Raw genomic sequence first — 144179 nt, 5'->3', positions numbered from 1 at the left:
CTCTCTCTCTCTCTCTCTCTCTCTCTCTCTCTCTCTGTGTGTGTGTGTGTGTGTGTGTGTGTGTATGTGTGTGTGTGTGTACATGCAGATACACATGTCCATACATATATGGAGGCCAGAGGAGGATGTCAGATTTCCTGCTCTCTCATTCTCTACCATAATCTCTTGAGCCAAAGTTTCTTACGGAACCTGGAGCTAGGCTGGAAGCTAGCTTTGATGACCCTGCTGTCTCTGCTTCCCACAGTATTGGAGTTACAGGCACATGCGGCCATGCCAATGTTTCAGCTTGGGTTCTATATGCTTGCCAAGACCTTTAAAGACATTTAGGACCTGAGTTTCCTCAAGCCACATCCTTTATTACATGGCTTCATCTGTTGTGTGCAGCACAGAGAAGATGAAACCACCCAACACTATAAATGATGGCTAATTACCAAAATCAGTTCCTGTAACAACTCAAAGGACCTGGGTTTAAATGAAGTAAACAAGCCGAGTTGTTCACTCCTCATTTTCATATGGCAAACTGAAATGTCACAAGGGTGTGCTCTCAGCTGTCAGCTCCTAATCTAATTAGATGGGATAATTGAGGAGGTGGAGCCTGCTGATGGTTGACAAACATACTAGACTCCTTCCATTCATTCTGATGCAACTGTGGCAACAGGAGCATCTCCTGTCACCATGGCAGCCGGGAAGACTTCGGAACCTGTGGCTGACTCTGGCTGGAGTCTGAGGATGGCCTCTGGTTGTAGAGATTGTTGCTAAAGGGGGGGCTAGGAAAGTGGAGGCTGGCAAACGGAGGTAGTCATGCGATGCTGTGGAAGGCTGATGGAACTCCTGGATTGCTCTGGAAGGACACACAGCCAACAGAGCATATGTAAAACATTGCCTTTTACAGACCCTTCAGCATGCATAGCTAGAAACATTTTTCAGACTGAACAGTCTTCCCAGCCTGAAAAGCTTACAAAACCCAAAATGTTACAAAACACAAAACCTTTTGAACACAGACATGCTACCACGAGGGGAAATTTCACACCACAAAACTTAGGTTCATGCACAAAATTCTGGACAGAAATTATGTAAAATTTAGCTGCACATATAAAGTGCAAATAGTTCACCACCACCCCAATGGCAAACCTTTTCATCCCTAGTAGTTCAGATAATACACAATATCTCTCTCCCTCTTTCTCCTTCTCTCTCTCTCTCTCTCTCTCTCTCTGCCCCTCCCCTTTCTCTCCTTCCTTCCCTCCTTTCTTCTCTTCCTTTCCCTCCCATTTCACTTTCTTTCCTTACCCTCGATCTTCTCCCCCCACCTCTCCCATGCTCATGTCCCTGCCCTAGACCTGTATATGCTAGGCAGGTGCTCTACCACCGAGCCAGCCCCTATTCCCATGCATGCTGCTATCTTCTGAGTTCTTCATCAGCAAGGCTGATTCACCATTCAGACTCACTGATGTATGTTGGCCACTCTGAGTGACAGCCTATCAGTTGCTGACCATCAACACTATAGCATATTTTTAAGATCAAGGATTAAGTTGTCACTGCCACTGTCCCAAATGGTCACTTCCACAACAGAACACCTGACAAAAACATCTTAAGAAATGAAGGGTGTATTTTGGCTCACAGTTCTGGGGTACAGTCCATTATGGTGGAGAAGGCATTTGTGGAAGGAGCATGAGGCAGCTGGTCACGTGGCATCAATGGCCAAGAAGCAGAACAAGATGAATGCTAGTACTCAACTCTCTTTCCCCTTTTTATTTGGCCCACGGGGTGGAGTCACTCACATCCCTCTTTCATTTAACCCAATCCAGAAAGCCCCTCATAGACATGCCCAGGAGTTTGTTTCCAATATCATTCTAAATACCACAAAGTTGACAACCATAATTAACCATTAAAGACATCTCAATGGAGGAAAGTGGCTGGCTGAGTGATCAGCAGGGGACTGTGCTAGCGTGACAGTATTTTATCTTCATGTAGCTTAAATGTTCTCCCCAGGCCTGATTCACATTGATCATTTCAGTTTGGCTAATGCTTTCTTTCCCATACAAAGCATAGAGTTGAATTTTGCCCCAGGCAGCATCCCAGCTACCACTCAGGATTTTAAATTAGCAGATTTAAAAGAATAAAGTCGCTTAAAGTAGAAAAAAGTCTAGTGTGTTACAGTGGCCAAAAAGACCTCTGTGGCCAAGTTGTAAAGCCTCAATCTCGCAGGCTCACAGATGCTGATGCTCTGGCGTTGGTTTAATTATTCACTGGTGATGGCTTGACTGTGGGGAGAAGATACCAGGATTGCTCTATTACCTGTGCATCATCACACCTGCCATAGGTGTGGGCATGATCTCTACAGACTTGAAGGTGTGAGGAAGCCCAAGACACAGCAAAACATACAGCAGTGATAAATGTAGGGAAACTGATACCTCTCCACAATGACCTCAAAGTCCATTCAAGTCCCCAGAGCATCACCTGGTATTGTCAGCAGGGTGCTTCCTTCTAAAAGTGCTTGACCTCAGCAGGTTGACAGCCACTTCCTCCAAGTCTGCCAGAGAATCAGAAATATAAACCTCAGTGTAGCAGCTTCATGGCTTTTCTCTCAATAACCCAATTCTATTTCCCATGTCCCCCTAGCATGCTTGTGTTTCAGGAACAGATGCAGAGAGCGATTAAGTAATCCATCAAAGATGACATGGTGACCCAAACAGGACCAGAACTCAGGACACCTGTTTGAAGACAGGGGGGAGGGGGCTTTCTCTCTAGTAAGAGTCACAGCGGGTGGTGATTGGCATCTTCCTTAATTTTCATTCTGTCTCTTAGTAAATAGGCCTGAAAGCATCAGGCCCGATAGGATTCTCCAAGAGAACAAAACCAAAGTGTTTCTCATTGGGACTCCCCTAGCTTGGCCCCTGCCTGCACTGTTGCTTCTTTTACATGGAAGGTACCATCTTTGAATTATGCCCCCGCCTAATGTGAGCAGTTTCTTTTTTCTCAGTGTTCCATGACTGACAGGTGGATGGATGGATGGATGGATGGATGGATGGATGGATGGATGGATGGAGATATGGACAAATCAATATGATAAATAGCTACAGCTTGATGTACCTCTACCTACACCTAGTAGGGATACTGAACTGACATGTGCAGCTAACAAGCAATCTCATCAAGACTCCACCGGCATTGCAGTTGTACCACAAAGGCACAGGTTAACATAGTCACATTTTTTCTTCATGATAAAATAGGACCAGATATTGCATTTAATTTTATCTACGTCCACGATTTAAAGAGCAAAAGGCAAAATTTTACCAAGACACACTGCTGTGTATGCACAGCCTTAATTTCCCCAGGAAGATAGACTATTTCTACACTCTTTGAATGGCATCTCTTCCCGTGGGATCAGGATCTCGAAAGTACCACAGTTAGCCATCAGCCATCAGAGAATTGCCAGGGGTATGGGAGAAGTTTATTAATCTGCTCCTTTTATTCTACAGCTACACATGAGTTTCTGTGAAGACCCTTGAAGGATAAGGAGGGCCCAGCAGCATTGTCTTCACAAGACAGCAATATTGTGTAGAGGGCGGGGTGCTCAGTGGGAAGCCATGAGGTTCAGAGAGCCCTTGGCTGGCAACCACAGGGACATTTTAACTGGTGCTGCTTACAGCTGTTCATGAGCACTATGGGTCTTTGGAAAAAGTGGCACAGGTACTGTATCCACTCATTACAACAGCTTTTTGAATAGCGTGACCACACTAAACTGAGGACACCAAGTTCTCAGGGAAATGGTCAACAGACTGAGTACACGTCCTTGCTGAAGAATTCTGACCTTGGCCAGGTCACATGTCATTCTTGGTGATGTCTCAGCTACTGGTGCACCTCTCCGATGGTTGGTTGACATCTGACACCCGTACCTGAGTCTTCCTTTCTATCTGTGAACAAATGGCATGGTGCTTTGCATATCTCTGTCACTGGAATTCTAAATAAACTAACAGCTCACAACAGCTGTATGACAAAAGCTTTTCTACCATTGTGGTCATAGGGAGAAACATTGCTCCAGTGTTCTTCCTTGGTCAAAATGACATTAAAAATATCACTCGACTAGCTGACGAGGTGGCTCAGTTACTCAAATACCTGAAGGCTATGTGTATGAAACAGATGAATTTCATGTCCAGATTAGACTCTGTGATCTATGAGAGAATCCGAGACACTTTAGGTCCTACATTTTGAAATGTATGCTCACTGTGTGTATGTGAAGAAGTTTTCAGAATGTCTACTGACCCTGTGTAAAGTGCTAAGTGTGGATTTCATGCTGTTCTCATTGTGCCCCAGGCCCCACTGGAAAACTGTGCACATGGGGAAAAGCTAATCCCTCAAGAGTATGGATAGAAGTTAACAGGGTGGAAGAAACCTTTCAACTTTTCTATAATCCAGTTTGGTGGGGGATGATAAGGCTAACGGTATAATAATAGCTTCCTTGGTGCAGAAGAGAGGAGATTAAGTGGCCAGTGTGGGGAGGAAGGGGTTAACCAAGAGAGGAAAGGAAGCAGTCTTATGTTCTCCTCTCTTAAAACTTCTGTTTTCAGGGGTGGCACATTACCTGTGGGTGATTATTTCACGTTCCCATCACCTTTCAGCTTGAAGTTTAATAGGCTGATGATATATACATGTATCTAAGACCATGAAACTGGAATTTGACCTGCTAGGTTAATAAACACTAGCAGTTACTGTAACTCACAAATTACAGGTCCCAATTTTCACAGCCAGGTTGCAGGCATTAATTAAAACCAGCGTTACAAATCACAGCACTTTGGAATGCCTACAATGTTTAAATTATCAATGGTGTTGCCACCTTAATTTAAAAAAGAAACTTCTATCATTTCTCAAAGAGTATCGTAAAGCCAGAATAAGCCTATCTCTCAAGCTCGCAGTCATTAAGGCTCTGGGAGCAAATGGAAGTTTTTAATGTTTCTCAATATGTTGAAGCACAAATGATTGGGCTGGAGACTGGAGCTGCCTCTGCCTGTTATGCCGATACAATACATAGGAAGATGTTATTATCAGTGAGTCTTTGCTGTGGTTGTCTCCGTGTCTCTGTGTCTACCTCCTTCTGCATTCTGAACAGAGTCGACATTACCACATGGCATGGAAGCTGGTTACAATTTCAGTGTCCTCCAATAGGCGACAGCATGTAAATGTGACTGGAACCAAATTATCATGAAATAGAGTGGTAAAGAAGGACATGATGTGGGAAAGACTCCCTGAAGGAGGGCTTTGAGTGACAAGAAGATCCAGAAGACTGCTTTGATGCCATGAGTTGTGAACAGCTGACGTGGAGCAAGCTAGCCAGCTAAGCATGGTGGCACAGGCCTAGGATCCCAGCACATGGGCAGCAGAGGCGAGAGCATTGTGAGTTCAAGGCCAACCTGGGTTATATAGCAAGAGTCTCATCTTAAAAGCCAGAAGGAGGAACCATTTGTGATAAAGAACATATCTTAGCAGGGCCTGGGAGATGGCTCAGTTAGTAAAGTGTTTGCAAGCACGGGGATCTCAGTTTCATCCTGAATATCATATTGAAGCCCAACATGAAGATGTGGACCTGTGATCCAGGCACCGGGGAGGAGCAGATTGGCTGATTCCTGGAACTCCTTCACCAGCCAGCTGGGCTGACTCAGCAAGCTCCAGGTGGATCAAGAGACCCTGCCTCACTAAGGCAGAGGAGCTAGAGAGATTTCTCAGTAGTTAAGAATACTTACTGTTCTTGCAGAGGACTGTGTTTATTTCCCAGAATCCTCTTGGTGGTTCACAACCATCAACTCTAGTACCAAAGGATCTGACCCCTTCTTAAGATTTCTGTGGGTATTGGGCACACATGTGATACATAGACATGTATCCAGGCAAAACACTCATACACATGAAATAAAATAAATAAAAAGTCTTTAAAAGATGAAGAAGGATTGAGAAAGAAAGACACCCAGTGTCAACCTCTGGCCCCTAGAGTCACCCACATGTGCATATATATAAAAACACAATGCATACACACCTTAAAATGTCTTCCACTTGATTTTTACAATGAAAGAGGAATGTAGACTTTGGTATAAAACACAGACTCACCAATGAGTGAGCTGGTAATACCCTACAGGGGAACAGAGAGAAGGTTGGAATGGGAGAAAAGAGCAGAAACAAGATCTAGAGTTGGAGGACTGTGATAAATCATGTGGTTCAGGGTAAGGAAAGAGGGATGAGGGGAAATGGAACAAAACTGTAGGAAGAGGCATTGCTAGAAGACATGTATGGAAATGGTGGGGAACAGGAGAAAATTGTCTTTGGGGTAGGCAACAGGGCAGATGTGGAGGAAACAGTGGACAAGACCTTGGAAATGGCTGTCCCCTTCAACAGAGGTTGACCTGGAGTACCCCTTGCCAGCTATCTGGGGAAAACAAGTTAATTGATGGAAAATACATTGGTTCTGAAACTTTTCTGCCCTGGCCCCAATGTTGGTGGTATTGACAGTGGGAGCTGCTTGAACCATGAGTCTGTTTCCCTTCAGTAACGTTGGCCAGAGTGTGGCCACCCAGCCCTGCACAGACGGCTGTGGGGCAACCCCACTCCAGCATCAGAGGAAGCTAGAAGAAGAGGCAGCTCCGGGCCAATGAGAATAAAGTTAGCTATTAGACAGTAAAGCCACAGAGATGGACATGGTGTCCTACAGAGCTGTGCCCCAACTCCAGTTCTGGAATCATTAACTCTGTAGGCCAAATTCTCCTCTTCTCCATGCCAGATCTTTCTAGAAGGTGGTAGAGATGTGAATTTGAATTTGAAAAATTTCTTGTGAGGGCTGATCATATATCTAAGTCAGTGCCCCTGGCCCATAGTTAGTTCCCAGTAAGACTGACCCCTTTCCTCTCTGACTGGGGAATTTCTCTCCTGCCACAGATGCACCTTCTTTGTCAGTTGGCATGTCCACAGTAACCAGCTGATAAAAAAAAATCAATGAGGGAATTCAAAATTTGTTCATTGTATGCCTCCAATGAACTTCTTAACCTCTAATTCTGCACAGGGCTCTTTATTTTTTCTCCTCCCTCAATATCCTTATTTTTCCCTGGGTAATAGAAAACACAAATCTAGTCCCATCATCCTTTCAATGCTCTCTCTCTCTCTCTCTCTCTCTCTCTCTCTCTCTCTCTCTCTCTCTCCCCTCATCTCTTCAGTTGAACAGTGTTTGGTTGAATAGTGCCACAGTTAGCCAAGAAAATGAGGTTCAGCTTGTAAGGACAAAAAGGCCCATCACAGTGCAGTGAGGAAGGACCAGCCATTGGGTGGGTTTGCCAGGGTTGAAAGAACAAAGTGCCACAGACTGGAGTATACAGCATAGAAATCCATTTTCTCCCAGGCTGGAGGCTGAAGTCCAGAAGGGTGTTATCATCCAAGGCATTGTGCCTAGGTGGCACATGCCTAACTGGCAGATGGCATCTTCTCCATGTGTCTGCACACAACATTCCTCTGTGTGTGCCTATATCTTAATATCTTCCTCTGCTAATGTCACCATTCATGAATTAGTCTCCTCTAGTGATCTTGTTTTTACCTTGATGGATGTTCTAAAGAAGCCTGCTGTGAGCCACTGTCCTCTGACCTTGGACACCTTCCTGTGATCAACTGTGCCTGCTTGGGAGAGTGAGCCTGTAGGCTGTGACATTCCCTCAGAGAAGGATGAGGTGTTGGGGAGCGATCATTGGACCCTCGCCTGAGTACCAGTCACTGTTCTGCCCTAATTGCAGGTGGCCCTGGGACCCAGGGGAGGTGCTAGAGTATGTAAGTAGGCAAGATTAGGAGAATGGGGCTCCATCTACATGGCTATGGAAAAGGGTCATTCATAACAGGGACTTAAATCTTTGAAATCATTTATAGAGGGTGGGAAGATACAGTTCAGCCTGTGACAACCCTTAGCAAGAGTTGAGCCTGTGAACAGATCCTCAACCACTCCATTGGGGTTAAAACTCTTTGGAACATGGGGAGCTAACTCCAGTGGAAGTTAATGCAACAAAAGAGGGGTCAAGGAGTCCCGAGTGCTGTCTCTGAGGCAGAACCTGGATCCAGCTGTCCAACTGGGAGTCAGAAATCCTGCTTCTGCCTCTCGGGTCTGGTAACACAGTTCTCCTCTCTATTGTAATATGTTCGCTGTCCCTGCCTCTCTCTCTCTCTCTCTCTCTCTCTCTCTCTCTCTCTCTCTCTCTCTCTCTCTCTGTATGTGTTTTCCTCTATCTTTCTGTGTTTATGTCTCTCCTTCCCCTCTTCTTCCCTCTGTCTTTATTGTCCCATGAAGCAACTAATCTCAAATCAATATGATCTTTTATCACTAAAAAGCTTCAGTTGTTAAGTTATAAATTCCCCAGAAAATGAAGAGGAAAAGGGAGGGAAGGAGAGAGGGAGGGGGAATGGGAGGGAGAAAGAGAGAAAAGGAGAGGAGGAGGGGAGAGACAGAGACAGAAATTAGAGTAAAAGATCACTTCTCCCACAACCCTAATGACTTGGCTTTGATCTCTTGGGAACCAACACTAGAAGAAGAGAACCACTCCCCAAACACACAGACACTCTCAAAGCTGAATAGAAAGCCGGTATTGTCAGCCAGTGGCTGCATGGGGAACATACCCAAATCATGTGTCCAGCATGACAGTTGTGGGTCAGCCCCATTCCAACACTGTGGGGGAGCAAAGTGGAGAAAGGGGCAGCTTCCAGGGCAATGAGGTTGTGTCATCACTAGGACAAGGATGGGTATTAGTAAGTGAGGGCACAGCCGCTGGCCTTGGTGTCCTACAGAGCTGTATTCAAACATTACTGAAGGTGTTTATCAAGTGTAATAGATCCCTGGTAGAATTTTTGGGGTCATTTATGTATACTATCATATCACCTGCAAATAGCAAAAATTTGATTTCTTCCTTTCCAATTTGTATCCCCTTGATCTCCTTTTGTTGTCTTATTGCTCTAGCTAGAACTTCAAGTACTATATTGAATAAATATGGGGAGAGTGGACAGCCTTGTCTTGTTCCTGATTTTAGTGGAATCCTTTTGAGTTTCTCTCCATCTAATTTTATGCTGACTGTCAGTTTGCTGTAAATTGCCTTTATTATGTTTAGGTATGTTCCTTGTATTCCTGATCGCTCCAAGACCTTTATCATGAAGGGCTGTTGGATTTTGTCAAAGTCTTTTTCAGCATCTAATGAGATGATCATGTGGTTTTTTTGTTTTGTTTTTCCTTTTGGTTTGTTTATTGACAGATTTTTGTATGTTGAACCATTCTTACATCCCTGGGATAAAGCCTACTTGATCATGGTGGATAATTTTTTGATGTGTTCTTGGATTCGGTTTGCCAGTATTTTATTGAGTATTTTTGCATCAATGCTCATGGAGGAGATTGGTCTGTAATTCTGTTTCTTTGCTGCGTCTTTGTGTGGTTTTGGTATCAGGGTAACTGTAGCCTCATAAGAAGAGTTTGGTAATTTTTCTTCTATTTCTATTTGAAGAGTATTGGTATTAGTTCTTTGAAATTATGGTAGAATTCTGTGCTGAAATCATCTGGTCCTGGGCTTTTTTTTGGTTGGGAGACTTTTAATGACTGTTTTTATTGCTTATGGGTTATATGTCTATTTAAAATGTTTATCTAGTCTTGATTTAATTATTTGGTATGTGGTGCCCATCCAGAAAATTGTCCATTTCTTTTACATTTCCTAATTTTGTAGAGTATAGGTTTTTTTAAAGCATTACCTGATGATTTTCTGGATTTCCTCATTGTCTGTTGTTATGTCTCCCTTTTCATTTCTGATTTCATTAATTTGGGTATTCTCTCTCTGCCTTTTGGTTAGTTTGGATAAGGGTTTGTCTATCTTGTTGATTTTCTCAAAGAAGCAACTCTTTGTTTCACTGCAAAGCAATTCTTTGTGTTGTTCTCTTTGTTTCTATTTTATTGATTTCAGCCCTTAATTTGATTATTTCCTGGTGTCTATTGCTCCTAGGTAAGTTTGCTTCTTTGTGTTCTAGAGCTTTCAGGTGTGCTGTCAAGTCACTAGTGTGAGATTTCTCCAACTTCTTTATGTGGGTATTTAATGCTATGAGTTTTCCTCTTAGCATTCTTCTCATAGTATCCCATAAGTTTGGATATGTTGTACATCCATTTTCATTGAATTCTAGGAAGTCTTTAATTTCCTTCTTTATTTCTTCCTTGACCCATTGGTGATTCAGTTGAGCATTATTCAGTTTCCATGAGATTGTAGGATTTCTGTAAATTTTGTTGTTGAAATCTAACTTTAAACCATGGTGGTCCAATAGAACACAGGAGGTTATTCCAATTTTTTGTGTCTGTTGAGATTTGCTTTGTGACCAAGTATGTGGTCAATTTTAGAGAAGGTTCCATGGGGTGCTGAGAAGAAGGCATATTCTTTTGTGTTAGGGTGGAATGTTCTGCAGATATCTATTAAATCCATTTGAGTCATAACATCTGTTAGCTCCCTTATTTCTTTGTTAAGTTTCTGTCTGGCAGATCTGTCCATTGGTGAGAGTGGGGTGTTGAAGTCTCCCACTATTAGTGTGCGTGGTTTGCTGTGCAATTTAGGCTTTAGTACTGTTTCTTTTACATATGTAGGTGCCCTTGTATTTGGGGCATAAATGTTCAGAATTGAGACTTCATCTTGGTGGATTTTTCCTGTGATGAATATGTAATGTCCTTCCCAATCTCTTTTGATTTTAGTTTGAAGTCTATTTTGTTAGATAGCACGTTAGCTATCCCAGCTTACTTCTTAAGTCTATTTGATTGTAAAACCTTTTCCCAATCTTTTACTCTGAGGTAGTGTTTGTCTTTGAAGTAGAGTCACTCACCTCTTGGTCCAGTCAGAACTGGCAGATTCCATGTCTCAGAGAGGTGCTGAGGTCACAGGGGGATGGATGAGTTTGGGGAAGGGAGTGGGTCTTCTGGACTTGCAGGATCCAATGAGGGGGTGTTGGTGGGGAGGCCTGCATGCAGGAGACTTCCCTGCTGGCCTGCATTTATGGGGGGGTGTTCAGAAGACACTTTGAACTTTGGACTTTTAAACAAGTTTGAGGCTGTTATAGACTATGGAGACTTTAAAAGTTGAACTGAATGCATTTCTGCATTATGGTATGGCTACAGGACTATGGAGGCCAGGGAGTGGAATGTGGTAGTTTGAATAGGAATGACCTCCATAGACTCATATGTTTGAATACTTGGCCCAAAGGAAGTGGCCTGATTAGGAGGTAAGATTTTGTTGGAGGAAGTGTGTCACTGTGGGGACAGGCTTTGAGGTCTCATATGCTCAAGCCATGCCTAGTGTGGCACACAGTGACTCCTTCTGCTGCCTGTAGACCAAGATGTAGAACTCTCAGCTCCTTCTCTGGCACCATTTCTCTCTGAGTGCCATCATGCTTTCCTACCACCATGATCATGGACTGAACCTCTGAAACTGTAAGCCAGTTTGTTTTTCTTTGTAAGAGCTGCCATGGGCACGTTGTCTCCTCACAGTAACTGAAACCCAAACTAAGACAATATACAACTTACAGTAAAAACTCTGCACAGAATGCAAAGCAAGGAAATCTTAGGAAGTTTTACAGAGGAACAAAAATATTCTTCAGTCTTCCTCACCTCAAAAGGTGGCCACCAAAAGCCTTCTCAAGGGCCAAGAGTCCCCAGCCCTCTTCCTTTGCTTGAGTAATCTCACTGGTATATCCAGTCCTTTCTCCACCATCGATTCATCATTCCTACAGCTGAGATTACATCTCTAAAAACAGCTTCTTTGTCAAACTCCAAAAGCTTCAGAAATGTTTGTATTATTTCTCTGGCCTCAGAGAAAAGGGTCTGCCAAGTAGACGCACTTAGGTGGAAGAAACAGATTTTTTTTAAATGCAAATTATAAAGAACTCGTTCTGTAGTCATGTCAGAAGCCATCTCCTGCTGCCATCGAATGAAGTTGTCCCATCTGGGAGGGCTGTAGGGCTGCCTTTCCCATTCAGGCCTCCCTTCCTTGCACGCCTGTGCTAGCATACACAAAAGCTGTGTCACCTGGTGTGACTCACAGGACTTTTGTTGCCTGCTTTGAACATGGAGAAAGGACAGGGATTTTGAGCGGCAAACATTGCCTTGGAATGAATATTTTTTTGTTAATGCAAAATGCAATAAAATAGATGTTTGTATGTCTCTAATTATTATGACCCTTTTAAGAGGGAGTGATTTTTTTTTGTACGTGATGAGAAAAATAGCTCCCCTGTTGACATCATCTCCATCTTTAATGTTCTGTATTTCTAGGTTACTGGCTTTTCTTGCTGAGAACATTTTAACATACACCACCCTCAGTTTTGGCTCCGCCCCACCTTAAATGGTCACATTCTTAAACCCACATTGGTCTCCCATTCAAAGACATGAGAAGTCAAGTGAACCAATGATCATAAAGTTCTGCTGTCTTCTGTGACCTGGCAAAATAGTCCTGATTATGCATTTATTTATGCACAAACATCACCCAGAAAGCTGTGTTGTCTCAGCTATACAAGTAAAATCTATTAGTATCCATTGACTTGAGGTTTGAGAATTTGATTTTAGTTTAAGATTTATTTTCACTTACATGTAGATGTATGTGTCTTTGTGTGTGTGTGTGTGTGTGTGTGTGTCTGTGTGTGTCTGTGTGTGTCTGTGCATGTGTGTGTGCAGATACCCATGGAGGCCAGAGGAAGGTATTGTATCCCCTGGAGCTGGAGTTACAGCATTTGTGAGCACACTAATATGGGTGCTGAGAGCCAAACTTGGGTCCTCTGCAAGAACTTCAAGCCTCTTAACAGCTGAGCCATCTAGCTTGGTGTTTTTCTTTGTGGGGTACTAGCCTCAGGTATTTTGTTATAATAACAGAAAACTGAAATACAATGAGTAAAAGTAACCTCCTAACCTAACTTTAAATTTTATCTCCATTATATATAAGCCAAGAGGTCTTCATTTTTCTTATCTTCAACTGGGTGAATGTGTATAAATTGTAGCAACATCAGGAGCCATAGGCGAGAGTTCCAGGTGGTGTCTAGCTAGAGCTCAGCAAGCACCCTGTTTATTATCTTCTCTTGTCTTTCTTCTTTGCTTTGGCTTCAAAGTTCTAAGGCTAGGAGATAATTCAGCAAAGAGAAAGGAAGGTACAGAAGGGTCACATGGGGCCTTTTTTTTGTTTTGCTTTGTTACATTTTATATAGACTGTTTTTACAGAAATGACTGTCATGCAGATATACATCTTAAGTACTAAGTTTTAATGTTTTTTTGGTGTGTGATGATGTGTATATGTAGTGTGTGTGTGTGTGTGTGTGTGTGTGTGTGTGTGTGGTGTGTGTGTGGTATGTGTGTGGTGTGTGGTGTATATATATATGGTATATATGTTGTTTGTGTGTGTAGTATGTATGTATAGTGTATGTGGTGTGTGTATACAGTTTGTGGTGTGTGTGGTGTGTGTATGTGGTGTGTGTGTGTGGTATATGTGGTATGTGTGTATGTGTATGTGTGTGTGTTTGTGTGTGTGTGTATGTATGTGGTGTGTGTGTGATGTGAGGGGGGGCAGATGTTGATATCAAGTATCTTATCAATTGCTCTCCACTTCATGAAATGAGGCAAGGCCTATCTATTTATGAACCAGGAATGTGCCTATTCAGCTAGTCCAGCTAGTCAGCTCTCCTCTGGCATCCCTTGGCTTTTACATGGGTGCTGTGGATCTAAAATCAGAATCCTGTGTTTGCATGGCAAGCATTTTTCCAGTGAGACATCTCCTGAGTCCCATGTCACTGATATCTCAAAGCCTTTTCACACTCTTTCCTGGTCATCCCTCTGCCTCAATTGGGTACCACAATCCAGTGTTCCACATGTATCATTTCAATGTGTTACATTACAGTTGTGATCCTCAGAACACAATGAACCAGGTGCATCAGCACCACCTGGACACTTGGAAGCACAGAAACTCAGCCCTACTCTCACATGTACTTAGCTAAAGACTGGCGAAGAAACCCAGGACCTGGATTATAAAAATACTTCCAGGTGATTTCTAATGTACACCAGAGCCTTAAGGTTAATACTGTGTGTGTGTGTGTGTGTGTGTCCATTAAAATAGCACATTATTGAGTTATACCTGATTTTAACATTTATGTCAATGAAATTATACTTTTATGCCCTTTGCTACTTACTGATTTGTATATTAGGTATTTGAGATTCATTCATATCCATATATATACATCTAAGGCCATTCCTTTGCAGCTCTTTATAATTCATTGTTCAATATATCATAGTTTATTTATTACTCAAAGAGCTCCTGTGGACAATACTGCCAGAGCATCATGATGAGTTACCTGGTGCACCCATGTAGGGACACATTGCCTAGCCTTTACTAAGCATTGGAAAGCAATGATGTTTGTAAATGGGGTGAGCAGGCTTCATGGGACCTGCCTTAGGGACTCTTCTCCTTGCTGTATCTAAATACCCAACAGAAGCAACTGGAGGCAGGAAAGGTTCATGTTTTATTATGGTCTCAGAGGCTGAAGTTCATAATAGCAGGAAATACATGACAGCCAAGGCAGCTCCACCCGTGGTAGCTTCTCCATTCATGGCTGTATCTCCATCAAGGCATGATCCTCATTCATGGCTGTGGCTCTATCCATGTCAGCATCTCCATTAATGACAGTATCTCCATCCATGGTATCATTTCCATCTATGGCAGTGCCTTGTGAGGCAGTAGCTTCTTACATCTTGATACATCAGGAAATAAAGAGCTTGGGTCAGAGGCAGGGCCAGATTATGTCTCTCAAAGGCCTTCCAATAGTGACCAAATTTTGCCAGCCATGCCTCCTGTTACAAAAGTCCCACAATCTCACAAAACAGCACCTCCACCTAGAGACCAAATTAAAACAGATAGCTGGACAATGGTAGCACATGCCTTTAATCCCAGTGCTTAAGAGGCAGAGCCAGTCTTATCTCTGTGAGTTCAAGGCCAGGCTGGTCTACAAATTTAGTTCTAGGACAGCTAGGATTGTTACAAAGAGAAAACCTATCTAGAAAAAAAAAAACAAAAAACAAACAAACAAAAAACACATGAGTCAGCAGGAACATTTCATATCCAAACTATACCAGGACCTGGATGGGTTCTTGGGCTTGGTTCTCTGAACTCGTAGTCAACCATTATTTTATGTAAAGAGATTAGAAACCTTTAAAAGTAATAATTCCAAGCCTGACTTGTAGGTGGGCATCCTAGTTAGCTTTGTTAACTAGACATAGACTAGAGTCATCTTCAGCTTATAGATGGCTACCTGAACCCATGCCTTCATGTCCTCTTTTCTGTACATTTCTTGTTCACAAAGATACTAGATATATGAGGTTAGGGTCCTCCTTCCTTTAGTGTGATCTTCTGTAAATATCTGATTCCCAAATATTGTCATAAGCATGGACACTGGGGCTTAGGACTTCAGTAACTTCTGGAAGAACAGAATCCAGCTCAATCTACAACATACATCAATTATTTTCTAATGCCAAACCAACTTTTCATTCCTCTTTTACATTGTATTTATGTACATTGTTGAGCTGAATTTGCTAATATTTCATTTAGATTTGATTCAGGACTCCTGTGCACACATCTACCGACGTGATTGCCCTATGACTTTCCTTATTGGCATGTCTTTGTCTACCTTGGCTATGAACACTATAATAGTTTTATAAAGCAGGCTTTAGGAAGTAATTCTTCTTTTTCTGTTTTCTATATTGAAGTTTTCATTATGAAAATTTCAAACTAACAAAAATAGAAAAAAAAAAAACCTCCCATCTGTCCATTACACAACTTGAAGAATGGACAATATGGTGAATTTCATTTTGTCTCTTTATAAAGACAAGTTTGAATTATGTAGCAAATCCTAGACATGTATCATTTCATATAGAAATATATCAGTGTGTGTTCCTGAGAGATAATTTTTTTTAACACAACCACAATGTCACATGTGATGCTGAAATTTTTCACAGGACATACAAAGTTAGAAAAAGTCATGTAAAGGATTCCCATTTTACAATTTCTCAGCTTTATTATTCCCTCATGGTCCATTTCATTTCATCCTAACTTATACTCTTTGCCCCACTAAATTATTTTGAATTAACTCCCAGCATTATGTAACTCTAATTTTAAGAGTTTTAATATGAAGGCTGGAGATGGCTCAACAGTTAAGGGGTCCACTACTCTTGCTAAGGAGCTGAGCTTAGTTCCCAGCATCCACCTTAGGCAGCTCACAAGCACCTGTAACTCCATCTCCAGAGGATCTGACACCCTCTTCTGGCCTCCCCAGATAGCCACACACATAATTAAAAAAAAGAATAAGTCTTAAAATTTCTAAACTGAAAACACATAAAAACTTTAATTTAGATGTTTTAATATGTACGTATTCAACCACCAAATTACAGTTTGAGAAAGGCTAGGACATTCTTAAACTAATGTTCCTTCCCAGAGAAACATGGACGTCTAGGACAAGAGGCACCTTCCTTTTCTATCTTCATATTTACATTCTTAAGCAGTGTTAAGATTTTAAATCTGAAATGTCCACATCCCTGACACAGATACCATGTTGTGGTAGCTTGCCCTAAGGTGGTGGAGAGTCTTGAGAGCCTATGGAACCTGTAGGACAGTGGTTCTTAACCTGTGAATCTGATTGATTGACTCTTCTTACACATGGGTTGCCTAAGACTATCAGAAAACACAGATATTTATCTTATGATTCACAATAGTAGCAAAATTAAAGTTATGAGTTAGCAATGAAAATAATTTTATGGTTTGGCATCACCACAACACGAGGAATAGTATTAAAGGGTCACAGCATTAGGAAGGTTGAGAACCACTGCTTTAGGAGGTGGTATCCAGCCAGTGGAAGTAGGTAACATAATATTACAGGGCCTCTCTACCCCCATAGTTACATCCCTAGCCAGTTAGCCCATACTTCACTAGTCTTACCAGAGTCTAGTCATTGTTTGAAGACAGAGTCAGAGGGCCTTGGCATCTGTTAGGCAGACACTTGTTAGTTCAGTACTGTCGGGATCCAAAGTATACTATGAAATCCACAGGTATGCGTATAGTACCTTAGTCCAATGACAGTGGCCCTGAGTATGAAAAAAAGGCTTTTCTTTAATTTTATGTTTGGCCACAATAATGATATCTGTGTCTTGGCCTTATTGAGGGTCAGATAAAATGTGCTTCTAGTCACTCAATTAATATCTACAGGCTCTTTGCTCTACATGGAGCAGTGTCATGGACATTGGACTACCCAGCAAGGAAACAGGTGCCATGGGGTGAGAAATAAGCCTAAGCCCAGCAGTAATGAGACTGTGGGATGAGGGCTGCAGAACAGAGGTGACTGCTGAGCATCAAATGTCCTCTGCTGCTGGCAAAAGGGTCAATATTAGGGTACAATTGTGTCCCTCAGGTTCAAATGTCTTAAGTCCTAGCCCCAAGGTCACAGGATATGACCTTCTTTGGAAACAGGATCACAGCAACTGTCACTTTTTAATATAAGGGCATGGTAGAGTAGTGGGCTCTAACTGATGTAGCTAATACCTTTGTATGAAAAGAAGTTTGCATACAGTCCCCAGGGAGGCACCCATTTAAAGACAATGGCATAAATCTGGAAGGAACGTCAAACATGGCTGACTGACCACCAGAGACCAACCACCATGGGCATGTTCACTCTTACAGCTCTTTGTAGCAAGGACACTTCTGTAACTTTGATCTTGAACATCTAACCTCCAAGTAAGATCATATACATCTGTGGTTGAGGCCATCAGCTTATGGCACTTTCTACTATGAGGCTAGGAAGCCCATGCTATTCATTAAGTGAGATGGCAACCCATGTATGTCAGGAACATGTACAAGGACATCACAGCATTATCTCTCCAGGCCCCATCATGACCCTGGGAGGTGGACACTGTTGTTATCCATGTTTTACAGAGGACAGTACAGAAGCAATCAACCTGTCCAAATTCAGAGGCAGTATGTAGTCATGATGCAGAGGAGACTCTGTCAAACCCAAGTTCTAGGACTATTTGGTCCTACTTGACCTTGAAACTACGATTTTTCAAAGGCACAAAAAGCCAATGTCACTGTGTATTTCTAGAATGATCTCTGATCTATTAAAGTAATGCCACACCTTTTCCCAAGCCCCCCACCCAGTCCAACATAAGCCTAAGAGGCATTCCTCTCAGGCACCCCCACAAGACTGCCTCTAAGTCAGCACATCTCCCAACTCCATCTCTTCCCTTCTGAGCCTGAGGGATGAAGGCAGCTGTGATGCACACATGCGGATTTCAATCAGAGGCAGCTGCAGGGGATGATTCCACACACATGTGCGCCAGCTTCCAGGCACACTGCAGGACTCCCCGAGGCAAGGGACTTGAGTGCCTCTGAGAACTAAGATTCATCTCAGAACTGCCTTCATTTGCTATGACTCAGAGTCACAGGTTCTGCTTGGCAGCCATCAGTGGGAACAAGTCAAAAGAGCTGGAAAAGTGGTACCCAGCAAGATGGGCGGTGGTTATGGAGTGAGGTGATTTTGAGTCCCTTTGAGGCACACAGTAGTAAGGTTAAAGGTACCAAGGCCCTGTGGTGGGGTGCCAGCTCCTGCATCACACTCACTCTCCTAAACTTGACCTCCTGGGTTTCTGAAAATAATCCATGTAAAACATTTGACCCAGGAGCTGGAACAGTCTAGAACACAGATAGATATCCCTTCCTTTTCTTTCCCTGGCATTTCCTCTATATCAGTAGTGCCTAAGTACATTCTGAGGGTCTTTATGTCATCTTAATTCAAGCAATATTTACTAAGTGCCTCCATAACCAAGTAGAGAGCTTGGCACAGGAGATCAGGAAGTGAATGTCAGAGACCTGGTCCTGCTCTCATGGTGACTGTGGGAGTAGTAGACTTTCCCACGGACAGTCACTGAGAACTGGTCCAGTGAGCATAGTTTCCCTAGGAGCATCTGATGAAGATGAGCGGTGGTGGTGCACGCCTTTAATCCCAGCACTCGGGAGGCAGAGGCAGACAGATCTCTGAGTTCAAGGCCAGCCTGGTCTACAGAGTGTGTTCCAGGACAGACTCCAAAGCTACACAGAGAAACCCTGTGTCAAAAAAACATTAAAAAAAAAAAAAGAGTATCTGATGGTTTCAGCTTGCCTGGGCCATGGGGCTATTTGAGGACAGACAATGAAGAGCTAATATCCCTGGTTCCAAGACCCTAATCTTCACCACTAGTAATTCTTTTCTGTCTCTCATACACAGAGACACACAGAGACACACACAGACACACACAGACACACACACACACACACACACACACACACACACACACACACACACGACTCTCTCTCTTCTCTCTCTCTCTCTCTGTGTGTGTGTGTGTGTGTGTGTGTGTGTGTGTGTGTGTGTGGTCATGTAACCCAGGCTGGCCTTGAACTCTCTATATCCAGGGATAACCTTGAACTTCTTATCTTCCCATCTCTAACTTCTCTGTGCTGGGATTACAGGCAGGTGTCATCATGCCTGGTTTATGTGTTGTTAGAGCTCAAACACATAACTTTGTGCCCTGTACTCTAGACAAGCAGTTTTTTGCTAACTGAGCTAAATCCCAGGCCAGGAAAACTGTCTGATAGAGGGTAGGGGATAGGGGATGAGAACATAAAGGAATGGGATGGTTGAGCTGGAACAGGGATGGAGTGGGAGAGCAATGAAGGAGAAACCATGATAGAGGGACAGAGAGAAATCCAGTGGTAGGAAAGTTGCCAGGAATCCCCAAGGGTGACCGCAGCTTAGACTACTAGCAATAATGCTGAGAGCATCTGAGCTGGCATACCCCGGTAATCAGATTAGTGACCACCCTAACTGTCATCATAGAGCCTTCATCCAGTAACTGATGGAGGCAGATGCAGAGATCCACAGCCAAGCACCAGGTCGAGCTCCAGGAATCCAGTCAAAGAGAGGGAAGAGGGATTCTATGAGCAAAGAGCATCATGATTATGATGGAGAAACCTACAGAGACAACCAAACCAAGCTAGTGGGAACTCATGAATTTTAGACCAACAGCTGTGGAGCCTCCATGGGACTGGACTAGGTCCTCTGTATAAGCAAGACAGTTGTATAGTTTGATCTGCTTAAGGGACCCCCTGACAGTAGGATCAGGATCCATCCCTGGTACATGAGCTGACTTTTTGGAGCCCACTGCCTGTGGTGGGACACCTTACTCAGCCTTGGTGCAGGGGGAGGGGCTTGGACCTGCCCATAGGAGGCCTTTCCTTTTATAAAGGAGGAAATGGGGGTGGGTTGGGGAGGGAAGGCTGGGGGGGGAGGGAAGAGAGGGAAGATCTATGATTGGTATGTAAAATGAAAAAGTATTTTTTAATTTAAAAAAAGATGATGAAAAATAAAAATTAAAAAAATACAGTTTGTATAGCCCTACCTCCCTACCCCTACCCCAACACCCACCTCACCCCCCCGCCACCCTACCTACTCCCGCTCTGTCCCAGGTACTGTTTTCTTTGCAGATAATTATCTGGAATCACTAATTGTGATTCCATTATTAGATGGGGCAGATACAGGTGACCTCTTGGTCTGTAAAATGCGGTCAGCCTTACTTCCACAGGAACCACCAGGGAGCTTCAGATCGAGATAGGAAATAACCCATTATTATAATTCCCACCTGAGCCAACATGGCTTAGGCCAGGGGTCTACTTGTCTTACTGACATGAATGAGTGTATTTCTCATGAGCACCTGCAGCCCCAGTGTGTTTAACCATCAGCTTTGCATGAGTATTACCATGTAGCTTTGCTGCTTTGGGAACTCATACTGAATAGGATGATCTGATTTCTCCCAAGACTCAGATACCCCTCTCCACAAAGCCGTGGAAGCCTCTGAGCTCCAGACATTCTTCTTGCCTAGAGACCTTATTACCAAGAAACAGGAGCCTTACACAGTGTACCTGCAGCCCAGGGGGCCCATCTCAGCACTGAAGTTAGGCCAGCTGGCAGCGCATCCATCTATTCCAGATTCTTCCCTGTTGTCCCAGGAGCCCAGGCTTCCTTTACACTGGTGAGGTGGCCTTGACAACCGCAGCCACCTAGAGACCTTTCAGGAAGATTCAGCCAGGAATATAATGCATGGTCCTGTCAGAATGGGGTGCCCTGGAGGCGAGGGGCCAGAGAATCTCCTTGCTGGAAGCTGCAGGCTACTTCTGTGATTTCCCCTTGGAATTCTCACCTTCCCTTGCTCTGGTAGAGGTCAGACAAGTGCATTTATCTGTTCTCCAGGTAGCTAATAGAGTGAAGGTGGTCAAAAGCAAAGAAGGACTTGGGCGGGAAGCACAATCACCAGTATCAGTGTGGCCCCAGACCTGGCACTCCTGAGCGCAGCCCATCTGCATTTTCCTTTCCTAGAATATTAACTGGGCTGCAGCCTTTTCAGACGAAACAATTCCCTGTGGCCTGAAGCTACTGTTCTGGATCTGCTGACAGTATTGAGGCATTCTGTCAAATCCCCAGGTTTAAAATTCTCTCTTGAGGTAAAACCCCTCCTTGTCAAAGCAGAATTGAGTTAATGCCAAGAAGGTAAGCACTGTGTTCCATGTTATCCCTTAAAAAACAAAAGACAAACAAAAAGAACAGCATCTCATGTAGCCCAGGCTAGCCTTGAACTCACTGTGGAGATGACGGTGACCTTTAATTTCTGATCTTCCTGTGTCTACCTCCGTAGTGCTTTGATTATACACCTGCACTGCCACACCTGCTTTGTACAGTGTAGTTCAAATTCTAATTGGTCTTAATAATAAAAACCCAGAGTCAGATATGGGGGTAAATGCTAAAAGATCAGAGAAGTAAAGGTGCAGCCACTAGAGAGGCTTCTTACCTCTACTGAATCCTCAGACCAAAAAGGGGACAAGCTCCTGTCTCGTGTAGCCCAGGGTGGACTTGAACTCCTGATCTTCCTGCTTCCTCCTCCCAAGTGCTGGAATTAAAGGTGTGAGCCACCATTGCCTGTCTTCTATGGCTAACTAGTGGCTAGCTCCACACTCCAATCTCCTGGCAAACTTTGTTTGTTAGCGCACAAACAAAATATCACCACAGTGCAGGGCTCAGGATGGGATCCAGGGTTGTGTGCATGCCAGGTAAGCCCTCTATCAACTAAGCTACCTTATTCTTATACAGCAAATGTTGAGGGCCAGTTGAGATGGCTCAGTAGATAAAGGTGTTTGTCACATAAGCCCAGTGGCCTGACTTGAGTTTGACCCCTGGAATGAACTCTTGGTGAAGGAGAGAATTGACTCCAAAAGTTGTCCTCTGATTGCTACACACATGCTGTGGTATGTCTGCACCTACAGTCACACACACACATCACACACATACACACACACACACACACACACACACACACACACACACACACACCATAGAGAGTCTCCTGCACTAGGATTGCTGTGGCCACATCAGGGATGGCTTGTGCAGATGCAGCCTGCAGAGAAACAGCTGTACTTCGGATATGAGGAAGCCACAGGGAACAGCTGGGCTAGGGCTGAGATGGTGCATCAGGGTGGCTGTAACAGTAACAAGAGTCGGAGCTGAAGCAGAGAGCAAGGGACGGCGGTATCTCTCTACCTGTTGGTGCAAGCACAGTGTTGCTAGCTAGAGGAGCTTTCTGCTGCCTCATCCCCAGAGCAGTAAGAACAGGCAGCGCGTGCCCTTCACCTTGGGATCTGCAAGTGGCTTATAGTCTGCTCTGTCCAGCTGATCTGATCTGTCACTGTAGTTCTGCCCTGGGGAGAGGCTCTGGGGCCCAGGTGGGTGAGCAGGGATCCTGGGGCTTCCCTTAGGAAGGCCTTGGGAAGAGCTGTCCAACTGCATCTTCTGCCTGCAGACCCTTCAGGGCTTGTTCTAGGCAATCATGTAAGCTAGGAAGAGGAGCAGAGGGGTGAAGGGTGGGTAGAGCCTTCTGTCAGGGTAGCGGGTGCATCTGGTGTGAATAATTCATGCTCAGGACTGAAGGCAGGAGCTAAGCTGATGGGAGGACCCACCCTGGGCTGATGGTAGGACACCTTGGGGATCTGACTTGCCCCAAACTGCCTGCCCACCAGCCTTGCTTCACCTCCTTGAGGAGCTGTGGCGCCAGGTTGGGCCTGTGGGTGGGGGTGATGGATGGGTGCCTGCCTCCTGCTACTCCTCTTTCCTCTGAGTCTGCACTGGTGCCTCATGCCTGCAGCAGTGGCTCCTGATGGATGAGCTGAGCCTCCACTTCCGCTGTGTGCCTGCTCTCTTCAGCCTTGTGAGTGTGAAGGTGCTGGGTGGGGCTGGGGAGCAGCGACTGTCTGCTCCTGCTGGTCCTCCTGTCTCCCCTCTATCATCCTGTCCTCTGGCCAGCAGTAACTCAGATCCATTTGTTCAATGCTTTGTCTTCCTACCCCCTTGCAGGCATTGCCTTCTTCCTACATACATCCAGAAACATGGATTCTCCCAGCTCCTGTTCCCCACCACACAGACACATAAAGACACCAGGAGAGCGACACAGACGTATTGCGTAGAGACACTCATCGCTGCAAGCATAGCTCATTTCTAGTGGGTCTGTCCTGAGTTTTAAATGGGAGACCACCCACATCAGCCTAGTTCATAGTCCATGCTCAGAAAACGTAAGCCCTGTTCTCACTGGTGCCTGTGCACAGCTGTTCATATTCTATGCATTTAACTGGAAATCACACAAGGATCTCGCAATAATGTGGGGCGGAGTTTGTGTACTTTGTTCTCAGAAGGTGAGCCTTATTGTTGCCCTCCCTCCCCTTCTCCCTCCCTTCCTTCTTCTCTCTTTCTTTATCCTGTGTGTATTGACAGGCCATGCATGTTTCAGAATTATCCAGAAGCAAAGGCATAAGAACTGAGTCACACCTCGCTCAATTAGCAATGCATTCTGCCGTGAGAGAAAGAGAGAACACCTGGCCACCTGAGCTCACATAGGCCTTCCTTTCCTCTCCCCAGCAGCAAGGTTTCCCCTGGGCACTGTGAGGCATCCATGTCAGGCCAGCATCCCTGTGGCTCTCTGGAATATCTCTGATAGTTGCTTTGATAAAGAGATAGTTTCTGTGCTCTGGCTTCAGACACCATGTTTACAGCAAGTCAGGGACTATATCAAACATCATGGGGAGATTAGAGATTTTTGGGTCCCATCTGCTCTGATCAGAAAAGCAAAATTCAATATCTATGGTCTCCTGGTGGCACTCTGCACCACTCAGCCACTCCTTGGCTTTCAGTGAGGCTGAACACTCACTTTTCATTTCCTAGCCTTGCAGCAGAGGTTGACAAGGGACAAGGGAAGTAGGAGGCTGGAGAGAGCCAAGGACAGTGTCACTGGGCTCAGCCAGCTACACACCCTCCTTCTGTGGATCTTAAGGTCCATTCACCCCACTGGTGGTTCTGGAGACAGAGATAATGTCTCCCCTAAGAGACAGCCTGGTCAATTAATTAATCCCAAACCCATAGTCCCCAACATTAGTCTCAACCCCATGTCCCCTTCATTCTTACTTTCTCATTAGAAAGCAAAGAATGAGAAAAATAGCCTTGACTTTGATCAAATTTTCATTAAAATATGTCTTTGTCAAACCTAAGACCTCATTACCAGTCACAAATTGTTGATATCTCCATGGCTGCTGACATCAGTTTGGGGAAATGCTACCTATGTGCCAGGATAGAATGGGCACATGAGGCAGGAGCAGGTATAAAATCGATTCAATAGTCTCTACCTTACAGAGGCCATTTTAAATGACGATCATTGTAAACTGCCCCCAAATCAGCCTCATTGACATGGCGCCCATGTCACTCGTAGGCCCACTTCTATGTTCTTCTTTGTCTTGACTCAAGTTCACATTTATATGAAGACAGTACCAGTGTGTGGCCATGATGGAAGCTATCCACTGGGCATGGATGGACTTGTCCTTGTGGGTCCTGTTGGCTCTACAATCTGTGTCTTTTGTCCTCCTTGGCCCAATGACACTTCAGATGCATGATTCTCATGAAAAATATGAATTTAAGTTCAAGAGGGCAAACCTGCTAAGCCTTGTTTGGACTTGGAGAATCTTCATCTCTACCACTGCATGGGCAGTTGCTGAAGAATTTGGGGTAGTGGAGTAATGTGATCTGATTTGTGTTCTCAAGGGTCCCTCTACCTGCACAGAGACATGAGCTAGACCAGAAGGAAGTGGAAACAGGCTGGGAAGCCCAGAGCACCTGAGAGGAAGGACTTGACTAAGATAAGGGCTGCATCTACAGAAAGGAGCTGCAGGTGAGGGAGGCCTTGCAGGCAAGAGGGTTGGCCACCAGATCTGGTGACAGCTTTTCCTGAGAAACCCAAGATTTCTCTCTCACATACTTGTCTGACATTCTACCTGTCTCACAAATGTGATATGGCAGGGCTGGGTCCTTTGTAAGTAGAGGTGAAAGTATAGACCATGCCAGAGGCCTTCCTTTATTCTGTAATGTTCTTGCATCTCTCAGAGTCTTGGGGAAAGAAATAACATTGACACCCATGGATGTCAGTTTCTGCCTAGGAGATGGTTGATTGCACCTACTTGTAAGAACAAAGAAGCCTGAGGAAGAATCCATGGTAACACTGTAGATGCAGACACAGCTTCATGGCCTTGTGAGTAGAGAGGATGCTTACTCAGATCGAAGATCATTCCCACAGCTGGGCTGAGTTCAACCCGTGACCACCACCATGGCACACATGTTCCTCGGAATTCACATATTAGTCTGAGGGCCATACCTGCCAAGGACAGAAATGATGACAGAGGAAGCCACACCATTCTCTGTAGAGGAGCTCAAACCTGTGGACTTCCCACCTCTGACTCTAGGTCCATCAGCATGGAAAAGACACACACACTTTTTCTTCACAGGATCAGTTTTACTCCAAACCTAGCCCTGGAGCTAGTGTAGACATACCCCTCCAGAGTCCCTGACCCACAGGGATCTGTCTATCGCCATGACTTTCTATCAGGTTCCCAACACCCCTTTACTCTTTGACATTGATGTGCTGTCTGTCGGGAAACTTTGCTGCATGCCAGCGGGACTGTTGGCCACTGAGGCGTGACATACACTGCAGCGGGAAGTGTGCACGAAATTTGGAAACCGGTTCATATCTCGACTGCACCAGCTTGTTCCACACTGGAAGACATTCGGTGGATATTCACAGAGCTGAGCCCCACTACGGGGATTAAACAAGCACAAGGCAGTGCAGTCTTTCCACGCCTGGCCCCTTCTCATCTCAGACTCGGCTGCCTGTCCCCCCCGAAGCACCCTTCCGTATTAATTGTTTTTCTGATGGCTATACAAAATGCCTGATAAAAGCGGCTCAAGAAAGAAAGGGGCTTTTTGTTTGCTTGCTTTGGGATCATATTCTGAGGGATGAAGACCATCATGATGGGAACGCATGGCATCCGGAGCATGAGGCAGCTGATCACATTGTCTCCACAGTTGGGAAGCAGAGAGTGATGAATGCTGGTACTCAGTTTGTTTTCTCCTTTTTGTTCAGTACAGGACCCCCAACCCATGGGCTGATGCTACCCATATTTAAAGTGTCTTCTTCTCAGTTCTATTAACCCAACCTAGAAACTCCCAAGACACACCAGTGGTTTCTCTCCTTCTTGCTTCCAGAGTCTATTGAATTGTCAATTAGCATTAGCTAACACACCTGTCCTGGTTTGTCTCCCATGGCTGTGACAAAATGTTCTGAACACAGGCAACTTAGGGAAGGAGAGGGTTTATTTGGCTTACATGTCCAGGAAATAATCAGAGCAGGAACTCAAACAGGAGCAGAGACAGGAATGATGGAGAGAAGCTGCCTACTGACCTTTTCTCTCTCACTTGCTCAGCTTCCTTTCTTACAGCCCAGGCCTACCTGCCTAGGGATGGCACCACTCACAGTGGGCTGGGCCTTCCTGTATCAGTTAACAATCAAGACAATGCTGTACAGACATGACCACAGGCCAGTCTGAGGGAGGCCATTTTCAGTGGAGCATCCCTCTTTCCAGGTGACTCTACATTGGTGTTAAGTTGACAGCTGAAGCTAAATAGGACAACTTCCCTGGTTGGTTGTTCTATTGCTGTGATAATTACTATAACCAAAAGCAACTTAGGGAAGAAGGAGCATTTCATGTTATAGCTTAGTGGGAAGTCAAGAGGGGAAGTCAGAGCAAGAACTTACAGCAGGAACCTGGAGGCAGGAACTAGGAACCCTACTTACTTGCTTACTCCCATAGCTCACTCAACCTGCTCTCTTATAACACCTAGGACTACTCACCCAGAGATGTCACCATCATCAGTGAACAGGGCCCTCCAATATCAATCATTAACCAAGAAAATGCCCCCATAGATTTGTCTGCAGGCAAAGCTGATGAGTGCATTTTCTCAATTGACAAAGACTAACCCAGACACCTTCCTTGACCCTGCCCGAGACATGGCCCCTGCATCACTTTCTTGATGTTACAGCTTCTTCCTTCCCTTGGTGGCACTCAGAATGCTCTTGAGTATATAGGCGCTGACAATCTGCCTCTCCCAATTATACTCTGAGTTCCATGGGAACTGAGACCTTCCTCTTTACTGCATCCTGCCACTGAGCACAAGATCTGGGTCTTGAATACTTGTTGAGTGCACAGACAAATGAATAAAAGATTGGAGGTGCATTTTTCATTGATATTGCCCCTTGCCCCATTTCTGAGCTGATGGGATCGGTGCTATTGTTGTGAGGAATGACAAGCTTGGAAGCAGGAGTCCCTTGAGTCATAGCTGAGAGATGGAAAAAGCAGACAGGTCTTTAATGAAGTTGTCACTTGTCCCCCAATCAATGTAGACTAGAAAGTGAATGGAAATATAGCATCTCACAGATTGCACTAGAAGGGACTTGAGGAGGTGGGTCAGATGAGCAGACAAGTGGAGAGCTCTTCCTGAGACAATAGTGAGGTGAGATCTTAAAGAAATATGATAGTCAAGGTGAATAGTTATCATACTGAAGCCAGCCTATACATCCCAGAAGTTGAGTGGACAGAATTATTCTCCTGGGTCTCACAAAACACCTTAGTTGATTCTTACTGCTGGATTCCATGAAAAAAACACGGCAAATGACATAGTGTGCAAGTGTCCATATACAATTACCAGGGGAGAAGAGACATGGGTTTTCCCATAGTCTCAGAAGTGTCTATGGTTTCCAACCTTGGTTAAAGGCAGTGTTCAGAGGCACCCTCATGGGGAGGGCACAGAGATCATAATTCTACAGCAAGTAACTGAAAATTCAGCTGCCATATGGCTCACCAAGAGTCTCCTCAACCTTTGCCTGCTCATGGTGAGCACCCTGTGTTTGATGGGGTCAGACTGCTGGGGTTCAGTGTTGGCTATGAATGGGTAAGAACCATTTGGGTGGGGGTGGCTGTAGTGATGTGAGGAAGAGACAGGACATGACAGTAGCTGGTGGCATTCTTGTGTATGTCTCTACCCATGTGTATGTTCTGAGCCCCATACCCCTTCTTGGTTTGTTTCTTGTAGGTGCTTGTAACTCTAAGTTGCATACTGCATTAGTTACTTGTCTCGTTGCTATGGAAAAATACCTGAGGAAAGAAGCTTCATGAAGGATGATATCCTAGTTTGCTTTTTCTGTTGCTGCGATAAATGTCACGGCCAAAAGAAGCTGAGGACAGGAAAGGGTTTATGTCACCTTACACTTTACAGTCAATCGTCAAGGGAAGCCAAGGCAGAAATCTGGAGGCAGAAACTGAAGCGGAGACTCCAAGGAACACTGCTTACTGGCTTGCTTTTGTTAGCTTGCTCAGCTAGCTTTCTTCTCCAGCCCAGGCCCACTTGCCTAGGAAAGGTACCACTCACAATGGTGTGGGACCTCTTACATCAATTAGCAATTAAGAAAATGTTCCACATAAGGCTAGGGAGAGATCTCAGTAGTTAGGAGTGATGGCTATTCTTCCAGAGGGCCTGGATTCAATTCCCAGCACCCACAAGACATCTCACAACCATCTATAACTCCAGTATCAGGGCATCTGATGCCCTCTTACAGCCTTCCCAGGCATCAGGTTCACACATGGCACAAAGACACACATGCAGGCAAAACATCCATACACATAATTTTTTTTTAAAAGAAAATGCTCCACAGACATGGCCATAAGCCAATGTGATGAAGGCACATTATTCTTCAAATAAGATTCCCTCTTTCCTGGTATGTCTAAGTTTGTGCCAAGTTTATAAAAACTAACCTGAATAGCAGAGAGTTTTTTTCTTTTCTCACAGTTTAAGGGTGCTCTCTATCATGATAGGAAAGTTGTGGTTGAAAGAGCTTGAGGCAGCTGGTCACATTGCATGTGTAGTCAAGAAGCAGTGGGAGATGCATGTGTTCATGCTGCTGCTCATCTCACTTGCTCTATTTTATAGACTGAATGTCCCCACTTGCAGTTAAGATGGATCTTCCCTACACAATCAACCTAATCAAGACAAATACTCACAGATACACCCAGAGTCTACATAATCCCTCATAGATGTGCCTGGAGGCTTGTTGACTATGAACATTAACCATCCCTCCCTTCTGGGAAATAGATGTCAGTGTTTTGGCCAAGCCAAATCCATGAGCTAACTGTGTTGCAGTCATCTGGATTCCTTGTTAGAAATGCAGATTTTAGAGTCATACATGGAGGTATACACCTTTAATCCCAGCACTGAGAAGCCTGGGGCAAGAAGATCATAACTTCAGGCCAAACCTGGGCTACATGACTTCCAAGCTAGTTTGAGTAATGAAGTGAAATTCTGTCTCATAAGACAAACCAACAAAATCATGCAGGTGACTGAGGCCAATCCGAGATCCATATAGTCAACCTATCAGGATGAGAAGCAAGGATCTGACCTTTGGACAGGTCCTGTAAGTCTTATTCTGATGCATGACGAAATTTGCATCTTGAGCCTGGTGAAAAATTCTAGACTTCTCCAAATTGGCCTCATATTGTACAAAGCTTGTCTTGGCTTGTATCCATTCCTCTTCCAGTGTATGATGACCCAAATTCTCTCTGCCCTTCAAGTTTACCTTAGCTTCCTGACACACCGCAAGCCCTTTTCAGATTTCTGCAGGTTTTATTGGCTTCCTTCTTCTCCAGCCCCTGGCTGTTCTGCCCTGTTCCTTTTTCCCTTTATGTGACACTGGTCTTCTCAAGTCAGTTATGGTAACAAATGTGGTAACTCCACTAAGGCTGCCTTGTTCTCTCTCTCTCTCTCTCTCTCTCTCTCTCTCTCTCTCTCTCTCTCTCTCTTCCTTCATCCCTCCCTCTCTCTCTGGGTCCTCATCTGTCCCTAGAGGTGAGGGGACTGTTCAGCAAAGAGCTTTTTCCACAGTGTATCTGACTTTCACTGTGATGGCTAGCTAGTTTTAGGCTTCATCAAATAGAAACCAAGCAGGTCTTAGCTTGCCAACTACTGGGGATGGTAGACCTTTCTAGATTCAGAGCCTCCCTTCTCTCCCTTCTGCTATTGTGTGTGTGTGTGTGTGTGTGTGTGTGTGTGTACATTCGTACCTGTACATTTGCTTGTGTGCATGTGATGATATACATGCAGATGTGTGTCTTGTGCATTTGGTGGCCAGAGCCCAAGTCAGGTGTCTTCCTTGAAAATTCTCCACCTTATATTTTGAAACAGGGTCCCTCATTGAACATGGAACAAACTTGGAGCCTCATACTTCCACACAAACTACTTTCCAGACCAAGCCATCTCCCCTGCCACCTTCTGCTGTATGGTTTTGTGTCCTGACTGCCTTTCTTTTCACTATTTCCTTTTGAACTAGTGGGAAATGGGCCCAGAAAATTTTTAATTATGTTCTTCAAACAGTGAGTTCATGCAAGGAGTTGACTGGACATAACAGTTTGCAAAATGCCCAGTTTCACCTACCAATGTTTGTCTCTCATCCAACACCTCAAGGGAACTGTCTTCTTTGAGATTTGCTATAGTGGAGATTTGAATATTCCCCTGAAAGAGCCATCCTGAAGGTGTGGTCTTTAGCCTGTGTGCTTTGAAGACATGATGGAACTGTTAGGAGGTGGGGCCTAGTGGGAGGAAGTTAGGTCATTGGAGGTGTGTCCTTGCAGGGGCTATTTGGTCTCTTGTCCCCTCCCTGTTCTCACTCTGTTTCCCAACTGTCAGGAAGTGAACAAGTCTCCCCTCCCACACATTTTTGCCATCATCTACTGTCTCATCTCAGGCGCTAACCAAAGAAGCCAGACAGCTAACCCAAATGCCCCAAACCACAAAGCAACACCAACCTTTCTTCTTGTGTTCATCTCCTAGTTTGCACACTAACAGAAAGCAGACCAACACAGGGTCCAGAGATGGCAAAGGCTTTAAGCTTGGTGCTTCCCTGAGAACCTAGTCAGGACCTTGAAAGGGAGTACTGTACAGGTCAGAGAGCAAAATCTGTGTGAGATGCCTGTGAGCCATGCACTGCTCAGCTGTTTCCACTCCATGAGTCCAGACATCTTGATAAGCTTCAGTGAGCATCTGGAGATGTTTTGGCAGCTTGCTAAAATCACATTCCATACATAGAAAGTTTGGCCCATTCCTTAGCTTCATGTCAAACATTGCTTTTTTTTTTTTTCTTTTCTTTTCTTTTGGATGTCAACTATAAAGAAATGGACAATGAATTCATTTTAATACCTTTCCAGTGATCCATCAGGCTTTGGGAAAACAGTGGGCTTTCAGAGTTCTCCCAAGGCTACATCTGAGTTTTATAAAGTCATGTGACATCACATTTTTCTACAGTCTTAAGGCATGACCTAATTTACATCTGCATTTTTCTTTCATTCTTGAACGGTTCACTGGAATCCTTGATGAAGGATTTGGACCATGTCACCTTTCATTGAGATGTTCTTCATTCTTTCTAGAAGCCTTCAGAAGCACAATTGCTCTGCAGCCAAAGCTTGTTCTCCTTTTATTAAGAAGATGGAGCTAAGGGCCTCAGAATAAAAGGATTAGCATTTTAAAAATCGAGAACAGACATGACCCGACTCTTCCTTTTCTGCATATTAGTGTGTTTGCACATTTCAGGATGGATGTACAGCTGTACCTCGGCTTCATTTCCATTAGACAGCTTCGACCACAGTTCACTAAGCACCAGCTAGGTAGAAGACAGACAGCAGAGAAAAGCCACAGTCATTTCTTCCAGAATGAGTAACCCGATGAAATCCAGACTGGCAGCTGATTCCACTTCCATCATTTGAGGAACAGAAAATAAGCCATGATATAACATTATAGATCCAATTTAGATCTGGGACTCAAAAGGCTGTACAGTGTGTATGACAACTTCCTGACGCTGAATGTAAACATCGGAATATGCATATGTAAGTTCATTTATCTGTTGCTATAACAAAATACCTGAAGCAAGGTAATTTATGGAGAAAAAGAGGTTTCCTTAACTCCCAATTTGGGATGTTGAAAGTGCAAGACAAGAAGCCTCATTAGTTTATTCACCTCATGGTGGATGGTATTGTGGGAGAAAAAGAGGTCACATGATGAGAAAGGGAGCCAGATCATCACAGATTAGACTTACTCTTAAGAACAACTTCTTCTCACAAGAATGCACTCATTCCTGAAGACTAGTGTTGACTTTTTCCAAGGGCAAAGTTCCAATGACCTAATCACCTCCCCTATGCACCACCTGTCACAGGTTTCACCACCAGGGCTGAGTGAGAGAAAGTACATATGGCTCGGTGGAGAAAGTACTTGTTTCCCTCAAGCATGAGGATCTGAGTTCAAATCTCCAGCACCCAGGTAAAAATCAGATATGGTGGCATACACTTGTAATCCCAGTACTCAGGAGACAGAGGCAGAAGGATTGCTGGAGTTAACTGGCCAGTCAGTCTAGCCAAATCAGTGAGATCCAGGTGCAAAGAGAGACCCTGTCTCAAAAAAATAAGGTAGAGAGCAAGTTACAGAAGATCCTCAATGTTGATCTCTGGCCTATACACACACACACACACACACACACACACACACACACACACACACAGAGAGAGAGAGAGAGAGAGAGAGAGAGAGAGAGAGAGAGAGAGGCATGCTAAGATATCTAATTTCTTGCATATGTTTAGGACCCTCTCAGTAGTCATTAATTACCTCTAGCTCTTCTTGTAGGAGGTGAAGCCTTGTGAGAATTCCCTCAGGCCAACATCAAAGAAGCCTCTTTATGCAGCAGAGAGAGAGAACATTACAGAAAGAAACAACTGTTTGGAATGCAGAGAACAAGTGACTGTGGGTGCCCAGCCCCGGGAATACATCTATAACACAACCCTTATACCTAAAGCTCAGTGCACACCATGTAAGGTGGGGAGCAAAGGTTGAAAGAGCCCAAGGACCAGGGTTGAATGTCTTCTGTGAGATACTGTCTTCATGTATCACAGGCAAACCACATCCAGGATCTCCACAATGTGGCTGTCTAAACAAGACCGGCTCCTTTGTCCTAAATCAGTGAGACTGTCACAGAACCCTGGGTAGTAAGGTTTCTGCTAGGAGCTAGAGGAACAAGATGTATGTTCTCCACCTCTCCATCGTTAATGAGCTCAAACTCTAAAGTAGCAGGAAAGATATCTTCTTTGTATATCTTTGTATATCGGCATGCTTGGTGGCTGGAACAATCCAGAAACATCTGGAACAATGCAGTGTCAAGGAGAGAAAATGGAGAGGCTTTGCTTCTCTCAGAACCCCTTCAAAGCTCAGGCAACATGAGTCTCATGGAGAGCACATTCCTTTTGCTTGTCAGATTGTGAAGGATTCTCCCCACTGGATGTGGGGGGAGATGTGACAATTTCAGTTTTGAGGTGTTACATTGCATGGTTGACTGTCATGGCCTTGGGTGTGAAGGAGGCAGATGTTAGCTTATCTTGGGAAAATTAACATGTGGGGAGATTAGATTCTTATTCTTCACCATCTTCCTGCAATTGTTCCCTAAGTTTGTCTTTAAAGAAGTCTTTGACAGAGGCCTTTGGGTTGTCTCAGGATATCCAAGCTTAGACATGAGGGATTTCTTTGTGTTCTTTACTCTTATGGCCTCTCTGCAGGACCCCTGGGAATGACTGAAAAGGAGATTCTGTCTAAGGGGTGAGCCTGTGGATAATGGGGGTACCCATGACCCAGACCTTCCTGAGGAGCTGGTGACTATTCTTGGTTGCTGGAGGAGCTGGTATCATTTTCTCTAATGGTGTAGCCACTAGGAGACTAGTGAGAAAGAAGAGACTTAGGAGGAAACAGAGGAGTTAATGGAGTGTGGATATATACTCCATTCTCAAAAATAAAGAGAAGTAAAAAAGAAAACAGGATGAGTATGGAACAGGCTGGCTTTGTTCTCTTTAAAATTTCTTATTTTATGTATGTGTGTATGTATGTATGTATGTATGTATGTATGTATGTATGTATGTATGTATGTGTATCTGTGTGTGCATGTATGCCATATGTGTGGGTGCCTGCAGAGGTAAGAAGGTGTCAGATCCCCTGGAGCTGGAGTTATAGGTGGTTGTAAGCCACTCAATCGAGGTGCTGAAAACTGAACTCTGGTTCTTGGCAGGATCATCAGCTGCTCTCAGCAGTCTTCACCAGTGAGCCATCTCTTCAGCCTCTCCTTTTGTTCCTTCCTGATCCTAGCTTGAGTCTGAACAATCATGATACCTTGCCTGACCTTACTGCAGAGGTGTGTGTTCTAGGCAATTTATTGGAAGAATATCCTCTTTGATTCTTTGTGACCTGCCCTCTGCCCCCACCCATAATAAAATCAGGCAGGCTGAGCGAGATACAAGAGCTGGGAGTTACAGACTAAGAAATGATGAAGAGCTGGTTAGATTACTCCAGCAGGACAGATCCTAGACAGTGACAACCTAGCTCCCAGGCAGAAATATCTAAAAGGCCTTGGGGCCGAGCCTCCAAAAACATCTTTCTAAGCCAACTTCATTGCCCAAGAGATAAGAGAGGATTGCCATTCCTCAGCATTCACCTCCCGTTGAAAGTTTAGGAGGGAGTTAGCAATATCCAATTCCATGTTCTTAAGATGTGTTCTTTCTACATTAGTCTATGTCACAGGCAAGGGCGTGACCCTGCTCTGTGACTGTGTTCTCTAGTGTCATTGACATCAAAGCCCCAAGAAGAGCAGAGCACACGAGTCAGTTGAATGTGGAGCTCTCAACCCTCGGTGGCCCCACGGCTCCATTGTCACCACGTTCTTTGTGATGACATCCTGATCCTCTGTTGAGATGATTCACTTGTTCCCATTGCCCTCTGCACCTGTGTTCAAAACATTCCATGTAATCATGGACCTGACTCACATACATGCTCTGATTTCTATGTCTGGTGTCCTGCTAGGCAAACAATAACTGGCATGGACATTTTGAGCAGTGACAAAACTTGCCCAGAACTGATTTGTGAGGCTGCTTCTCCTCACTGTGAAAATCACACAGCTCTTGCTGACACCTGCTTGGTCAGATGCTCAGGCGGTTATGTCTCAGACCTCTTCCCGACAGAATCTCCTGATAGATGAGGAAACAGACTTAAGGAGGTCAGGGGTTTTTCTGAGACCACTGTACTGTATGAGTCCCAGATCTTGGACTAGTCCAGCTGACTCCCAAGACTATAACAGGGATCCCTGTGAGACACTGCGTGCTCTCAGATATCTGTGATGTAGCCTCCATCTGAGCCTTGGTTCCCACTTCCTGTGTCAGAAGGAGAGGTAGCAGCAGGCAATGCTTCTCCACAGAGAGGTGCTGAAAATAACACGCCACTGTCTGGTGAGAATTAAGATGTGTACCAAGTCCCAAAGCATCCACCTACGAATTATTTATCAACTACAAAGGAGAAGCAGTCATTTTGCATTACAGACAATTGGTAGGCACAACCTCACTCAAGCGATCAAAGCCAACATCTTCAATACTGAGCCAAAAGGCAGCTGCTGCTGGATCTTGATGTGATACACTAGGAAGGATCAAATGCTATGGTAGGCTTCCTGCCAGAAATGTGGGAGACATGGCGAGTGTGCTTATAGACTGGCCTGTGTTCTTCAAGTGTGTCCAGAAATAGAGACATAGGAGCCATTCCAGACTAGAGACCACTGAATTCAATGTCACCCCTGAATTAGATCCACAAACAGGGAAAGACCAGCTATAAAATACCTTACTGAGACAACCAGTGAAATTTGAATATTGACTATAAACAGTGTACAAATGTTGGGTTTCCTGATTGAGTTAGCTCTTTCATGTGTATATTAGAGAATATTCTTGGGGAATACATACTGAAGCAGTTAGGGTTCTCTGGACAAGATGGCTCCAAATTACGCAGACTATTCTAAAAATCCTAACATGCTACATATAGGAGACATATGGAAATCATGAGAAACTCAACAAGGTTAAGATGCAACCACTATGTAGACCCAGGTAAATGTTCTGTAGGGGTTCACAAATAGCCATTGCAAGTTTTCTGAGATTTCAAGAACACTGTAAAGTTAAAAATTGTAAAGATATATTTTGAAGGTGTGGTTCCAAGGACAGATAATGAGTTGGAGCACCCTAATACATCCCTTAAAAATGAGAACATGTTTTGAGAAGCATGTGATTAACTGACTAATATTGTGTGAGTACCACATAGCTTATGTGTTCAATATGTATGCTTCAGGTCAATTACTCTCTTGGTGTGATCAAGAGATTCAGAAAGCCTGAGGGGGTGAAGCTGTTGCTGATGTCATGTGTTACTGGTCTCCAGTTGCTGGTACTGTTTGAGGAGGTTCTGAAACCTTTAGAAAGTGGCACCTTGATAGAGGAAGAGGGTACTAGGGGAGGCTTTGAGGTCTTGTGTCCCCACTCCACTTCTTACTTACTGTCTGCATCCAGTGGACAGAGTGTGTCCCCCCACCTCAAACTCCTCCCTGGTGTCTTCCCCACCAAGACGGACTGTGTTCCTCTTATACTGAAAGCCAAAACAAACCCTTCCTTTCTTAAGTTGCTCCCTGTTGAATTTGTCATTTCATGGGAAAAGTAATACATACAGAAAGCTAGAGTTATACCTAAAGTATAGTTATGGCTAATGACTAGGGCCTGGAGAGACGGCTAAGTGAGTGAAGCAATTGCTGTGTAAGTGTGAAGCCCAAGTTCAACTCCTCAGCACTCATGTAAATACCTACCGAGTATGGTGACCAGCCTGTAACCCAGTCCTCAGGAGGCACAGACAGAGGGTCCTGGGAGAACTAGTGAGCTCTAGGTCCAAATGAGAGACCTAGCCTTGATAGATAGGGTAGAAACTTGTTGAGGGGACAGCTGTTGTCAACCAATGGACTCTATGTGCATGTGCCCATACATGTATATGCAAACACTTTGTGTGAACGTCTACATATGTATATACATTCCCAAATATGTGTGAGTACATGTGCATATGCGCGCGCGCACACACACACACACACACACACACACACACACACACACACACACACCATGCATAAGTCTAATACATGCATGAGTCATTGACTTATTTCTTATATCACCAAGTGTGTGTTGGGTGTAACCGTGTATGTTGCACTCTCATACAATGGCCAATGCGGAGGCTATACATCAACATCCATAAACACAGGAAGAGTGCCTGGTGCTGCAATGTTATGACAACCATGATACCACTAGGTGGTAGGTATCACCCAGCCTCACTGCAGTCTGATGGGACCACCGTCATATCAACAGTGGGTTGCTGAGTGAAGCATCACTGTCAGTCCCATGACTGCATCTAGTCTTAAATACTCCATCTTCCAGACAGCAGCTGTGTAACCACAGGCAACATACGGAATCTCCCTGTGCCTCAGTTCCCTTGCTTGCAAATATAGATAATGAAGAATCTGCCTATTGGGATTTTGTGAGGATGAAATGAAGTGATGCACACAGGCAACTGGAGCCTGGCATATCATAAGTAATCATTAGGTGTTTGCTAGAATTACCAGTGAGTGGGAAGGCTGGTGGTGCCAGTCCTCTGTGCCATCCCATTTGCCTGTGAGGTATGGTTCCTTGATTTGTTGGATCACCTGCAGGGGTGCATTTTTAAAGATTAAAGACTTGGGATTCGATTTGGGGGCCATTTCATCAGACATACACTGTCCTCCAAGGGCTTCAATGCACTTTACAAGAATTAATGAAAAATTGGCAGTCTGATATTTTTGGCCTAGTCAAAATGTGTGTGGAGTCTCTTTGCTAATTAAGCCTCCACATTTCTCCCAGAGCATTGAAACCTGTAGGTTTTTCTGAATTAAGTGTTTGTTTTTTTTCCAGATGGCAGATGCCTCAAAACTTCAGGAATTTGAAACCAAAGCTGGAATTTAGGCTAAAAGAAGATATTAAGTACCACAAAAAGTAAAATAAAATAGGATTTAAAAATGGTCCCGTTTTTTGTGAGATACCTTCTATTTGTCCAAAACTCCAGTTTAAAATGAAAAATAAATCAGTTGACAAAGATTGACATATATTCACTAGGAAGAAGCCACTGGCACTGTGGGATTTGTAGATAAATATGCTGTGTAGGATTTAGAGTTATCTAGAAAGAGGAGAAAAGAGAAAGAGAGAGAGGGAGGGAGGGAGGGAGGGAGAGAGAGAGAGAGAGAGAGAGAGAGAGAGAGAGAGAGAGAGAGAAAGCACTGTGGGATGTTCTGTATGTCAAATGTGTTGCTCTGATTGGTTAAAATAAATAAAGTGCTGATTGGCCAGTAGCCAAGCAGGAAGGATAGGGTAGGCGGGACAAGGAAGAGGAGAATGCTGGGAAGAGGAAGGCTGAGGCAGAGAGAAACGCCGCCATGACAAGATGTAAGGTACTGGTAAGCCACGAGCCACGTGGCAAAGTATAGATTAATAGAAATGGGCTAAATGTAAGACTAAGAGCTAGACAGTGGTAGGCCTGAGCTAATGGCCAAGCAGTTTAAATATTATAAGTATCTGTATGATTATTTTATACATGGGTTGTGGGACCGCAGGGGCTTGGTGGCACCTGGAGAGAAGCTCTCCAACTACAAAAGACAGAGAGAGAGAGAGAGAGAGAGAGAGAGAGAGAGAGAGAGAGAGATCTACAATGATTACTATTGATTATCAACTTGGTAGGGTCAGCAACTTTCTTGATTAGAATAACCAAGCAGGAAAGACCCACCCTAAATGAAAACAGGACTATTTCCCAGGCCAGGTTCTGGACTGTGTAAAAAGGCAAAGGTGAGCTGAGTACCAGCTCCCATCTCACTCTGCTTCCTGCCTGCAGATGCGATGTGACTGGCCACCTCACTGTTGCTTCCACAACTTCTCCACTATGGTGGACCATGCTTTGGTCAGTGTATTTGATCATTGCAACAAGAAAAATAAAGATGAAGCCAAGGGACAAAATGATGGCCAGGACCAGAGTCAGGGAGTCTATAGATTTCATTTCACTTGCTATGGGAGCCCAGCAAAGAATGTTCAACATTGGGATCTCATGGACTTATGAAGTACATTCTAGAAACAAAAAGTGATATGAGCAGAGTCCAAAGAAGGATAGCTACAGGAGGAAGCAGCCAGGTATCTTCAGGATGGTAGATGGCTCTAGGTTAGGAACAAGTGAGGCAGAAGGGAGAGGTAAGACCACCTTATAAGCTGAGCCATTGGAACTTGACATTGAGACTGAACTGGGCTGGGCCCAGTGTTGAAGAAGAGGTGACAGCCCAAGGGTGGCTCCTAGTTATGAGAGGAATGTCAACCTTGAACATGCCATGGAACAGTGAAGAAATAACATGGAGGCCATGCCTGGAGAAGGGGGAGTCCTCTCGAATCATTCTGGAGAGTAACAGAACAGAAACAAACATATTTGAAATCTGGATGGAAAATGCCAGAACAAAGCAAATAGATTTCTTCCTACAGGCAAAATGTAGTGACTATAGGATTCTGAACAGATTGGAAAACTCCATGCTTAGAACTCACCCACCAGCTTTCTAATGACCCGTTCTCACACTCTGGCTGCAGGAGTGTTTTCTTTCTAGCATAAATCTCTCCATTGGTTCTCCAGAAAGCACCCTCACACACACACACACACACACACACACACACACACACACACACACACACACACACGATGCTACCTCGCTGCGTTTCAAAACATTTCAATTCTCTTTGAAGGCTGTTGGTGGGCCAACATATTTACCAAACTATTGGCAATTTCACACACTCAAATTGCAGTCTCCAACTTCTGCAAATAAAAGATCTTTATGTCCCCCAGTCGTGAAGTTTACCGGCAATTTCTATGCAGAGTGCTCTGTCTGTGCCTGCATTTGGGGGCTCTGAGAACACATCTGTTAGCGGCCATGTTTGATAATTCTCAAGGAAAGTGGGTTTTTCTCTGTGGAAGACTGGGCAGTTCCCATTCTTTTCCAAAGAGTACCTCACAGAATAACCCTGCAGGTTTGGCCAAGCAAGGAACCCTTCAAGGATGAGCTTGGTTGGGTCATATGAAGTGGTCTTGGAAATCTTGTGCTGCCATAGGTGACGCCATACTGATGGAACTTCAGTGGGTGATTTCTATCATGAAGGATTTGAGGTAGCAATTGTTAATTTCTTTGTCTCCATGAGGAGATAGTTCCTTGCTGTTCTCATCTTTTATTGAGCTGTAGATCTAGCCCTTTCTCCCGAACTATGAGGTAAAAGGGAGATAGAGCACACCAAGTGCTTAAGAGCAAGCAAGGGCCCCTTGTTGCACATTGCAGCAGGAGAGCTGGCCCTGCCCCCCATGGGAGGGCTGGCCCTTTGACCTGGGCCTAGGAGAGCTGGCTCCACACCTGCTCTAAGGAAGGTGGTCCTAGTGACCTGGACTGACCAGCTCAGCTATGAACCAGACCCACATCCTGAGCCTTCAATTGGCATACCCTAACATCCACCATATCTATGATCTGCTAGAGTGCATGAAGGGACTGGTCCTATGAAACAATAACCACAGGATCTCCATGACTCGGGGCAACAGAGGAGTTTCAGTGAGGAGTGTCAGAGGACTTAAACCAAACCAACAACTCATTGCAAAGAACATTTTGTGAGTGGGGCTGATTGGACAAAAGGGTCTACTTCATGACACACTGCACCTTCCAGTGCCACTGGGATGAAGGAAGAGATGATAGAAGGGTGGAGGAGAGAGTTGGTTTTTTGGTGTGTGTGTTTTGTTTTGTTTTTAATTCATTTTGGGGGGATGCTGCAGGGGTGAAGGGAAGATATTGAGGGACTATGGGTGAGTAGGATTGGGGCACATGATGTGAAATTCCCAAAGAATCAATTAAGAATTATGTAAAAAAGAAAAAAGAGCAATTAAGGACTTCACAATCAGATAGGCCAAGCTTTGAGTCTTAGCTATGAGACAATAAACTTACCCACTCAAACACAGTGTCCTTACCTGCACAGGGGTGTGATAAAAAATCCTTTTGTAGACTTGTTGGGATCATTAAGTAAGATAATATATATATATATATATATATATATATAGCTTTATCTTATAATAGGTTCCAGGAAGATTTTAAAAACTCTATCTTATAGTCATGTTGAAGGCAGTTTTTTACATTAAACCATAGTTGAACAGGGCTGAAAATATGTAGAAAGGATGTGCTGGAATGACAGAATATTGGGGAAGGCATTGTGAACATCAGAATTGAACCCCAGGAAGCCTATACACACAACTTTATACTTCCACAGTGTTTAACATCATGCATTCTAGTTGCAATATGGCTGATGATAAAGAATACAGTCCATTTATAATTTATTCTTCTAGTAGTTATGGAGCTTAATATAGTGAAAGGCACTCAAAATAAATTGATAGATATTGGCTAGATGGATGGGTGGTTGGGTGAGTGGGTGGGTAGGCAGATGGATGTTTGGATATGTAGGTAGATGGATGGATAAATGTGTGGGTGGTGGATAAATGAGTGTGTGGGTAGATGGATGAATAGATATGGTGGTTGGATAAGTGGATTGATGGGTTGGATGAAAGGGAAGGTAGGTGGTGGATGGATAAATGAGTGGATGGGTAGGTGAATAGATGGGTAGAGGGATGGGTGTGTAAGTGTGTGGGTTGATCTATGTAGGAATGGATGGGTAGATGGATGGGTGCAAGGATGGATGGATAAATAAGTACATAAATGTATGGATAGATGGATCTAAAAAGATGAAAGTATGACACACTAACAGAAAGAAAAGGCAATGTAAGCACATGGATGTCTGAAGTAGACAGGTAAATACATCATAGAATCTTGGTTTTCATTGTGATTGGCCCTAAGGTGAGAGCTCTTGGAGAAATTTCAGACAAGTATAGCAAGAACAGTCCAGGCTAACATCACAAAGCACCTCATGGTGTTGTTCTCACTCTCTACGGCATGCAATTTCTTCTTGGTTCAGCTATAGAGAAACAGAGATGTAAGAGCTGAGGATAACTAACCAAAGAGATTCATATGTGCAGATGTGGAATGAATAGCTTGTGGGAGTCAAAGTGTCCTACCCAGGGCCACATTTTCATATCTTGATAATATCATAGAACAAATGCCTTTTGCTGGGACTCACTTCCCGGCTATTTGCTTACCCATAATTTACCACTGATTAGAACTAAGCAATTATCATTGCAATTTGTCTTTATTGGCCTCATTTTCCACTCGAAGAAACCAAGCCATCATTTTTTTCTAGGCATATGATTCTCAGCACTTTTGAAATTTATGTCCTATTTATTATTTATTCCATTCATATTATCTCTCCATCCCAAGTGGTTGATTTTGTGTATCTTTGGAGTGAGTTAAAATTAAACTAGATTTTGAAGAATTACTCAAGTTTGTCAACACACCTGATTAAAGGGATGACATCATAGGTGATGATGATCTAGACAGGAAGCCCTCTTAAAAGCTTGAGAGTCCACAGATGGAACTCGGGAAGCAGGGCAAGCTGTCTAACCTTGCCCACAAAGAAACCTTGGCCCAGGCAAAAATGAAGTGACTCTTTTATTATCTTCTAGCTGTTTTAGGACAGTGAAATACAAGAATTTACTCCTTTTTCTAGCTTAATTCTAAAAGGACTTAAACCAGGATAAGCATCATGTCTTCACAGAGAGGAAGAGCTAAGAATATCAATAGAAATGGTGACTCAGCCATTAAAGGTGAATACCGACCTTACAGAGAACCCAAGTTCTGTTCCCAGCACCCACATCTCATGGCTCACAACTGTCTGTAAGCCTGGATACAGTGGAACCAATGCCTCTGGGCTCCCTGGGCATCTGCACTTACATGCACACACACACACACACACACACACACACACACACACACACACACACATGCACACATGTGCACACACACACACAGGGGGAGGGGGAGGGGCTTGGACATCAGGCCAACTTAAATTTAAATCCCACAATTTGATTTTCAGTTCAGATTTCCATCTCTTAAACAGGACAATGACAGCCCTTTTTCCTAGAACAGATGTGTCCACTCACCTAGGAAAGCCCGATGCTGTATGCAAAGCTCAGTGCGGGGCTGCTACAGAGGGAAGACTGCATTAAAAGTTATTATAGCCACTCAAAAGCAATTCCCCAGGCCATCTTTATTGCAAGAAGAAGGAAATAGCTACAGATATATTGAAAAAACATATCCAGACATTAAATAACTTGCCTACTATCATGTACTTGAACCTGGATCTGCAGACTTTGAACTCACTTTTGTCTCTGCGTCTCTCCACATCCTCCCTCTTACTTCTGACCCCTTGGGTTCTGTTTTTCATACCTGTTGAAGACCAGCTTTCGAAAATTCTCTTTTTTGTCCTTATTGTCCCAACTAGAGGATGCCCACCTGACTTACAAATCAGGTGACCATTCTCTGTGTACCTACAGAGGGCTTTGAACTTAGTTATAATGTTGAGGCACTCACTTTCTTGAAGTTACCTAGCATAAACCCCTGCTTAAAACACCAGAAGCTAGTTGGACATAGGAAATAACATGTATCGTGCAACTAGTCACACATTTGTATTATTGTTTCTCTTTTTAGAATAGCATTCCATTTTAGATCCATCTATCTACCCACCCATCTATCCATCCACCCATATCTATCTATACATATATACCCATGCACCCACCCATCTACCCACTCACCTATCCATCCATCCATCCATCCACATATCTATCCATCCATCCACCCACCCACATCTATCTATACACATTACTCACCCACCCATTCCAGCACTCATAAGGAAGAGACAGGAGGCTCAAAAATTAAAACGTATCCTTGATTATACAGTAAAGTCAAGGCCAGTCTGGCCTACATTAGCTGTGGGTGTGGGTGTCATATGTGTGCTTGGGTGAGTGGAGAGAGACAGAGAGAGAACAAACAAAGAAAAGAGGAGGAGAGGAGAAGAAGGGAAAAGAAAAAGAAAAAAAGAACATTTGTTTTGTTTTGGACAGTGTCACATTGTTTAGTCTCCACCTCTGGAACATTGACATATGACATTTCTGGTATCCACTTAGCCTATTTATGTCTATGACACATATTTCAGTTGTTGATTTTATTGCTGATACGTAGTTGAGAATATTTTCTTAGTATTAATGAGATGTCTGTAGAGTTTTCTAGTCATGCCCTTTTTTATCTTATTATTTTTACCTTCTCTATGTTTCTTGATGAATCTAGCCAATCATTTATGAATTGTTGAATGTTTTAATGGTTTGTTCCATTGTTTTTCTGTATTATGTGTTCATTTTCTGTTTCATTGATGTCTCCCATCATTTCTGTGGTGCTTGTTCTACGTATTTGGGGTTTAATTTGTTTTTCTTTATCTAGGTTTCTAAGAGAACGTCCAGATCATTGATTTTCAGCTTTATTTTCTTTGTGTAGCAGGTAGAGATTTAAAGCGTTATTTATTGTTTTCTATCTTTATTTAGTTCAACATATTTTCTAATTTCCCCTGTGATTTGTTCTTTGACCAATGGATTATATAAAAGTAAGTTGTTTAATTACCAATTATCAGGGATTTTTTTTAAAAAACAATTTTTAATCTTGAATTTTATGTATGTATTCAATGTATTTTATGTCTTTTTTATTTTTATTTTATGTGCATTGGTGTTTTGCCTGCATGTATGTCTGTGTGAGGGTGTCAGATCCCCTGGAACTGGAGTTCTAGACAGTTGTTAGCTGCCATGTGCGTTCTGGGAATTGAACTCAGGTCTTCTGGAAGAGCAGTCAGTGCTCTTAACCACTGAGCCATCTCTCCAGCCCTCAATGTATTTTAATCCTATTTGTTCTAATTTCCCCCTCTAATTCCTCATAGAATCCCCACAACATCCCCTCCCAACTTCATACAAGATAAATATTAGTGAGATCCTTGTGCATATGCATGTAGAGCCTGTGTCTTAGTGTTCTATTGCTGTGAAGATACACCTTGACCACAGCAACTCTTATAAAGGAAAGCATTTAATTGGGGCTGGCTTACAGTTTCAGTGGTTTAGTCCATGATCATCATGGTGGGAAGGATGGTGGCACACAAGCAGAAATGGTCTAGGAGAAGTAGCTGAGATTTACATCTAGATCTGCAGGCATCAGGAACAGAGAGAGAGACACTAGGCCTGGCTTGAACATTTGAAACCTCAAAGTCCCACCCTCAGTGACACACTTCTTCCAACTAGACCATGCCTGCTCCAACAAGACCACAGGTCCTAATTCTCTTGAATAAAGCCACTCCCTATGAGCCTCTGGGGGCCATTTTCACTCAAACCACCACAGCCAGCAACTGGAACATGGGCAGTCTACCAGAGACTTCACCCCTAAAAACCACCTGTTCCTTCCCCAGCAGCCGCCAGGTGCCAGTAGCTCCTCAACGAGGGCGAGACTTCATGAGCCCCTCCCCACTCTGCGTTGGATCTTAATTGGCTTGATCCTGCACAGACAGCCACAGCTGTTGTTTCATGAGGGCAGCAGTCCATGTCATGTCCAGAAGATCTTTCATAGTGCCTTTCCCTTTCCTCAGACTCTGACCATCTCTCTGCCCCTTCTTCCGTGATTTCCCTGAACCTTGGGCCGAGGAAGTGTGATGCTGACGTCTCATTTAGGGCTGAGCACTCTGCTGACTTTTACTCTCTGTACTTTGATCAGGATGAGACTCTGTGTGAACTGCCCTCCACTGCAAACAGAAGGGCTGGAGCTTCCCTCCTCTGTGTGTATAAAGATAAACATTGTGAGGGGCATTTGCGCTTATGTTCATTTAGCAAAATGACTGTAGTGGGTTCTCCCCTATGGCTTATAGCCTCTCTGAGAAATTTATTTGTGATGTTAGTTTATAATTCTGTTATAATAAAAACAAAAAAGTCTTCATAATTTTAAGTCATTTTCAGTTTATTGAGAGCCTTGCTTTAGAGCCTACATCTTATTGTCTCTGTGATTATTGCACATGTAGCTTGAGGTGGATGTGCACTCTGTGGTCAGTGTCACCTATGCATGTCACTCAGGTCAGACAGGCCAAGAGTGCCTGCCACTCATGTTTTCCTTTTATTTATTGACTTTCTGTTTGCTTCATCCATTGAGGATTGAAAGAATAATTCTAGAATTTTCTACCATTGCAAATATCTGGCCTTCTCTCTTTCATTCTATTAGTTGTTGCTATATATATATATACATATATATATATATATATACGTATATATATATATATGTATATATATATATACGTATATATATATATTCCATTTTTTAAGATTTATTTCATATTCTTTAAACTATGTGTGTGTGTGTGTCTGTGTGTGTCTGTGTGTGTGTCTGTGTGTGTCTGTGTGTGTGTCTGTGTGCATGCAGGTCCTTTTGCAAAGGACTAGAGTTCAGTTTCCAGCACCTAAGTTAGATGGCTCACAAAAGCTTTGACCTTCTGATCTTCTTCTGGATCCCAGAAAGGCGTAATTAGTGAGGTGTTTGCTTCCTTGCTTGTTATTCACTTTCAACCTTGATTTTAAGCTTTGTTCCGATGACTCTGGAGATGCTCTTCCTACAGAACCCTGATGTAGTCTCTTTTGATGTGTCCCCCAAAAGAACACCCATTGAAAAGAGATTCCCCAACAGTCAGTCTGCCCTAAATCAAGCATCTCCCAAGCTGTGTGCAGCTGGACACCACTTAGGACCCTGCTCATGATGGCCCTTGCCTGTCGCACTCAGAACCCTGTTCACATTGGCCCCTGTCTGTCTCACGGATTGCATCCCACACATAAATCTGCTTCCAGAAAACTCTTGGAACCCCTAGTGTAAAGTTGTGGAGTGATTTTCCTGTGAAACTCCATCCTCTTAAGGAACCAGGGTGTGGCTCATTTGGTGGAGTGCTTGCCTCCTCGCACAAAGCTCTGGGTTCTGTCCCTAACACTGCATAAAACAGGCATACAGGGGCATGCTTATAATCAAAGCACTTAGGAAATGGAGGCAGGAGTGTGGTGATGTACTGTGTACTCTGATAAAGCTTGCCTGAGGATCAGAGGACAGAGCCAGCCACTGGATTAGACATAGAGGCCAGACAGTGGTGGCACATACCCTTAATCCTATCACTTGGGAGGCAGAGATCTATCTGGATCTCTGTGAGTTCAAGGCCACACTGGAAACAGAGGCAGGCAGTGGTGACACACACCTTTAATCCCAGTACTGGGAAATACAAATACCTTTAATCTCAGGAAGTGATAGCAGGATGGAGAAGGCATGGGGAAACAGGAGCTAAGGCAGTTCAGCTGAGACTCTTTCAGGTGAGGACTCAGAGTCTGAGGATTCATGGAAACAGGATCAGCGAGGAATTGGTGAGGGGAGGTTGGCTGTGGCTTGCTCTACTTCTCTGATCTTCCATCTCTCACCCCAATATCTGGCTCTGGGTTTTCTATTAGTAAGACCTCTAAGATTCGAACAACACAGGAGGGACAGAAGTTCGATGTCACATTGGGAATCCTAGGCCAGCCTGGGCTACAGGAGACCCTGTCTCAGAAACAAAGCAAGCTGGTTGTATCCTCCCTATAACTCACTTCCTGACTATCTGGTCTCCATGTTCATCTCCACACAAGTCCCTGGCTCTCTGCTTCAGTCATCTCCTCTCTTCAGTTTGCAGTTCACTTTCTGGGCAGAAAGTCGGGGCAATCATATACTTCCTGTCCACATTTATCTTTTTGGGGGATCATAGAGCCAGTCTGTCTGCTGTCAGCATCCCAGAACTGTTGTTTTATATACCATGTCCATTTTTCCAGTTTTGGAAGGCTGGAAAGTGAATCAGTTTCCTGTTTTCCCCTAAGACAGTGAGTAGAAGTTCTTTACAGAACACATTTTTCAAAGAATCCAATTTGATTATTTTATCCCTAATCCTAACCCATGAATAATGTATGGCAACCATAATCATGTATACAGATTTGGAAACTTATTATTATTGCTGCTGTTGCTAAAGTCATAAAAGAATAGTAATGCTAAATTTTCAAATATTTATTGTTTATTGGTTCTAGTACAAAATATTTTATGACCAGCCTTTTATAAAACCTTATCTTCCTTTAATTGTATGTGTGTGTCTATGTTTCTGTGTGTCTGTGTCTGTGTGTATGCATGTGTGAGTGTAGGAGGCCAAAAGAGGGCATCAGATTCACTGGTTCTGGAGTTATAGGTATTGTGAAGCACCTGACAAAGGTGCTGGAAACTGAAGTTGGGTTCTCTGCAAGAGCAGTACGTGTTCTCTTAACTGCCGAGGCATCTCTCCTGCCCCTACTAGGCTCTATCTAAAAAGCTGTGGAAATAGAGGCTTCAGAATGGCAAAGAAGGGATTGCACTCAGGCTCAAGGGCCATTCTTCCCTCCTCACTCGCCCCACTGGGTTTGAGTATTTGGTAGAACTTGGAAAGAACTAGGAAAGAATAGATGCAATTACCACAGACAGGCACTCCACAGTTTCAGTTTCCAAACTGAGGCAGGTGAAGGAGATACAGTCTCTAGGATTCAGTCTCAATATACCATGAATCATCATTCCTGATGGCTTATGTTTATAATTTAATTATTTACAGTAATGCTCTCCAATATCAAGGCTACTTCATGGCTGGCTATGGTCACAAATCCGTGACTCTCCTAATGATGTTCTTCTGAAGGGAATGTTTTATCTATGAACCTGCAACAACTTGTCACCGTAGGTGGATTGCAGCAAAGCAGAGGATTCTCTGGTATAGCCTCAGATGCTATCTGATGATATTCTCAGCCTTCGGGTTAATAGAATGCAGGGGTTTGTTTATACATTCCAAAAGGATTTGCCTAATAGTCACAAGGGTCTTAGGCCACACACAGAGGTGGGCAAAAAGTGGCTATTTAGGGGACCAATTATAGCCCTGCTTGGCTCCCAGCCTGGAACATTCCCTCCCTATAGTCAGTCAACCTTGTAGAGTGTTTACTTTTTTCTCTCTCTCCAGGAACTTCAGTTCACCTTATCTATTTTATTTAGGCTCTCGAGGGGTTCTTATAGACACAAATCCGAGAATCACCACTGTGGCAACACTGGGGGTTTATTCGCTTCCCTAACCTTGATGTTAATCTTATCACTAACTGTTTAGAAATAGTCATGGGAATTGTTTCCGGGACCTGATGCACCTGCAGCCCCACTGCTTGCTCCGCAGCTCCTCCAGCTGCTACCTGATCGCAAAAGCTAAAAGGGAACGCCAGCCGCCCAAACCTCGCTGTGCTAAAACTCAAAACCAGCCCCGACTAAACATTTCCTGCAGTCACCTGCACCTGACTTCTGTCATTTGCATTTAAATACGGTGACTTTTTTTGTTAGGAGAAAAAATAATAATAAAACCAACAGTCAGCAGGCTTTGCATTCGCCTCAAATACAACCTGCTTTGAATCACAAAGCTTTGAACTACAAAGTCCTGCTTCTATCAAAACAGAATGCTTTAAACTTGGATTGAGTCTCTCTCTGTTCTAGAGACCTCAGTTTCCAAGGCTTTCAAATTAACAATGAGACATCCAAAGTCTTTTTACTGCTTTATTATTTAAAATGTGTGTTTTTTAATTAGCAGAAGCACTGTCTGTAATTCTTTTTGGCTTCACCACTGAACTAGTTTGAAGAGACTTAGTTTCCAAAATTATACACTATATATGCACTTAGTTTCCAAAAAGATGGAAGGTGGGAGATGAAACCCAAAGTTGTCATCTGACCTCCACAAGCCTGCAGATGTTAATACATGTGTACTATGTCTGTCTGTATGTGTGTGCTCACATACTGCACACACACACACACACACACACACACACACACACACACACACACACCCCTCAAAGTTCAAACCCGCTTGGAACATACATTTTATATTAAGATTGAGGAAGAAAGATGGTAAATAAATAAATAACCAGAGGAAGACTGTTGCCTTTGTTGAGTTTGTTACCTGGCCCCTTGTCACTCAAACAGGAGTCTTTAGGTTACAGAACACTACTCCTTTTTGAGCACCCCTTGCTTCAGGGGTCACCCAAAAGGTGTGTGGTTACAGAGGGTTCTACAGCATTTGGAAGCTGAAACCTGGGTCTGATTACTCAGCACTTGGAGGACAGTCGCAGAACTTGCTGTTCATCGTTTCAGCCCGGGCCAGCTGCATAGCCAACTTTATTTGCATGTATTTGCTCGGAAAATTGATCATTGTGTACCAGAAAGACATCATTCATTTCCGATTACCATTGATCCCCAGAGCATTGCACTCAGAACTTGCCAGGAATTTCAAATGGCAGGTGGCGAGACTATACTTTTCTAAGATTAATCATATACTCCAAATTCAGTGATTACAACTCATTAAAGAGCAGATTTCCTTGTTAATGAATGTTTAGTGCCAGGACTCAACCCACAGAAGTTGCAGACCCAAGGGCTGGGGAACTAGCTCAGCCAACAAAGTGCTTACTTTGCAATCATGAGGACATGAGTTCAGATACCCAGAACCTAAATATACAAGGCCAGGCAAGGTGGCTGTATGCAGGCATAGTGATGTGTTCATGTAATCCCAGTGCTGGGAAAGTCAAAACTAGTGTATCCCAGGAGCTTGCCAGCCAGCCAGGCTAGTCTAACGGATGAGTTCCAGGCCAATGAGAAACCCTGTTGCAAAAAAAAAAAAAAAAGAGTAAGATAGATGGCTCCTGAGGAATGACACCCAAAGTGAATATGTGTCCTAAACACACACACACACACACACACACACACACACACACACACACACACACACTGCAGTCCTGCAATGAAGGTGGATGAGGAATCATCCCAAAGAGGAGCTCTTAGCCAAAGGTCGCCCTGGAGACCTTCAGTCTTGTGCTCCTTTTTACACATGCAGAGACAACCCTTCCTTATGGTACAGTTCCTGCTTTGTTCATTCTAAAGACTTATAGGGAAAAGCAATTGTGAGACTCCATGTAATTTCTGAAACTCTATTTACCGACTGCCTGCTCATTGCTAGCACACTTGCTGAAGGCTGTTGGAAAAAATACGGTCTTAAACCCAAACCAAGGGTGCTTGGGAAATGACTTGGCATTTAAGATCCGTTTACTGATCTTCCAGAGGACCTGTGTTTATTTCCAGCACTCATATGGTGGCTCATAACTGCCTATAACTCCAGTTCCAGGGGATCTGATGCCCTTTTCCAGTTTCTATGGATGCGTTATTTACGTGGCACACATGTACACATGCAGACAAATACTCATACAGAAAGTAAAAATGAATCTTTAAAAAGCAAACATGTTGAGCCGGGCGGTGGTGGCACACACCTGTAATCCCAGCACTCGGGAGACAGAGGCAGGTGGATCTCTGTGAGTTCGAGGCCAGCCTGGTCTACAAATCGAGTTCCAGGGCAGCCTCCAAAGCTACAGAGAAACCCTGTCTCAAAAAACCAAAAAACAAAACAAAACAAAACAAAACAAAAAAAACAAAAAAAAAAAAAAAAAAAAAAAAGCAAACTTGTCGTAAGGGTGTGGTGTTCTCTAAACAATTCCATTTGCTCACAGAAAATGACGGTGTCTTAGACAGTCTCACCCATGCTTGAGACCTGAATTAGGGTACCTTCAAACTCCCACATTAGCCTCCTTCCCCCAACCTCCTCTCCCTCCTCCTTCCCTTTCGCCCTTCCTTCTTTGTTAATTGCAACATTTTATTTTTATTTATGTGTTATGGGGGGGGGGGGGTGAGGGGGCTATGTGCACATGCATGTGAGTGTCTACTGTGGCCAGAAGAGTGTTGGATCCCCGGGAGCTAGAATCACAAGTGATTGTGAGTAGTCGAATCGGTGCTAGGACTCAAACTCCATTCCTCCCCAGGAATCCAAGCACTCTTAACCCTGAGCCATTGCTCCAGCCCATTTTCCTTCCTCCCTCCCTTCCTTCCTTCCTTTCTTCTGTCCCTCCTTCCTCCCTCCCTTCCTCCGTTCTTTCCTTCCTTCCTTCCTTCCTTCCTTCCTTCCTTCCTTCCTTCCTTCCTTCCTTCTTTTCGTGTGTGTGTGTGTGTGTGTGTGTGTGTGTGTGTGTGTGTGTGTACACATACATGGACAACATTGGGTATCATTCCTCAAACACTATCCAGTTTTGAAATATAGAGTCTCACTCTATCACAGGCCTGGTCTAACAGATTGAGCTAAGTGGATACTCAGAGAGCCCCCAGGGATCTAGCTATCTCTATACCCCCAGTACTGAGATTACAAACACCCATCAAGGTCAGCTTTTAAAATGTGTGTTCCAAACATCAAATGCAGGTCCCCATGCTTACAAGGCAAGCTCTTCATCAGCTGGGTCATCTCCCCATCCCCTCCTCTTGTTTCTTACAAATATAATGGTCCCTCCTCTTGAGGAATTTTCTCTCATCTCATGTAGGACATCAACTCAAAGCCCAGGAATTCAGAGAGATATGAGGGTGGTCTCAGCATCAAGCTCCCACATCCATCGCACCCAGGAAGAATAGGGCCAGGGAAAGCAGGAGTTTCCTTCCCTAGAGACATGAGTGTTCATGAGAAGACCCTGAATCTATCCATTGGGAGGACCTTCCCTGTCCTTCTTGTTCTCTTGGGGTTTCCATCAATATGTATTTCTTTTCCTGGTCTCTCAAGTGAGAAGTTGGTTTCTGTGGGATGTAAGAAATAGATTATGATGGTCCATTTTCAGTATGAGGTACACTTGGAGCTCAGTGGACACAAGCAGGAGGTACTGGGCTCCTCTCTCCCGTAGCAAGCACTGCCATCTACTTGTCTCAGAACATTGAGAGTTAGAGGTGAACAGCTGTGTGGCTGAGTCCCAGATGCACAGAAGAGGAGGGGCACCCAAGCCTCAGATCATCCATTGGATAAGGCACTGTGCCCTATCTAGGCTGAGAGACAGGGAGTTTGGGGGTGGGATGGAACCTACTCTATAAAAGAGGACAGAGAGGTTGCTCAGTATCAGAGGATTTTTAAGGTCATGGTTTGCTCCAAATCACAACACCAGCTTGGCCTCCTTTGCTGTGGAAGTGCCTGTTAAAAAGCTGCTCATTTTTCTTAGTCTCTTGAATTCATTATCGTCTTACAATATGGAGGGCTCAAACATCATTCTCGCTTACACTGCACGCAGGCAGAATTGGGACTCCAAGGTCTTCTGAAGTCAAGAAACTCACATTCTCACTGAGTCCTGGAAGTACGGGGTGCTGTTTCTTTTACTTTGCCCCAATTTATGGGCATTCTGAGCCTGCCAATCCCCTGCCAGTAGCCATACCCTCTGTTCATCCTCAGGTAGGCCTTCCCATTTCTGAAATTTCTCTGTTTTCTCATGACCTCTCTTTATTCTTTGAATTTGATCTACCATACCTCACCCTCTGAAGGGTGGGGGGAGAATCACACACCACTGGTATTTTCTCCCTGAGGTATTTGGTACAGTTGATGAGATTTGAGGGCCACTGTTTGGCTGGGTCTTCTTTCCTTGAGATGCCTTAATCCATTAAAAGCAGTTTTACCAATGGGGATGATGGGGGCATGGTACCTTTTATCCCACCTTTGCTCAGGATTAATATTTAAATGTTCCTTATTGTACTAAGGTTTTGTTAATTCTGTTGGTGTTCAAAACTGAGACATGGTGGCTGTTGCTTCTAAACTGACAGCTACTTGAATTAATGGGCTTTTCCCACACCCTCTTCTTTACCACATCTTTTTCCTACTTGAAAATGACCCAACTCTTTCCTAAATTTTCTTATCCTTTTAATACCTTGCCAAATGTAGGCAATAGCAGCCTGCATGTCCTTTAGTCCAAATAAGGCATGTGACCTTAACCAGGTTCTAGTTTAATTTCTGCTGCTGGATAAGGTACCCCAACAAAAAAATCAACTTAGAAGAGAAAGAAGGATTATTTCAACCCACAATTCCAGGTTATAAGCTATCACTTTTGGGAAGTAAAGGCAGGAACTTCAGCTAGTCACTTGACATCCTCAGTCAAGAGCAGAGAACAGAGAATGCATGCTTGCTTACTGGCCTGGTGCTTAGCTCAGGTTTTCAACTCTCATACAGTTTAGGTCCCACTTCCTAGGGGATGATGCTGCCCAGAGTTGGCTGGATCTTCTCACATTGATTAACTTAAGGCATTTCCTCACAGATATGCCCACAGAGCAGCCCACTGTAGACAGTCCCTTGTTGAGACTCTCTTCCTCCCAGGTGATTTGTGGTTGTGTGGAGTTAATAGCTGAAGTTAACCATCTCACATGGCTTCAAGGGTGTATGGAGTGCCATTCTACCAAGTTTCTGCTAAACTTTTCCTCAGTTGGAAAGCTCTGGAAACATCAATCTCAAGCATCTCCTGCTTATTATTCCCTAACCTCTCAAGGGCTCCACATTTCAAAGGACCTTTTGTACCCTCCAAATCCATTTATTCTGTTGTGACTTGATACCAGACACTGAAGCTTTCTGTGTAGCTTTATTGAAAATGTGTAATTTTCATCAGGCCACATAAAAAGTTATGAATGTAGCTCAGGAGTCCACATAATTACTTTGGTGACCCTAAAATTACAAATGCCATTGAAAGGTGGCTGTTATCAAGTAATGTCTATGCAGAGAATTCTCTAGAAAGAAGGAAAATAATTGGATCGAGAGAAAAAAAACATGATAGCTTAGAGACAAATTCTTCTACTTTATGGCTTTCCCTGATCCAAGTCTATGATTCCAGTATCTCGACCAGTATATGTGGGGATATTCTTGTATAGTCTTGTTCTCTGCGTGCCCCCTCACATGCCTCTCTCTCCCTCCCATTTTCCCCCTCCCCCTTCTCTTTCTGTCTCTCCCTCCCTCTCCCCTTCTTCTCCCTTTCATTTCACCTCTCTTTCCCTTTCTCTCCCTCTCCTTCTTTCTCTCCCTTCCCTTCTGCCTCCACCCCTCTCCCCTCTCCCTATGTCTCTCACAGGGATTGAGAACAAAGCACCATCACTGTGAGCACATATGCCAGGCAAACCCCACTGGAGCAGGCCTGCGGATACTGAAAATATTCTGTGTTCAATGTGACCTAAAAAGTCTGCTAGATGCACACAGTGTGAGTGTTCCTACAATCCTAAGTTCATCCGTAAGTCTGACCAGCTCTATGTTCTTCAAAACTCACTGGAGTATTTCTGAGTAAATACCATAGGTCTGTTACTCAGACCACATTCATCTTCCCCAGCCTTTGAGCGACATCTGACTCAATCCATTGCTAGAACATTCACAAAATACTCAGCAAGTGGCTTGGGATATATTCCCTTAAGTCTCTGACCACACCACTCACTCTTTCTCCACCTTGTTTGATGGTTTCTTTAAATTCTATTTGCTTTTTGTTGCTGTGGTCCAGGAGTTGTTGAGAGGATAATATATATATATATATATATATATATATATATATATATATATATATATATATATATATGTGTGTGTGTGTGTGTGTGTGTGTGTGTGTGTGTGTGTGTGTGTGTATGTGTGTGTATATATATATATGATTTTCTAGTCATTTCTCCCATCCTCCCTCCTCCCCCCCCCAAGCCTTCCCCCCAATCCACCCCCCATTTCCACCTCCTCCAAGGCAGGTCTCCCTGGGGGAGTCAGCCCAGCCTGGTACATCCAGTTGTGGCAGGTCCAAATCCCTCCTCCATGCACCAAGCCTGAACAAAGTGTCTCACCATAGGCCCTAGGTTCCAAAAAGCTGGCTCATACACCAAGAACAGAGGGCCTCCTAAACAGTTCAAGCTAATCAACTGTCTCACTTATCCAGAGGGCCTACTCCAGTTCCATGGAGACTCCTCAGCTGTTGGTTCACAGTTCATGTGTTTCCACTAGTTTGGCTATTTGTCCCTGTGCTTTTTCCAATCATGATCTTGATATCTCTTGCTCATACAATCCCTCCTCTCTCTCTCTCTCTCTCTCTCTCTCTCTCTCTCTCTCTCTCTCTCTCTCTCTCTCTCTCGTCAATTGGACACCTGGAGCTCCACCTGGGGCCTGGCCATGGATCTCTACATCTGCTTCCATCAGTCACTGGATGAGAGTTCTATCATGACAACACCCTGTCATGAGAGGATATTCTGTGCCTGCTCTGTAGGTAAATGAAACTGTCTCCTGGCTTTGAAAACCGTCTTTGTATAGGCCGTAGAACTAGAAAGGGGCCATGAGAAGGGAAGAAGAGCTCTCAGTGGAAGGAGAAAATAGAGTCATAATAAATGTGTGATGTGAAAGTAGAGGTTAGGAAAACACCAGAACAAGGGAGCAGAGGAGCAGGAGAGGGCAGAGGGGCCGAATAAGAGCAATGTGGGAAAATGCGGTAAGGGAACCCATGACTTCACATGCTAACTTTATAAAAAGGATTTAAAACATTTCATGTCAGGATACAGCTACATGGTCAAGTGTCTGCTGCACAAACATGAAGATCTGAGTTCAGATCCTCAGCACCTACCTAAGAGCTGGCCAAGGTATTACATGCTCTCACTCCAACACTGTGGGTGCACAGGTGAAAGGTGAATACTTAGGACTCACTGATCAGCCAGAATACCTGAATAATCCTGTTTCAGTGAGAGATCCTGCCTCAAAAGATAAGGTGGAGAGTGACTGAAGAAGTTACCTGTCATAGTTAGGGTTTTTTATTCCTGTGAAGACACCATGACCATAGCAACTCTTATAAAGGAAAACATTTAATGGGTGGCTTGTTTTACAGTTCAGAGTTTCGATCCATTATCATCATGGTGGGACATAGTGGTGTGAAGGCAGACATGGTACTGGAGAAGTAGCTGAGAGTCCTACATCTTGCAGGCAATAGAAAGTGGTCTGTCTCACTGGGTGTGGCTTGAGCATATATGAGACCTCAAAGCCCACCTCCACAGTGACTTGTCCAACAAAACCAAATATATTCCAACAAGGCCACACCTCCTAATAGTGCCACTCCTTTGGGGGATCATTTTCTTTCTTTCTTTCTTTCTCTCTCTCTCTCTCTCTCTCTCTCTCTCTCTCTCTCTCTCTCTTTCTTGCTATCTTTCTTTCTTTTGTTTGTTTGTTTTTTGTTTCCCTGTGTTGTTTTGTTGCTTATCCTGGATCTCACTCTGTAGACCAGGCTGGCCTCAAATTCACAGAGATCCACCTGGCTCTGCCTCCTGAGTGCTGGGGTTAAAGGTGTGTGCCACCACCACCCAGCTTGGCCAATTTCCTTTAAACCACCACATTCCATTCCCTGGTCCCTAAAGGCTTATAGCTATAGCATAATGCAAAAATGCATTCAGTCCAACTTCAAAAGTTCCCATCATCTATCACAGTGTTTAAACAATGTTTAAAAATGCAAAGCTCAAAATCTCTTGAGATTCATGCAATCTCTTAACTGTAATCCCCTATAAAATCAAAATTAAAAAAAAACAGATGGACCATATACTTCCAGCATATAATGCCACAGGCTATACATTACCATTCTAAAATGTAGGGAATGGAGCATAGTGAGGATATACTGTATCAAACAAGACTGAAAATCAGCTGGACAAACTCCAAACTCTGCATCTCCAAGTCTGTTACTGAAATGCTCTTCAGATCTCTATCTTTGTTAACTGCAACACATATCTTTTCCTTGGGCTGGTACCACTCCCTGTTAGCATAGCTTCTTAGCAGGTATCCCATGGCTCTGGCATCTCTAACATCTTGAGATTTCCAAGGCAACCCAGGCTTCACCTTCACATCTTCACACAATGACCTCTCTCAGCCTCCACTCAAAGGCACCTCTGACACACGCATGGCCTTAGTTTGGAAGGGAGGTTCTATGAGACCTTTTTTCTACCCTTGAAGCCAGGACCACATGGCCGAATTGCCATGTTCTGTTGCTTGCTAGTGCTGGAACATGCCCCTCATTCAGTTACATCTTCGCCAGCTCTCTGTTTCCAATAGTGTCCTTCACTGCCTAAGCTTGACTGTCCTGAAACTTGTTCCGTAGACCAGGGTGGCCTCAAACTCAGAGGTCTGCCAGCCTCTGTCTCCCAATGCTGGGATTACAGGCCTGCACCACAACATCTGGCTCTAAACTTTTCTTTTATTTCTTTTTCACAAGTTGAAAGCTTAGCTAGGTGGGATGTTGTCCCCTGAGATCACCACTCCCTTTATCCATTTCTTAATCTGTTTATCTCTGTAAAAAAAAACCAAAAAACAAAAAAAAAAAAACAAAAAAAAAAACTTCATTCCACTAAACTCCATTGCACTTAACTCCATTCTTTTTCTCCTCTAATTTACATTTTCTCGATCCTTTTCATTTTAAATCTTCATTAGGGTTACCACTAATAACCATATGACAGAATTTATACTAGGCTGTTTTGAGATTTCCTCTGCCAATGGAATTCATCCAAATCTCTTCAATTTAGTCTCAGGCAGACTCTTTGAACCAAAAAGGAGTCACATTCTTCACCAAAATATCATAATAACAATCTCTAGGCAACATATTAAAGACCTTCTCCTCTGAAATTTCTTGAGCCAGCCCCTAGCAGTTCAAATCACACCCAGCACCACTATGTTCCATGTTCCTACTAAGATAGCCCATTAAGTAGTGCTTAAAACATTCCACTGCTTTCCTAACCCAAACACCCAAAGACCAAATTCCTCAAAACAAAAGCATGGTCAGGCCTTTCACAGCAATACCCCAGTCCCTGGTACCAACTTCTGTCTTAGTTAGGGTTTTTATTGCTGTGAAGAGACACCATGACCATAGCAACTCTTATAAAGGAAAACATTTAATTGGGGTGGCTTGCTTACATACAGTTCAGAGGTTCAGTCCATTATCATCATGGTGGGACATGGCAGCCTGCAGGCAGAAATGTGCTAGAGAAGTAGCTGAGAGTCCTACATCTTACATACAACAGGAAGTGGTCTGTCTCACTGGGTGTGGCTTGAGTATATATGTGACCTCAAAGCCCACCTCCACAGTGACACACTTCCTCCAACAAGGCCATGAGGCAACAGGGCTACTCCTAATAGTGCCACTCCCTTTGGAGGGCCATTTTCTTTCAAACCACAACAATACCCATTAACCTCTATCTTCTACTTGAACCCATACACCCATACACGTGCACACAGGCACATGATCACACACACACACACACACACACACACACACACACACACACACACACCTCTTAATTGGTAACTTCTGTATCCTGTTTCAAGTCAGGCTTCTCCCAAGAATTCTAAATGCTTAGGTCAAACTATTGATCTGATGTCTCCCCTGGGTTCTCATTGTCACCTCATAGTTCAAGTTCACACTACAATCTTGGGTTTGTCTCTCAAATCTACCTCCCTGAGTTATGACCACCTCCATCAACACTATACATTCATGAACAATAGTTGAATCTTTCTTGTTGCTGGGGACACACACCCCAAAGAAATTCTTGATGTGTCTCCCTATTTCCCACATCACTGAAGAAGCCACTTGGAAAATTTATCAGCTCTGTTTTTCAGACTGTATCAAGACATGGATACCTTTTGATAATTGCATTGTGGGAACATCAGAATGCAGCAATCTAGGTGATGGAGAGCCAGCTGCTCCCCTTGGCTCTGTGGGAAGACCTATTCCTTTAGGCTACATACTGGTTCTGCATATCAACATATTGAACCCTGAAGGCAACTGGAATACATTGGTGTCTGTGTTCCTAATCAGATGACAGAAGACCAAAAATATGGTATAAAAAATAAAAGTCTTCCCTTCACATTGGATGCTTATACATATGAGACTCTGGGTACTAGTGAGCAGGTGATAAGTGTGTGTGGAGACCTGTGACATGGTTGTGTGGCTCTGTGGACTACACACACCCTTGGAAGCTAGGCTACACTCAAGTTTTTTTAAAAACAAAAACAAAAACAAACTTCTTGGATGTTACCACTTTAGAAGTGGTGGGACCTGGGAGAATGGAGCCCATAAATGAGCTAGGATGAAGTCTCATGCAATAGCCCACTTTATTCAAAACTAAAGAATAAGAAAGTTCAGATGAGTAAAGTTCTCATAAGTTCAAGCTGTTTACAATCACAAGGATAAGCTGCATGTGGAAAATGGTTTTTTTTTTTCCCAAAGAGGCCTAATCCAAGTAGTTTAAACTTAAATATTTAATTGAATAACAACACCTAGCAATAATGAGTAGTCTGAAGCAAACTCACTCCTATCTGCTATACCCAGGAAGAGCATGTAAACACGTTCTAAGAACAATTCTGTGTTTTGAAGAAACTGAGGTCACAAGATCTTGTCTTGGAGTGTTCTCACAAGCCCTCAGAAGTCTACTCCCAAAACTTCATTCCTAGACTATGTGCTGACACTTCAATAATAAGTTAATGTTAGTTTATTTTAACATTCACTCTACCTATTTCCCAGATATTGTAATCTCATTTTTTCAGTGTGTGTGTGCATGTATATGCGTGTGTGTGTGTGTGTGTGTGTGTGTGTGTGTGTGTGTGTCTGTGTGTGTGTGTGTCTGTGTGTTACACATACCATAGTATTTGTGTGGAGGTCAGAGTCATTTCTCTCCTTCTATCTTTATGTAGTTCCAGTCATCAAAGTCATGTGGTCAAGCTTGTGCCACAGGGACCTTCCCCCACTGATCCATCCGCCCTTTCTAACCTCTAAAACTTTTGAGTCTTCTGTGATAACACTCAGTTTATATTAGGTAGCAGCATAAACTATTTTCTAATTTTTATTACATTTATGTGTGTGTTTGTGTGCATGTGCACACACATGCACATGCATGTATGTGTGTGACAATAATTAAAGAGCAGGTAATGAATTTGAGAGGGACCCAGGGGAGAGAAGAAGAGGTGGAAATGGTATAGGTACAGTACTCATATAAGAAATTCTCAAAATATATTAATTTTCAAAAAGTAGAAAGAAGACAACTTATAGAATGGGACATAAGAAAAAAAAAAAAGCAGGACCAATGAGCGAGTGGCTCCATGGGTGAAGGCACTTATCAATAAGCCTAAAGACTTGAATTCCCTGGGAACCACGTGGTGGAAACAGAGAACTCATTCCTGCAAGTTTTCCTCTGACCTCCATCTCTCTCTCTCTCTCTCTCTCTCTCTCTCTCTCTCTCTCTCTCTCTCTCTCTCTCTCTCTCACACACACACACACACACACACACACACACACACACACACAGACACACACAGACATACACACACACACATATGTATGATGTGTGTATGTGTGTGTGTGTGCGTGTGTGTGTGTGTGTGTGTGTGTGTGTGTGTGTGTGTGTAGAGAATCTGCTGAGTTCATTCAGTGTTACTCTTCTATATGTGTTTAGGGCTGACCACATAGGATTGGATAACTTGTAAGGGTGCTTGCCCCTGGAGAAAATCTATTTCTCCCTCTTATATTAGCCATTAATTCCTGTAGCTCCCCATCTGGAGATGGAGGTTTGTGAGATTTTCCTCCACCTACATTGGCATGTCAACTGGTATTCTGCAGATCTTTTTTAGGTCACCATATTTTTGAGATTTCATGGTTACAATTTCCTTGTCGTGACTAGAAGACATTATCCCACAGAGGACATCCTGGTCCTCTGGCTCTTACAATCTTTCTGCTCCCTCGTCCATGGTGTTCCCTAAGTCTTAGCTGTGGGGGTGATGCTGTAGATATAGCTGTTGGGCTGGGCACCCTGTGGCCAGTTGTTCTCCACATCCGGACCAGTTGTAGACGGCAACTGTATAACACCTGATACTCATAAACTGAGTTGAAATCTCATCTTTAGGGGTTGATTTAGCTGCTTCCTCAAAGTTCTTGATAATGTAGGCATTTGCCATACAACCCTGATGCCTCTGTAATCCCTAACATCACTCATATAAGTTGCACACCACTTCTAAGTAGCAAAACTCGATTCCGTATTCTTGTATTGTTCCTTTGCAAACTCCAGGTCTTCATAACCGAAAGCTTCTTCTCCTTCTGAAGTTCTGCTAGGATGTACTGTATCATGTGATAGTGAAGCCAAATCCACAGCAACTACACCTTACTTTTCTCTACTAAGTTTGCAGTCCTTTTAGCTCCATATGTGGGCTGCTCCGACCAGGTGGTGGGCTGCTCCGACCAGGTGGTAGGCTGCTCTGACTGCGTGAGAAGGATGCTCAGACCAGGCTGAAGGATGCTCCAACCATGTGAGAGAATGCTCTGACCAGGCTGAGGGCTGCTTGGACCAGGCAGGACAAGTGGATGCAACAGATTAGCAGAAACTTGGCAGTTTAAGGAAACAATCCCTTGAAGTTATAACAGCAAACACTTTCTGGCTGACAGAAGCCACAGATCAACCAGAACACACAGGTTGTTCTGGCAGATGTAGATGGAAGCCACTCATTTGTTCCCAGTTTTCTCTCAAGGACAGAGAACTTCTCAGGGAAGAGAGCACAGGACAGGCTGTCCTGGCTCCATTTCCTGTTGTTGAGGCAAAATACCCTGACAAAGGCTGCTTGAGAAAGGAAATTTTATTGAGCTCAGGATTTCATGTCATTGTCCATCATTGTGGGGATGTCAAGGCAGCAGGAACTTGAACATCATCACATCTACAGTCAAGAGCAGAGGGCTATGAATTAATACTTGCATGCCAGTGTTCAGCCCCCTTTCCCTACTCTACCACAGTTCAGCATCACCAGCCCAGGGAATGGTGCCATCTACAATGGGTGGGTCTTCTCCCATAGGCCAACCCAGTCTAGACAATCTGTCAGTGAGATGCCCTTTACAGTTGATTCTAGATTGTGTCAAGCTGACAGTGAAAATCAACCATCACACAAAATCAATAAAATTTGAATTTTAATTGAATCGTAAATTCAGTAGCCATAACAACTTGTACTTTCTCTGCATTTAAATGGTTTTGTTGCCAAGCATGGTGTCATATACCTATATTCTAAACACTTGAGAGTCTGAGGCAGGAGGACTAACGGTACCTAGGAGTTTGAGGGCTGCCTGAGCAAGACGCTGAGACCTCTTCTCAAAAACAAACCAGACATTACTTTTGTTATAGACTATGACACAGCATAGGAACCAGCCCACCTGAAGCAGAGTCATCAGGGTTGCTGTCTTCCATTTCCACATCCCACCCCTCTGAATGTCCTCAGGGGCCGAGACACGTAGAGTTGTCATCTCATGTGAAAAGCAACATATCAAGTAAAATGTGGGGTCCTTTGATGAGGGGACAGATGGGCTAGAAAAAAAGAAAGTGGAACAGGATGTGGCCAGGCTGGTGAGAGCAATATGGGGGGTGAGGCTATGATATGTGGGCTTGTGTCTTAGTCATGGTTACTATTGCTGTGATGAAATACCATGACCAGAGCAACTTGGAGAAGGAAATTGTTTATTCAGCTTACACTTCCATGGCACTGTCCATCATTGAGGGAAGCCAGGATGGGAGCTCAAACAGTACAGGAACCTGAAGGCAGGAGCTGATGCAGAGGCCATGGAAAGGTGCTGCTTACTGGCTTGCGCCCCATGGCTTGCTCAGCCTACTTTCTCATAGAACTCTGGACCACCAACCCAGGGATGGCACCACCCATAATGGACATGGCCCTTCCTCATCAATCACTGATTAAGAAAATGCCTTATGGGTGGATCTTATGGAGGCATCTTCTCAATTGAGGCTCCCACCATTCAGACAACTCTGTCTTTGGTCAAGTTGACATAAAACTAGCCAGCAAGAAAGTGTTTCAAGCAGAGACCTGAATACCTGTAAGAGAAGGCAGGTGTATGTGTGTGTCTGAGGAACAGGCCTTCCTGAGATGGAAAACCATGGGTCTAGTGGTATGATGTGGCAGCCACTGGGCACGGACTGAGAGAGCACAGGTAGAGCAAGGGGCAGAGGGGCAGCCAGAGCTGGGTCATAAGGGGCACTGTGAGCCATCACAGACCTTTGGTTTTCACTTCCGTGGAGTCAGAAGCTGTGAAGGATCGGAGGCACAGGAAGGGCGGGCCAGGCAGCAGGAAGTGGAAGGCAGAGCTACACCACGGAGTTACTGCAAGTTCACGCTCACAGTTGTGGCCCGGTTTCAGCTTCTAGCCCTGAGGATTCTCCGATGGTTTGCTCATGGCTGGGTATCTGGCTTCTTCCAGAGTGAATGATGAGACAGAGAGGGAAAAGGAAAGGGAGAAAGAGAAAAGAGGTGAAGACAGACAGCTGGAGTGAGAGAGACAAAGTGAGGGAGAGGGAAATACAGAGAGATAGACAGATCCAGCAAGAGGGAGAGACAGACAAGAAGACTGTCGACTCTTGTGTTATGAGCGAGTCCCTAAGTCTGGCCCACTGTCACTAGGAGAGTCAGGGTTCGGTAGATAGGGTTCAGTAGAAACAGCTGAGGACAAAGTTGGCAAAGGTGGAGACAGACATTGTTGGAGGTCGCTATAGAAACCAGGCGAAGGATGTCGGCACATCTCTCTTTGGAGCAGTAGCCACATAGAGGAAGAAATGGCCAGTGAGTGCTTTCAGATGGTAGAGCCCACAGGATATGGATGCACACATGTGTGTACACAGGAGAAAGTGGATGTGGGCGAGTGCCCTTGGACAAACATGTGGAGGTCAGAGGAGGATGTCAAGTGTCTTCCTTTATTGTTCTTGACCATATTTTTAAACACAGAGTTTTTCACCTAACCTGAAGCTTGCATTTCAGCTAGGCTGACTAGCCAGTAAGATCCAGGGATCTGCCAGTCTCTGTCCTTCAATGCTGGGAATTACATATATGCTCACGCAGCCATCCCCAGCTTTTGTACATGGGTGCTAGGGATTTGAACTCAGGTCCTTTAGCTTTCACAGGAAACTCTGATACCCACTGAACCATCCACCCTCCACCCCAGGTATTTTATATACAAAGTCATGCAATGTATTAAACATTGTCAAGATTTGAAATTGATTGAGCTACAAGAAAACAGCCTGTGGAATCCCTAAAATTCTTCTCATGTATCGTGTTTTGCCCTTCCAGCTGAGAAGTTTATGCTAATCACAGTTTATGCCTGTCACTCTTGACTGTGTGCCCAGAGCCCATTTCCTCTTCTTTGCTTGTAGAGGAAAAATATTCAAGTTCCTAGAGCAGAATGGAGCTTATCAGAGGATGGACATGGACCTCTCTAGTTGATGTCAGAAGAAAGAAAACCAGTTGGGCAGCTTCTAGGACAGGGTCCCTGAAAATAAAAAGAAGGCAGTTTCCAAAAGATGAATTACAAATGGCCAAAAGATACAAAAAAATGTCCAACACCCCCAGACATCAGAGAAATGTAAATCAAAACTGCACTGAGATGCTGTCTTACTCCATTCAGAATGTCAGTCATTATGAAAGCAACCATGCAGGATGCTGGCCCATGTGGGGAAACAAGGAAACATTCTGCACTGCTGGTGTGTTGGTGGGGGTGTCAGGAGGGAGGGAGGGAGGGAGGGGGAGAGAGAGAGAGAGAGAGAGAGAGAGAGAGAGAGAGAGAGAGATATCTACCATATGACCCAGCTATACCCTTCCTGGGTATTTATTCAAAGAATTCTAAGTTACATATCAGAGATCCTTAGATGTATGGATGAAAAGAGATTCACTACTACAATGAGTTGGCTCAGGGCTAGGGAGATGGCTCAGTGGGCAAGAGCACTTGCTACACAAGCTTAAGAACCTGTGTTTGAAGCCAAGCACCTGTAAAAAGCCAGGTATGCCTGCATACATGCCTATAACCCCAGCACTTGTGAGACCAAAAGAGGAAACAGCCACCTTGCGGCTAAGTGTTCTGTTTGCAGTTAAGAATAATTTCCTGTTTGTTCTGTTTGTTTGACTCGGCTTCTCTGGATGTACTTAATCACATGTGGACAGTAAGGATCTACACTTGCCTCTGATTAGATGTAGGCTGGGGGCCGGTAGTGTATACAGGAAATATGTCAGGATATATGGGTGCCCCTGATTAGCCCTGATGGGAAATATGGTGGCCTTGTGGGATTGCATTTTTAAGCCTCTGCAAGGTATGACTTGTGTCCATTTTTTGAAAACCAGAGATGGATGTGGCTAGAGCCCATCTACCTAATCAGTATTTAACTAAAGCTTACTTCAAAGTTGGCTTAAAACTACGGTGGTGATCTTATTCTTGACCAGAGGGATTAATACACTGTGCAAGTGAAGACAGGAGAACACACACACACACACACACACACACACACACACACACACACACAGAGAGAGAGAGAGAGAGAGAGAGAGAGAGAGAGAGAGAGAGAGAGAGATCATGTAATTATATAGGCAAATACGCATCAAGATTGCAAGTTGCCAGCCATATAGCCATGTTTCAATTTAAGTCCAAAGAGAAGACAAAATAGCTGTCCCTACTTAAAGGCTGTGAGGCAGGAAGAGTTCTCTTTTGTCCTAGACTGGCCTTTTCCAGGTAGGATGAGGCCCCTACCCATCCTATATGACATAAGTCAAGATGCTTTATTCAATATAAGACTCAGAATGTTAATTTCATCCCCAAATACTCTTGCTTGAGTATGATTTGTCCCAAATGGGCGTATGTGTCAATGCCAAGATCCCAGATGATGGTGCTATTTTTGGAGTTACCACAAATTTCAAGAAGCAAGACCTGGCTAGCGGAAGTTGATCACTCCAAATGTGTCTTTGAGGCTACAACTTGCCTCAATCCTTTCTGTATCTATCTGCTTCCTGGCCACCATGTTATCACTATGGGAATATACCTCTTCTCAAATTTCCCAGGATCCCAACAGCAATCTTGGCCCCTATGCTCTGGAGAGATAAGAGCTCACAGGAGGGCACAGTAGAGTAGACAACTGAAGTCTGATTTTACCAGGTGAGAAAACAACGGCAAAAACATACTCTGAGGCTTAGTGAAGACCTAGTCAAATCCCACAGCCCTCCTCCCTCTGGTGTTTAAGATTATAAATCTTGGTCCATCAGTTCTCTTCCCTTGGTCCATCCCCAGCATGGTCCAAGGTGGTCTCCTTCCTGGAATAGTGGAGATTTTCTAAGAAACTGTGAGGGTTAACTTGACACAATCTAGAACCACCTGGGAAGAGAGTCTTAAGGAGGAATTATCTAGATTGGTTGTGAGCATTGTGAGCATGTCTGTGAGGGATTATCTTGGTTGCTGATTGATGGAGGAAGCCCCAGCCCATGGTGGGCAGCACCATTCCCTAAGCTGGGGTCCTGCATAGTCTAAGAGAGGAGAAAGCTAGGGGAGAATAAGAACTCATTTATTCTCTTTGCTCTTTACTGTGGATGTGATGTGACTAGCTGCGTGACTCCTGCCTTGACTTCCCCAAAATGATGGACTGTAATCTATAGTTATAAGCCAAGGAAGCCCTTTATTTCCAAAGCAACCTTTTGTCAAGGAATTTTATTATAGAAATAGAAAGGGAACTACTACCAAAGGCACCCTTTCTCATAATTTCAGTTTGCTACAATTAAATGTGGTGGATGAAGAGCTATGCATGAATGAGTGATTACCTCTAAAGTTGAGGGAAAGAGCCACAGTGCCTTTCTCATGCTCCTGGAGTGGGGTAGGGCTCTTTGAGAGCTGGTGAGAGCCTGCTACTAGCTTGGTTATTTCCCCCAGAGTCCTGTCCTTCCACTTACTGTGTCCCTGATCACTGTAAACCCTATTGTTTTGCTGGAAAGTTAGTAACAAGCGCTTGCCACACAAGTGTGAATACCTGAGTTCAACCCCAGCACCACACAAAATGATGGCGTGTGCCTCTAACTCCAGCAAGCGGGGAGTGGAGACAGGGTATCTGTGTGGCCCATGAGCCAGCCAGCCTGATGTAATTGTGAGCCCCAGGTCTCAGTGAGAACATCCAAACCTCACCTTCAAACCCTAATATCCCTAGTAGTCCTGCTCTGTCACGCCATCCCCCATCACAACGGCAAAAATCATCATTCACCCTTGTGTTTATAGCTCTTCTTTGAGAGAGTGGACTGGAAGCAGGGTAAGGCTATATTTCAAACCCTGCCCCCAGTGACATACTTCCTCCAGCAAGGTCACGCCTCCTGAATCTCCCTAAACAGTGCCACCAACTAGGGGCCAAGTGTGCAAATACCCATGCCCATGAGGGACATTTTTTCTTTCATTCAAACTAGCACAATCCCCTAAGAAGTTTCTCTTAGGTATGTATCACACCAAGAAGAAATTGACTAACATAAGTCTCATAGAAACCCATGAAATAATGTTGAACCAAATAGCTGGACATGCCATAAGCCAGTCAAGTCTACCCATAAAATGAATCAACATTTGTCAGGAAGTGTGGTTTTGGCCGTCTCCTAGAGTTTCCCTCTGATTCTTAACTTCTTGTCATAATTAGCAAAGCTCCACCTGGTATGAGATGGGAGCATTCCCAAGACACTGACCCTGCTCATGCTGCCAGCTTGTACAGCTCTCCTTCCTTCCCGCAGGATTACTTTGCTGTGGTTGACTGGGGAATTTTGCTTCCCACTAGACACATGCTTTGGGCATCAAGTTGTGGGCTCACTGGAAGTTATCTCTCATTTACCGTTGGGCTCCTTGTGCCCTCTAGCCAAGCTTTGTATCTTGCAGATATTCAGGGAATGTGTGTGAGCTAAGATACAGAGCTTTATACTTCTTTCCAGAAGATTACATAACCAAGTTTGGTTCATCTCCAGATCATGGAAAATGGTAAGTTTCCATTTCTCCTAAGTCAGGGCTGTCGGTTGGTGGAGGTGAGGCTGAGGGTACCAGCTTGGGAGTCAGATGATCCAGGTTCAGGCCCTGATATTTACAGACAGGACATGACCTCAGACCATTCTTCCAAGCCTTTCTGGGCCTCAGAGCCTTTATCTCCTATAAAGAAAAATGTGTGTGTCTCAGTGCCAAGCCTGTCTTTCTGCAAAGACACTGCTATGGGTGGTCTGATCTGGTTTTATGTAATTTGTGGGTGACAGAGCACAAGGCACCTTGCTTCTTTCCTCTAGACATGAAGGTTTCATTGCATCCTGCAGAGGCTCATGGGACTCCCTGAGTCATGATGGGAAAAGCCAGTTTTGTGGTCTGTTCTGACATTGCTCATCTGTGAAAGGGAATGTTTCTGATTTTCCTTTGAGCACTTGACAGCTTTTACTTGTTTCCCTCATTCAAAATAAAAGTAAAATGTCTAGGGATGGGAGCGGCCAGGAGAGGCAGGGAGAGGCTGGGAGAGGCTGAGAAAGGCTGGGAGAGGCTGGGAGAGGCTGGGAGAGGCTGAGAAAGGCTGGGAGAGGCTGGGAGAGGCTGGGAGAGGCTCAGCAGGTAAATGTTTGCATCCACAAATGAGAACTGGAGCTCCATCCCAGAACCCATATAAACAGCCATGTGCCAAGACATGTGCCTGTAACTTCAGCCCTGGAAAGGTGGAGGCAGGCTGTCACCTGCCAGCATGATTTAATCTGTGAGCCCCAGATCCCAGAGAGAGACTGTCTCTCAAATACAGGGCAAACAGTGCCTGAGGAATGATGCTCAACATTGACCTCTAGTCTCCATGTGCACATGCACACCCATGCACGTACACTTACACATGTAGGTGCACCTGTACACACACACACACACACACACACACACACACACACACACACACACACGGCAGGTAAACCATCAAATCCTAATTTTGTGGCTGAATGAAAGCCATGATCTCTTTTCTTCTTACAGACAGACCTTCATTCACTCATCTGTAAAGTTGAGACTAATAGTGGGCATCTCATGGCGGGTGTTTGGATCATCAGACATGACCTCTACCTGTATGTGACCCTGTTACAGCACAGGCAGAGTGGCCCTCTTGCATCTTAAATGATGTCATGCTGTCCATTGTTCTGAGCACCACAGTGGCTCTCAACCCAGGGTTCCTACGTACTCCTGTGACCATATACTCCTATGGCCAGATGGCCTTCCTGCCCTCATGACCACCTGAAGCCAGATGGCCTTTCTGCCTCCATGTCTCCACTTCTTCCTTTTTCCTTCACAGATGCTCACTCACAAGGTGGACAGCTCCTGAAGAATGATGCTTGAGGTTGTCCTCTTGTCTCCATGAGCATGCACACAAGTGCTTGTGCACCTGCACACACAAACTCATACACAGGTTGGGGATTTAGATCAAACCCTGGGTTCGATCCTCAGCTCAGAAAAGAAAAAGAACAAATTCGTACACATGAACACACACACATACCATGAAGGTCTGAGGACATAGCAAGCTATGAAAGGAAACAGATTCCCTGGGAACAAGGAGAGGAGTGGATCAGGATACCCCAGGCCACCAGAGGGGAGGTGCAGAGGGCTGTCTTTCCCAGGTGGGCTTTCCAGGAGGATGCAGCTGGCACAGTCTACCTCCCACCCAGTGCTGTGTTTGGGTGTCAGTCTCTCAGAACATGGGAGCCAGAAGAGGTCAGAAAAAAAAAAAAGATTCAGTCCACTTTGTATGTTCTTCAGCCATTTGGGGGCAATTTATGGAAAACTGGGATAAATAAATGAAGATGATAGTTGGTTGAAATGGATTAAAAGAGCAAATGAAAATTATCCCTTGGCTACAAGCTACCGTAGGAAGGTGGTCCACCAAAGACACTGGTGTTGACACGGCACAGTTTTCCAATATGACCCCAGGCTTCGGTCCCTCAGGGCTAATCAGATGTTTCTCTGTGTGATGCTTTTCAAAACCTCAAGCTGGTTAATGAGCTGCCCTTCATATGGACCATCATTTAGGTCTTGACAGCCACACTTTTGAGAAATGTGTTCTGTTTTCATTGAACGATTAGAACCACACACTGAATCTTGTTCTAACATAGTTTGGAAACAAATGGAATTTTTCTTTTAAAAAAAAAATCTCCTTTTCAATTAATTCCTCTGCTAATTAGTTTTAGTTTTAATTGATGTTGAGACCCATTTTGAGGCACTTAACAGTGGCAAGCAGCTCTTTGTTTCCATCTCCTTCAGCAAACTCACTCAATTAAAAACACATTACAATGCTTTCATGGACCGAATGGAGCCGCCATTTTGTTCTGTAAAAGTCGAGAACCGAAACCACAATGGTTACATGACTCTAGAAGTTTCTTCTTTTTCTTGGGACATGACAGAGCTGGAAGCAGAGTCTCTATCTCTGCATTTATCTACAAGAAGTGTGTGTGTGTGTGTGTGTGTGTGTGTGTGTGTGTGTGTGTGTGTGTTTCTGTCTGTGTCTGTGTGTGTTGCATGTACACATGTGTGCATGGAGGCTAGCAAAAGTTCTCCCCCTTATTTTTTTGAGACAAATTCTCTCACTGAACTCGGGACTCACTGATTCAGCTAGGATGTCTGGCACCAAGCCCCAAGGACCCCCCTGTTTGCACCTCCCCAATGCTGGGATTATCAGCTCATACCATCATGCCCAGCTTTTTCCACGAGTGCTAGGGTTTGAAATCAGGTCCTTATGCTTGTATGAAAGACACTTTACCTAGTGCATCTCTCCAGCACTCTGCCAGAACTTATGTCCTTCCATGGATGCCCATGTGTCATGTCTCATGGTCACAGTCTGTGTAGGCATTACAACCTCCAGAGGACTTTGTGTTCATTTATTTACTTATTTCCCTCATCAATTCTATTTTCAACACATGACTACCAATAGACACTATAACGAAGAATTGTTCTCTGGCTGCTACAGGAACACTGTGGTACACACACACACACACACATAAATGCACTAATTTAAAAACTTACATTTTTTTAAAGACAGGTAGGGCTTGGGAGATGGCTCAGTGGGCAAAGTGCTTACTGAACAAGTGTGAGTGCCCAGAACCCACATAAAGCCAGATGTGGTCTCACACATCTGTAATCCCATATACCTATGGTAAGACACCAGCTCCAGTCAAGGGCAAAGTTTTGCTATCCTCTGTGACTCCAGGTAGAGTTGGCTACAGGCACTGATTAGCCAGGATGATGAGTAAGGCAAATGTATTCTCTGAGTCCTCCTGAAATCTTATAAAACAGTAATGTTTAATAATATTACCAAGAGGCCTAAACTAGAGTGTGGTGAGTACCTGGCCCCAAGCCTGGCTTCTTACTGTTTTTCCCACTGCTGCTGCCGCCACCACCATTGCAGATTGTCTTGAATGTTTAGATCAAGGTCAAGATCTGAATCTGAGTTATTGCCCATAGGCTCATGTGTGGAGCCTTTTTTTTTCTCCAGTGGGTGGCACTATTTTGGAAGGCTGCAGAGCATTCAGGGAATGGAATATAGATAGCTGCCTGAAATGGCCTTCTAAAAAGTGGGTCTTTGGAGGTTACAACCTGCCTCCTGCCTCTCTCTCTACCCCCTGGTCTTCTGTGATGTGAACAGACTCTGCCACGTATTCCCACAGCAGGGAAGGTTACTGCCCCAACATGATGGACTGAATTTTCTGAAACAGTGCACTAAAATGAATCTTCCTCACTTCTATGTTTTGTCAGGTAGACTGGTCACAATGAGTAGAACTGAGTTCATGTCGCCAATGCTTTGTTGTGGAGGTGGCATCTGCTCCCTGGGACATTTCCTGATGCCTGGATCTAGTTTGGGTTGCCACACTGAGAGGTGAAACGGTATAGCAAAGGAGCTATGGGCATCTAGTGAGCAGGGACTCTGCTAAACACCCTATGGTGCCTAGGACAAGCCCCACAGTAAACGGTGCCCCCCCCCCCCAATCCCACAGGTGGAAGGAGAGAAGAGCCTTCTTAGCATTATGATTCCCAGGGACTAAGTTCACTGAAGACCCCAACCAACCCTGTGCCTCTCAAGATTCTGATTGGTTCCTAAGGCCACTGGCCCAGAAGTCCATATTTTGGTAAAATTCCCCTTAGCCTGAGGCCTTAACCAGATCTGTCTGTCTCCAGCTTAAGGGTTCTCCAGGACTTTTCCAATCAGGTTTTTTTTGTTGTTGTTTTTCAAGACAGGGTTTCTCTGTAGTTTTGGAGCCTGCCCTGGACTAGCTCTGTAGACCAGGCTGGCCTCGAACTCACAGAGACCCACCTGCCTCTGCCTCCCGAGTGCTGGGATTACAGGCGTGCGCCACCACCGCCTGGCCCCAATCAGGTTTTTTTTTAAAGACTTATTTATTTTTATTTTATGGGTATGAATGCTTTGCCTGCATGTATGTCTATACACCATGAACATGCTTGGTGCCTGTGGAGGCCAGAAGAGGGTGTTGGATCCTTAAGAACTGGAGTTGCAGATGGTTGTAAGCTGCAATATGGGTGCTTGGAATTAAACCGAGGACTTTGGAAGAGTAGCCAGTGCTCTTAACAACTGAGCCATATCTTCCCTGATCACTTTCAATTTTGTTCCTGTCCCCTGGCAATTCCCCTGATGATTGTTGCATGGTGACATGTGCCCCTTGGTAGGAGTGTTGTGATCAAGTAGGGTGTAGGAATGATTTGACAGTTTGACTTAGGAGATGCTTAGGCTCTGTTTATAAAGGATAAACACACAAGCTAACTAGGACCTGGCTGCCTTTCACCTTGGAGTGGCTTTTTCCTCCTGAGTTGCCAAGTTCCCAGCAGCCCTCCCTGCTTCCTAGCAGGTGCATCTCTGTTCTCATCCAGTGTCCCTGGGACACCAATCCCATCTCTGTGTCACTGCACTAGGAATCTAAAAGCACCAGGGACATAAAAAGAGTATCTTCCCTTTGGAAAATTACAATATTTTCCTTCTAAAATAGCAATCCGTGGCTCAGTGTGGCAAGTGCACAGAGAGGCAGAGCAAGAGGGTTGCTGGAATTTCAAGGGTAGTGTAGGCTACATAGAAAGTTCCTGTCACAGTCAAGTGAATACATAAGAATCACAATCAAATAAAATAGTAATCAGAATTAACGTCCCATTTATTATTAAAAGCAAGAAGACATGAATGGACACTGCTGCAGGGTGGTCCCCAAGGGAAGGGCACCCTGAACAAGCCAGCAAGATAGTCCCCAAGGAAAGGGCACCCTGAACAAGCCAGCAGGAAACATTGAACCTTCTGATACTCTCCCACCCCATTCCAGACACTTTCCAGCACCTGCTTCTTGGATCTCATGTTGGATATTCCAGAGAACCAGAGATATTATGCAAGAATTACTATATCTTCTAAAGGTTTTGGAATTAGCTACTGGAATCTTGTTGAAAGTTGTCTTTGATCTCTCAGATCTCATCATTCAGGGATTCTTTGAAGGTGAGAAGGAGGAGGAGGAGGAGGAGGAGGAAGGAGGAGGAGGAGGAGGAGGAGGAGGAGGGGGAGGAGGAGGAGAAGGAGAAGGATAAGGAGAAGAGCCACCTAAATATAGGCATTTTTCCAATGCAATAACACTCCAGGGCTGGCAAGATAGTTCAGTGGTCAAGGGTGCTTGCCACCAAGCCTGATGATCTGAGTTCAGTCCTCAGAGCCCACAAGGTGGCCTGTAAATTGTCCTCTGACCTCCATACCTGTTCCATAGCATGCATGTGCACTTCCTATACAAATAAATAAATAAGTGTAATTAAAAGTGAACACCATCTGTACACTCAATCCCACAATTGCTGAAGTGATGCAGTGACACTTCTCGCAAGCATGCTGTGATGTCCTTCATGTTGCAGTTTTATCTTTCTAGGTTGAGGCTCTAGCTGTTTGCCTGGCCTCAGACATTCAGATGCATCACACAAGCTTGTTGTTGTGCCTTCTGCCTGCAACAGCCTCGGTTGCAAAGGGGATGTTTACAGGTCTGAGAATGCTCATGATCCATAAATGTCTGTGCCCTGTGGATGTCCATGGTCCATAGATGTCTGTGGCCCATGAGTGCACATGGTCTGTGGATGTCTGTGGTCTGTAAATGCTCATGATCCATTGATGTCTGTGGCATGTGGATGCCCATGGTCTATGGATGTCTGTGGCCTGTAGATGCCTGTGGTCCATGGATATCTGTGGTCTGTAGATGACCATGGCCCACTGAGATCTGTGGTGTGTGGATGCCCCTGGTCTATGGATGTCTGTGGCCTGTAGATGCCTGTGGTCCATGAATATCTGTTGCCTGTGGATGCCCATGGTCTATGGATACCTGTGGACCATTGATGTCTGTGGTGTGTGGATGCCCATGGTCTATGGATGCCTGTGGACCATTGATGTCTGTGGTGTGTGGATGCCCATGGTATATGGATGCCTGTGGACCATTGTTGCCCAGGGTATGTGAATATCTAGAATCTGTGGATACCCAGGATAATGTGAAATGAGGCATAGGATCAGAAGCATTTTTCCACTTTGGGAAGGAAAGGTATTGAACATTAGTAATGAAAATAATATTAAAACCCTGAACTTTCTCTGGCTCCAGAGGACTAAAGAAATATCAAAAGGGCCACAGAGTAGATTATAGTAAGAACTCCCAAAGTCCAACTATGTGAAGCCTCCTGGTTTGCAGTTTATGACACAGCAGAACTGGCCTCTGCCCCCGACTCTGAACTCCACCAGAAGCATCAGTGTTGTCTCTTCTTCCGTGGCCAATAAACTCACACTCCAGTGTGCTCATGCCCGGCTGCTTAGACAGCGCTTTTCACAATTCTGACCAGAAATGGTTTATTCTGCTAACTGTAGCTGTTACTACACTCTTGATCATACGAGAGAAACAGAAGTAAGCTAACAGAACCCGCATCTAGCCTCTTCACACGTGTGCCTCATTGTCATCAGAAGGCAGGAAATGCATGCCACATCACAGCCAAACAGGGATTGATGGAGCTGCATGGCCAGACATGCTGGTACAGACCTGTAATTTCTGCACTTGGGAGATCTTTCTGCACAGCAGAAAGATCAGGTGTTCAAGGCCAGCCTTGGATACATAGTAAGTTCAAGGCCAGCCTAAGCTATAGAGTGAGTTTGAGGCCAAGCTGGGCTATATGACAGCCTGTTTTAAAATAATACATAAATAAAAATTAAAAGCAAAAAACAGTCCATTGTGACTTCATGGAATTTGTTTCAGACATGCAAAGTGTACTTAATACTTAATGAAAATCTTTTAGTAAAATTCACCATATTGATAGACCAAAGGAAAATATGATGTGGTTATTAAGCCAGATAGAGAAAGGTATTTGTACAAAAGTACTAATTCATGATTGAGAGAGAGAGAGAGAGAGAGAGGGAGAGAGAGAGAGAGAGAGAGAGAGAGAGAGAGAGAGAGAGAGAATAGAAAGACATTTTCTCAATTTGTCAGTGTGTGAGAACTCAGTGGCTATAGCGTATCTGCCGAAACATCATGCACTCTTTCTGTGATGCTGCAGGCAACTCTTGCGTTATCACCTAGAGCACCTAACCAGTGCAGGAAGACAGGAGGAGGGCTAGGAAGATGGTCCAGTAGGGAGAGCACTGGCTGTGCACAAGGACCTGAACTCAAGTCCTTAGCACATAAGTAAAGAGCTGGGTAGCTGGGGCTTGCTGGCCTCAGCCTAGTTTTAGGTTCAGCAAGAGACTCTGTCTCAAGAAAATAATATGGAAAGTGATAGGATGGGACACCTGGCATCCTTCTCTGGTAGCCTTTGCATGGCGGCATGGACGAGAATGTACACACACACACACACACACACACACACACACACACGCACACCACATGGGAGTGGGGGAGAATAAAATAAACATGTAACAACTGAGAAAGAAGTAAGACTGACATGCCAATTAAAATAATTATATGTCCATAAAATTCTAGAACAGTGGTTCTCAACCTTCCTAATGCTGTGATCCTCTAATATAGTTCCTCATGTTGTGGTGACCTCCACCATAAAATTATTTGTGTTGTTACTTCATAACTGTAATTTTGATACTGTTAGGAATTGTAATGCAAACAATTCCTGTTAGGAATTGTAATGCATCTGTTTTCCGATGGTCTTAGGTGACCCTTGTGAAAGGGTCATTGAAGCCCCAAGTGGGTGGTGACCCCAACTTGAGAACCACTGTAAAGATTCTACCAAAACCTGTGTTTGACTACATGGTGAACTACATAGTCAGTGTAGAAAATTCTGTTTCTTGTGTGTGAACCACTGGAACTCTAACAAAGATTAAGACAGCGTCCCAAACCACACAGTGTTTGAGGTAGGGGGCACAATTTTAAGTACATGTCAATATCTTTCATTGAAAAGATTAAAAAAAAAAAATTCCATGACAAAATTAGAGAATTAAATCAGAGTACAGTGATGTCCCAGGGTCTGGATTAGAACACATGGTGTTATTCTGGGCTCACATCTCTTCAAGTTGATCTATAGATTTACTCTAATCAAAAATCCTAGTCATCTCTTTTTCCAGGATAGAAATCAGCTGATCTCAAAATGTCTTTGAAAATGCAAATAACACAGATTACAAAAATAACATTTAATAGAACATGATTGGAACAGTTGCTTTTTCTGACTTTAAAATGTGCTGTGAGTACCGGGCAATGGTGGTACAAGCCTTTAATCTCAGCACTTGGGAGGCAAAGGCAGGCAGATCTTTGTGAGTTCAGGCTGGTCTACAAAATGAGTTCTAGGACAGCCAGGGCTGTTACACAGAGAAACCCTATAACACAAATCTTAAAAAAGATTTTTTTTTTCTAGTAAAAAAAAAAATCTGAAGCCAGACATTGGGGTGAAAGCTGAAAGATCAGAGAATCAGAAGTTTGAAGCCAGCCTGGGCTACGTGTGACCCTGTCTCAAATCATATAATATGCAATACACATAATACATATCCATAAATATAGTAAGGCACAAGCTAAGAGAAAACCTACACAATATGTACAGCCAACAAAAGACCCCTATCTATGTAAAGACCTTCTATAACTCAACAATAGAAAAAAATGACCAAATTACTTGACGGACATTAATAATAGCTCGCAAGAGAAGATCTATAAATGATACCAATAGGGGATGTGCGGATAATCAGTAAGAACATGGCCATGGCTGGGACTAAGGCTCAAGAGTACAGTACTTGCCAAGCATGCCCAAAGCCCTGGGTTCATCACTAGCACCATAAAATGAAAGCCATTCAGCTGACAGACTAAGCACACCTATTCAGATATCCAAAACCAAAGACTGACGATGGGGCCAGCAAGATGGCTCAGAGGGGAAAGGGACTTGCAGCCAAACCTGACAACCTGAATTCTGAGTTTGCTTCCCAGAACTCACATGGAAGAAGGCAAGAACTGACTCCCACAGGTTTGTTCTCTGCCCACCCCCGACGTGTGTGCCATGAATGGCCCACAGTAAATAAATAACCACAATAGTTTTGTTTGAAAAATAAAGATGGGCAATGAGAAAGGTGTGTAGTCCAACAACTAGAATTCTCTCAGGTTGCAGGCCTGAGTATAAAGTGAAAGCACAGGGGTTCAAAACTGGAATATTCTTAAAATGGTAAGTGCTTATCAATTCTACCACCCTCTAGGTATAACTTCCAAAAATAAATAAAATCTGTGTGTGAAAACTTAACATACAAAACTGATAGCAACTTAATTGGCAATAGCCCCAGACGTTTTACAGCTCAGATGTTCCCCAACACGAGAACAGATGAATGAATTATGATACATCCATACACTGGAATATTACAGAAAAGTAAAAAGGAGAAAGAAAACAAACCGTCACTGATATATGGAGCAAGGGTAATTTTCAGATAAATGACAGCAGACACAGACTGTCCCATCCCACTCTTAGGAAGTTTCCCAACTGACACAAGTCATCTAAAGTACTGATGGTACTTAAAACAAGGGTCATCTGTATATGCATTTATCAAAAACTGCTTCCTGGTCAGAGATGGTCAAACCAAGCTTAAGACCTATGGAACTGTGCTGAATGCAGAAAGGTAGTCATCTTGCCAATAGTCTCAAATAGCAAAGATGGTGGCCTCTTTGAATGGCAAAACTCAGCATGTAAAAGCACCAAAAGAAAGAGTTCCCAGAGGAAGAGACTGTCTGCCTGAAACCTTCCAAGTGGGGAGAGTTCAGCAAAGCCAAGAGATGGTAGGAAAAAAACAAAAGGCTCCCTAGCCAGGGAGTGCCCCACTCAGAGCCTGCCCTGACACCAATGTGCCCTCAACAGCTATTGCTGCAGAACCATACATTACCACTTTCCAGCTCATGGTGGCCCATATTTATCATTCCATGTGTCTCATTTCAGCCAGATGCTCTGGTGGAATGTGGGGTGAGGGCGTGGTGGGAAGGGGTGGGGGCTGTTTCAGGCTCAGACCACTCCCAGGGCCAAGTGGTTGGAATTGATCAGTTCTTGGGTGTTCCTGGCCTCAGGGACTCAGTTGTAAGCTGAGGAGTACAGGCTAGCTAGTCTCAGTGCCCACTATGCAGGCTTCTGTATAAGCCAGTCACACACAAAGTAACAACTATGTTTCTAAAACCCAGAAAAATGGGGGTCCTTGAAAGTAGCAAAGCTTCAAAAGAGAATAAATGGTTTATTCTGGAGTAAATATGAGTGACCATTGGCCTGGGAACACAGGGTTAAGTCACCCAAAATTCTATTTTCCAACAGGACAGCAGTTTTGTGAAGCGTTTTTTAGTAACAGAATAAAGCGAGTCATACATTAATACATTTGAAAAAAAAAAAAAAAAAAGGTTGGTGGGAACACCTGATAGGCAGTTACAGCAAACTGGGGACATTCAGCTATAGGCCTCAGATGCTGTCTGGTGACACTATTTGTGACTGGTGGGAGCTAGGAGGGTTTAAGTTAATATATACCAAGGTGTTTGGGGTTTTTGTTGTTGTTGTTTTTGACAATCACAAGGATGTTAGGTCAGCCTGGTAAGTGGGCAAGGGATGGCTGTGAAGGGGCCTAAGGATGTCCTAAGATAAACTGTAATTAGACCTTGTACCTGCAATTGTCTAACCTCTCTACAGTTCCTGGGGTTCCAGCAGCTACTCAGCCTTGTAGAAGGTCCAGTGGGAGGTGCAGCTTCTTTCCAGGAACTTCCATTCGTAGAGATTTATTATTGGAAGATAGATCAACCCAAGGCTTTCTCAGAGGCCCTGATAAAAGGATAAAAGGAATATTAGTATTGTGTCCCTGTCCAGGAGGAGACTTGGCAAGGTCCAGTCTGAATCTGGGCTAGTGCCCTAAAGGAGCCAAAATGTTGTTTCTGGGGATCTGACCTCCGCCCTGGACTCTCCCCAAGGCAGCTGTGTCTGAGTATCCTGTGTTCTCTTTGCCAACATTGTCTGACTTAGCTCTCTGCTGACCTTGGCTATTCCTCCTTGCAAATAGTATATAAGATAAACTTGACTGCAGTTTTATGCAAGACTTCTTGGTCTCAGCTATGGCTTTGTCTTCTTTATTTCTCAATTCCTGGTCTCCCTGCTTGGCACATCACTGTTCAGAATCCTTATTCCTGTCAGCTTGGATCAACTTATTGCAAGATGAATCTGTGATCTTACACAATATAATTGAGCAGGTGTCATTCCAGTGCCTTAACTATATAATTAGAAACCAGCCACAGCTCACCAATGGATGAGGACCACACTAGTGTATGAATATGGCAGGTGGGAGTCGCTGGGTGACCCGACTGTCTGCCACAGCACAAGTGACAAGATGTCCAAGCCACACCCACTACACCCCAGCTCTGTGTAGACACTGCCTACCTGGTCCAGCTTCATCCCCCGCCCACACGTTAACACTGGAGCTCTTTAACTGGCAAATAATAATTAGCAATGTTAGTAAATGTGGTACTGGCTATACGGTGATTATTTGATACAGTACCTGGGCTGTCCCAATCACATCAAGGTACCTAATGTATCCTCCAGATCTTGTAAGCACGGCTTTGGGTGGCTCTGATTTCCATTTGAAATGCACTTCACCATTGCTAACTGTGATAATTCTACTGTGCATGCAACAAGAGCACGGTTACCTGGTGCTTTTAACTGTGTCTGGGGGACCTCTGTTGTGTTGCTATTTGCTCAAAATTGAAACAGTTGCTCCTGCAGGAGAGGGGAGCCCACCTGGCTGGATAGCCTAAGAAAGTTACAAGTTTTCCAAGAACACCTCCCCTGAGGTTTAAAAACCATAAGCCATCACTGGAGGTAGGGGAGTCTCTGGTTGAATTTCCTGCAAGTTGGGTGTCTTGCTCCAAGAATGTAGTTTCCGTGAGTCCTTACCTATGCTCAGGTGGGCTTTTCAGTGACACGGGAGGCTTTGAGTCACCCGTGTTCCTGTAAGTAAACCCCTCACCAGTGATCCTGTAAGTCACATCAATAAACTCACAGGTTCACCATATTAGACTTGGGAGGTGTCATTTCTTTGATCTGTCATTAGTGCCCCGTCTGGAACAAAAGGGAGCTTGTTCATGTGTCCCAAAGAGAAGACACACAATAGTCATCTGTCCCCATCATCCCCCTCCCCCGGCTCTGTTTCCCACTTCTCCCACAGTGTTTGGGAACCACCATTCCTCCATTTCTATGCAGCCATTTTTTTTACTCTAACTTTGAAGAAGGTAAAAGTCATTCTTCCATTTTGCGGATGAAGCAACTGAGAGAACAGACCATTAGTTCTGTTTCTGGCGCTAGAAAACAGCAGGCCTAGGTTTGCACCAGGCTCGTTTGGTGCCAAAGTGTATTTCCATGTCTTTTACCACCTGGCAGACATTTCTTCTGACTTTTGTGGCTCTGAGACAGGGTCTAATGTAGCCTAGATTGAGAAACACTGGATTTAAAAATATATTTCCAAAGTGGCTGGGGAGAGGGCTCCATTGGTAAAATATTTGCTGGGCAAGCATGTGAATTTGAGTTTGATCCCAGCACCCCAAGAAAAAGCTGGGTGCAATGGTCGGAACTTGTAATCCTGGATCTGGGGAAGCAGCAGTATGATGATATTTAGGGCTCACTGGCCAGCCAGGTTAGGCAAGTTGGTGAGCTCCCGGCCAGTGAGAGAAGCTGTCTCAAAAAGAGCAAAGTCAGCTGGATGTGGTAGCACTTACCATGAGAGGCAGAGGCAGGCAGATGTCTGTGAGTTCAAGGCCAGCCTGGTCTACATGGTGAGACCATATCTCAAACAAAAAAAACAAAGCCAACTAAATAAACCAAAAGCCAGGCAGAGGGACAACATCTGAGGAACAGCTCCTAGGGTGGACTTCTTATCTCCTCATGCATGCATAAATACATGTAGACTTGCCATGAATGTGCACACATATACAAAATATGCTTTCTTGAGTAATTTGAAACAAAGATTTCCTCCAACAAGCTGCAGAATTGACTAGGGCAGCAGTTAAGCCTTAAAATGAGGATATTCCTCTTATGGTATATTGCTAATAATAATGGCTCAGATTTTTGCATCGTCTAGCAGATCTTTCTGCTGAGATAAATAGCCCTACCTGGAGGCCATGGTTATTATTGTTAGTTCATAAGTGAGTCGTGGCTTAAAATGTAAATTGCTCAGCAATAAACCAAATGCAATGACATAATAATAAAAAGGCAAATCGATTCCTCCAGAAATACACATCTGTTCGGTGGAGCCGCCTGCCAGTCCAGCACAGCTGTTCCCGTTTAAAAACGAAAGATCTAAACATAATCTTTTACAGTGGAAAGTTGGGTAAGAACATATTCGTGAAGTCTGGAAGTGGTTTGGCAATTAAGTGCGGTTTATTTTGTATATGATTCTTGCTCTGCCCCCTGAACGTGCAGATGGGAAATAAGCTGTTGCCCAGCTCCCTTGAGGCAGCTGTCCATGCGGTGTTGGCAATTCCGATCTTGCTGGGGCCGTGCAGGGATCCCTGGACGTTAGACGCTCAGTCCTTCCTCTGAATGCAGGAAATGTGGAGAATTGCCAAGGCACATGATTGCTGGATTGTAAGCACTCAGCCTGCTAGTCCCTATGTCATTTCTCTCTGGGTATCACAGCTAGAAGACCTGGGCTGGAGTCAGGGAGGTGGCTCAGTGGGAAAGAGAGTCCAGATCTCCAGCACTCATGTGAGAGCCAGGTACAATGGCATATGCTCATTGTCCTAGCACTAGAGATGCAGAGACAAGAGGACCCCAGGGACACACGGGCAACTCAGCCTAGCTGAATCAGTGAGTTCTAGCTTCAGTGAAAGATCCTGTCTCAATAAGTAAATACGTAAGTGGAGGCACAGGACAGATGGCTCAGTGGTTAAGTGTTCTGGCTGCTCTTTTAGAAGTCCCATGTTTGCTTTCCATTGTGGTTTTGGTTTCCATGGTGGCTCACAACCACTTGTAACTTCAGTTACAGGGCATCCAATGCCCTCTTCTGGCCTTTTGTGGTATTACATGCACATGGTGCACATACATATATACAGGCAAAGGACTCATAAAATAAAATAAATAAATATCTGAAAAATAAGATGGAGAGTGATTGAGAAAGACACCCAGTGTAGACCTCTGGCTTCCACATGGACATGTATACACACACACACACACACACACACACACACACACACACACACACACACACCAATACACACAAAAACAAAGTTAAGAAAAAGAAAAGAAATCCTGGGCTGAGTCATAACAATACCTCATCACAAGTCCTTGGCATGCATGCAAACCTTGGGCCCTGCAGTGACTTTGTACAAAGACTCTGATGTCTGACTGTGTTGCATGGCACTGGTGTGCTTCAGGGTTCGATCTCTCAGGAAGACTGTTGCCTGTTAATACACATGCCCACCCATGCTGATTAACACACATGCCCTCCCATGCTGGTTAATACACATGCTCACCATGTTGGTAAATACACATGCCCTCCCATGCTGGTTAATACACATGCCAACCATGCTGGTTAATACACATGCCCTCCCATGCTGGTTAATACACATGCCCACCATGCTAGTTAATACACATGCCCACCATGCCGGTTAATATACATGCCCACCATGCTGGTTAATACACATGTCCACCATGCTGGTTAATACACATGCCCACCATGCTGGTTAATACACATGCCCTACCATGCTGGTTAATACACATGCCCACCATGCTGGTTAATACACATGCCCACCATGCTGGTTAATACACATGCCCACCATGCTGTGTGGTGGGTATTGTGTTCCCTGAAATATTGTGTGTTCCTTCCAGCCTGAGGAAACAGGATCACCTGAGGAACTAGCAAGGTGAGATAGCTGTGGCTTGTTCTGCTTCTCTGATCTTCCAGCATTCACCCCAATAGCTGGCCTCGGGTTTGATTTCATTAACAAGTACTTTTAAGATTCCTACTACAATGCTGGTTAATACACAAGGCCATCATGCTGGTTAATACACATGCCCACCATGCTGGTTAATACACATGCCCTCCTATACTGGTTAATAGACACGCCCACCAATCTGGTTAATACACATGCCCTCCCATGCTGGTTAATACACATGCCCACCATGCTGGTTAATACACATGCCCTCCCATGCTGGTTAATACACATGCCCACCATGCTGGTTAATACGCATGCCTTCCCGTGCTGGTTAATACACATGCCCACCATGCTGGTTAATACACATACCAACCATGCTGGTTAATAGACATGCCCATCATGCTGGTTAATACACATGCCCACCATGCTGGTTAATACACATGCCCACCATGCTGGTTAATACACATGCCCACCATGCTGGTTAATAAACATGCCCTCCCATGCTGGTTAATACACATGCCCACCATGCTGGTTAATACACATGCCCACCATGCTGGTTAATACACATGCCCACCATGCTGGTTAATACACATGCCCACCATGCTGGTTAGTACACATGCCCTCCCATGCTGGTTAATACACATGTCCACCATACTGGTTAATACACATGGCCATTATGCTGGTTAATACACATGCCCACCATGCTGGTTAGTACACATGCCCACCATGCTGGTTAATACACATGCCCACCATGCTGGTTAATACACATGCCCACCATGCTGGTTAATACACATGCCCTCCCATGCTGGTTAATACACATGCCCACCATGCTGGTTAATACACATGCCCTCCCATGCTGGTTAATACACATGCCCACCATGCTGGTTAGTACACATGCCCTCCCATGCTGGTTAATACACATGTCCACCATACTGGTTAATACACATGGCCATTATGCTGGTTAATACACGTGCCCACCATGCTGGTTAGTACACATGCCAACCATGCTGGTTAATGCACATGCCCACCATGCTGGTTAATACACATGCCAACCATGCTGGTTAATACACATGCCCACCATGCTGGTTAATACACATGCCCTCCCATACTGGTTAATAGACATGCCCATCATGCTGGTTAATACACATGCCCACCATGCTAGTTAATACACATGCCCACCATGCTGGTTAATACACATGCCCTCCCATGCTGGTTAATACACATGCCCACCATGCTGGTTAATACACATGCCCACCATGCTGGTTAATACACATGCCCACCATGCTGGTTAATAAACATGCCCTCCCATGCTGGTTAATACACATGCCCACCATGCTGGTTAATACACATGCCCTCCCATACTGGTTAATACACATGCCCACCATGCTGGTTAATACACATGCCCACCATGCTGGTTAATACACATACCAACCATGCTGGTTAATACACATGCCCACCATGCTGGTTAATACACATGCCCTCCCATACTGGTTAATACACATGCCCACCATGCTGGTTAATACACATGCCCACCATGCTGGTTAATACACATGCCCACCATGCTGGTTAATACACATGCCCTCCCATGCTGGTTAATACACATGCCCACCATGCTGGTTAATACACATGCCCACCATGCTGGTTAATAAACATGCCCTCCCATGCTGGTTAATACACATGCCCACCATGCTGGTTAATACACATGCCCACCATGCTGGTTAATACACATACCAACCATGCTGGTTAATACACATGCCCACCATGCTGGTTAATACACATGCCCACCATGCTGGCTAATACACATGCCAACCATGCTGGTTAATCCCCATCCTACCCATGTGGTATTCCTTCCTTATTTGATTTAGTGCTTCCCTCTCACTTTCTTGGTGATCTTTCAGTTTGATTCTCTTCGAACTTCAACCCTGCTCCATCTTCCAGGGTGAACCAGGTCATGGGAATGTATGAGGACGACAGAAGAAGGCAGTGGTGTGGTGAGCACCTGGGTTTAAGGGGAGGCCTTGTTCTGTTTCTTTGCTTTGTGCTCCTCAACTGCAAATTCAGAGTTCCCCAGATAAGCAATGGATGTTCTGTCTTAATTACTTCTCCTGTTCCTTATCTCATGCCCAGTGGAGGCAGCAGGCTACTCCAGCTCATATTGGGGAGCACAGTCCATCACGGTGAGAAAGGCATGATGGCAGAAGCATGGGATGGCTGGTCACATGGCATTCACAGTCAGGAAGAAGAGAGCGATGGATGCTGGTGCTCAGCTCGCTTTCTCCTTCCTATTTAATCCAAGACTCCAGCCCATGGAAAGGCACCAGCAGCAGTAAAGCCCTCACTTCTGCTAACCTCATCGAGAAACTCCCTCACAGACATGCCCCAAAGCTTGTCTTATGGATCTTGTCAATTTTATAATCAATATAAATACCACCCTGTCAGTAATGGGACTTGTGGCCAGCACCAGTGCCCAGCATGCTGCGCACATATGCACTCAGAGGTCAGAGGACAACTTCGGGTGTGGTTTCTCAGGACAGAGCTCTCTTTGTTTGAGATGGGATTTCTCAAATTGCCTGGAGCTCTCCTATTAAGCTGTGCTGGCTGACCAGCAAACCCTGGGGATCCACCTCTCTGCTCTTCCCCAGTGTGGGGATTACAGGTGTGTGGTGCTGAGCCTGGCTTTTGCACAGGGATTCTAGGAACTACACTCCAATCTTCATGCCAGCTCACAAGCACACAGCCTACTAATCTGTCTCCCCTGCCCTGGAAATAGATGCTTCTGATGTGGCAAAGAGTTCCATGAGTTCACAGCCCCATCTGCTCCCAAAGAGCTCTTTTTAAAAGGGATTAAGGGGCTGGAGAGATGGCTCAGTGGTTAAGAGCACTTGCTCTTCCAAAGGACCTGAATTCAGTTTCCAACACCCACATTAGGAGGCTCACGACCACCCATAACCACAACCCTAGCTCCATGGGATCCTCCACCTCTGTCCTTTGCAGGCATCTGCACTCATGTGAGTGAGTGAGTGAGTGAGTGAGTGAGTGAGTGAGTGAGGTGTGCACACACAAAAAAAACACACACAGTTTTTTGTTTTTTTTAAGGAAGGTTTATTGAAAAAGCATCTGCTTTAGGTTTGACTTTGGCTTTCTCTTTGATCATATGGGTAGAGCCTGTGATACACAACATATTTCTGGTCCCCATCTCACTGGGTCACCCTCTTTGGTTCATATTTCAGTGGTTCCTGTGGAACAGGGGCCTTCTGGGGAATGGGATACAGTATGACTTTCATTTGCTTCCTATCACCTGTTGGAGGTGGAATGCATCTCACTCCCAGATGTGTCTCTGCAGGCCAGCCCCAGCAAAAGTCAGAGACACACATATCTAAACCCAAGCGCAGCATCCTCAGGCTGACTACTTCCTCTGAGCAAAGGCTCTTTACTTGCGCTGGCTGGCGCTGCGGATCTGCCACTGCAGTCCAGGTGGCAGAACTGTGGAAAGCAGACGGTTGTGTTTTTAAATTCTTCCTCAGCACCGGGTCATTACCTTCAGCACTACCCAAGTGCTCACATGATGGTATTTATCTTAAAGGGAGTGCATGGCTCGCTGTTTAAAAGGCAGACTCCCAACGGGAGAAACCTGCATGGAAGGATCCACCCCAGCTACCCTAGATGGATCCTTGTAATGCTCTCTCCAGATCTGTGAGTGGCCTCTCCATGTGGAGAGTGGTAAAGGGGAGGGAGAATTTAGAAGGTGTGCTGGCTAGTTGTATGTCAGCTTGACACAAGCTAGAGTGAGTTACCAAAGGAAGAAAGCTCTATTGAGAAAAACGCCTCCATAAGATCCAGTTGTAAGGCATTTTCTTAGTTAGTGATTGATGTGGGAGTTGACAAGGACTTGAGATAGAGCTCAGTGGGTCAAGTGGTTAATATAGAGGTATGAGGAACTGAGTTTGCATCCCCAGAGCCCACACAAAAATCAGCCATGGTGACATGCCCCCCAATACTAGGATGAAGGAAGAGACAGTGGAGACAGTGGGGCTCACTGAACAGCTAATTCAGCCAAAACACATCAAACTCTGGTTCAGTGAGAAACCCTGTCTCAAAATATAAGGTAGAGATCAACAGAAAACAGCCTATGTCAACCTTTGGCCTCCACAGTAAGATGAACACACACACACACACACACACACACACACACACACACACTTGCACACCTATGCATATATCACACACACTAAAAATAAATAAATAAGAAATAAAAGAAGGGGACTGGAGAGATGGCTCAAGGGTTAAGTGTGCTTACAGAGGACTTAGGTTGTGTTCCCAGTAACACATGGAGGAAGCTCACACCATCTGTAACTCCTGTTCCAGGGGACCTAACACCCTTCACTGGGCATCAGATGTGTATGTGATACACATACATACATGCAGGCAAACACTAATAAACATAAAACAAAAATAGATATGCTGGTAAACAAATAAAAGAAATTAACATGGAAAAAGAATGAAGAAAAGAAAAAAATGGGTTGACTTTGTCCCAGGTCAAATTGGGTTTTAAGTTACCAATTGCCTGTGAGGGCTGCAATGTTTACAGAGGACTCAGCACTTCTCTCTCGGGGAAGGTGTCTGGTCAAGGAAAGAAAGCTGAGCCAGGACCAGAGGGAAGAGATCTGAGCAAACCCCTAGAGATAACTGTACAGAGTAAGCCTAGTGTCTTCATGGCCCTGGAAGAGAATCTGGGGCTCTGTCTCAACACAGGAATTCAGCTAAAAAACAAAGGCATCTCAAAGAACAAACCCTTGCCATGATTTTGTGTTTTCACAATAATGCCTGACTAGTCAGCATCAGTGTTAACCTGAAATGGCTTGTTCCGTCACCCTGTGGTGGGGTTACAGCTAAAGCATGACTCCTCACATTCCTGGCCCTCTGGCATTCACTGGCAGGTGTGCACACATCAGTCACAAAGATGGACAACTGGACTGAAGGGCAAAAATGAGCAACAAAACACTGACTAGAAAAGTTCTCTTTCTCACTTCTGCAAACCAGAAGAGATGCTGAGAGACAGCAGAGGCCGAGAGGTGGAGGGACTAGAAGGACCAGCCAGTTCAGTAAAGAAGGAGACAGAAGAAATGAAGCTTGGTTCTTGGCAAAGCTATGTGATGGGATGAGGAGGATCTTCCCTAGGAAGGAGGATGCTAATGCTATGTCATCACCGTGCTCAGTGGCCTAGCTCTTAGCATACAGAGCTCTTAACCCAGGTTCATTTCCCCTGTTCTCTTCCCTCATGGCCTTTCCACCATGGAGACCAAGAGCTGGCCCAGGAGGAGTGGATGTGATGGGCATCTTTCTACCATTGTAACAGAATACCTGAGACAATGAACTTATAAAGAGCTAAAATTTACAGCGTCTGATCAGCTGACCTGTTGCTTTTGTATCTATAGTCAGGCAGTGTATCAGGGGAAGAACATGTGACAGAGAAAAACTGGCCATCTCATGGTCAATGATAAAAAGAGGAAGAGCTGGAGCTCCCATTGTATCATTCAAGGACACAATGCCAAGGACCTAAGGATCTCCAAACTTCCCACTACTTCCCAGTAGTGCCACCCTGGGAACCAAGCCTCTAACACAAGCATTTGGGGAACATCCAAGATCCCGATTACAGTGTGGTGTGAGGATTTGGAGATAGGGTTGGATGACTTGGGCAAGGCATGTTGGGAAAACCTGGCTACTAACCAAAGTCACTGTTGAGTCTGGAACTTACTTCTTTTACTTGTGTGTTCTTCTCTCTGTTGGACAAAATTCCTGGGACTTCCATAGATCTTGGGTCTCTGAAGATCCCTCTAAAAGTCACGAAAGAAACTCATTTGGGGGACCTTACGGACAGCCATTGGCCAGGGCAGGGGATGATGAAACTTGGCACTCTGGATAAGGCTTGAGCCCCTGCATAGCATCTCTGAGCTTCCAGCTGTATGAACCACTGAACTACCTCTGGCTCCAACTCAAGTGGTGTGGGGTGCATCCTAACCAAGTTTCCAGGTGCTACAGATCTCTCTCAACCAACAGAGGGCCAAACTTCTTTTCATGAAAGGTAAATCAATGCCTCCAAGACATTTGCTCTTACTGAATCCCAAAACTTGGAGTACCTCCTAATCCCATCATGTGAAAGTACCTTGCATGACAGAAAGCCTGCTCTTAGAAGCTGTAGATTAGCCTACCCTGCTACAGCTGAGATAAATTTGAAATTAAATATGGGTGAGGGCTTGGGGACTATTTGGTGGGAGAGTAATAAGCAATAAATTGGAGAGTTTGGGGATCTTGTCACTACTCCTCAAATTATTTCATTGCCCAAGAAATCCACATCCCTGGAGGAAATATTTTCTGGTACCAATCTGCAGGTGATGAACCCCAGGAGGAGGTGAGAAGCCCCTCTCTGCCTCTCTTGGTCTCATCAGCATCAATGAATATGAACTGATTTCCTAAAATGCATTCCAGCGTTAGAAAGACTCAGACATCCAGGAGACGGTGATCTTGCCCTCCAAAAAGGCCACATTCTAAAAACAAAACAACCAAAGAGCAGAAGGATTTCTCTGGGAGGCCAGAAAGGCATGTGCCTCATGAAAGATGCAATTGGTATTTCTCGAAGGCAGTGGGCCTGAAATACACAGAAATGAATGCTTTCGTAAACGAAGTTAGATTTTAAATGCATGAGAGGAGCCAACTGCTTAAAGGAACCTGGCAGAGAACTGCTCTCCCTCTACAAAAAAAAAAAAAAAAAATCACTTAGCAATGAGAATAACCACCGTCTCATTTATCAACCTTATTAGCATTGATTTTTCATTTTGGTAAATTTGGGGAATCTGAAAATTCATGACAGGACTTTTCTACATTCTTACTTTGGGAAAAAGCAAATGACAATTTTGTCTCTGAGATTGTTAAGTATCTGTTGTGTGTTTTATTGGGGCCATCAAGGTTGTCCCTAGAATTCCTCATAAGTTCTAATACTGTTGAATAATGATGGAAGTCCTGTAAATCAGAAGTCAATAAAAGACTATTAAATACAGGGCTGTGGAGATGATGTCGTCAGCAAAGTGCTTGCCTTATAGGCACGATGATCCTCATTTGATTCCCAGACACTCTGTGTGTGTGTGTGTGTGTGTGTGTGTGTGTGTGTGTGTGTGTGTGTGTGTGTGTTTTAATGCTGGTGTAGTAGTAGCTCAGGCTTCTAACTCTGATGCTGGGGAGCGGGGGAGGGAAGCAGGCTATGGTCCACTGGCCAGCCTGCCTAGCTGAATCGAATTGGCACACCCTAGGCAAAAGTGTCATATGCTGCCTCAAAACAAAAGCTAAAAACAAGGTGAAGAGGATGCAAGAATGCAGGAATACCAGCCAAGGTTGTCCTCTGACCTGTATATGCATGCATACACACAAATACAGCTACACACACACACACACACACACACACACACACACACACACACACACACACAGAGAGAGAGAGAGAGAGAGAGAGAGAGAGAGAGAGAGAGAGAAGAGAGAATGAGAGAATGTATATAAATGTTCCTATAATCCCAACATTGTGAATGGATGAATTGTGTTAGCTACATTGTTTTGAACTGTGCATCTTTAGAAATTGTTCATCCAAATACAGTAAACGTGGTGACTTTCAGGCCTGGCTTCACATCTTTGCTGGGGCCAGGTGTTTTGGATATGATGGCTTTCCTGAGAATCATGGGCTTTTATCAGCATGTGGCTCAACTCATCGGATGCCAGTGACACCTGTCCAATTGTAAGAACTAGAAATGTCCCCATTTGTGACAAATGTCCACACAGGTATGCATGTGTGGAGACGGAGGCAAACCAGTCCCCAGTCAGGTACTGATGCTCTGAAGCCACACATACTCTCACACAGTTAGCACTTGCTTTCCAAAGACAATTCTGTGTTATTTTCACAAAGTGAGGTGAGCTATTTGAGTAGACTCTCACCATGGACTTATTGTCCATTGTGCCACAAATAGCAAGGAAATTGGTGGGCTATTCATTTCTTTAGTCATTCATAAAATGTGCACTAAGCATGTCTCATTGGCCAGGTACTGAGGGGTGAGCAAGAGGAGGAGGACCTCCCCTTACAAAGATGAGGGCTCATGGAGGAGGCAGCTGGTCAACAGGCAAGCATATGAATGACAAAGTATAAAACACATCTCCATCCTCCTAGTGCTGGGACTGTGGATGCAGGCTATGGCACCCAGCTTTCCCAGTGTGATTCATCCCTAGTGTGAAGACTAGGGATGCACACTCAGTTTCTCATGCTTGTCTGTCAAGCACTCTACCCACAGACAACTCCCCAGCCTCCCTTCTTCCCTTTCATCCAATTCGAGCCCTCAACGAACTGCACGAGACCCATCCCCCTTGGGGAGGCCAACTGCTTTACTGATTACTCTGACTCAAGTGCTATTCCCATCCAGAAATGTCTTCAAAGACACACTTGGAAATAATGTCTAGCCAGATATGTCTGGGCATCCCCCTGTCATGCAAAGTTGATGGGAAAAATGAACAAGGGTCGTCTAGTAACCCAAGCAGAATCTACATGATTCTGAAGCCCCGGGAGATAGACATGGTATAAAGGGTTCCTTCTCCATCTCATGGTGGAATGCCTAGTGACAAGGTGACTGAAGACTTCATAGGTAATGTCATGCCTCTTCACTAAGAAATGCAGCCTGCTTCACATTCATTTGTCCAGGCTGTTTCTTAAATGGATCTTGCATAGAAGTAGACTATATAATAACAACTTTGCCAAACATCCAGGTGGGGCTGTGAACTGGCATGAGCCAATCTGACATGCATGCCTCTTGGATTCTTTTTTGATAGCTATTGACAGCTGCCAGTAGCTTGAGGGGTTTAGAAATAGCTACTCTGGCCAGCCAGTTAAGAAGGTAAGAATATCTCAGTTTAAACCCTGGGAAACCTGCGAACACTGAACTTCACAACTTGTGCTAAGCACCACAAAAATCCAGCTTCCTGCCCTTTGGGTGCCCTGACAAACCTCTTTATTAACATGCATCCCAGGCAAACATGAAGGCTTTCAAGGAGAAGGTGGAGCTAATCTCACCCTGGGTAGCAGGCAACCAGCACCTTCAAGCCATTGGCTGGACATAGTGTTGGCTGGACATAGAAGCATCTAGAGAAGGAGTGGGGATCAAGTCTCTAACACCATTACTATTAGGGAAATGGGGCTTAGATTTCTTAGCCAACCCATTTGTCTAGCCTATCACTTTCCCATGGTGAGAACATGGGTTTTAAATCCATTGGACTAAATGACAAGCCCCATTTCCACCAATGACAGCTCAATCCCAGCTTTGAGCTCATTAGCAAACCCACTGGTGTTGCTCACAATTCAGAGGAACAAGAATGAAGGCCTGAAGCACCTTGGGAGGGAGGGCTTTCTGATTAAATGCTGGATCTTCTTTCATGGTGTGAGTTCCTGCTCAGGTCCACAGGTTGCTCTAAGAGGGTAGCTGGCAAATAAATACCATTAGCACTCCAAGCTGCACGATTTTAAAAGCAAACCACACACCTAAAACTTGAGGGCCCAGGCTGAATCTGTGCTGAAAAGAGGTTGGTGGAAAGAGATTGATCCGTGCAATGATCTGATACACTGGGAATCATCACATCCATCAAATCTGGTTGCCAGTTTTCAAAGAATGAAAAGTACAGTCTACTGAACTCTAGGCAATCTCTCACCACAAAAGCCTCCCTGGGCACAGCCAAATATGGACTGTCAGCCTGCCTTGGGAATCTCTGTTGCAAGTCTGTCATTAGCAGCTTCCAGACTTTTCCAAAGCAGTTACACTTTAGTATCTATTAGTTGAGAAAATAAATTAGAAGAAGAAAGATGTTATGCATTCAGCATCATTTTCAATTTTTCTTTTATTGGTCATAATAATGTCACAGGCACTTGAGAAAAAAGAGCAAATGAAATCCAAAAGCAAGGTGTGACTCAGAGGTAGAGCATGTGCTTAACATGCATCAGGCCCTGGATTCAAAACAGTGCTGTAGAGCAGGGCCTGGAGAGATGGCAGCAGTTGAGAGTGTTTGCTAGGTGAGCATAAGGACCAGATTGCCAACTCCCAGGAGGGCATGGACAGGGGTATATCATTAGGGCTTGTTGGCTTCAGGGTTAGCTGAAAACACATGAGCTCCAGGCTCACGGAGAGATCTTGTCTCAAAGCAATAAAGTAAAGAGTGATAGGATGACACTCATGGCAGTTTGAACGTAATTGGCCTCCATAAACTCATCGGGAGTGGCACTATTAGGAGGTGTGGCTTTGTTGGAGTGGGTATAGCCTTGTCGGAGGAAGTGTATCACTGTGGGGGTAAACTCTTTTGCTCAAGCTTCCTTCAGTGTGACATTCAGACCATTTTCTTGTTGCCTACAAGATGTAGGACTCTCAGCTACTTCTCTAGCACCATGTCTGCCTGTGTGCCACTGTACTTCCCACTATGATGATAATGGACTGAACCTCTGAACTGTAAGCCACCACCCAGTTAGATGTTTAGAAGAATTGCCATGGTCATAGTATCTCTTCACAGCAATAGAAACCCTGACTAAGACACCACCGACACCCTCCTTTGGTTTCCACATGTGTGCCCACACACTCAGGTGCACATGCACTACTCACCCTGCCTCATACACAGAGAGATGAGACATCAGAGACATACAGCTTCCTAGGAAGATCTAGGTGTCTTGGAGACCTAAATACCATATCTCCATATGTCAGTCCAATTCAGGCAAGTTCCTCCAGAGTTACAGTAGATGGCTTTCTTAAGCCAAATCCAAGAGAAAAAATACAAACAAACAAACAAAAAACATGCCCTGTGTAGAACACATAGCTTAGGTGTTAGCTAGGCTCACATACTTCCTGGGGTGAGACTCAAAGAACTCAGACCCATTAGGATCCAACTCACAAACCTTGCTCAACTCAAAGGCACCCTTAGGTATAAGATGGTTGTAGTGAGCTAGATCAGAAACAAACATGTTATGTTTTCAACCAGAACTGGGTAAGAACAATGCCACGCCCTACATCATTCTCACTGCATTAATTCCTCAAGGACTGAATTCCCTTGGTGAAGATGACCACTGGCAGTCACAGGTTCTCTTATTCTAATATATTTTTTAAGATTTTATTTTTGTTTTTAAGTAAGTGTGTGTGTGTGTGTGTGTGTGTGTGTGTTTTGCAAACTGGGCATAAAAGCATCCAAGAATCTGCCAAGTTCTAAGGCACTTTACCAAAGACGGAGGTACAGAACTGATACGGAAGCAAGGAAAGGTCTGTCAGGGACCAGATGAGAAGTCTCATAAACTGCAGGCACAGAGCTATCAGACACAGGTCCAGATGGCCAGCAGTTTCAAGGCTCAGTGTGAAGTGGACTGTGTATCACAGAGAAATGAGTCCGCACTTGACCTGGAGCCTGGGGACAAGACTGAAAGTCCATTGCTGTGTATAACTTCCTGGATGAGGTTCATGATGAGCAGCCAGGTGAAGAGCTCAGTGTGGGTGAGTCTTGTCTGCCACACCTGTTAGAGAAGGCATCTCCTTTAACAGTCCTGGTGTGTGTATGATGGGAGAGCCTGCATCATTTGCTGTTCCTGTGTATTAGATAAGTCTGTGGTCCTGATTTTTAGGATAGATTGATATACCCACCTGTTGTCCAGGTGTCCCTGGTTTAATCAGATAGGGCATAGGTGGTAGTGTTTTGTTTGCATAAGCAAGCTTGGTGGTGGTTCTTTCTTTCTTTTTAATCAGTCTGTACCTCCTGGTTTGTGCTGAACAGATGGCCATCATTTATTTGCACAAACAAGATATAGATCTGTTTTGCCTTGAAGTGGAGGAAACTGCTATTTTACATGGTGGATTCACTCAGAGCAAGGACCAGGCTGAGAGCTTCTGTATTGCACAATGGAGAATAACTCAGAAGTGGCCATGGGTTGATCTCCACCTTGACCCAAGGAGAAATGTGTGTAGGTGACTGTGGTATGATCACTCTACACATAGTCCCTAGGGTGTATTTGAAAGCAAGAGTCGAGTCCCTTGGAAATGCTCCGTGAAACCTTGGTCAGGTGTGATTCTGTGGCATGAGTTCATGCAGAGAAGTTTGATGTAAACAGGAGATAGAGAGAGGGCAGTTACCTGAAATCTATGAATGAGGACACAGGCATTCTTGTGTCCTGTGGGAGTTTTCCTGTCTTGACCATTGTCAAAAGTATACAATTAGGGCAAGGGAGGCAGCTCCATTGGGAAAGCACTCACCTTGCAAGCACAAGGTTCTGAGTTCAATCCCCAAAACCCAAGTTAAAAAAAAAAGCCAGGTATGGCAGCACATGTTATAATCCCAGCGCTCGAGAGGTGGAGTGCCTGAACTCACTATCCAGTCAGCACAGCTTAATCAATAAGCTTGAGGTTCATTGAGAAACCTTACCTAAAAAATAAGATGGACAGCTTCTGAAGAATGATCAGATGTCCTCTGGCCTCCACCTGCGTGTACACATGTGCACACACACACTATGTGTTTTTAAAGGATGTGGTTCAGTTAGCAGAGTGTTTGTCTGGCATGCACAAAGTCCTGGGTTCAATCCATGGCTCCACATTAGGCATGGGTGGCACACATTCGTAATCTCCATTTTGGGGATGTGGAGGCAAGAGGATTTAGGAGTTCAAGGTCATCCTTGGCTACAGAGCAAGTTTGAGGCCAGCCTAGGTTTTATGAGACCCTTTCTCAACCAAACAAAACATGATAAAATAAACATCTTATGCAGTTAGCACCAGAGTGTTCATGGTGCTATGTCTCCACTATAACCAGAAAGAACTGGATTCTCTGATAGATGTAGAAGCTAGTGATGTCAGGCAGGCATCTAGCTACATAATCTTGGGTAAATCCCATGATCATTCAGAACCACATGCCATGGTTCAATGACATCGCCCAGATGAGATGCCTAGAAAGTGCTAGATAAACACATGGAGGAGAGCATATGAAATATTTAATTCTGGGTGTGCAATCCCCATAGCCAAGCAAAACAAGACCCTCCCAGGAAATGAAATGGCTTTTGCCTCCTGCAGTTCACACTCAGGGCAGATTCTCCCAGGCTACAGAATACTTTGCTGGGCACAGCACTGAAGAGGAGTCATCGAGTCCCGGGGGCTTTCCTGGGAACCAGACACGTATGTCATCTGTTATGCTAGACAGAACAGCTCCTTGCATAACCGCTGACAACAAGGAGCAGCTCCTGCTCTCCAGTGACTTCTAAGTGAAAGAAGCCGGAACAATTTGTTGAGGAGTTTAAATAGCATGCGTTCTGAGATTTCTGGAAGCTGTGTGGACGGAAGAAATAGCAGGCAGGAAGCAACCTGCTATACAAGTCTTTGGAACCCACCACGGGCTTCACTTGATTGTTCCTTAAGCACTGAGTGTTAGGGAAGTAACGAATGTGTGTGTGTGGGGGGGGGGGATTGCTTTTCAGCAATCAGAGTGGGCCAGGCACGAGGGGCCACCTCAAAAGCCCATGAATGATGGGAACAATCAACCTCTTCCTCTCTAGCTGGAGAGAAATTCTCTCCATGGCAACAGTGACTGTCTCAAGGTCAAGCAGTAATTTCCTCATGCTGGAGAGACTAGCCCCTGCAGACCCCTTCCTTGAACGCTACTCACCTGTGGTGCTGGATTGACCTCTGTGGTGAGAGGGCACCTCATATGTGTCAGGTTCTTCAGTGGCATCCTCAGCCTCTACCATCCTGGTGCCAGCGGCTTCTTCCCCTTCCCCAAATGGGAAGGCTGAGAATGTCATCAGACACTATCCAATGCCCTGTCATTGCCCCATGCATTCATTCATTTAATGATCATTCAGTGAGTCTCCACATGTGCCAGCCACTGGTGCTTCAGCAACGGATCAGGCCCCTGTGTGATGGTTCGCCTAGGAGACAAGCTTCAGGACATGTCTTTAAGTGATTATCTAGATTAGGCTAATTGAGGTGGGAAGTAGCTCCTTTCCACGGGCTGCAGCCCTGGCCCGCTTTAAAGGGGGAACATTCACCTCCCTCCGCTTCCAGGCTGTGGGTGCCATGTGACTAGCCGCCTCACGCTCCTGCCACCATGCCACTGTGGTGGACTGAACCCTAGAACTGTGAGCCCAGAGAAAACCTTTCTTCCTTGAATCACTTTTAACAGGACATTTTCTCACAACAACAGAAAAATTAGCTAAAATTCCCTTTTGTGGGGTGACTATGGTCTCAGACAAGTGCTGATGTGATCACTAACCAGACCAACGAGGAAGACAGTTAAAGAATTTCTCTCATCAAGGACTGATGCGTTTCATGTAGGGAATTATCAATAAGTGCAGAGAAACCTCAGTTACTTAACTCTCACTATCAGCATCCATTTGAATACACCTATAATCAAAGGGTTTTTTTCTTGAAAGAAAAGGTAAACAGACCTTAGTCACATATTTTAAAAAAATAGAAATGTTCTAAAATATGGCAAATAAATTTAACAGCATCTGCTATGTACAAGTAAATGGTGGTAAATTCTGAGTTAGATCAGTCACAGACGTGGTGGTTTGAATGAAAATGGCCCCATAGGCCCACAGGGAGTGGTGCTATTGTGGGGTGTGGCCTTGATTGGATGGATAGGTGTGGCTTTGTTACAGGAAGTGTGTCACTGGGGGCGGGCTTTGAGGTCTCTGATGCTCAAGCCAGGCCCAGTGTCTCGTTCTTCCTGCTGTCTGATGATCTGGATGTCGAACTCTCAGCCACCTCTCCAGCACCATGTCTGCCTGCACACTGACATGCTTCCCACCATGATAATGGACTAAACCTCTGAACCAGCCTCAGTTCAATGTTTCCTTATAAAAGTTGCCATGGTTATGGTGTCTCTTCACAGCAATAAAAACCCTAAGACACCAATGAAGCTGCTACTATGAGCTAGGCATTGATCTAGCTATAGAAATGAAGCATAGGGTGAAACAGACAAGAGTCCCTGTCCATATGAGTCTTATAGTCCAACGGGAAAGATAAAACAAAGGGTTAGGGCTGTAGGTCAGTGGGTAGGTACTTGCCTACCATGAATGATGCATTGGATTCAATCCCCAGCACCTCATAACCAGGTGTGGTGATACGTGCTTGTCCCACCAGCATTCAGGAAGTGCAGGCAGGAGGATTAGGAGTTCTGACCCATCATCAGCTACTTAGTAAGCCTGAGGCCAGCCTAGGCTATACAAGTTCCTGTATAGAAAAAGAAATGAGGCAGAAAATGAGACAAATAAGTAGTGTGGTTTATAGTGTTGTCTTCCAAGATAAAAACAGACATCTTTAGAAAGGCGGGATTCTAAGTTTGTGGGAGCAGAAATGCTATCTCCACCAGGAGGTGGCATTTGAGTAAAGCTATATAGGGTATGAGGGACCACTCTATGTGAGGGGCTGCAGAAAGGGCATTCTCTGCAGAGGAAATGGTGTCTTCAAACCCAGAGTGGGGACCAAGCATGTCACTGCTGGGCACAGTCCACACCAATTCAAACAAGTGATGTCTTCCTCTCTGTGTGTTGTTCCGACAGAATCTGGACACTGGGTGACTTAGAATGCACAGGAGTTTATTGCCTCACAGTTCTGGAGGCTGGGAAGTCAGGAGAGAAGGCAGAAGGGCAAAGTGGCCCATGGGGGCTGAACTATTAATCTCACTCATGAGAGTAGAAGCCATCTGGCCTGACTGGCTTTCATAGGTCACTCCTTCTTATTCCACCACAATGGATACTCAGTGTCAACATGGATTTGGGAGAGGACAGATCAAAGTATGACATGTGATGATGAGAAAGATCACCATGAAGATGCTGGACTTGACTCTGAGATGGGTACCGCAGCAGACCTATGTAGAGGGACAGTCTAACTGTGGGTCTGATGTGAGTACAGATGCAGGACAGGGAACTAGTGCCTTGGAGTCTAGGGGAGCTGGTAGGAGTAAGCCCTGGCCTTTTCTCTAATCTCTTCTCCTATTTCTCTCTTTCTTTGTGTGTGGGGGGGAGGGGTATACACATGTGCACACCTATGGAGACCAGAGGACAGCACCATGTGTCATTTTTCAGGAACTGTCCTTATTTTTTAAGACAGGGTCTCTCACTAGGACCTAAAGCTCACCAATTAAGCTAAGCTGGCCAATCATCCGGCCCCCAGCATCTTCTTGTATCTGTTACAAGCACTAAAATCTCACATGGGTCTTGGGGACCTGAACTGGGGTCCTCATGCTTGCATGGCAAGAACATCAACAAGTGAGCCATCTCCCCAGCCTCTCGGTGACTTTTGAGACACCCTGCTCAGAATCCAGCTCCAAACATCTGCATTCCTGAGACCACCTTTCTGCTCGCAGTACCAACTCCTTGGCAAGCTCTTCATCGTCTTTGTATCTTCTGCTAGAATGCCCTGGACTCCCATAACTACCTGCTGAACCTTGCCTCTGAGACATCTCACCTCAACTCATGGAACTGTGCCCAGCCTGCTTCCTCAGCTAGGAGTCTATCTTGTCAGCCTGTCCCTCCCTTCCTACTCACCTGCCATAGGTCAGTAAATCTAATGGTCCTGCTGTCACAGAGAATCAGTTAGAGAGGAGGAGGAACCCCCAGAATTCCATCCTGCAAGTTACTGCTGGTAATGTGCTCAGAAGGCACAGCCAGGCCCTCATGGTATCCTCAGATTTTTTTTCTTTGTGCTAGGGATGGGGTATTCAGTAAGATTCTCACTCCTTTTCCTACCATTGTGTACATACAATCCTCCCATGTAAGTACACACATACACACACACACATACACAGTAACTAAGGAGCAGCAGAGGACAGAGGAAGGACCCAGCTCCCCTAGGCTTTGAGATGCCAGCCCCTGCCTCACAACATCTACTCCAGACATTCATTACCAGGTATGGAGGACGGTACTGCCATGCACTATTCCATGGCTCCAGCGCACTGTGGAGTCCATGTCCCAGCAGCCACAGTTCTACTCATCTGCATGTGTCCCATCCAAACTTCAGGTGCTTCCCAAATGGCTGGCCCTTGAGAGGAGATGTGGGCTCTTTCTTGGTGCCTGGGAGTTGGGCCTCTATAGAAGGCCATCTCATGAAGGCTCTGGCTAGTGTGTCATTCCATGACATGAAAACATGATGTCCCTGCCCTCAGGAAATGTGGGGTTCTGTGTTCCATACTGGAAGCACAATCTGGACCCTCACTAGGCAAAGGAACTTGCCTCAACCTTGGTCCTTCTACCTTGAGACTTGTAAGCAGTAAATTGCTGTTCTTAATAAGCCAGCCACTCCATGGTCATCCAGTCACTCCATGGTCCTCTGTTACAGCAGTGAGTGTGGACTAGACAGGTTCCTTTAGAATCATGAAAGACATGATGATATCTCCTCTGCAGCCTTTCCTTCAATAATGTCTGTAGATATTGCCAAATGGATCCTGGGGTCCAAGTTTGGCCCATTGAGAATTACTCTGCTAACCCAGTTGAATTACAGAAAAATTCAATTTCAAAAAGTTGTGGCAATATTGCCAGTTGTAGGTGACACAAGGGCTGGCCTCTGCAGGAGTGACATGTGGTACCCTCCCTAGTCTCTGAGTTTTAGCATTGACAGACAAATGGTTTTCCAAAGTCATCCAAGATCCCATAGCTACCATTCAGTGTCTGAATTAGAGCAAACCACTGTTATAAAAGTCACTGAAAGTGTACCTGTAAACTCCTCAGATGAAGGGAAGACTTTTTTAAAAAGTAGTTGGGAAGTCCTTTAAGTGAATGCAAATTGTACCAGGAGAATCAGTGGTCTGCTGTAAGAATTTGATGATCAAAGGCAGGCAGCCCTGTTTGGCATTTATCTTTTACTGAGCCCCTGCTTCAACCTTTGATGGCCCTCCTACCTCACCAGATGGGTAGGGTCCAAGAGATGCTGGTTTCTTATGGTGAGGATCTCCCTGTGCAGGGGCATAGAACAGAGTAGGCTCACAGAGCATAGCAGTACAAGGATACTTGCTGACTTCCTGCTTACAAGATTAGAGAGCAAAGAGGGATATTCGAATGACAGGTGCTCTGGGCTGGGGAGATGGCTGAGTCTGTAAAAAGACAGGTATGGTGGCTCATGTCTATAACCCCAGCACTGGGGACATGGAGACAGGAGGATCTCTGGAGCTCACTGACTGGCCAATGAAGCCAAAATGATGAACTCCAGGTTCAGTGGGAGACCCTGTGTCAAAAGAGAAGGTAGAAAATAATCAGGAAGACATCTGGCTTTCACACACTCATGTACACACCCATATGAACATGCACACACACACATATATACATACATACCAAATGGCACATGCTCTTACATCCTGGGAACCCTCTTTTATCTCTGCAAATTTGGAAGGCAGTTTTATTTTCAATGTTCATCTGGCCATGACTATTTCAAGATTCCAATAAATAAACAAGAGGGATCCTTGTATCAGTGGGAGCAGTCACCTGCCCAGCTTTGGAAAGGAATAGAAGAGTGTCAAAATTCAAGTCCGAATTGTATGATAATTAGTGCTGCTGTTTGGTTGGGACTCTTATTATTTTATAATCTGGAGGCTTATCAGTATTATCTCATAGGATCCTCACAGCCCTCCTGGAAAAGGGTGGAAGCTGATACTTGCTAACAGTTCTATTTAAACAGCAAAGTTAAGTAGCTTGCCTAGGGTCCTGGTATTTTTCACCACGGAATGGCCTTACTGGGGTTTCTCTGTGCTAAAATGAAAGGTGGAGGCTTCTGGTTATATGAGCTTACCCTGGCTCAGCTGGTATCTGCATCTCTCATCATGTGGATGCTCATGAATGCTCTGTGAGGTTGATTAAGACATTTCTGCTTTATAAATGTGAGGGCAGCAGCAAATAGGTCTAATAGGTTTAATGTCCAGAGTAACCCACTGGTGAGGGATAGAATAAGAATGTGACCAAGGTCTGAGGACTCAGTGGCCTCTCTCAGTACAGTCTACTTTTCCCTTAGGTGATGGGGTCCACCCTGAGCCCAAGATTTTAGAGGAAAAAGCCATCCTAACCCACCTTTGCTGTCTCAGTTCTGAGCACAAGAACTATTGTAGAAAGGGGGGTGGAGAAAGAGAGAGGGAGAAGGAAAGGGGATCAAGAAAAAGAGGAAGATAGGAGAGGAAGGAGGAGAGGGGAGAAGAAAGAAGGGGATAGCAGGACACATCTGGTTGATTTTTGACCAACTCCTCCAATGAATCAGAGAGGCGGTCTGCATTCATGCCTGACTGCTCCTGGTCACCGCACAAATGAATGTAGGAGTGGCACCGCAGACCTCTCTGACCCCAACTCTGACCCCAACTCTTCTGTGTAAACTTTGTGGGACATCCTGACAGGAGGTAGAGGTGTGGTCCAATCAGGTCCCTGAGTTGGGTTTAACTAAAACTTCAAACTCTGAAGGAGCTGATGAGTTACTCTGTATCCAGCACCTCATAAGCTTATAACCTCTAGGGGTGAAGAAAGGATGGGAGTGTCCCCTGGAATCAGAGAAGAAGCTGATAGCTGTGTGGCTGTAGCTGCTGTTCAATTGTCACCAGAAAGGAACAACTTAACCCAACTCCTCCTTCTGGTCTTTCAGTTCCCCACTGACCCCCACTTCCCTGTAAACATACATCCAACAAGCCTCAGGGATAGAATTGCCTTGATTCAAAAATGTCAACCTCTCAAGGGAGCTATATTGCAGCTAAAGGGTCCACTCAGAGCATCTCATAGTTAGAAGACAGAGGCTTAGGATATTTAACCAGATGAAACGCAGGAGGAAGTGAGCACTGACCAGTCAGAGAATAATCAACCACAAGCACTTGACAGTTGAGATCTCTGGATAGGACAAATGTGTTAGGCCAGTCTGCGCCAAACATGGGTCCCTGGTAAAGACACCATGGTTCTTCCAGATAATTCATCCTCATGATTTCTAACCAGCTGGGGCTCTGCTAGGGCAAAGCCCCAGTCCCTGCCATGTCCTATGGCTTAGCCATATGAGCATCACTGGAAGCCGGTAAGATGCCCTTTTCCCAAGGCCATCTTTTAACACCACTTTCTCTGTGTGAAAATCCCATGGTGTTGGCAAGGTCCTCCCAGCAGACTCATCCCTTAGCACGTGAGAGATTTCCAAACTATTTTGACAGATGAAATTGCAGATAATTAGCTTGGCTCTGCCAACTTGAAATTACTGAGGATGATTTCTGTGGCTGTGTACTTGAGTTTCTGAGAGATAATCTAAAATTGAGAAACAGTCCAGCATTATCCTCATCTTACCCCTCCAACATGTCCTAACAAGCGTGGAAGAAAACTCTGGTCATAATCCTCCACGATAAAGGCAGGAGAAATATGCCCCTCCATTAAAATTAGGCAGCCTGGATCTGCTCAAGGCAGCAAGATGAAAAAATCGTCCTTGCTTACATGCCTTGGCGTAAGCCGGTAAGAATGTGAGGATCCAGCTGCTGCTCAGGCGACAACACCTGCCGCCTCCTCTCACAGATGGCCACTGGCACAGACACTGAATCCCAGCTCACAGACAGTGCTGGGATCTCTCACCTGGGAAGTGAGTTTATGTCAAAGGAGACATTGGTGGCAACACGTCCTGCTCTTCCCCTGTGTCCAACATGGGAATCAGAGAGTCTGGCTACAGACTTGTGAAGCCTTCCTATCCTCAGAAAGGTACACAAACAAACCCCGCTTCTGCCATATGGGCCTGAGTTTCTCTCCTCAGAGCCCCTGCCATGCTATCTGGTGCTGGAAGCCCAATCTCTCCACCAAGCTGTTGTCTGTCTGTCTGTCAAACTATAGTGTTAATGACTCTGCTGATGAATGCCTTACCCCCAAAAGTCCATCTCAGCACCTCCCTTGAGCCTGTACCGAGACCTTTCACAGCCAACGTTGCAGACAGATTGCATTTTCTCAGCTCTGTGAATTGTTTTGACTACGAACCAGGTGGGCATCTATAGAATAAAGTGGAGTCTGTAGACAGTCCTGTCTCCGTCTCTGCTCTGCCAGTGACTTCCAGGATGAGGAGCTGTGGAAGTCGGCTTCTTTGCCTGACACCTGCAGCCAATGTACATGCTAATATCCAAGCAGATTGACAGCTGTCATGGGCTCTCATCATCCTCCCCTGTGTCTGTTCCCTTGAACAATCTTCCTCTTGTGACGGTGAAGGGATTTTCCCTCACGTGTCCTAGTCAGCCCAGTGCCTGTAACAAATGCCACGTATGGGAAGCTTCAACATGAAACAATTCTTTGTTTTTTAACCTAACTTTATTGTTTGGGGTGGTCATGTGGAGGTCAGAAGATAACGTGTGAGAGCCTTCTCTCTCCTTCTATCATGTTGGTTATGGGGATCTAACTCAAGTTAGGAGGACTGGCAGCCAGGGCCTTTACCCACTGAGCCATCTCTCTAGCCCCAACAGACATTCTGTCTCACCATCCTGGAGGCTGAGAATCTGAGATCAGTGTGCAGGCATGGTATGCTTTCTAGGAAGCAGCCTGCCTTGTGCATCCTGGTTCTTCCGGGTTACTACTGCCATGCAGAGACACCATGAACAAAGCCATTTGGTGAGGCAAGGGTTGATTTGGCTTATGCTTCCATGTCACTGTTCTTCATCAAAGGGACTCAAGCAGGGCGGGAACCTGGAGGCAGGAGCTGGTGCAGAGGCCACGGAGGGCACCATTTACTGGCTTGCTTCCCATGGCTTGCTCAAACTGCTTCCTTATAGAACCCAGGACTATCATCCTGGGGGTGTCTCACCCACAATGGGCTGGCCCTCCCCCATCAATACTAATTAAGGAAATGCCCTACAAGCTTGCCTGCAGTCCTATCCTACGGAAGCATTTTCCCAACTGAGCTTCCCTCCTCTCTTAATAACACCAGCCTGTGTCAAGTTGACATGAAACTAGCCCGGGTAGCTACCTTCTTGCTATGTCTTTACATGGGAGGGGAGGAGGGAGAGATGGGGAAAAGCACTGTCTCTTCCTCTTATAAGAACATGGTGATGGTTCCTATTGTCCATCTGATAGTATCTAAAGTGACCTAGGCAACAAGCCTTGTTGGCAAGCCTGTGAGGGATTCTCCAGTTGAGTTAGGAAGACCCACCATGAAAGTGTCACTGTGCCTTCCACATCATGATGGACTGTACCCTTGAACTTCCGGCCAAAATAAACACATTCTTCCTTAGGCTGCTTCTGTCAAGTAACGAGGCAAGTGATTAATGTAGACACTAACCCCACCACAAAGGCACCACCAAGCTAACCTCATCTAAACCTACTTAGCACCCCCAGGACCCTATCTCCAAATACTATTGTTGTGCAGTCTTTGCTCACCCACCGACGGGCTACACAGGGAACGTGACCAAACTGTGTAGCCAAAAGCCTTACCAATCTTGGCTTTTTATGTAACAACAACAAAACAACAACAACAACAACAACAAAAACAAAAACAACAACAAAAATATCTTGGTTGGCAGACTTCGATTAGCAAGAAGAGTTAGCAATAAGTAAAGTTACAGAAATGAAAAAAGCAAGGTTAGTACATTTGGGGACTTTCTCAGAGCTACGGACTTTGATGGATTAGGTCTTTGTGTTTCCATCTGGCAGGTGGTGGAATCACCATGCTGGGCTCTTAGGCCAGAATGGTGCCTTGGTGCTTCTAATGTGCCATCGGTTGTGCTATCAGACTGAGTAATTATGTTTGATATATTAATTTGCACAGGGCGGTGGTGGTGCATGCCTTTAATCACCTGGGCTGCCAAGTGAGTTCCAGGAAAGGTGCAAAGCTACACAGGGAAAACCTGTCTCAAAAAACATATAAAAATTTTTATATATATATAAAAATTTGGGAGGAGGTGACACACACAATTAGTCCATAATGCCACATGACTCATTTTGACCAATAGGGTAGGACAGGATGATGGTTGCCCATTCTGGGTTGCCCCTTTAGGATCTCAATTAATTCTCTTGCTCCTTGCACTACAGGAGAAAGATGAGAGACATAAGCAGCCACAGTGCCCTAGCTAAGATGGCCTAGCCATTTCCAAGTTGGCCCAGAGATGTGTAGATGAGCCCAGCTAAGATCCAGCAAGGCTGGCCTGTACTGGTTGAATTCTAGATGCCCAACAAAGGCACAAGCTATTCAATCAGGGACGATTTTTAATCAGATCCATCATGGCTGCTGGGTAGTCATCAGGATTCACATTTCTTCCTAGAAAGATTAGAACAAGGCTAGTGGGCAGTGAGATGTTTTAGTGGATAAAAGTGCTTGTCTCCAGTTCTCATGAACTGAATTCTTTGGTGGTACACACACATTCACGACACATATGCACATATGCACTAAATAAATAAATAAATGTAATTTAATTTTTTTTTTTTTTAAGAAAAGCGAGGAATGGGGTTGGGGAGGTGTTGTTTTTGTCTAAATCTCAATCATTCGATTTTACCAACAAAGACTTGGGAGCCAGATGCTAAGGTGAAAATTTGCTAGCTCAGAGAAGCACCCAGCTGATCTTCCTCCTCTACCAATATCCCCAAAAAAGAGCTTTCTCCTAAGCCATCTTAAACAAAACTCCTCAAACTGAATGTCTGTCCCTTCCACTTCCTGTGAGTCTCTCTTTCTGTCCTCCTGATTCCCTCCTACTCTCTATGTTTTGTTTTGTTTTTCCTGTCAACTGCTTGCTTGCTCTGCCTTTTGACCTATGGTTGACTTTATTTAATCCTGTTTTCAACATTCCAGCAGAAACTGTTTGGATGAAAGGTGTATAGTAGGGCTGAGCCACACCACAGTTAACAACAGGTTTTCCCAGTAAATAACCCAATCACAGGGTTCCCAGTGTGATCAAATGTCCTGCAATAGGGAGACGGCTCAATGGATAAAAAGTTCTTGCTGATAAAGAAGGTCCTGAGTTTGGATTCATAGAACCACCAAAAGCCAGACACTGTAGCACATTTCTGTAATTCCAGCTGTCTTGCAGGGAGGTGGAGAATTTCTGAAATGGAAAAAGAAAAAGGAAATCACAGCAGAGAAGAGACAGGAGGACAAGGGGAGGGGAGGTGGGGGAAGGAAAAAGAAGCACGAGAGACGAGAGAGAGGAAGGAGAAAGAGAGGAATTTGTTTTATTCTCAAGTTTGGAATCAGAACAATCTCGCCATCTCCACCTCCCAAGTGCTCGGACTATAGGTATGTAGCACCGACCCTAGCGAGATGGGGAGATCTTGCAGGTATGGCAACCCCTCCACAAATGATGCTCCCCTCACCCCACACACAAAACAGTATAACGTAATTCCCATATCAGGCCTCTGGTCAACTCTAGTGCTGCTAGACCAACGGGGCCTGAGACAAGGACAGGGATTCACGAGCCACCCTTCACTCACATGTCTTTAGTTAACACCAGCTAGGGTGGCCCTTGTCAGAGGAGAATCGGAGAAGGAAACCATCTTGTAAAAGAGTAACATGAGACAGATTAGGCCAGAAATCCTACCCTGGGTGAAAGTTAAGCTTTCCAAGCTGGGCCTACTGTGGTCCTGCCTGTGCTTAAAATGTCCCACAGATCCCAGAGATTTGGGGCTAGACCCATTCTTGGGCAATCCTCTTTCCAGTCTATCCCTTGAAGGAAGCTTTGTGTCTGGGTGTCCGAGTTCTACAGCTGTAAGTCACCTGAGGGCACAGAGGCAGGAGCAGGACTTGGCCCAGCACCTTGCTCTTGGGCTCTGATGTAACACTTCCCTTCTCCACTGAGCTGACTGGCACAGGTTACTGGATAACCTCCATACATCCTTGACAGTAACCTGTGTGCTAATTGTTTGTGGTCAGTACAGTGAATCTCTGCTGTAAGCCTGGAGATAGTTTATTTGGTCCATTTAATCCTCCTTAAATGCTGCCTAGCTGCTGTCTCCCAGACATGACCTCTACAACCCAGTCCCTCCCACCCCGCCCCCACCCCACCCAATTGGAGCACGTGTCTCTTGCAGCTCCTTCCAGATGAGGCTATCTCCCAAGAATTAACATCAAAAATCAGTTAAAAATAAAAGTCCCTTTCCCCCCTCCTTCATGCTATTTCTGTCTGCCTTGGGTGTGTATACTTGGAATGTGATGAGTGCAGCACTCTCGTTGTTGAGGCAGTCACGTGACGAATGTATACTAGATTTCCATAAGAGAAAGGCAGACCTAGTGCTGGAACCCAGAGGGGCAGTTTGCACCCTGAATGGTGAAACACAGATGCTATGGGTATGTCCAAGTGCAAGGCTGCCTGGGAGAGTGAGTGTAATAAAGGTCCCAGGACAGTACAAAGCACAAGAGACGGGAGAGAGGAAGGAGAAAGAGAGGAATTTGTTTTATTCTCAAATTTGGAATCAGAACAATCTCGCCATCTCCACCTCCCAAGTGCTCGGACTATAGGTATGTAGCACCAACCCTAGCAAGAAGGGGAGATCTTGCAGGTATGGCAACCCCTCCACAAATGATGCTCCCCTCACCCCACACACAAAACAGTATAACGCTGGTCAACTCTAGTGCTGCTAGACCAAGTCAAGGAGGCTATAGCATTTGAATTCCTGAGAAATTTTCCAAGCAGTAATGGAGAGAAGATTCCAGATAGAGCAGATGGTATGAGCCCGAAGTATGTCAAAGGTGCCTCCACCCACCCACAGTTGCTTGTTTATTTCTTTCTTATTTTCTTTGTACGTGTGTACGAGATGCTCTAGTAGAGGTCAAGGGAAAGCCTGTGGGTGTTGGTTCTCTCCCTTCACCAAGCGAGTCTAGGGGATCGAACTCAGGCCATCCGTCTTGGTGGCAGGCAATTTTAACCACTCAGCCCTCTTGCTGGCTCCCAAAAGTGGCTTTTATCACAGCCTCCACTAGACAGACCCTGTACTTTTCTTATGTAAAAATTTCAAAACAAACACAAAAATGGGAAACAGTTTTAGAAGTTTGCTGGCTGGACCTTATCATTAAAGGTTGTTCTCGCTTCTGGAACATGATGAAATCTTAAATAAAGTGCTTCTCTACAGTGAATCCGACAGCATGCTGCAGTCAATGCTTTGTGACTAATGAGCTTTGTCCTGCAAAGGCCAGGATGGTGTCACTCAACATGCCAACTGATCGAGGAAAATGGTCACGTGATTCATTCTGTAGCTGTTGAGAGAGTGGTCAATAAACTTCAATATTCATTCACAACTTAAGAGAAAAAAGAAAGAAAGAAAGAAAACCTCTTATTAACTGGAGATGGATCAAAAAAAAAAAAAAGTCCCAGAACTAAGAATAGAAAGATGCTGGATAGGAAATATGGTAATATTCCAGAGACATTAGAAAATGGGCACCTGCCAGCCAATCTATTATTTAGAATGATGTTTGCAGTCTTTGTCAATACAGTAAACAAGGAAAAAGCAGGCTTAAGAAGGAGAAGGAAACAGCACTCTTAGTGTCTGTAAAAACCAGGGCCATCTATATTAAAACCCAAAGAGAGCTATATGTAAAAATCTTAGAACTTAAAAGAGAATTCAAAAAAGTATATGGGCACGAGAGCCACAGTAAAAATAGAAGATCTGTAGCCTTCTATAGCCCAGAAAAATATATTAGGAAATAGAAAAAGTAAATAAGAAGGCTGCTGGTTTGTGTGTGTGAATTCCCTGAGCTGCCACTTGGCTGTGTGTAGCAGCTGCAGGAGTTCTCTGGTGTCTTTGGGAGGGTTTTCATGTACAGAACCATATCATCTGAAAACAAGGGGACTTGGACTTCTTCCTCCTCTGTTTATATCCCGTCCTCTCCTCTTTGTCTTATCATGACTTGAAGTAGTACCTTGAACAGGGGAGAGTGGGAATTCTTGTCTTGCTTCTGATTTCCGTGGAAATGCTTTGAGTTTTTCCTCCATTTTGAATGTCCAACTCTGTGTAAACACAAAGAGTGGGTACATGTACTAAGAGCCAGCAACTCCACTGTGGGTCCTGGACTCCAGAATTCTCCCCCATGCTCATAAGGAGATGTGCTGTGTGGAGGGATGGTCCCTGTGCAGTGTTGTAATCTGGGAAAGAACACAATTTCAATGTCGACAAAGAGGAGAAAGGATAAAATGCCCATATGTATAAGCTACATTATTTCATTGAGGTAAAAAAAGCTACTGGAAATTCTCAAAAGCGTGATAGTGAATGACATCAACCCAAATAGTCATGGAATGAAACACAGGCGTACAAAAACATGTGCTGCCATTGGCATGTTTGTTGATAGAATAGTAAAGAAAGCTGAATGGAAGAACACTTAGTATATCCCCCCAAAAGTTACATCTACCTGAGTTCTTTTGCTACAGTGCTGGGATGAGTGTGAAACAAGTATGCTAAAACCCCACCGAGAACCCAAAGCCCCGGTGTACGCTTTGCATTAAGGCAGCTAAGAAACACTGTGTGTGTGGTAGATGTGGTAGTTGGCAGTTATGCACATAAACCCACCTCCTGAATACAGAGAGGACAGATTGTGCTCAGCTCAGAACTCTGCATAGACATCTTAGTGCAGCTCCAGGACGAGTGTTGTCATAACAACAAATGGTGATGTGAAATGTAGATTCCTCCTTTTCCCTGATGAAAACCCTGGAGGGCTGCAGGGTGCTTTGTGCTGGAGATGAGCCTGTTAAAGTTCAGATGTGATATTAGACATCAGTTGTGTGCCTAGCAGGAAAGAAAATGTATGATGTATGAAGCCTCCAAGCTGAGAGGCGTGTAAGATTTTAGGAAAGCTGTCCATTCTGGTTATAAAGTTTTCACACTTAAAATTCTCTCTGAGTCTGGTAGCCCTGTGACCATACCTTCCTGTTGTGTTGGAGAAGCAGTAGGTAATGCAGGCAGCCAGGCTCACTGGTTCCATGACCAGCTTTTCTACTCCCTAAGGCTTACATTGTTTGGACAAGTGAAGAACCAGTGAGGTGTGTGCATGTCAAGGAAGGAAGTACCTAAGCACGTGCATGGATACAGGTGTGGGGGGTGCAGGGAGACAAGACTATAAAAAGTTACTTGTTCATTTTTCTGCTGATGGGCTTTTTGAGACAGGGCCTTTGGGGGCTCACTATAGACTGACTGGAAATAACAGCAATCTTCTTGCCTCAGGCTCCCAAGTACTAAAGAGAGAAGGTGGAGGTGTGTAGACATACATGCATATGCACACATGTGAGGGCCAAGCTCTATCTCTGATATCATTTTTTCAGAATGCCATCCATTGCTGTTTTTCTGAGACAGTTTCTCTTATTGACCAGAAACTTTCCAATTTTGCTAGACTGGTCAGTGAACCCAAGAAATCCTCCTGTCTCCACCTCCTCAGCTCCAGAAGACAGAGATACTCTATAAAGAGTTGACATGTAATATTATGGATGTTTACACACCTCGTGATCTTCTGGGGTAGTGACAGGCTGGAGATCTAGGATAGCAGATGGGGGTATTCTAGTCCAAGTTGGCCAGCTCGAGAAAACCTCAAGGAAGGCCATGGTTTTCATCTCAAGGTCATTAGACAGGAGGAGTTGCCCTTGACGTGGAGAAGGACCAACATTTGGTTTTACACAGATCTCTAAGGTAAGCAGATTCTTTACCAGCATCTAAAACCACTGGTTCTTAAGTCAAAGGTCCTAGTAGGGCTGTCCCCAAGAAACCTCCTGAGTGACATCTTTAGTGTTCTCATTTCTATCTGCACTGTGCCCTCTGACCTTCTACCAGAATGACCCACTTAGCTCTAGCTCATATCTCCAGACTCCTTCATAGCCCTCCCTGCCGCCAAGCCACTTCTAAGGGCTAGAGAACCACATGGTCAGATTTATCTGATCCCAGTTCTCTAGTCTGACTTTCTGTTCACACTGCTTTACAAAATACCCGACAGACCACCGTAAAGAGGAAAAGTATCTTGAAACCATTGCAGTCTATCACGGAGGGTCAAAGATGGGGGTGGGGCAGCTGTGCGTGGGGACGGGTGTACACGGCAGATGCTTGTTCATGTCAGAGCAGACAGGAGGCTGAAACCGTAGTGGACACAACCTTCAAAGTTCCACCCATCCTACCTCCACTTGCCAGGCTCTGCCTCTTCCAGTCTCCCAGCCTTCATCACAGTACCACAGGCTAAGAACCAAGCACTCAAAACATGAGATGCAGGGATGCTTCAGATTCAAACCACCACAGAGCATCAACCTGTGAACAGGAGGAGACATAATGCAGTCATGCCAGCTACGACCCTTGTGTCATCCAGCGCTGGGGCTCAGTTCACAGATCACCAAGCGCTTTGGGGCTGACAGAGGATCGTGGGGGTGGGGTCATTCTTCAGGGACAAGGTTCAGGGAAGTTCCCAGAAGGCACATCAGCAGAAGGATGTGGAGAGTGAGCCATGGAAAATGTTCCAGGCAGAGGAAACTTCTCAAATGCAGAGCCCTGATTCAAGAGAGATCCTGGTGTGTCCAGGAACTTCTAGGAAGAGCAGTAGGTTAGTGACCCATGAGACAGAATAATAGAATACCTGACAGAACAAATTCTCAGGAATCTTCAACAGAGGTCTTTAATATTAGTTATTCCTTCCCATGTTCCCTGCACCCTCTGTCTTCCCCCCACCCAGTTAACCCTTACTATTCTGTTATTCCCCATCCCCCACCCAGTTAACCCTCACTGTTCTGTTATTCCCCATCCCCCACACCCAGTTAACCCTTACTGTTCTGTTATTCCCCATCCCCTACCCACTTAACCTTCACTATTCTGTTATTCCCCATCCCCCACCCAGTTAACCTTCACTATTCTGTTATTCCCCATCCCCCACACCCAGTTAACCCTTACTATTCTGTTATTCCCCATCCCCCACACCCAGTTAACCCTTACTGTTCTGTTATTCCCCATCTCCCACACAGTTAACCCTCACTATTCTGTTATTCCCCATCCCCCACCCAGTTAACCCTCACTGTTCTGTTATTCCCCATCCCCCTTTCATACCACCTGCTTTTGATCACCATTCCCTTGAAATCTCACCGCTAGGCGAGGAAGTGTTGGCAACTGATGGCTACTGGAGAAGAGCCCACTTTCTTCAGGGATGCAGCCCCGAGAGGCTGGCTACTGTTCCCGCAGATGGTCTCACACCCAGGCACATGCAGACAGCACCGAGTGGACCTGGACTCAGTGGGTTTGGATTGAAAAGGCACATGGAATCAGAGGGGAGGAGTGGTGGAGAAATGGGAAGGAATTAGAGGGGAGGGGAGGGGGTGATCAAAACACATTTTCATCTATGAACTTCTCAAGCAGTAACAATAAATGTTGGACAAAACAGAACAAGCATTGCATTTCAGGCCTACACCAGTGTCGGAGAAGATGAAAGCGGTTGAGGAGCCAAAGACCGAGGAGGAGGTGAGAAGCTACCTCTGTGACCCCGGAGCTAGGCTTACAGTGCATGAAAGGAGCAGTAATTAGGGTCTTGGGTTCAAGAGAGAGGGGTGATAAAAATAAAAGTTCTGTGTGATGTCAGGATGCTGGAAATGCTAACACTACCCACCCCATAAATGATAGGGGGCCAGTTACACACTCGTGTGATGGTTAGCTCCAACTGACTGTCACAGAGTCTAGATCACCTCTAAAGAGAGACTCAATGAAGAATTGTCTGGATTCAGTTGGCTTATGGGCATGCATGTGAGGGATTTTCTAATTAAGTTAATTGATATGGGAAGACCAGCCCACTGTGGGCAGCACAATTCCCTAGGTGGTGTGTGTGTGTGTGTGTGTGTGTGTGTGTGTGTGTGTGTGTGTGTATGTCCTGAACTGCATTAGAGTGGGAGAAATCGAGATGAGCATAAACAAGTGAGCGTGCATGCGTTCCTTTTTGTCTGCTCTTGTCTGAGGATGTGATGTGACCAGCTGCTTCAAGCTCCTAAAATTCCCTGCTGTGACAGACTGTAACCTGGAGTTCTAAGCCAAATAAACTAATGTTTCCCCTAAGTCACTTTTTGTCAAAGTGTGAAACGACATCATTTAGGAAGATGAGATGTTGAGTTGCTTGATCTTGGTCCTCTAAAAGAGAAAATGACTGGAAGCAGGAGAGATGTCTCAGTGGTTAAGAGAACATCTATTCTTGCAGAGGACCTTGGTTCAGTTCCCAGCTCCCATGTGACATGTCAGGTCACCACCACCTGTAACTTCAGTGTCAAGAGATCTGAAGCCCTCTTCTGGCCTCCATTGATACTGCATGCACACGGCACAGACATACATGCAAATAAAATACTCATACACATAAAAATAAAGCCTTTTTTAAAAATAGAGAAAGTGAACTTATGAAGGTTAATACCAAGAACTGACTCTTACAGCAGTTAAAGGTTCAGATCCATACTACCCACATCACTCTAGAATCCATGTTGAGAAGGAAACTAAGCAATAACATCTGTGGACAACCAAGAAGAAATACCAGATTGCTAGAGGCATTCACCCTCAGCCCATGTCACACAGAATTCCCAGGCTCTGCTGGGAGTGAGCCCTGTCCTTCTCTCCAACTACAAATGCACAAAGAAAATGTTAATCATGTGTAAGGGCCAAGAATATTTAAAACAAAACAAAACAAAACAAAAAGCCTGGCCTTTCCTCCCCAAGAACTACCTAAAAGATAGCATGATATATTTAAAATAATTAAAGTTATAAAACAGTTCATTACAAAACAGACTGTGAGAAACATTTCATGAAGAAAAACAAGGAAGACTAAAAACAATGCCACTGTGTTTCCCATAAAATAAGAATTAAGTCCAAGTTTTGGATGATAATTTGATAATATGGACAGCAGATAAATCAGATATAAAAATGAAAGATGTGAACAACAGGTAAGATGACATCAAAAATGAAATAGGAAGGCTCAATTTATTTTTAATAGGAATGAACTAGAGAATAGAGGGAATTATGATGGTGGTACGCTTCCAGCCATCAGTTTGGGGTGACAGGTATGTACAGTAGGCTGAGTAATGGCCACTCAGAAATCTCAAGGTCTGATTTCTGGAACCGCTCGTTGTCACCTGATGAGGAAATGGATCTTTGCTGCTGGGATGAATTAAAGATCTAAATATAATAGGAGCACAAGATTGCTTTATCCAGCTGGTCCCCGTGGGAGGGAGGGGACTGCACTGTCATACAAAGATGCACGAACAGGAGGATGTAAACACCGGAACGGAGAGAGAGGAAGAGGCAGGCCCCCGAGGGTGGGGGGATGCACGCCAGCTAAGGGATGCTGGGGACCGGAGGAAGGGTCAGGGTCTCTCCTTTTGATGCTTATCAGGGTCTCTCTTGATGCTTTGCTTGGGCCAAGGATTCGGATTTCCAGCTTTAGGTACTCAGAATGGAAGTAAAATACATTTCTAGCGTGTTCATGTGCCTGTGTGTGTGTGAGACCATGTGTGTCTGTGTGTGTGTCCGTGTGTGTCCGTGTGTGTGTCCGTGTGTGTGTGTGTGTGTGTGTGCGCGCGTGCGCGCGCGCGCGCGCACACTGTCTCAAGTAACATTTCTTAGGCACTATTGGCTTCTTTTTTCTTTTGAAGACAGTGTCTCTTACTGGCTTGGAACTCACCAAATAGGTAAGGCTAATGGGCCAGTGAGCCCCAGGAATCCACATGTCTCTGCTTCCCTGACAATGGATCACACACTCACACCACCATGCTTGGGTTTTTTGTTTGTTTGTTTTGTTTTGTTTTGTTTTTGTTTTTGTTTTTAATGAGGATTCTGGACTTGAACCCAGGTCTTCAAGCTTACAAAGAGAGCGCTTTGTTGACTGGACCATCTCTCCTGATCCAACTTTCTGATGTTTTAACCCACCAGGTTTGCAGTAATTTGGCTTAGTAAATTTAAACAGGCATGTAATAAAGAAACCTGCCAATACAGTAAATCATATGAAAGAGAAGAGGTAGAAATAAATTATGTACCAAATCTCAAGCTCAAAATTAGATTAACAAAATCTCAGCGTGTCTATAAATCAATATTAGTATGTTAAAAGAAATCACAAAAGTCTAAGAACAATCTCATCATTTAAAAGGCCAAATTCTTTTGGAAGGGATTCATTTGTTAAAATTCTTTGTGTACCGTATGTGTGCCTGGTGGCCACAGAGGTCAGAAGAGGGTCTCAGATCCCTGGGACTGGAGTTACAGATGGTTGTGAGCTACCATCTGGATGATGGGAACTGAACCTGGGCCCTCTGTAAGAACAGTAAGTGCTCTTAACTGCTGAACCATCTCTCCAGCCCCCAGAGAGAACTCCCCAAATAAAATCACCCAAATATTGATATATTGGAAAGGAGGAAAAAACAAACTTTCATTATTTCAAAACATAACCATTGATTTGGAAAAGTCACGGAATCTGCATGCAAAATCATTACACTAAATTGTGAATTTAGCCATTTTTCTGAGCATAAGCTCAAATCTAAAAAAAAAAAAATCAATTGCACATTTCAGCCAATGCAATTAGAAAATGCAGTTTTGAAAAGACACCATGTAAAGACTTGCAGTAAAAAGTTAAAGGCACCTGGGAATAAAACTTTTATGGAGAAATTTCTGAAACTTTATTGAGCGACATAAAGAAAAAGAAAGATCTAGAAAGGAGTGCACAGATGATGTGTGCTCTTCATTAGTTCAAAGTCAATATTATAAAATGAAAATGCCACCAAATCTGGCCAGAAGCTTCACTTAATTCCAATCAGGACCGCAACAGAATTGTTTTTTATGGAAATCTTATGTGTAAAAGGAAGGAGGCATTCACCAGCCTGATCACTGGGGATCAGTTCGGGCACCCTCTCCACTATTTCTAGTAGTCCAAGCTGGGGTCATCCTTGGGCAATCCTGGCAACTTTCCTAGCCCTGGGTTTCTCTATATCCCCATGATATCTCCCTCTATCATGGTATCTCTTTCACTGCTTTCCCACTCCATCCCTGTTCCAGCTCAACCATCAAATTCCCTTATGTTCTCATCCCCCACCCCCTACCCTCCATTGCCAGCCCTCATCCCCATTTTACTCACAGAGATCTCATCTATTTCCCCTTACCAGGGTGATCCATGTGTCCCTCTTTGGGTCTTCCTTGTTAGCTAGCTTCTCTGAAGCTGTGGAGTTGTAGTCTGGTTAGCCTTTGCTTTACATCTAGCATCCACTTATGAGTGAGTACATACCATGGAGCCCACTACCTATGATGGGACACCTCATGCAGCCTTGAGGTAAGGGAAAGGGCTTGGACTTGCCTCTACTGGATGTGCCTCCCCATGGGAGGCGTTGCCTTCTGGTGGGGGGAGTGAAGGGAGGGTTGGGAGGGGGAGGTTGGGGGGGGCAGGAGGAGGGGGATCTTTAATTGGTGTGTAAAATAAATGAAAAATTTCTTAATTAAAAAAATAAAATAATGTAAGGAGGCAAAATAAAAGAATAATATGGGCTTGAAATGGGGGTGCATGCCTTTAACGTCAGCTCTCAGAAGGTAGAGGGGCAGGTGGATTTCTGTGAGTTTAAGGCCAGACTCAGCTATACTGTGAGACCTTGTCTCAAAAAACCAAACCTAAATAACAACACTTGAAAGGACAATGTTGGGAGGAGGAAGTTTCCTTCCAAGATAGCAAGATGTCATAAAGCTGTCATTAAGACAGTGTGGACAGACATGGTGGCACACGTCTTTTGTCCCAGCACCAGGAGATGGAGGCAAGGGAATCAGGAGTTTAAAGTCATCTACTATATAACCAGTGTGAGACCAGCCTGGACTCAGAAATAAAACACTGTGATACTGAGACAGAAAAACACAAATAGATAAGTGGACTGAGACAAGACACTCAGATTTTAACACACACATACACAGATAATGTGCGACTATAATATACTCATAGTAGATATGATATTCTAAAGAGCTGAGAAATACAATACATTCACAATTAGTCCTAAGATGGCATTTGTCCATTCAGAATCAAAGTTCACTTCCAGTTCACCTCAAAACACAAGATCCATCTCAAGTTAAGAAAACAGCTAAATGTAAAGAGGTCATCGTCGTTCAAAAGGAAGGAGACTGTGTTCTTAGCTTCTTGGCAGAGAACTTCTTTAAACCTGTCAATGAGAAAGGAAATATGTATGGTAAACCAGACCACATCATGATTTAAATCATCTAAAACAAAAGTTACCAGGAAAGAAGTGAAGGGGTAAAGTCAGTACAGGGGGTCGGGAGAGGGCGAGCCATGCAAGGGAAAGGCTGAGTTGGGTCCACAGAACCCACATTAAAAGGCTGGGAATGGTGGCAGATGCTTGTATTGGAGTACTGAGGTGGCAGAGATGGGTGGGTCCCTGGGGCTCACTGGGCAGCCAATCTAGTCTACTTGGTGAGCTTCAGGCCAGTGGGTAACTCACTCTCTCTCTGTCTCTCTGTCTCTCTGTCTCTGTCTCTGTCTCTCTCTCTCTGTCTCTGTCTCTCTCTCTCTCTCTCTCTCTCTCTCTCTCTCTCTCTCTCTCTCTCTCTCTCTGTGTGTGTGTGTGTGTGTCTGTCTGTCTGTCTCTCTCTCTCTCTCTCAAAAAAAAAAGATAGATGTAATATGAGGAATGATACCCAAGGCTGTCCTCTGGACTCCCCAACAAGCACACTCATATCCCTCTTACATACATGCCTCACACTAACATACACATATACAATAACATGCACACTCATATGCATGCACACTCCTACACAGACACACACTAAAAACAAACCCTGACAGCTCTCCATCCAGAATATATTTTTAACACAAACAAACAAACATCCAGAGAGAAAAGGCAAGCATTCAGGACAAGGCAAAGTGCATAAACAGAAAATTCACCATCTACAACTCTACTTAAAATGTTTAGCCTCATTAGTAATCAGGGAGATGTGTGGTAAGACAGAGAACTTTTCATCCCCTGGGCCCTGGCCAGGGCCTTCTGCCCAGATGTTAGAGGGGGATGGGAAGCCTGCCCAGCAGACGAATGTCCAAGGCTGAAGATATGCTCTGAACTGACAAAAGCCAACTGACAACATGGAGGGCTGGTGAGGATGCTGTGAAATATCTTGTTCTCCTGCCTTGTCTGTACAAGAACAAATGAGCTGGCGTTACAGAGGGCTGTGGAAAGGTCTAGTGACACCCAGGAAGCTTTTTTTGTTTTTTGAGACAGTGTTTCTCTGTGTACTTTTGGTGCCTGTCCTGGATCTCACTCTGTAGACCAGGCTGGCCTCGAACTCACAGAGATCCGCCTGCCTCTGCCTCCCAAGTGCTGGGATTAAAGGCGTGCACCACCACCGCCCCGGTGCCTGTGCTTTCTTTTAAATTTACATTGTTTGTTTGTTTATCAAGGAAGTCGAGAGCAACTTGAGTGAGTCTGTTTACTCACTTTACCAAATGGATCCTGGAGATTGAACTCCGACCATTGCGCTTGCTAGCAAGCACCTTTACCTGTTGAGTTTTCTTGCCATCCCTCCAATGTCTCCTCCTCTTCCTCCTCCTCCTCCTCCTCCTCCTCCTCCTCCTCCTCCTCCTCCTCCTCCTCCTCCTCCTCTTCTTCTTTTTCGAGACAGGGTTTCTCTGTGTAATTTTGGTGCCTGTCCTTGATCTCACTCTGTAGACCAGGCTGGCCTCAAACTCACAGAGATCCACCCCACCCTGCCTCTGGAGAGCTGGGATTAAAAGCATGCACCACCACCCAGCCAGGTGTCTCTTCTTGTTCTTATCATTTCTATGTCCCCAAAATGTATCAGAGGCCACTCCTGGAGCTTTTTGAGTTGCTGGTGACCAGAAGGATAGCTCCTGAGGCACTAGTTGTAACTGGAAAAGAACATTCTTCCTATGCTTGGGAGAGGAAAGAGCCTACAAAAATAAGCAGGTAATTTGTAGCATACACACAGTTCTCAAATTGTACAGCTGTTGGACTGGGGCTGGGGCTCAGTGGGGGAGGATAGACCAGATGTGCTTAGGACTGGAGCCATCCTGGCACTCAGAAGTTGGCATGCAATATCCTATCTTCTTTGCCTCTCAGCTGGCCAAGGTGATGCTTGCATGGTCCTCAGTTTCCCCCACAGGGCTCAGCTGTGGCAGGTGAAGTAGTGCAGTAGTGACTTTGACTGCCTCTCTTCCCTGTTCCCCATCCCACCTCCCCTCCAGTATTACCCCCACTTTGCCTAGGACATCTCTGCATCGTGCTCATCTTAGAACTGCTTCTGGGGAGCCAGCACTGCAGGCTCTTCCAGGATACCCTGTCAGTCTAGGAAAAATTGGGGAGAAACAGCAGATGCCAAGGGCTGTGGTCAGGTGAAAGCAGGAGTGTCACAGGCCGGTGACAGAAAGCAGAGCTGAGGGACAGAGTAGGAAATAGACAGGCTATGAATGTATAGAGGAGAAATAATGTCTGCCTGCTTCGTGGAGAGAAGTGACATCCTCAGGGGCTGAGCCCAGGGCCTGGTCAGTGTCTACAGCAGTGTGTCATAAGGACTTACCATCCCACCCTCCTGAGCTTGTGTCTTCCTGGGTCAGATCCCATGGGAATGTCACCACTCTGCATTTGCATTCCAGACATGTCCACAGAGAGGGACTTGGCACAGATGGATTCTGCTGTGACATGAAATATTATTGAATGTCACTAGAGAGTGATTTCTTGATACAGCATGAAATAACAGCCTGGTTTCCCCCAAAGTGAGATTTTAGTAGAGAATTAAAACACATTTTCTTTGGCAGGAATGTAAAAAATGATTGCTTAAAATTTTAATTGTATCTCACGTAAACACACACTCACATACAAAATCCCAATAATTCTGGGCAGCTCAGACATGGTCACTGCATTGTGGTGGCAATGCTCAGCATAAATAGGCTATTTGCAATTTTTAAAGCCTGAATCCATCATGCTTGGCCGCCATGTGAATCTCACTGTTATCGGAGGCAAAGGCGTCATCATTCTTGGTATTTCCCTGGCTGTTGATTGGGAAAGGAAAGGCTTGGCTTGATTTTACCTTCTCGCCAAGGTGAATAAAGACATCCCACCAGCTGTGGCTCTTTGATTGGCTATGTCTATCTTATGCCATGCAGTCAATGGAACATGTTGGTTTAAATGACCACCAGGGATGAGAGCCTGAGGTAGTGACCCCTCCTAGCTGGCTGTGCAGAACCAGGGGACAGATGGACACTCCAGACACAAATGATACAAAGATCCCAGCGGGGTGCAACCCCAATCCTTGTGACTGGTGGTCAACTTGACGGGATCTAAAACCGCCCAGGAGACAAACCTCTGAGCACATCTGTGATGGGGGTTCTAGATTGGACTAATTGGGGTAAATAAGACTCACCTAAACATAGGCAGAACCATCCTATGGGCTGGGGTCCTGGACTACAACACAGGAGAAAGCGAGCTGAGCAGCAGCATTCTTCTCGATTTGCTTTCTGACTGTGGGTGCCACGTGATGGGCTCCCTCACGCTCCTGCTGCTGTACTTCCCCTGCTCAAACTGTAACTAATAAAACCCTTAAGTGGCTTCTTGTCAATCACAGCAGTAAGAGAAGTAACTCCATCTTCTAGGCCACTGGAAATCTCTGTCTGAAATGGAAGTTACAAAGCATCAACATGGAAAGACTCTCTAGGTTCCACCCATCCCACGACATGGCAGGTATGGATTAAGCACTAGAACTAGGCTCTCCATCTATGGAGTACCCCCCCCTCACACACACACACACACACACACACACACACACACACACACACACACACACACACACACACACACACACACACACACACGAAACTGTGAGCCCAATGGAGGTGAGTAGATGTGTAATGAAACCTTGTGAAAAGCTTTCTGAAACCAAAAAGATAATCAGAGCTCAAAGTCAGGTAGATCCGAGTTCAGATTTAGACTCTACAATGTCAGATTCATAAGATCCTGGGCCTGTTTGTCTTCTTGAAGCCTTGATTTCCTCTGTGTCGAGGTCTAAAGCCATGAACTCCATGAAGAGGAGTGAGCATGTGAAGTACATCACACCATGCCTGGTTTCCTGATCTCCAAGATCCTTTTCCTTGTACCCAGAGCAGGGCTGCTTTTTGCCAGAAAAATGTGCCAAAGGTAGGGGTACGATTTGATGCTCTTAGTTGCTTCCTGGTGTAATAATGGATGCAGAAGCCAGTCTCTGGAGTGCTCAGTCTGCACTGGGCCTTTCTCCCAGTAGGAATCAAGGAGCTGATATGGGGTCATCCCTGAGCCTTGTGGGGTTTGGTTATCATGAGTCAATCACGACAAAAAAAAAAAAAAAAAAAAAGAGCAGACATGTACAGAGTGCTGAGCAGATGGGAGCTGTGTGTGATCACTTCTACACCAGGAGCTGTCTCCCTATGACATCAGGATTTTGGTTTTGTTTTCTTTTTTTTTTTTTTTTTTTTTTGTTGTTGTTGTTGTTGTTGTTTGACAGAGTCTCATGTATCCTAGTCTGGCCTTGAACTATGTGAACAAAGTCTCCACATAGCAGACTTTTTGCAATTGTACCCTGCTCCCACCTCCTGATTCCTGGGATTATAAAAAAGGTGTGCACCACCACATCCATTTTTATACCATGCTGGGGATCCAATGCCTGGTCTCCTACACAATAGACAAGCACCTTGTCAACTGAAACTCATTCTCACCCTCATTCCTATGACATCTAAATCAACCCTGCAAACATGTTAATGAGCTGAAATGGGCAATGGGTGCTCAGTGAACACAGCTGATGTGGGTGTGTTCCCTTCTTCATGAGCTTTCCAGGATGATTTCATGGGAAGAGGTTTGGGGGTTCTTCAACAGTCCCACCTCCAGAGTGATGGGGTGACTGACATGTACTAGCATACTTGGTTCACATGGTATTTCCAGAATTTCCCACATGCTAAGCAAGCACTCTATCAACTAAGCTACATCCCCAGCCCCCAATTTCTATTTTAAGTACAATCATGATGAGTACAATCCAACTTCTTAAAGTCAGAAATCATAGCAGGCTTTGGGTTCTGTCCCTCCATTCTCTACACAAACACCCAAGACACACACACACACACACACACACACACACACACACACACACACACTCTGCTAGTGATATCACTTAATCCTTTCATGTCCTCCACTTGCTCCAGGTCCTGAGCTTATCCCCAACCACCCTGAATGCTTGAGTCCATCCTCTAAGCAGAATAAATGCAAGAAGCACTCTCTGGGAAGGGACTAGTCCTTGGTCCTTGACAATGTGCCCTAGGCTGTACCCAGAGTAACTATATCAATTAAAAGGACATAAATAGAACCAACTTCCATAGGTGATAAATCACTGTTGCCCTGTGCCACTGAGAACAGAGATTCTGTGAGTACTTCTCTGGATGCTCTCAGATCACATGGCCATGGTCTCCATCCACACAGGGTTGTTGATGGCCCTGGTAGAGAAGTTGCTATGGGCTTTTTTTCTGAGGTGGGAGTAGCGTGCTACATTCCACCCTGACAACAGTGTCTGTGAGGTCTCAATCCTCAAGGGACACAAGAGAGTCACTGTGGGAGAAGACAACCATGAATCCTTGGATGGGGCTCAGAATGTGTCTTCCCATGGAGCCCTTCAGCACAGGAGACTGTCCTTTTTAGCTGTTACCAGATCAGGGCCATGTCCAACTATGATTCCAAGGTGCCACCAGTTGAGGAAGGCAAGGTTCCCAGCACCAAGCCCATGGGGCATAATAGATGGCCTCAATTTGTTTGAAAAATTCTGTATTAAATATTGGTGAACAACAACGCCTCTGCTCAGAACTCCACAGAATGTTCGGCATGCCTCCAGGAATGAAACTCACCAAATTCCTGTTTATTGTGATCAGATTTGGCAAAGTTCACTTTTCAAAATGCTGATATGGGCATTACACCCTCCCACCTCCCACATCACAGACATATAGTACTTCCTAATGTGTGAATAATCAACTGAAAATGAGTTTGTGACCTAGAGTCTTTGCCAGGTCATTTTATTTTTTATCATGCAGGAAATGACCATCCACAGGATGGTGGATTTGGTGGAGTACCAGAGATACCCTTGGTACGTGGGCTGTCAGAGGGCCTATGGAAACTCATGCCAGTACTTTGAAAAAAAAAAAATGACTTTTAGGTCTTTCCTTGATTATCCCAGGATCCAGTGACTTACCAATGGCTCTGAGACATTTTGACAACAGAACCATCCACCATCACAAATCAGCATATGCCATTGTTTTAATACCTCTTTCTTTTTGGGTTCTGGTGAATGAACTTCATATTCTGTTTTCTGCTTGGAATCTGCTTCCAAGAATGTCCACAAGCATGCATATTCACTCATCACAGTGTCAAGGCTCCATCGTGGTAAGGCCCATAGTGGGAGTGTATTTGAGAACCTCTCTTCTTTCTACAGCTTGGGGAGATAAACTTCACACATTAGGCCAGCCCTGGGCAAAGTCTTACAAAGCAACTACTTTAACAATGGAGCCATCCCTCCAGCCAGGTATAAAGTTGCTTAGAAAAAACAAAAGCGAAAATCAATTCTTTATGGAAGTCAGGTTGGGGATCAAGCTATACAAGGTACCTCAGAAGCAGTGTCTCTGGGATGCTGTTTACTGAGTACCTACTGTGTGCTGGTTTGACTGGGTCCCAATTCTCCCTGTTAACTACACTCAGTAGACTCATAAGGCCAGAATTCCAGGCTTCCTTCATTTGAGATCAGTGTGGTTTGGACAAAACTTCCTCAATGACTCAAATCCAGGAGTGGACTGTGACCCAGGCCTGGACATCGCAGCTAGGGAAAGGCACACTCTACTCCTGAGGGGACGGTGCTAAAGACCACTTGTGTCTGGTAGACACAGAGGGGAATGCTGAGAGTAAACCATACAGGAAAACATACAGCCAATGTGGAAGGGAAAGACAGAGCCCCAGGCACAAAACTGGAGTCCCTGGATACAGCTGTTCCTGAAGCCCATCCTGGATACCCCAGTCACCTGAAGTGACCAGTTTTATATGCTCTAGCTGGTTCTAGCTGAGTTTCTGACATAATCAAGAGTCTCTGTATCACAGTGACCCGGGGAGAGGTTCTTGGCCGCTGTCGGCTTTGCCTTCCTATTCCAGAGAGTGAGAGTGAGCACACACCACACAGGCTATGAGAGGATGAACGGGGTTGGAGACCCGAAGATCAAACAGTGCTCTCTTCATCTCTGTACTTCTATATCACATCATTTCCTGTTTTTTGATCACCTCCCTATCTGAGCTTGGGAGAATTAGCTTCATTGCCCAGTTGGAATACTATGACAAAGGGAAATTAGGCCCTTTGTTTCCAGCCCACTGGAAATAACAGACCCAGGTCTGATGCTGTCATCCAGGTAGGCTGCAGTGAATATTCCGTCCCCAGCTAATGACCGTCCTTCCCTGCAAGGCCGAATTCTCCACCACACTCAGAGAGTCGTGTGTAGTTAGATGGCCACTCACACGGATGCTGACTTGAATGTCCCTGTCCAGGGGTTGTTAAGTGCACAACCTGGCCAGTACACCATCATCCTGAGAGCCACAGGCACACAGCAGAACTCGTGAGGACAGGTGCCAGGCAGGGATGTGGAATGTGAATGTTGCAGAGAGCCTGTCAACTGAGCTGGACCCTCTAGCCCCTCCCCCAGACCTTTCATCTTAGTCCCAAGCCTCCAGTCTGTCATGTTAAAAGTTCTTCGCTGCATCATCAAAGGAAATAAGGGTTAGAGGGGCTCCCAGATCAACTACTGCTCCCCAAGATCCCCCCAGCCTTGTGTCTGTGACACCAGCTGTCCTAAGACAACAGGTGACTCTCCTTCACCTTTCTCTGAAGCCAAGGAGAAAGCTGTGCAAAACACATCATGGAAAACTCCTGTGTCTCCATCACAGAACAGAATCTGAACCCCTCTGGCCAGGTGTGGGAGGCTCCCTGCACGAGAACTGTTCAGGGTTCAGGAATGAGGTAGGAACTAGGTCACGGGCCAGGGGAGGAATGTTGGCCTCCATGTGTCCACCAGAGCCTGAACTGGCAGGTTTATGGGTCATGGTGGAATGAGACATTAGGCAACTTGCCCACTCTCTCCCAGGATGCATCATTATCTGGGACACAGAGAGTGATCCTGTGTGAGAGGAGGCAAAGGCATGCCCTCACCAGAGCCTCCCCATTATTCAGCCCATCTCAGTTTTCCAGCCTCTAGAACTGTGGGAAGCCAATCCTAGTGTGTGTGTGTGTGTGTGTGTGTGTGTGTGTGTGTGTGTGTGTGTGTGAGAGAGAGAGAGAGAGAGAGAGAGAGAGAGAGAGAGAGAGAGAGAGAATGGATTCTCCATCCAGAGTCACCCAAGTAGACAGTGATACACTAGGGGTCAGTTAAACAATGACAGTGACAGTGATGAGTATGATGGTGACCGTGGCAGTGGCCTCTAAGTGGGTATTTGTGATAGGTACTCTGTGTGTTTTCTTACTGAAGTCTTAAACCTCTTGGAGGTGGGTACTCTGACATACCTATTTTAAGAGAGGAAGACCCAAGTCCAATTAATCACTTGCCAAGGATGGACAATTGGGCAGTGGGGAGCTGGGATCAAACTCAGGTCTGATTCCAGAATCTGCTTTCCCACCAAGATGCCTGGCCTCACTAGTCCCCATTGCCCCCCCTCCTTAGGCCCCCTCAGTAGAGGATATTCAAGTATATAATGGTCATCCCTGTGTCCTGTGTCTTTGCTCACACTACCTTCCATCAACCTGTGATCCCCCATGAAGATCTTGGTCCCCTGGGGGAAGTGAATAAGAAGCCCATCCCATTTGCCTCTCTCTGCTCCTCCTCTGGGAGGCTGCTCTACCGACACCTGGGTTACCCGATGAGATCCTGCATGGAACTGCAAGCTCCAGATAAAACCTTGCAGAGGGTGAACAGAGAGCCACGGTAGTGCACAGTCCCAACTCCCACACAGTCTGCAACCTGTACAAGCTACAGCTGCCTTCCAGCCTGCGGCAGGACTCTCGATGCCCCTTAACTCACAAACTTGAGCATATTGAAGCTGATGAGGCTCATTTTCAGAACAAAGCCGGGGATCTGTGCATGCGGGAGAGCCTGGGCTTCCCTTTAAAGTCCTTGTGGGGGCTGGCGAGCAATTTCCAAGGATCACAAAGAACGGTGCTTTATGCACAGACCAGGAGGATTAGAAGCTAGGCCTGCATCTTTGTCTCGCTCTTCCTAGCCTCACCCCTGGCAGTCAGAGACAGCGTGTGGCAGGGATAATTGTGCAATTTTTTCCAACAAGATCAATTTGCTGTAATTTCCTTAAAAGAAAGAGAAGGTAGGAGCCCTATCAGCCACATCCCTCTTCCCTGCCTGCCTCCACCCCTCTGAGTCTGTCCCCTGCCAGAGCTGCAGTCAGTCCCTGTGGCCACAGGTCGGGACATGAGAAGCAGGGAGGAGAAATCAGGTGCTGAGTGGGTGCAGGTGGGTGACAGGTTGCCCACCCAGGTTTCAAAGAGAAGTGTGACACCTTCACCCTGCATGTTTCCACCCTGGCTATTTAAAAAGAGTCAAAGGGGGCAGCATTTGAAGTGACATTTCGAAAGAAAAGGAGGAGGAGGAGGGGGAGGAGCTGCCACCAGTTCCAGAGATGAGATGACATGTTCCCATTTCCCCTAAAAGGAGGCAGTATGATTGAGGCTCTGTTGAACACATCAGCGCTTTTGCCTGTTTGGTTCTCCCTTGAGACTCCCGCAAAACCACAGTGTCTCTCTGTTTCCCGATGTTGGGGAGATGGGGAACACACAGTGTACCTACTCCACTTCTCTGTGTCTCTCTGTTTCCCGATGTTGGGGAGATGGGGAACACACAGTGTACCTACCCCACTCTGTGCGGGATGCTTTCAACAGCCTCTGAGCTGCAGACAGATGCGGGTGGGGATGCTAACGCAGATGTTGACTCTGGGACTCCCCATGGGTTGAACTGCTCTCCAAGCCTCAACAAACCTTGATGGATGAAACAACTGCTCTCTAGTGACAGGAAACAGTCAGTAAAGGAATCCATGGGATGTGCAGGATGTCTCCTGGAAACAGGGGTCAGGAAAAAGACAACTATGGTCAGGGAACAGGGAGTGTGGGGTGGTCAGGAAGATGTTCATGCAGGTGAAGGAGTAGGCCTGCGCAAAAATATTCTAGGCAGAAGAGAATCCATGCAAAGTCCCTGGGGCAGGAAGTTTGATATGTTGGCATGTGGTGCTGTTCCATGAGGGGGCTCTGTTCCTCCACTCCATAGTTACTTGCCTTAGTTACTTTCCTTATAACAAAATATCCAACAAAACCAACTTCCTGGAAGATGGGTTTACTTCGGTTCACTGTTCGAGGGTACAGTCTGCTGTGGTGGGGGTGTCATGGCAGCAGGATCACGAGGCAGCTAGCTGGTCACATTGCAACCACTGTCAGGAAGATGCTAAGAGGTACCAGTGGGTGGCAAGAGGGGTGAATGCTGGGGCCCAGCGGCTTGTTTCCTCCTTTTTGTTTACTCTGGAGCCTCAGAGGATGGGAATAATGCTACCCACAGTTAGGCGGGTCTTCCCACCTCAGTCATCCCGGTCTAGGAACACCCTCATAGGCACGACCGGAGGTTGGTCTCCTCAGTGATTCTAGGTCACTTCAAGTTGGCAATCAGAATTAGCCAGTGAGCTGAAGACTCCAGTCTCTGTGGCCTTGATGACAGATGCAGATGTAGATGATACAGATACAGAAGTGCAGATGTAGATGATGCAGATGTAGGTGATGCAGATGACAAGATGGAGGTGTTGATGATACAGATACAGAATACAAGATCCCTGTGTTCCCTCTTACCACACAGTGGATTATTGATCTCTTTGTGTGCTGCATTCTGTTAGCAGACCCTTGGAAAGACCTCTGTTGTTGCAGAAGCAAGATCCTCTAGGAACTGATGCAATGTTTCTTAGAAGGTTGCCATATAACACACAGGGCCTGGGTGTAGCATGAATCTTATTAATAAAATCAAACCTGGAGCAAGGTATTAGGGTGAATGCTGGAAGATCAGAGAGACAGAACAAGTCACAGCTTCACTTCGCTAGTTCCTCAGCTGATCCTGTTTCCTCAGACTGGAAGCCTCTGAGTCCTCATCCAAATGGATCTCAGCTGAACTGTTCCAAAGCCTTAAAGCTTAACTAGGCTATAGTTCCTCGTCCTCATATTTTAAATACCTTTCTGCCTCCTGCCATCACTTCCTGGGATTAAAGGCATGAGTCACCATGTTTGGCTGTTTCCAGTGTGGCCTTGAACTCACAGAGATCCAGACGGATCTCTGCCTCTGGAATGCTAGGATTAAAGGCTTGTGCTACTACTGCCTAACCTCTATGTTTAATATTGTGACTGTTCTGTTCTCTGACCCCAGATAAGTTTATTAGAGTGCACAATATTTTGGGGAGCACAATACCACCACACCTGGGTACAAAGTCAAACTATAGGGCCACAGAATCCCACACCAAGAATTTCAAGACTGTGGCAATAAAACACTAACTCAATCAATGTTGGTGGGCTGGGGCCAGGCATAGGCCACTCCTCTAGGAAGCCAGCCCTGCTCACTGGGACATTCTGTGCATTCCAAGGGACCACAAGCCCATTAAATCAGGGGTCCCATCTATAACGTAAGAGCCTTTGCCTTTAAGGCAACTCACTGGGTCCTGATGGCTCATGGGACCATCCCTACTCCAGGTCACCAGATACAACTGGTATTGGTGCTTTGTGAGGGAATGTGTGTGACCCATGGGACTGTGCTGGCCTGCTTGTGTCTCTGTGTTCCTAATGGCTGAGGACTCCAGAACAACAAGGACCAGGCTTCAAGAGGATTTAAAGATTCCCTGGAATATATCTAGGAGTTAACTGGTGTGTGTGGAAATGACTGAAGGTATGTTAGTAAGTTTAGTTCACAAAGCTCTGATGGCCTCTGGGGTTTGTGGTAGAATTTTCAAGTCTGGCTTCTGAATTAACTTCCATGAGAATACTAATCAGTGCAAACATTTATTTGCATGTTTATTTTGAGAAAGGGTCTCATGTAGCTCAGGATAGCCCAGCTTTGTAGCTGAGGATAATCTTAAACCCCTTATTCCCCTGCCTCCACCTCCCAAGTGCTGAGGATTACAGATGTGAGCCTACTTTAACAGGCTTAATTTAAAACAAACTAAGACAGGAGCATTGCATTGCAGAGCACTTGCCTAGCAGTCACAAGGCCCATGCTTGGGCCCCAGTACCACAGACACAGACCACCGTCCCCCACCACCCTCCTGGAAGCAGCACAGGCCCCTGGAATCTGTTAGAAGTGCAAGGCTGGTGGCACCCCTGGAAATAGAAACATGGGTGATGCTCTAGGACTCATGGATCCTCTAGGGAATTTCATGGACCCTCAAGTATAATAATGTCCCATCCAAGGACACAGTTTGGAAAGCCAGGCCTTATGATATTCCCACCCATGTGGCTTTGGATTTTAACACGAGCTAATTGTTTGCAGCTGAAAACTCCAAAGTCCTATGTTATAGTATTTCACAGAGTGAATCATGTGTTCCTGCAGATTGCAGTTGTATGGAGATATGGAAGGCAGGGAAGTTAGACATGTGTGGTGTGTGGGAGTGTAAAGTTATGTAAGTAGTGTGCATACATGCATGTGTCAGCCAGAGGACAATACCCAGAGTCTTTCTCTATCACTCTCCACCTTATTTGCTATGCCTTTTAATTTTTTTATTTTTATTTACTTTATTCTTATGTGTATAGTGTATACATGCATGTGTGCTGGTGCATGTGTGCCTGAGATTGATGTCAGAACTCCTCTTCCAACACTCCCCACTTTATGCATTGAGGCAAGGTGTCTCTTAATTGTCCCTGAGCTCACCGATTTGTCTAGTCTATCTAGTCAGCTTGCCCCAGGAGCCCCTGTCACTGCCTTCTGAGTGTTAGACTTAAATGTGGGATGCCACATCCCCGGACATGGACATGGTTCTGGGGATATGAGCTCTGGTCCGCATGCTTGTAGGGTGAGTGCTGTAAGACAATGAGCCACCTTCCCAGCTTTCCATTTTAGTTTGTGAGATCAGGTCCCTTCACTGAACTTGACACTTGCCCATTGGCTAGAATGGCTGGACAGTGAGCTCCAGCAATCTGACTCCCTCGGGCACTGGGGTTAGAGACAAGCTCTGCTGTGCTGGGCTTTTAAGTGGGTCCTCCTGCTTAAACAGCAAGCCTCACCCACTGCACTATCTCCCAGCCCCGGAATGTGGCTCTTTCATTAACATAAAATACATGACCTGTTAACATGAAAGGAGAAAACTAGAAAAGCAGACATGGGGTAGGACTGGTAGCCACGAGCTCAGTGGCCTTGTAGCAGTCAGGTACCTCCCAAACTTTGATTTCTTCACCAGAGATACATGGAGTTAATACCCAAGGTTGTGAGGTGGGTCGGGCAGGTCATACCCTGCTAAAGAAAACCCAACTGATGGGCAGGTGAGAGCCGAAGTCCAGCCGGGCCAGGTTTTGTCCTCCAGAGGAAGGAGCATCTTTATGCAATTGATTCAGAGGCCACAGGTGGCTCTAGCACCGCCAGCCCCTGCTCAGCTCATCCGGTTGTAAGGATCAAAAGAGAGAATGACAGAGAAAGGCATTTGAAAAGGACACAGTGCCATAAGAGACAGGAGACAGGGGAGTGGATGGCTCAGTGGATAAAATACTCACCACAGAAGCATGGGGGCCTGAGTTCAGATCAAGCACATGTATTAGAAGCCAAGTGTAACAGCATGTGTCTGTAATCCCCACATAGGGGAGCTGAAGACAGGAGGGTCCCTTGGAGTCACTAGCCAGGCAGCCTAACCTGTTGGTGAGCTCCATGTTCAGTAAGAGACTCTGCTTCAAAAATAAAATGAGGTGGTCAACAAGACACTCAGTGTCAACCTCTGGCATCCACATGCACACATGAGCATCACACACCCTGGGTGTTGTTTCCATGGCTACTGCATCATTACACTTGGATTTCAATCATCTCTCTCAGACCTGTTGACAAAATGCCCACTGTGCTGTTGGAATAGAGTCCTCTGCATCTACGGCTGGCCATGCTGCCAACCCCAAGACCTAGAGAACCAACCAGACTGGTCGTCAGAGCAGGGACTACAAAATATGTCACCATGTCCTACGGTTGCTCTGCTGGTTGGGATCATCTTGAAGCACACTTGGGTGCCCTGGGTGTCGTGAAAGTGCTGCAGCCGACTGCCTGAGCCATCTAGGCTGAGTTCCCATGGGGACCTCCACTGCACTCAGTTGAGTTGTTGGGTAGAGTGAGCCACATAGAACAGGGACAGAAGTGCTATAGGACCCTCTCATATGGTGGACATTTGCAAGTGAACTCAGTTCCCTTGGGTGTGACTTCTGGTTTGCACTGAAGAGGAAAGAAGACCCTGTTTGACCACTGCAGTGGGAGCCCAAGCTTTCTTGGTAAGAAACAGCACAGTCCCCTGCTGACATGACTTCTCAAGTATCAGAAATGAACACAGAGCAGGGGGATCCACTTGTGGTGTGTGTGTGTGGGGGGGGGTGTATCAGAAGACAACCTCAAGAGCCTTTCCTCTGGCTCTTCTCACTTTTGTATTAGACACAGTCTGTCTTTGGCATGCAATCACCATATAGGCTAGCTCAACCAGCCAGCGAGCTACAGTAGTCCTCCCATCTCTGACTCTCACGTCACCATCGCAGTTCATTAGCATGAACTCTCACACTTGGCTTCTTATGTAGCTTCTAGGGATGAAACTCAGGTCCGCACACTTGCTTTGCTCTTGGGCCATGTCCCCAGCCCAGAGGAAGCACTTCTTATAAACAAAACAATGGGCTGAGCAGTGGTGGCACATGCCTTTAATCCCAGCACTCGGGAGGCCAGCCTGGTCTACAGAATGAGTTCCAGGACAGGTGCAAAGCTACACAGAGAAACCCTGTTTTGGAAAGACAAAACAAAACGAAACAATGGTTATGTTGGTTGCCACCATGTGACCATGTGGCAGCTGTGGATTCTAGCACCCATTGAGCTGCACTGGGACCCTCTTTGGGGACACACATGACATCTGTCAAAGGCCCTTCCTTGAAATGCCTTCTCTTTCTTCCCACACATCTCCCCATTAAAACCCAATGCCTTGTTTGGCCTGTCTAGTTGACACACATCTGAGCATTGTAACTGCCCAGTAAACCAAGTGTCCCTTTGGTCCCCTCTTTCCCACCTGAGCATCTAACCTTTTGTATTCCTTGAGCTTGGGCTTCTTTGGGGTCTCCCACAGGTATCCTGAGCTTCCCACACACAGAAAGGAAGCATCTATTTTGCATTGCTTCATTTTGCAAATCAAGAGTAAATCTCCCCTCCCGAGGGGGATGGGCTTGCTCTGTGGGAACAGCTCCCCCAAGGGATTTCTGTACTGGGAGATAAGGTGGCTGGCTGCCAGAGAGGAGACCACATCTTCAAACACTGCCTAATTAAGTTCGAGCCAGCAGGCTACCTCTGAGGGCCAGGGGGCTCTCTTGGAAGATAAGACACAAGCCATGTGGAGAGATGGAGGAAGGAGCTTAGTTCTAGTGATAAATTCAATCCAGAGCAGCCATCCCATTTGCCAACAGAAGTCACTCTAAGCAGAGGCTCTGAGGTCTTTTGAAAGAGTAAAAAGGAATGATTTGGGACTGGAGACTGCTGGTCCTTCTGCCCACAATCTGGGACACACTTTAGAGGTAAATGGTGGCATTGGCTGAGGTGGAAGATATGTAAGATGCTATTAATGGGGACAACGTGTTTCTTCATCCCATAAGCCAATCAATTCCTAGTGACTCATTCCTCCCAAGCCTCCCACAGGAGGTGGGGGCTTAATTAAGATGGTGTGTCTCCGATCCACGTGAGCTCTGTTTTTCTGCCTTCATGAGAATTCTGATAATACTCGATGGTTCCTATGGCCCACATGTGTGCATTTTTCTGGCTCCCTTTCAGACAGGATGGCTCCCATGTTTTGCACTTAGAATGTGAGTTCCTAGTTTCCAGTGTCCTTCGAATTTCCATTGTTTTCATCTTCAGCAGAGGCCCTCACCTAAGAGATCACAAAATCCTGCTCGACCCACACAGATAAATGGAAAGTTCTAAAGTGGAAGGAAGCTGTCAACTGACTTCTTTGTTAACTACAGTGTAGAACTTTGAATTTTTGTTCTTTCTTGAATCATCCCAGATCTCAGTAGTGGAGTTTCTTGACAAAACTTCAAAGTAAATGGTTGAGACCAGAGCACTCTGATGCCAGAGGTGGCCATGGCTTTGGTAATAGTTTTATAAGATGCAACTACTTGAAGGAACCCGGGGCCCAAACCCAGAGGGACCATGAGGCTTTCTGTAGCTTATGTGGGTCACCTTCTCATTTCCTTTTCTATCCTTAAAATCAATAACATCTGTAATCAGTGCATGTGTGCACATGCATGGTGTGTGAATGTACACATGTGTGGTGTGTGAATGTGTACATGTGTGGTATGTGAATGTGCACATATATGGTGTGTGAATGTGCACATGTATGGAGTGTGAATGTACACATGTGTGTGGTATATAAATGTACACATGCATGGTATGTAAATGTATACATGTGTGGTGTGTGAATGTACACATGCATGGTGAGTGAATGTGCACATGTGTAGTATGTGAATGTACACATGTATGGTGTGTGAATGTGTACATGTGTGGTGTGTGAATGTGCACATGTATGGTGTATGAATGTGCACATGTGTGGTATGTAAACATACACATGTGTGGTATGCGAGCATGAACATGGAGGCCAGAGGACAACCTCAGTTGGTGTACCTCTGGCACTGCTCACCCTTTCTTTTTGAGACAAGATCTCTCATTGGGCCTGGAACTCACCATCAGGCCAGGCTGGCTGGCTAGGGAGCCCCAGGCATCCTCCTGCCTCTGTTTCTCCAGTGTTGAGGTTACTAGCCATGACACCAGGCTTTTACATGGGCTCCAGGGGTTGAACTGGGGTCTGCATCATTGAGCCGTCTCCTCATCATGACCTTAATTAAAGTGAAAAATGCCCCTTGAGAATTTCGTGACACCCTCTGAGCTGATTGCAAGGGAAGAGAAGTTGATGTCTTCTTTGATGTTACAAGGTAGTGAAGTCTCTAGTAAAAATGGGCCATGTTCCGTTGTGCCCTGGTGATGTCTCTCAGCTCACTTAAGCATCTGTACTGAGATTTTAATTCTAATCTTCAGATCTGAACAACAGGATCTGACTTCTGTGCTGACCTCTGACCTTGATGCCCTAGGGGCTTTCCGTGTGACACCTGCTCATTCCTTAAACTTCTCCACATCTAGAGCCCAATGACAAGTGACATGATGATCAGTCAATCCAACAGCTTCTCCCTGGAGACCCAAGCATCTGAGTCTCCTCCCCTCTCTCCTTCTCCTTGTTGTGTGTGTGTGTGTGTGTGTGTGTGTGTGTGTGTGTGTGTGTGTGTGTATGTGCATGTGTGTCTGTGTCTGTGCGTGCGTGTGCACTCGAGAAGATAGCTTTGGGTGTCATTCCTCCTGTTCTGTCCATCTTGTTTCAGGCAGTTTCTCACTCACCCAAACTCCCCGATTAGGCTAGGCTGATTGGCTTGCAAGCCTCAGGAATCCACCTGTCTCCGCCTCCCTGACTCTGGGATTATAAATGTGCACCATTATTCATGGCTTTTTTATGTGAATTCTGTTATCGAACTCAAGTCCTCATGTTTACAAAGCAAGTGCCTTACCAGCTGAGCTGACTCACCAATACCCATGAATCAGCTTCTCCTACAATGAAACACCCAAAGCAGTTAACTTACAAAGATAAAGGATGAGTTAGCTCACTGTTCTGGGGGCTCCAGGCCAAGCTTCTTGCTTCGAATTCCTAGTGGGTGTGTCAGGTGACAGTGGTAAACAGTTTCCGTCAGAACAAAACACTCATCAGGTGCTGGAGGGAGAGAGAGGAAGGGAAAGGGGGAAGGAAGAGGGGAGGGAGGGAGAGAGAGAGGAAGGAAAAGGGGGAAGGAAGAGGGGAGGGAGGGAGGGAGAGAGAGAATGAGAGAGATTAATGGGGATTACACTATCTTGTGGGGGGCACATCCCAACAACCTAACAACCCCATGAAGTCACTCTTGAGGGTGGCAGATTGGAGACAAAAGAATTTGGGGGAAGCAGGACTTGATGGGGTTGTGAGATCGGACACATCTGCTTCAGTACTAAGGAGCTGAGTTGATGATGAAGGACTTAGCTGAGAAGCAACCACAGTGAGATTCCTGATCTTGACCCTAGAATTAAACTTGCAGGGAGAACCAAATGGCTAGTCTGTCAGACATGGGTGGGGGCAATCCCAGTGGCTTCAGACTAAGAGAAAACATTCCAGAAAGCAAGCAAGTCCCTTGGTTGAGTGGGAAAAGCAAGTGAGTAGAGAAGCCAAAAGTGAATGGTTCTCTGCCCAGTTACCACAGAAAAGGGCCATCTGCCTTGTGCCTCTCTTAATGTGAACATAAAATCCATTGAAAAAAATCAGTTCCCACCAAGGCAATCTCAACAGCCATGATAGCATCATCTGGCACTAGCTCTGTGGTTGGTCTCCTTGGTGACTCTGGGGGGCAAGCTCTACATTACTCCCATGATACTGATGGAAAATCAACATTAATGAACACCAAAGCTTTACTTAGCTCTAAGTTGGAAATCCACTTCCAATTGTGTTTCCTATCTCCAATTGCACCCAGGTATGTGTCCACCATACCTGGTGTGTGTGTGTGTGTGTGTGTGTGTGTGTGTGTGTGTGTGTGTGTGTGTGTGTGTGTGTCTGTGTGTGTGTCTGTGTGTGTGTGTCTGTGTGTGTGTCTGTGTGTGTGTGTCTGTGTGTGTGTGTCTGTGTGTGTGTCTATGTGTGTGTGTCTGTGTGTGTGTGTGTGTGTGTGTGTGTCTGTGTGTGTGTGTCTGTGTCTGTGTGTGTCTGTGTCTGTGTGTGTGTGTGTCTGTGTGTCTGTGTGTGTGTGTCTGTCTGTCTGTGTATGTGTGTCTGTGTGTGTCTGTTTGTGTGTGTGTCTGTTTGTGTGTGTGTCTGTGTGTGTGTGTCTGTGTGTGTGTCTGTATGTGTCTGTGTGTGTCTGTGTGTGTGTCTTTCTGTGTGTGTGTGTGTGTGTGTGTGTGTGTGTGTGTGTGTGTGTGTGTGTGTGTGTGTTTCCTTTTACAAGGACCCTAGTTGCAACAGCTCAGGACTCCCATTAATGACCCATTTTAATCTGATTGAGGACCTGTCTCAACATAAGCTTATATTCAGATGCTAATACAACCAAATGGCTATATAAAGATAACCTGACAATGCCATGCCAATTAGACTGAAGTACTAAGAAGTTAAATGTAAACCCTCTGCCATGTGCAATTTCTGGAGGAAAATTCAAGTATGTAAGTCATCCCTTTTTTCAATTACCATTTAAAAGAGTTAAAGCTGCCACTTCTAAAAATTCTGGACCTCCTTCCCTGGTCCTTGATTCTGCCCGCTTGTGCTCTGGTGGTTCACCCTGACTGTGGGCAGAGCTGGAGTTCTCCAGCAGATACAAGCTCGCAGGCTTACTGTCCTCCCCTGGAGGAGGCAAGATCCCTTCAGGATGCCAAAGTCAAGATTCCAAGGATCTCACTGCCAAGTAAGAGTCTATAAAAAACACATGTATGCATGTGTGGGCACTGGGGTTGCCTCCACCAATGACTGACAGGCTGTCCTTGCCACACAGACATAGGTGCAGACAGTTTGTTATATGTGAGAATTATATCCACACTGTCACCACCAAACTCAGATGCTATATACACCCTATGTCTCGTAATGGGAAGGTACATGGGAAGGGTCTTCAATTAAGTTAAAGGGGAGTCGTTAAAGGAAAGTCTGAGCCAATGGAACTGGGATCCTTATACAGAAAGGAATTCAGAGACATTGTCAAGCTGGCACACAGGGACATTCCAGTAATGGTGGGTACACATTGTCATTAACTTTCTCCCTGAAGATTTCTACCAAATGATTACATATTTTAAGTTCATATAGATATGGGGACAGGAAGGGAGGAAGAAGAGAGGGAGGGAGGGAGAGACAGAGATAGAGACAGAAAGAGAGAGCACATGGATGAGTCAAGGATGGCCAGCAGGCAACAAAGCTGGGAAAGAGATCTGGAAATTATCCCTCCTCATGGCCTTCAAAAGGGGCCACCCTGAGAGCTGGAAAGATGGCTCATCAGTTAAGAGTGTTCACTTCACTGCTCTTGCTTCTGCAAGCACCCACGTGGTGGCTTACAACCATCTGTAATTCCACTTCCAGAGGATCTGGCAGCCTCTTCTGGTCTCCACAGGCAGCAGGCACACATGCAGTACACATTCATACACACAGGTGAAGCATTCATACACATAAAATAAAAATAAATAAATCTTAAAAAATAAAAGGAGACCAATCAATATGCCAGCACCTTGTCCCCAACCCTTCAGCTTCCAGAATCATGAGATGGTAAACACATGGTTTAAGCCCCAGTCTCTGGTATTTTGACCTAACAGCTCCAGCACACTCCTATGGTGGTCCCCCAAAATTTGACTGGGGAGGAGAGAAATGAAAGCAACTGAAAATAGAGGCTCCCCAAGAACAGCTAGGATTCAGGCCCATAGAGCGTCCTGGAATAACCCCAGCTGAGGGACAAAAAGGCTGGGGCTGACCCTCCATCTACCCTCTGTCCTTAGCTCTGGTACCCAACTTCTCATTGTAAGCCTGCAAGTCAGGCATCTCATGAGTGTGCAGTAAGAAGTGATTGACACCCAGGAATAGTGAGTGCCCATAAGATTGGGGCTGGACATCATCTACTACACACCAAATTTATAAGATGGTCTAGGAATGATCTAGATGCCTTATTCTGAGTCAATGATGTTCCCTGAGTAGCTAGATGAGTGTTCCCATCACCAAAGTCCCTAACAGAAACTCAACAGTCTCTGGAACAGGAAGATGGATGGGGAATAGCTTGGTTTTAGCCTTTGCATGGTGTTAGTGTATCAATAACAAATGCTAGTCCTCAGTGTATCCTGCATGCATGTGTGTGCAAATGTGCCGGCACATGTGGAGGCCAGAGGATGACTTCAAGTGTCTTTCCTTTGAATGCTGTCCACCTTGGTTTTTGAGACAGGAACTCTCCTGGATTGGACACTCCCCAATTAAACTAGATTGTCTGGCCAGTGAGCTCTGGATATCTGCCTCTCTCTACCTACCTTGAGCCAGGATTACGAATGCTGCCTACCCCCATCCATAGTGTATATGAGCTTAGGGAGAAGGGATGACTGTGGTCCTCACTTCACATCATTTTCATCCCTGTAGCACAGTCAGACCTCTTGCTGCTTCTCCTGCTCTGAGCTTGGGGTCAGCAGGATCCAGGCTTCCTTTGCAGGTGGCTGTCCTGTGAAAGCTCTTCTGGGCCTCTTGTGAGGAGCAGGCCTGAGTTCTGTGTCACAGTCACGACTGCTGGTGCAGAGCCCAGGAGATTGCTTGTCCTTGGGGACCAGTCCTTCTATGAAGGTTTCATCCCCACCCCATGGGCCACTTCAGCTGGACGCCACCTCACAGATTGCTGAGTGGTAATGCTTGCTGGTGTTTCTGAAGTCAGTGCCCTGAGCTGCCTACAGGCACCAGTCATCTTGGCGGTCTCCCTCCAGACACTGCATTTCTACTTCACATCAGCTATCTGGATGGTTTGTGGCTCTACCTGGAGACTGCATACCTTGTGTCTCTTTCTCCCTATTGCCATTCCCTTGGAAATGTTATCGCTTGTCAGTTTTGGCTTGTGTCCCACTTGGTTTTTATTATCACCGTGACACAAACAAGAGGGACCTGGGAAGGAGTCTTCCTTGAGGGATTACCTGGGTCAGATTCCAATTGTCTTGATTGTTGATTAGTGTGGGAGGGCCCAGCCCACTGTGGGTGGGGCTGCACTTGGGCAGGTGGTCCTGGATTGTATAAGAATGCAGGCTGAGCATGAGCCAGGGAAAACAATGAGAAGGCGTACTCTGCAATGCCTAGTTATCAGCTGAAAAAAAAAATGCTGTACGAAGAGCAGTTCTTAATATTTTGGGCTTGGCGTCCTTCTGTCTTCACACAAGAGGAACAAGGCATGAATCCAAGGCTCCACCACGGGAAAGAGGAGGACCAGCTGAGTCTGTGTCCATTGGCAAACTGGTTTTCGTAGCACACGGCCTAGGTGTAAGCCACCACATTGTGCCATCACCACATCTGTGGGATGAGAAGACGGTGGAGACCAAGAGTGGGAGTGGGGAGGAGTCATCAGGCGGCGTGTGTTCTAGTGCTTCCTGAGACTGGGTGTCCAAGAGAAACCTGGGCAGGTTCTGCGCTGCCCAGCTGAACCTGCAAAGGAAGTCTGTTCATCCTTGCTATACTTCTAGAGGATCCCTTTGAAAACCAAAAGCGAACAAAGACCAAGGCCAGACTCTGGCTACCACTGGCTTAGCAAATCTACTGAAAACACCTTCTGAACTGGGCACATGCTTGGAGTTTCCCAACAAATGCTTGACTGGATGCCAGTTCCAAGAAAGAAATTAAGAGATGGTTGATTCATGTGTTAGTCCGGGGTCGATAAGGAAAGAACTGGTGTGTGTGTGTGTGTGTGTGTGTGTGTGTGTGTGTGTGTGTGTGTGAGAGAGAGAGAGAGAGAGAGAGAGAGAGAGAGAGAGAGAGAGAGAGAGAGAGAGAGAGAGAGAGAGTTATTAGATTGGCTTACCTTAGATAATGTAGTCTGGGTCGTCCAACAATGGCTGTTTCATACTGGAAAGGCTAAGAATTCAGTATTTGCTCAGTCCATCAGGCTGCACGTCTCAACAGTCACAATCTAGTGCTGGGGGAATCCCAGGGAGCTGTTGATCTTCACTCTACATTGGAATCCTGAAGAAAGTGAATTCTCATAAGAGTGAAGGGAGGCTGCAGCAACAGAGTGGGTAGAGACTTGTCAGCAAGCATGAGGGCAAGCAGGTGGGAGCAAAGTTTCTTTCTGCCATGATGACCTTTTATCTGGGCTGCCACCAGAAGGCACTGCCTGTATGTAGGGAGTGTCTTCCCACTTCAGATAATCTGGTCAAGAACATCCCTCACAGGAGAGCCCAGAAGCTTGCATTTTAGAGGATTCCAGACCTGGTCAAGTTAACAACCAAAATGAGCCATCATGGTCCAGGACTGGAGCTGTGCAGAGCAGCAGGTAACAGGAGACAAAGGAGAGGTGTCTAACACAGCTTGATGGAGGCGGAAGGGAGGATGCTACACCAAGCACTCTCGTTGATTATCATTTCTATGGCAGGCATGGGTGTTGGTGGATGGGACACTGTTCTGCTTCTTGTCATGGATCCTGACAACTGTACGAATATGGAAAAAGAAAGCAGTATCTTTCCCAATCCTGTGGTTACATTGTGTTCCCTGAAATATTGTGCACCCTAATAAACTTATCTGGGGTTACAGAACAGAACAACCACAATATTAAACATAGAGCATAGGCAGTGGTAGCACACGCCTTTAATCCTAGCATTCCAGAGGCAGAGATCTACCTGGATCTCTGTGTGTTCAAGGATATAGCCAAGCAAGGTGACTCATGCCTTTAATCCCAGAAAGTAAGCCTTTAATCCCAGGGAGTGATGGCAGAAAGCAGAAAGGTATATAAGGCGTGAAGACCAGAAACTAGAAGCTTTTTATCTGGTTAAGCTTTTAAGCTTTGGAGCAGCACAGTTCAGCTGAGATTCATTTGGATGAGGACTCAGAGGCTTCCAGTCTGAGGAAACAAGATCAGCTGAGGAACTGGCAAGGTGTGGTAGCTGTGGCTAGTTCTGCTTCTCTGATCTTCCAGCATTCACCCCAATAACTGGCCTCAGGTTTGATTTTATTGATAAGAACTTTTAAGATTCATGCTACACAAGCCCCTCATTATACAGATGTGGGAACCAAGACTAACAGAAGACACATGCTCAAGGTATGTCTTGGTGGCAATACCTGGCTAGGTCAGGGATCATTTAGCTCCTGAGTCAGAATGTGCCTGGTGCCTACAAGAATTAGAAGACACAGAAAATCAGCTCAGATGGGTTTTAACCAAAACGGCTCAGTTACTCTAATCCCTGGAAAGTGCCAGGGTGCTGGCTGCAGAGACATCTGGGCTCCCCATCATAAACTTACTATGGACTTAGTTTCTCTGATCCACATTCTTATTTCTGGCTCTTTCTAGCTTTACACAGTGACTTCCTTAGTGAGTGGCTGGCCCATGGGTCCCCCAAGGGACTGCTGATACCCCTGAACTCACTTTGCTTCTGTTCTTGACCCTTTCCACACCTTTACTTTCACTGTTGACATCTTTTCAGAGATAGAGACTTCTTACAAATCTCAATTCCAGTCTAGAGAGATCTTTTAGTGTGACTCTTGAAAACTCAGATGGTGTTCATGTGCTGACCTCCAGCTCAAAAATTCTTCTCTGAGGTAGGATCTTGATCTGTACTACTGTAGCAGCTCAAAAATTCTTCTCTGAGGTAGGATCCTGATCTGCACTACTGTAGGCCAGGGGAGAAGAGCTGTTATTCTGGATGA

Source organism: Onychomys torridus, chromosome 2 (assembly GCF_903995425.1).
Source record: "Onychomys torridus chromosome 2, mOncTor1.1, whole genome shotgun sequence".
NCBI lineage: Eukaryota > Metazoa > Chordata > Mammalia > Rodentia > Cricetidae > Onychomys > Onychomys torridus.
The sequence above is the reverse complement of the archived record's forward strand: the minus strand, read 5'-3'. Positions refer to the sequence as shown.